We start from the raw sequence: 144,179 nt of genomic DNA, 5'->3' as shown, positions 1-144,179 counted from the left end.
GAGATGAATTCAGGTCAGCCTGTGCATGAAAAACCAGCCTCTACCTCAGAGCAAAGTCTGTCCAAGGAGGGGGGTGGTGTGGCCCTTGTCCTTAGAAATATCTACAGAACACTCCTAGGCATATACTAACCCTCCCACCCTGCTGAGTTGTTTATCTGAAAATAACAGGAGAGATCTGCTGTGCAACCTGTCCCTGACTTAGTCAGGCTAGGTGGGGACCCATAGCAACCTCCCAGCAGCCACCTATCAGCATGAGACAGGGAAAATACCTGGGATGCCAGATGACCCTCCCAGTAGTTTATGGAGGTTGATGACATGTTGGGAAACCCCAGAGCTCAGCAGGAACACCCTTCTTGGCTTAAACCAATTAGTTCAAAGGAATCTCACTCTTGTTCCAGCCACTCACCCCTACCCAATTGTTCCCACCAGTGAATGTGCTAATCATGTGTTTGAGTTGTTTTATAATTTCCCTGCGGTGTGTGATGATTTGCTAAGAGATGCTATGGTGCATGTGAAGTCCCTGCCTTCCCCAAAGAGTGCATAAAACTGCTGCAAACCCTGGGTTTGGGGCCTCTCAGCGTCACCAGTTGCTGAGTGCACATGGAGGACTGAGCTAGCTCACAATAAATACCTCTTTGCTGCTTACATGGATCTTGGCCTCTTATGGTCTTTTGGGGGTCCTGAATTGGAGCATAACATGCAATGGGGTGAAGTGTGTCAAGGGGGCACGTGACCATGAGCTCACAGACATTTTATGAGACCCACAGATGCCAGAAGCCACAGATGACACCTAAGCTACATACAGTGTGCCCTCTACACACATGCCTATGACTGACTGCCCTTTCTATAAAACCTGAGAGTCCTAGACAGCCCTGAAGAGACAGCTAAGGACATGGTGCCCTGGTCTTCCTGGTGTAGCTTCACTGATCAAAGTTCCTTTCCTGCTTTTCATCATGACATTTTCTGTTTGGTTTTGGGGTAAACAGATGACCTGATGTGTGGAATCACCAGAGTCAGGTCACTTCCTAGAACTGCCCTAATAGTGGAATGTAGAACTTGGACATTAAGCACAAAGCAGCCATTTTATTTCCAGTGCACATTGCTGCCTTGGAGGATTCACTCCACTTCCTTATTTTCCCCTGTTCTGCTGGGGACAGAGCACTGGGCCAAATCACCAACACCAATTGCTTACTTCCTTAGCTCAGGCTATCTCCTGAAATGATCAGGGGGCAGAAGGTGAGGAGAATTACAGAAATAATTGTCAAACTTTTTTATTTTTAGATATCACACAAGTGTGATATATATGACATCTTTAAATATTGTTTCAAAAATTTTGTGACTGTCTTGCTAAGTTGTCTGAGGTCACACCAAGTGATTCTATATATGGATATAGGTATTTTCTTCTTTGAGGTTCTGTGGTATATTCCCTGTGGGGCTCGTTCCCTGAGCTAGATCTCCAACTTTTATTTTATTTTCAGATAGGATTTCCCTGTTTGTGAAGCCAGGTTTAAAGAGAAGAGTCTATGTAGCTAGGTTAATGTGGTCCAATAGGAACCATAAAGAAAATGGAGTCTAATCTGAACCTGGGAAAACCAGAACAACACCTGAGAAATTGAAATATTAATTTTCCATTGTTGTAGGGACAAATGAGGCAAGGCACCAAACATAGTAGGAAACCCTTTTACTTGCCTGCAGCCAGGTTCAGAGGGTGCAGCCTTTGCTGTAATCAATCAATCCCCTGAACCCCAAGTTCAGGTAGTTTCAGAGTTTTATACCCAGCATGTAAGGGGAGGGGCTCAGAAGTTCACACAAAAGCAGCTTTTTCTTTCACTGTTCTGGGCAAGTTAACTCTTCAAGGACAGCACCTGAGAAGAAGAGAGCTTCTTCTCCCCTTTTTTTTCCTCCCCCTGCCAGCTGTTACCATGGAGCCCAATTGTAACTTATATTAAAAATGTAGACATCTCTGTGAAGCCCAGCTCAAGGCCAGAGACCTCCTTTGCACATTTCTTCAAAGTACTATACTGGATGGGTTTGTGATGACTAGTAAGGGGGTGTCCTGCACCTGGAGTGCTGGTATCTTCTCTGCCAGTGGCCAAGTAAACAGGGTGACATGAAAATAGGAAGTTTATCTACAATGGACTCTTTTGGTGACAGTCCTAAAATCAGCCATGGGGAAGAGGGCTTTTCTGTGGAGAAAGAGGGAGCCACTTCACCATGACCTTGGGCAGGTCCTAAATAAGTGTTAATGAAGTAGCTCCCAGTAAAACAGGGAGATGCTAATCAAACCACCCTAGGCTGTTCCTGCCCTGGTTTCTCCTCCCTGCCCCACCAGTCCACCAGTTTCCCACCCTTTGTCCTTCCACCTGCAACCCCCATCACATGCACAATAAAGAGAAATAAAGGACAGGAATGTGGGAGGACAAAAGATGACATTAGATGTAAAAGAGAGAAGACTTCTGTTTCCCAAGGATTTCTCCTTTCCAGTCCCCTTCTTCCTGGGGGTGGGGGTGAATCTTTTCTGCTCTCCCTTAATTGAGCCTTCCACTTTCCACTCTCCACGTGCTTCTCTGGTGTTATACTTCAGCATTTGGGGAAGCAAGGACCCGTCACAGTAAACACGGGCAACACTGTAGATCCTGACCTGAACCTTGGGCTCCTCCTGCCTCAGCCTCCTCAAGTAACTTTTTTTTAATTGCTCTTTGTTTCTGTGGTGGGTTCACACCCAGGGCAACACCCATGAGTCTCCCAGAGCCATAGCTCAACACATCCTCACCAAGTTCCAAGCAAAGGCTTCTAACTGGGTTATTTTTCCAACCCAGCAAAGACACCCCATCTGAAAAGGATTGGGACCAAGGATCCGTCACTCTAGGGAATTTTAGGAAGTGATTGGATAACATTAGCTGTCTGTCATAAGGCAGAGGTGTTCCTGGAGGAGGCCCATTAGTGTTTCTGGGGTGGAACTGTCCAATCAGATTCATGAACAGAGGGGAAGGGCGGGCTTTGGAAATCTCGCGGGCTTTTCCTCCTCACCAACTCCGCTCTTCCTTCCTGGGCCCCATGTGCTCTTCCCTGAAGGCCTAGGTGATTCTGAGCAGCCAGTGTCCCAGAGATATCTGGTGCTCAGGGGTTCCTCAAGAGAGCACCGGGTCCCCAAGGAAGATAAAAATGGTGAGTATGTGAGGAGGGCTGAAGGTACGCAGTCAGCACCTGCCTTGGGGCCCCGCAAACCAAATGACCTGCAGAGCCTGGCAGATTCTCCTCTGGAGGTTGCCCTGGGTCTCTACCCTGTTCCTGGGGGTTGGGCTGGATGGTAGAAACTTGAAGTCACCTCCCTGGCGACTGACCCTAAGCCTATATCTCCTGGTCCTGCCGGGTGAGGTGGGTGTTGGGTGCCTGAAATTGGTGCAGAGGGTGCGGCCTAGTCCTCCATGGTATTTGTCTCTGGGCTTCTGCCCTCTGGGCCTGAGGGGTGGGCTGGTCCCTGAGGTCAGCTCAGAGCATGAGGCCCAATTCTGGCTGGAAGGTGGCCCTGGGCTCCATTCTGTGGCTTCCATTGTTGAATGGGCTGCTCAGGTCCCTGGCTTCCCCTCCCCTCCCCTCCCTGCTGGTGGCCCGCCCCCACTGTTCCAAATGTGTAGGAAGCAGGATGCAAATCCACTTTCCTTTTCCCTGTTCAGAGTCTGTGAAGGCTGCTGTAGGTCCTTCATTTGCAGTTGCCTGCTGCGTTCTAAAATGCCATCTTCCTCTCCACTTCTCATCACTCTCAAATATATTTTCTTCCTGTGTTTCAAATGAACACAGTCTATTCCTTTTCACTTTTCCTTTAGTGAAGTATTGCAAGGAATATTTTCTTTTTATATTGGGGATCAAAACTAGAGAAGGTTTATCAGTTAAATCCTCAGGAACCCCCCCCCCAGTTTTTTAAAAAGAGATCATGTACCACTTGTTTTGGACACAGTCCTCCAGTTTATGATCATTCTGCCTCAACTTCCTGAGTCCCTGGGATTACAGGCATGTGCCACTATTTCTGGCAAGCATAAGCTTTTTTTTTTTTTAAGAGAGAGAGAGAGAATTTTAATATTTATTTATTTAATTTGGCAGACACAACATCTTTGTTTGTATGTGGTGCTGAGGATTGAACCCTGGCCGCACGCAGGCCAGGCGAGCATGCTACCTCTTGAGCCACATCCATAGCCCATAATTTTTTTTTCTGTTTCTGAATATCATCCTTTAGGGGAAAGAATAGTAACTTGACACATCTTGTGTTCTGGTAAAATAGCTGCTTTAAATGAAATAAGGCAGTGCATTATTCATACTAGGGATATTGAATCTTTAGCTACATCCTCAGCTCTTTTTTGTATGTTTGTTTGTTTGTTTTTGGTAGAAGGTATTTTTTTCTTGACTTTTATTACTTTTACATGACAGTAAAATGCATTTTGACACACCATATGTAAATAGAGTGTAACTTCTTTTTTTTTCTGATTGTACCTAATGTCCATTCACATGGGTCATGTAGTCAAATATGATAATAATGTCTGATTTATTCTCTTGTCATTCATCTCCTGCCCTTTTAAAATTTATTTTCAGACAGGATCTGGCTATGTTGTCTAGGCTTGCCTGGAACTTCTGATCCTCCTGTCTCAGCATCTCAAGCTGTTGGAATTAAAGGCACTGGCAACCATACCTGAGGAAAATAGTTTATTTTGACCCAAATATTAATGACCATCCTCAGGAACATGGATTCACCTTATCCTGATTGATGTATGTGACCCATTCTGGAAGAAATTACATCTTTTCTAATAACAGGGATTGAACCCAGAGGAACTCAATCACTGAACCATATCAGCAACCGTTTTTATGTTTTATTTTGAGACATGATCTCACTACGTTCCTTAGGGCTTCATTAAGTTGCTGAGGCTGGCTTTGAATTTAGCAGTCCTCCTGACCCAATCTCTCAAGCTGCTGGGATTATAGTTGTGCCCCACTGTGCATGCCTGACAAGAACATTTGAAAAGGAAGTTATGCATGAATACAGTAACCAAGTGCATTGGTAGGATCATCAGATGGGTGGCTACAGTGAAAAAGGGGAAATTTCTTCTGTAGGTCCCTTACTACATTGTTAGCTTTGGGAGATGGTGGTTATATGTTGGGTAAGGTTGGAAATATATTCTGAGAAGTTCATTTGTTTGGAGAATTTTTGACTAATACAGAAATTAAGGTAATTGGCTTTGAAAGAGCTTTAGAGAGGCCAAGATAATTGTTGCCAATGATGCAGAACCCTGTCTTATACCTCATGGTGGTCTAGTTAAGTCCAGTGGTCTGAAGGTTCATTGATATAGAGCAAGTTCATAGAGAACTTCAGTTCACACCTGCCTAAATTCTGTTTTTTTTTTTTTATCTTCCTAAGATGTAGACACCAAATCTGATTTTCTCAGCCAGGTTTTCTTTGGACACCTCAGAGAGTCCTATGTTCTCAGCCACTATCCATTCCTGGGGCTGCCAACATGTGCCCATAGCTGTCCTGTGCCCTGCATGGTAAAAGGAATTTCAGGCCCTGGGTCAGCTCCTCTTAGAGTACAGCCTAAGTTGTGAGGTACAGCCTCTTGGGGGCTCACCTGAGGTCTTGGGGCTAAGGAATGTCCCGGAACAAGCCTCATCTAGACAACTAACTTCTTGGAACCTTGTTTTCCCCAAGCCCTGTTCCCATTCCTTGGAGAAAGTTGGACAGTCAGCCTGTGGATGCTGGTGCTGAGGGGCCAGGTCAGCTGTGACTCCTGCCCTTTCAGTCTCTCACAGTGTGAAGGAGCGAAACCTCTCCCAGAGCATAAGGACCATGACCCCAGTGCAGAGCTGTGCAAACCTGAAAAGCCTCATAGACTGGAATCATGATCCAGGTTCATGGGAGAGTGATCCTGGAAGCTTTCTGTGAGCAAGACCTGGAGGGAGCATGTCCCAGCTGTCAGGGGCCTTCCCTGCCCCTTGAGCCTGACACATGTGTGTTCCCTCAGCACCAAAGCTTTCTGTGTATCACTTTGAAATGATGTACTCACTTATCTGAGGCCCAGGTTTATTTATTCAGAACCATATGGGGTGGACTATTATTAAGAGGCAAGAAAGAATTGTATTTTAAAGTCTAGTTATATTTTTTTTAAAGAGAGAGAGAGATAGAGATAGAGAGAATTTTAATATTTTATTTTTTAGTTATTGGCGGACACAACATCTTTGTTGGTATGTGGTTCTGAGGATCGAACCCGGGCCGCATGCATGCCAGGCGAGCATGCTACCGCTTGAGCCACATTCCCAGCCCTCTAGTCATATTTTCATTGTCAAAATTCCCAGCTTACAGCCAGGTACACTGGGGCACAACTGTGATCCTTCCTGCTCCAGCGACTAAGACAGGAGTGTTGCAAATTTGAGGACAGCCTTAGCAACTTAGCTGGGCCTTCTGCAACCTGGTGAGACTGCGTCTCAAAATAAAATATAAAAAACACTGGGGATGTGGATCAGAAGTAAAATATCTCTGGGTTTTATTTCGGGGGTACAAAAAAAAAAAAAGAACACACCTAATTACCTAATTTACCATTTGCTACCCCTGAGTTTATGTAGAATGTTTGTAAGATTCAATCTTGTCGTTTCAGTGATTTCAAATTGAAATGCAGTCCTAGATTCCAAAATCTCACATAAGATACAGAGAAACTCTGTCTTGCATTATTGCTGATGATTTTGAGTCCAATTCTACAAAAATAGTCATGGATAAATTTATGAATGTGGTTTCATGAAAACTAGTATCTGTGCTTCACAAGGTGATGAATTGCACAAAGGATGACAGTTTTTCACTGTCATTGTCTGGCCTTGGCAAGTTCATGGTATTTTTGGTATCAGGAATGGAGCCCAGAAGTGCTTAACCAACCCCTTTTAGTTTCTTTGTTTTGGTACAGAGTCTTGCTACATCGCCTAGTGCCTCAGACTCCTGAACCTCTGAGATACAGGTGTGCACCATCACTCCCATCTTTAATGTAATTTTTAAAAATTTATTTTTTAGTTTTCGGTTTATATAACATCTTTATTTTACTTTTATGTGGGACTGAGGCTCGAACCTATGGCCCTGTGCATGCGAGGCGAGTGCGCTACTACTTAAGCTACATCCCCAGCCCCATTGACCACTGAGCAAATACTCAGCCCTTCTTCATATATATATATAGTTATAGATGGACAGAATACCTTTATTTTGTTTATTTTTTTGTGGTGCTGAGGATTATACCCAGTGCCTCACACATACTACCATGTGCTCTGCCACTCAGTTACAGTCCCATTACCTCCTTTTTATTCTTAATGAAGATCAGTCTCACTAAATTTCTGAGTATCTTGCTAAGTTGCTGAGACTGGCCTCCAACTTGCCCTTTCTCTGCCTTAACCACCCTAGTGGCTGAACTCACAGGTGCAAACTACCATACCAGCAGTTGGAATGTCTTTTAAAAAAAATATTTATTTTTTATTTGTAGTTGGACACAATACCTTTATTTTAGTTATTCATTTTTATGTGGTGCTGAGGATTGAACCCAGGGTCTTGCACGTGCGAGTCAAGTGCTCTACCACTGAGCCACACCCCAGTCTCTGGAATGACTTTTGAAGATTTATCATCCAATTTATTTGCAGATGGAAATAGTGTTGAAAATCAGTTTCTTTGCTTTTGTCCATACTTTTGAAATTTGTACGTATGACTCATTGCTTTATTCTTACATTATTATAAAAATGGTATTTGGCATATACTATTATTTCTTATGTATATATTTGTAAAACTTCATGGCTTGGTAGTTTATTTACTTCTTTATTAGTTAGACTTTGTTTTTCAGAGCAATTTTTGGCTTACATAGTTTTATTAGTCAGTGTTCTCTAGAGGAACAGCATCAAGAGGAAGTTTGATTATAAAAGGGGACTTATTAGATTGGCCTACTTGACCCAAAGCTGGATGTCCACAATGGCAATCTGCAACTGGAAAGTTTTCAGAGTAGTTGCTGGAGAGTCCAAGAGGCTGAAGCATCAGAACAAGAGGGATCAATGGTGCTGCCCTAGTCCAGACCAAAGGTTCTGGAAACTCCCTGGAGAATCACTGGCAGAGTCCGCTTTGGGAGAGGGAACAAGGCAGAGTCTGATATCCTCAGACCATTGCAGTAGCAAACAAGAACCTATTTGAGAAGAAAGGAGCTTGCTCTGCTGCAGCTTCCTTCTTCTTTCAACTTTTGTTCCACCTAAGACACAGTCCTATTGGATGGTGCTGCCTACCTTAAAAAGGTTTGCCTGTTTGGCTCACTATCTCATGTGCCAATCATTTGTAGACACATTTTCATGGACACAGGCAGAATCTCATTAATCATCTGTATCTTTTAATCCAATCAGGGTGACAATTAAATGTGTCATTACTCATAGTATGGAATACCCCTTCTCTCCAGCCAATAGTCTCCACTGTTTTGAAAATATTGCATTGGTGTAGGGTGTTTGTTAGTTACTAAACCAGTGTTGCACATTTGATGAAGGGAATGGATGAAGCAACATGTTATGATAAGCCAAAGTTCATCCTTTACCTTAGGGTTCCTTCTGGAATCATGTGAACACCATGCATGTTGAGTATAGATTTCTCATGCTGTCAATCTCTCCTGGCCTCCACTATACATTTGGTGGGATATTTTAGACCTCAGTGACCTTGGAGGATGTGGCTGTGAACTTCACCCAGGAGGAGTGGGCTTTGCTGGATCCTTCCCAGAAGAACCTTTACAGAGATGTGATGTTGGAAGTCCTCAGTAACCTGGCTTCTCTAGGTAATAATGATGTTTTCAAACTGAGTCAAATAGACAAATCATGTTTATTTTGGTCATTTATGTAGAAGGTGAAAAGGGAATCAGTTGGTGAATTATTGCAGCATAAATAGCATGTATCATTTGGCAAAGCATTGTTAGCTCCTAAGTATTCATAAAGATTGTTCTTTTCTCTCATTTTAGGAAACAAGTGGGAAGACAAGAACACTGAAGTTCAGATTGAAAACTCTGGGAGCAATGTAAGGTAACTGTCCTCACAAGAAGAGTCCATGAAAGGGTCTGAGAACTGTTATGTAATATTTAAAGGAAACCAACGAAAGAAGTATGCATAATTTGAGAAGTATTTATTCTTATAGTGCTTTTCACCTGAAGTATATACTTAGCTGTAACAGATATTCTGTCTTTTCAAAGTATTTGACATGCAAAAAGTATATGAAATCGCATATGTGAATATCACTATTTGGATAATAGCCATAGAGAAGCTGTGTTGAAAAGGATTGTTTGCTTTCAATCTCCTTATTTTTAAGCAAGTTGAACAAGTCAGAAAACCTAGCCTTTACCTGATGTTGGTAGTAATGTAAAGATCTATCAATACATAGAAAATTGTGAATGAATCAAGCATTGATTATGTGCTGGTCACTTCTTCCTTAAAGAAGTCATATGGTAAACTCAAAGGCACAAAATAGTGTGGGAAAACCTTCAAATCGATTCCAATTCTTAATTGAACAAAGAAAAATTTTAATAGAGTAAATCCATGTGACTTCATTATGTGTGCAAAAGACTTCATATGACCTTCATTCCTTCATAGGCAGATCACATCATACTCTGGACAGAAATACTACAAGCATGAGGAATGTGAAGAGAAGCCATGTGAATTTAAACAATATAAGAAATCTCTGGTTTCTCCCAAAAATGTTCACACACAAATGTTAATACAAACTGGAGATGGACCTTTAAAATGTACAGTACGTGGGAAAGTCATCCGTCATTCCAGTGACATTCAAAGGCATAAAGAAACTCATACTGGGTGGCAACCCTATGTATATCAGCAATGTGGTGAAGCCTCGTCTTCTCTCACGGGTGTTCCAAGACACATGAGAACACACAGTGAACGTAAACGTTTTCAATGTGAGGTATGTGGGGAAGCCTTTTGTTTCTCCTCTTTATTAAGAAGACATGAAAGAACTCATGCTGGAGAGAAAGGGCATAAATGTAAAGGAGGTGGTCAGACCTGTATTTCATACACAAGTCTTCAAAGGCACAGGATCACATACATGGGGAATGAAGGTTTCAAATGTAAGGTATGTGGGAAAGACTTTGCTTATCCCAGTTTACTTAGAACACATCAGAGAATGCATACTGGAGAGAAGCCCTATGAATGTAAGCAGTGTGGAAAAGCCTTCACTCAGTCCTCTGGCCTTCACTCACATGAAAAAATTCATACTGGAGAGAAGCCCTATGAATGTAAGCAGTGTGGCAAAGCCTTTGCTAGATCTTGTCAGCTTCATATACATGGAAGAATACATATCAGAGAAAAGCCCTATGAATGTCCACAATGTGGAAAAGCCTTTGCTATTGCCTCTGGCCTTCAGATACATGAACGAACTCATACTGGAGAGAAGCCATATGAATGTAAGCAGTGTGGGAAAGCCTTCACTCAGTCCTCTAACCTTCACTCACATAAAAAAACTCATACTGGAGAGAAGCCCTATGTATGTAAGCAGTGTGGCAAAGCCTTCACTCAGTCCTCTAACCTTCACACACATGAAAAAACTCATACTGGAGAGAAGCCCTATGCATGTAAGCAGTGTGGCAAAGCCTTTACTACATCCAGTTCTCTTCAGATTCATGGAAGACTACATACTGGCGAAAAGCCCTATGAATGTAAGCAGTGTGGCAAAGCCTTTACTACATTCAATTACCTTCAGTCACATGAAAAAACTCATTCTGGGGAGAAGCCCTATAAATGTGAGCAGTGTGGAAAAGCCTTTTCTACATCTAGTAACCTTCAGATTCATGGAAGAAGACATACTAGAGAGAAATGCTCTGAATGTCAACAATGTGGAAAAGTCTTCACTACTGCCTCTGGCCTTCAGATACATGAACGAACTCATACGGGAGAGAAGCCATATGAATGTAAGCAGTGTGGGAAAGCCTTCACTCAGTCCTCTAACCTTCACTTACATGAAAAAATTCATACTGGAGAGAAGCCCTATGATTGTAAGCAGTGTGGCAAAGCCTTTGCTACGTCCAGTTACCTTCAGATTCATGGAAGAATGCACACTGGAGAGAAGCCATATGAATGTAAGCAGTGTGGCAAAGCCTTTGCTATATCCAGTCACCTTCATGCACATGAAAAAACTCATACTGGACAGAAGCCTTATGAATGTAAGCAGTGTGGCAAAGCCTTTTCTAGATCCAGTTACCTTCAGATTCATGGAAGAATGCACACTGGAGAGAAGCCCTATGAATGTAAGCAGTGTGGCAAAGCCTTTGCTACATCCCCTATGCTTCACAGACATGAAAGAATACATACCAGAGAAATGTGCTATGAATAACAACAATGTGGAAGAGCTTTTGCCATATCCTGTCTGCTTCACACAAGTGAAAGAACAGATACTGCAGAGAAATCATACGCATGAAAACAATTGGTAAACTTTTCTGTTATTACTGTTTCACTCATATACATGTAGGAAGTTACTGGAGAAAAATCCTTTGAATGTAAAACCTGGTAAATAAATATTTGATGTCATTCTCAAAGACAAGAAAGTACTCACAGTGCTAAAAATGTGTGGGTGAGGGGGAGAGAGAGAGAGAGAGAGACTTGGGATTTAGTCTTGTTGTGCTCTACCACTTAGCTACATTCCAGTTGCTTTTTATTTTGAGACAGGGACTAGCTGCATTCTTTAGGGTCTTCCTAAGGTGCTGAGGCTAGCCTCCAATACTGATCCTTCAGAATTAGCCTCTCAAGTCTCAGGCATTAAAGGCATACACCGATACTTCCAACTGAGTGACTCTTTAAATGTATAAAATTATCACAAATTATACCATTTTCCCTATTGCCTTCAAAACCATTTCATTCACATTGACAAACAAACCCTCTGAATGTAAGCAGTGTGGCTACACCTTTGCTACATCCCATCAGCTTCATAAACATGGAAGAATACATACCAGAGAGAAGCCCCTGGAATACATACCAGAGAAAAGCTACATCCTGTCAGCTTCCCCTCCAGCCCTGTTTTTCTTCTCATACATGAAAACACAGAGAGAAGTCCTGTGAGTGTGAGAAATGTGGGAAATCTAGTTTTCTCGGTCTATTACTAAGGCCTCTGAAGATTCTTTTGGAATAAAAAGAATAAATCCTATGCAAAAAAGTATATGAGTTGTTGAGCTGTTCTAGTTTTGTTCAGTTGTATGAAAGGACTCATACTGTAGAAAATGCTGAGGATAAGCCATGTGAGGCAGTATTCAACTTTCAGAGTTTTCTTCAAAGACATAAAGAATTCACATCTGGGAAGATCCTATTTCTTTCTTTCAAAATTGTAGTAAGACTTTCAACTTTCCAGGTCCCTTTGAACAGCATTTAAGAAATCACACTGGAGAAAAGCCCTGTATATAGAAATGTGGTAGGACCTTTGCTTGTTTCAGATTTATTTGAACTTGTTCAGACTTGAGGAAATTTTTATTTTATTTCATTTTATTTATTTCTTTTGAGAAAACCACTGTAGGTGTGTGAAAATATGAGTGCCTTCATTTCTTTTTTTATCTCTTCAGCGGTAACAAAAGTGCACCCTGCATTGGACAGGAACATTGCATCAACATGAGGATTTGAAAGCAACATGTTTTATGGGTTAAATCTCTCATTGTTAGATTCCATTTTCCTGTATTTTAAATCTTTTGTGTCTCATATTTTATTACATATTGTGTATTTTAGTTTAGGCCTCTCCACTCCAGCCTTTGGTGCAGATTGGTGAAATGTTTCTTCTGATGGCCACATTATGATGGGTTTGGGTTTTTAGGAGAGCAAGTAGTGAGAATATATAATGATTAAATGACAATTAAAATATTCTGTGTCATACTGAAGACATGATTTGGGGGCCAAACGCAATAACAGTAACCTCTTGGATCTTGAATCACATATTTTCCTTTCATGTATGCATTTTGTCACAAACTTTTGTACTGTGATGCTTATGTGAAACAAACTGATATGAATATGGAGAGGTTTATTTAATGATACAGTGTACTAGAAGTTTTAAAGACTTGCAGCAGACTTAAATTCCACTCTTGTTAAAATTTTATGAAAGACTGTGAAGTCCTCAAAATTCTTGTGAATCCCCCGGTTCTGTGGTATACACCTGAAATCCCAGTTTCTCAAGATTCTTAGGCAGAAGGATTTTGCTTTCTATTCATTTTTTTAAAGAGAGAATTTTTATTACTTATTTTTTAGTTTTCAGTGGACACAACATCTTGAATTTATTTTTATGTTGTGCTGAGGATCGAATCCACTGCCCCACGCATGCCAGGTGAGCACACTACAATTTGAGGCCATGTCCCTAGCCCATTTATTCATTTTTTATAAATTATCTCTTACTTGTCGGTTGACATTTATTTATTTAATTATATGTTGTCCTAAGAATCAAACCCAGTGCCTCACATATGCTAGGCATTTTGTCAACTACTGAACCACAACCTTAGCCCAAGTGTTGTGATTTGTAAGGTGACTTACCAGGATTACAAAGAGTAAAGAACTCAGTGCGATGCTGTCTCTAAAAAACTCAAATAATAAACTAAAAAGAAGCCTGGGAGGTGTCTCAGTGGTTGTGTCCCTGAGTTCAATTCCCAGTACCTCCAAGAAAAATATATTAGGAACCAATATTTGATAAACTGTATTATGGATGGAGGGGCTTGTCCATTATACTGTTTTCTTCTTTGGATTCTCAGGCATGGTTTACCAATTTAGGAACTCTTTAAAATTCAATAAAAAGCAAGTCTATGATTTAAATAAAATAATAAGGCAAGGTCCATAAGGGGCAGCATCCTGCTCTAGGAACCCTCAGTAATTGGTAGTCATCACAGGTGGCCATAATGTCCTTATCATAAAGAGTTTGTGGAAGCTTTTGTTGTGCAGGAGTTTCTGAATGTGCTAAAAGTGCCTGTGTTTTCAGAGAGTTGGTGGAGGAATTCCATATGGAGGTCTCTGATTTATAGATGATGTCATTGGGGAGCTCAAGTGAAACTGATAAATGAGGAATACATTGCAACATGGTCCCATGCAGTCTAAGAGGGTCAGATATTCTTGTCTTTAAGAAGTGTATCAGGGACCCTTGGAGGTGGAAGTCAGCAATTTAGGATGTACTCTTGCAAAAACGTGATGCTGTGAGTCTCTGCTCAGGTCACTTGTGAAAAGCTGATGAGTAGTCTGAAAATTTATTTGGTGCTGTTAGTGATAAGGGCAATTTGCATTAGAATGCTATTAAAATAGAGAAAACAGAAGATATTAGCCAAATCTGAGGCCAAAATATATACCAGTTGTTAATTAGATAGGATTAGTAATTTTCATTATATTTGGTATTGAGCATGAATACTTAGACATGGAGCCACATCCAATCAGCAGTAATGTACCCCAGGCAAAAGTTGAGATAGAGAATATCTGTGTTTCTGTAGTTGGCATTTCATTGATTCTCTATGATTATCAGTGACTGTGTTTAAAGATTTCAGGATGCCTAGATATAATTCTGGTTTTTCAATATTTAGCAAATTGAAAAATATTAGACTATTAAATATCCTGAGAAGCCCATCCCATTTTATTGTAAATGTTAGTTTCCATACATTTTGTTTTAACGTATCAAAAAACATATGAAGTAATTTAATTGTAAATTGATCGTGTTTACTTTATTCATTTATTTTTGTTACTTGGCATTGCTGCGACCAGTGTGGCCAAAGTTGCAGGTTCTGGCAAGGCTGATGGGAGATTGGAAGAAATAAAGAGTAACACACGCAGAACTTGAAGATAGAACAGCCGGGATCAGGTGGAGCACTCCTCTCTAATGGAGCAGCAGGTCTAAAGTATTACACCAGCAATCTTTATAATATCTCATTAATCAGATTAAAGACTATGCAAGCATTATTCTTTGTATTCATGAAAGTTACACAGTTAGCAACAGTATGCAGCTATTTCTTCAGTTACATTCCACAGTTGCAATGCACAATGTTATGAGCACTATGCAGCTCTCAAGAAAGTCCATCGTTTAAGGTTACTAATTTCTGGGCAGATCCAGGAGCATTGTGGTTGTCTTAGCCAGGAAGTTCCTTTATTCCCAGGAGGTGTGTGCCTGAGAATATGTTCAAAGCTGAGAAGACTCTCACAACAGAGTTACCCCCATGGAGAGCATTACCACAGCAACCAGGCATCCTATACTTTTGCATGGAAACCTTCCCAGTCACTGAGCGTGGAACTGCCATGAAGTCATCAGAGACCCCAATCTCAAACACTTGTCTCCCAATCACTGTCACTGGTTTCCACAGGGGATAGAACCCACGTCTGCTTTACCACTGAGCTACACCCTCACCAAAATTACCTTCATTTTTTTTCCTAGAGACAGTGTTGGACTCTGTTGCCCAAGCTGACCTCACACTAATCTACAACCCGAGCAATGTGGTCTCTGAACCTTTACCCCAATGGCAGTCACATTTGCAGGAAACTCAGTTGAAATGATTAAGTTAAAGTAATGACAGTTTAACTTAGTTATATATGTTGTGACTACTGTTTCCAAACCCATTCTACCAAGCCTGGTAGAAATTTTCAAGTCCCTTTTTTTCTGTCTCTAGATATTATGAAAAAAACATTTTTTTTTCAAATTTTCACAGAGTACCAATATCACACGGACCCTAAGTACTTGGTAGTGAGAGTGGGGCCCATGAGGAACTTGTTGGAATTGTGTGAATACAATCTTCTTTCTGATTTTTTTAATATTTTTTTAAGAGAGAGGAGAGAGAGAGAGAATTCAATATTTATTTTTTAAGCTTTCGGTGGACACAACATCTTCATTTGTATGTGGTGCTGAGGATCGAACCCGGGCCGCACGCATGCCAGGCAAGCAAGCTACCACTTGAGCCACATCCTCAGCCCCTACTTTCTGATTTGTCTTTCTATTTTCTCTCTATCACTCTCTTTTTAGTACAACGGGATCTTTCTTAAAGAAGAAATTTATATATATATATATATACAGAGAATTTTTAATATTTATTTTTTGGTTTTGAGTGGACACAACATCTTTATTTTTAAATTTTTTTATGTGGTGCTGTGTCAGACCTCCCTCCAACAGAGGTTGGGGAGAATCACTAGACCAGCTAGTGAGAGTCTCCAGGCTGAGCGAGAGGGCGAGTGTCCCGACCCTGCCTGGCAAAAATCACACCAAGTCAGGAGTTGAGTCAGCTAAGATGGCGCAGCAACTCAGTTTATTGTGGAGGGAGAGGACTTATATAGAGAGAAGAGAAGGGAGGTGGGGGCAAAGGCAGGGGCCAATCAGAGATCAGAGAGTCCCCCAGGTTGGGGTAGCCTAGGTACCCCAGTTACAGAAACAGAGCCCCGTTACCCTAAGTTGCAGAAACAATACCCAATTAGATATGTGTGCCCTGTTGCTGGGGAGTTATTCTTTGTGTTTGTGGAAGCCATATCTTGGGGCCCTTCAGGCACATATATGGAAGCCATTTCTCAAGCTCTGCCATGTACATGGAGAATCATAAAACCAGAAACACAAGACTGTGGATTTCTTTTTTCCCAGCAATTGCACTTCCATGGTCAGTAGAGGTCCCAACAGTGCTGAGAATGGAACCCAGCACCCTGCTCATGCCAGGTGAGCGTTCTGCTGCTTGAGACACATCTGCAGCCCAGACAAGGGGTTCTTAATCACTAGGCCACATCCCCAGATGCACCCTTATATTTCATTTAGAGACAGTGTCTTGGTGTGTTGCTTAGGCCATCGCTAAATTTCTGAGACTGTATTTAAACCCATAATCCTCCTGTCTAACCCTCTTGGGCCAGTGGAATTACAGACACATTCCACTGCACCTGGTGCTTTTTCTTTTTTGATACAGGGTTTCACTAAATTTCTGGGGCTGACCTGAAACGAAAGATCTTCCTGACTCAGGCTCCTGAGTCTCTAGCATTATAGATGTGAGCCACAACAAGTGCCTTTTCTATGCATCTGTTTGTTTGTTGCAGTACTGGGCATTGGGTTCATTACCACTGAGCTGCATTTTCTCTCAGCCTTGCTACCTGTTTCAAGGTAAGCATTGTTATTTTTACTTTTGTTGATGAAAGAATGAATCCACATCAGATTGTAGACAGACATGAACTGAAGACACCCCTTTTTTTTCACTTCTTGGAGGCCTCACTTCATGTGGACTCACATTCAAGCCTCAGCTGGATGAATGTTTATTTCTCACTGAATTATCAGTGCTCAAGTCTAGGGAGAATTAGGATGAAGCAATATGTTTCCAGCTAAATGGAATGAGCATCAGTACTCAGGCTTTTTTCTTAAATCTTATTGTATATAATGGATTTATTTTTTGAATTTTTTAACATTTATTTTTTATATTTTATTTTATTTATTTTATTATATATTTTATTTTATTTTATTTTATTATTTATATATTATATTATATATTATATATTATTTATATATTATATTATTTATTTTATTATATATTTATTTTATTATATTTTATTTATTTATATTTTATTTTTAAAATTCATGAGAAAATTCTGTGGTTTAATGATGAACCAAATGAAATTCCATTCTTTTTAGGATTGGGAGTCATCTCTTGAAAGAGTTAAGAAAAATTCATTTCTGTTTTGCTAAAAAATACTAAGATTTCTATTTGGCCTCACAGCCTGTTTAAACTTGTTTGAAATTCCTGCCTGGGCTTTGAACTCACCCATACTTGTCTGTTTTTGACAAGGTAACAACCCTCCCTAAAACCCCAGGAGCACCTCATAAATTCTGATGTTGGAATCTCAATTTACTCCCTACCATGAAATATTAAGCCATGTAGATTATTAACCTGCTATCTGCCTTTGTATTATGCTTTCCAGAATTCTATTATTATGCTTGCCAAAATTCTATTAGCTGTAAATTCCCAAGGCACTCCTCCACCATTGTAACATTTGGAGCTATAAAACCTTTCACCTGAAGAGCTGGGGTGCTGATCTGTATCCTAGTTTTGGGAGAGACAGCCACTTGTGTACTGCTTTTGTGTACACAATACAAGCTTGCTTTAGTTTGATTTAAAATTGGAGTTGGTGATATTTTCATTTCATCCTGGTTCAACATTAACACAGTGACATCAATGTTCACTAAAAAACTACAGTGATCAAGCCATGGAGCTGTAGCATGAGAACAGATTCCTATAAACGAATGGAAATATTTGAAGATTGGATGATGAACACATTTGTGAGTAATTCATTTTAGCAGTCGGATTGCAACCATCAATGAGGAAAGAAGTGTTTTCTAAAAGGTTTCTAGGAAAGTTAAATGTTCATCTGCAATAGGATGAACCTGGAGCCCCAGCATCAGTCACACATTAAGCACACAGTCATCTACGATCAACAAATATGTGAATAAAACTTTGCCATCTCTAGGAATTAGAGAAATACAAGTGAAAACTACACTGAGATTCTATCTCACTCCAGTAAGGATGACAATTATCAGGAACACAAGTAAATATAAATAAGAATGGGGAGGAAAAGCCAAACTCATAAATTGTTGGTCAGACTGAAAATTGGTGCATGGACTCTGCAAAGCAATAGGGAGATTCCTAAGAAAACTTGGAATGGAGCTACCATTTGACCCAGTTATCCCACTCCTCAGCTTATACCCCCCAAAATTAAAAATAGCATAGTTCAGTGATGCAGGCACTTCAATGTTTATAGCAACTGAATTGACAATACCTAAAGTATGCAATCAGCCTAGATGCCCTTGAACAGAATAATGGAGAAAACACACACACACACACACACATATTAGAATATTACTCAACTTTAAATAAGAATGAAATATGGCCTTGACTGGTAAATGGATGAAAGTGGAGTCTATCATGCAAACAAAGAAGCCAACCCCCCAAAACCAAAGGCTGAATGTTTCTACATATATGTGGGTGGTTACACACAACCATGGAAGGTGAGGACACAAAAAATAGAAGTCTATTGCTTTAGACTAAAGAGAAAGAAGGGAAGGCAGAAGGGGAAGAGTGAAGAAAGCAGATTTTATGGGTCATCAGTTTCCTATGTTTCTTTTTGAATACACAACCAAGGTAACCACATCATGTTCATCCACAAAACAGGGATCCTACTTAGAATAAGTTATAGCCTATTTATGCATAAAAGGTCAGAATACACTCTAGTATCATGTGTATCAAAAGAGAAGAAATTAAAAAGTGAAAAAATACACTCATGGAGCATTCAGAAATCAAAATGCTGAATATACTAGAATTCTCAGGGCAAAAATGAGAGGAAATGTTGATGCTCTTGAAAGAGAATAACATGCCTTTGAAATTGCATTAAACCAAACAAAGAAAACAAATTATGAATACTTTTTCTTTCATTTTCTTTCTTTCTTTCTTTCTTTTTTTCTTTTCTTCTTTTTTTTCTCTTTTTTAATGAAGATTAAACCCATGGGCATTTAAGCACTAAGCCATATCTCCTGCTATTCTTTATATTTTATTCAGAGACAGGGTCTCACTCACGGTGTTGCTCAGGGCCTCGCTAACTTGCAGAGACTGACTTTGAACTCACAGTCTTCCTGGTCCAGCCTCCTGAGCCACTAGAATTATGGGCATGTACCACCTCACCAGTAAGAACAGGAAATTTGACATAAAGAATATCTCCTCCAATTTTTAAAAGAACATGAGAACAGTTTCTATATTTAACCATCCCAAAATGTATGTATAAATCAAAATATAATTAATACATCATTTTAGTTATTATACATACAAATTTTTGTGAAAAAAATTATAATTTTTTATTTGTTTAATTAGTTGTACATGACATCAGAGTGCATATATAAACTTTGATATATCACACGTGGATGGGATATCATTTCTCTTTATTCTGCATGTACATGTTGCAGAATCATATTAGTCACATAATCAAATATATAATACAGTAATGATGTCTGTTTCATTCTACTACTATCTTTCCTGTCCCCATATCCCTCTCCCCTTCCTCCCATCACTTCCCTCAACCTAATCTAAGGTAAAACTATTCTGCCCTAGTGCCCCATCACTCCTGAATTAGCATCTGCACATTAGAGAAAACATTCCTCTTTTTTTGTGGGATTGTCTTATTTCACTTAGCATGATATTCTCCAACTCCAACCGTTTACTAGCAAATGCCATAATTTTAGTCTACTTTCAACCTGACTGATATTCCATTAATTATATATACCACATTTTCTTTATCCATTCATCTTTGGAGTGACACCTAGGTTGGTCCATAGTCTAGCTTATTGCAAATTGACCTTGCTATAAACATTGTTGTGGCTGTTCAAAAGATCATACATGTGAAATATTTTTTAAAAAAAGAAAAAACAAGTTGCTGAGCAGGAGAAAACATTTCACATTACATATTTAATTATTTCCTAGTATCCAGACTATAAAAGGAACTCTAGTGTATCCATAATAAAATGATTGACAAATTCAAATTGAATTCTGAATTGTGAACTCCTGAGATATTTCTGCTACTCTTTATGGTGTTTCCTAAGAATGGTTTTAAAAATGCTAATTGTTAATTTTGCAGGTTGAGTGACATCTAGGAAGGCCACACAAAAGGGCAGAGCAAGAGAAGGGGACACGCAAAAGTCATATCACAAAGGGACAGGTGAGCATAGCTCGACCCACAGGGATGGAGTCACAGGGATGTAGGAAGGCTCGCCTATGCAAGAGGACACAGTCACAGGACCCCAGTGATTGGTGCTATCATCTTGGTTACTTAGGCAACCAGATCACAGAGTGAATAATGATGATGCCACACCAATCAGAAAGGGAGACAGAGTCACATGGTAGTTTGGCCTCCCACCAAATGGGTCTCACTGAGTCCCGCTGTGTTATTTTATCTCCTCTATTTTCCCGAGGTTATCCACATGCTCTGTGCAAACACCCAGCACCTCTGAAGTCTGGGGAATCTGAGGTCCCATCTCTACTCCCTGCTCAGGTGACACAGTCTAAGGTTAACATGAATGCTGAGAGCAGGGCAGCTGTGTGATCCCGCAGGAGCCTGGCAGGGTGCGCCCTTCCCACACACTTCCACTCCTACTGCAGGATTTCTTTCTTTTTTTTTTTTTTAAGAGAGAGAGAGAGTAGAGAATTTCAATATTTATATTTTGGCTGACACAACATCTTTGTATGTGGTGCTAAGAATCAAACCCAGGCCTCACACATACCAGGTGAGCATGCTACCGCCTGAGCCATATCCCCAGCCCTGCAGAATTTCTTAATGCAGGAGGAATGATTGAGACTGACTCTCATTTATGCTTCCACTGCAAGTGAGGTTACAGAACAACTCAAAAGGTGTAGAGGACACATTTTAGTATAATGTCCAACTACAGCAACAACAGGTTATGAAAATTAAGGTTTCCCTGGCTCATGGGAATGAGAGGATCTGGGAAAGGGTGCTGGCAGCTGGATCATCAGCCGGCAGCTGGAAGTTTGCTGGGGCCCCTTAGGCTGTGGCTCTCAACATGTTTTAGTTATAGATATTAAGGAATTGCCCCATAGGAGGAGGGTTTAACAAAACTAGGTATCAAAGGAGTAGAATACCGGGTATTTGCCCACGATGCCGTAGAGGGAGACATTGGGCTAATGAATGCCATTCTCAAACCACCATAGAGGGTACTCCATTATATTGGGCTAATGAATACCGTTCTCAAACCACCATAGAGGGTACTCCATTATCAAAAAATGAACAAGGACAAGGTGTTTATCCACAATACCATGTACAAAGGCATCGGGCTCCTTTGCCAAAAAATGGACAGGGGGCCCCAATGCTCCGGGGCCCCAAACCACAAATATATAGAGCACTAGAGGAACCCAGCAACCCCAGCAACCCCATCAGGGCAGTGCCCAGGACATCAGATCCCTCATCAGACAAACCAGAGGGAGCGCAGGGTTGGACATCTGCGCCTCCGCCAAATCAGTACTAACTCCAGAGATGGGAGTTCAAATCATTCCCACAGGGGTAAAAGGACCTCTTCCCAAAGGAACAGTAGGCTTGTTATTGGGACGCAGCTCTTCTACTCTAAAAGGACTTATGATAAGTCCTGGGGTAATTGATCCCAATTATGAAGGTGAAATAAAAATTATAGCCAGTTCTCCAAAGGGTATATCAATAATTTCACCAGGAGATAGAATAGCACAGTTACTAATAATACCAAGCCTACATGATAAATTTTCCAGTCATGCTGTAGAAAGAGGTTCCAAGGGATTAGGCTCCACAGGTGTAGATTGGGCTATGCTTTCTTTTAATTTAGATTCTCGCCCCATGCTAAAACTAAATATTCAAGGACATAAATTTAATGGGCTACTGGATACAGGTGCAGACCTTAGCATTATCTCTCGTCAAGAATGGCCAAAACATTGGCCATTACACCAAGCCACTCAAACGCTTCGAGGCCTAGGAGTGGCGACTAATCGCGATAGAAGTGCAATGGTATTAGATTGGAAGGATCCTGAAGGATGTGAAGGAACTATACAGCCATATGTATTGGATCATCTTCCCGTAAATTTATGGGGACGAGATGTCCTAGATCAATTAGGTTTGACATTAACAAATAATATCAATCAAAATGCACCCACTATTATGGCTAGACAAGGTTTTAGGAAAGGAAAAAGATTAGAAAAACAAGAACAAGGTATAGCAGCACCAATACAAATAGATCAAGGAACAGACAGACATGGGTTGGATTTTCACAAAGGGCCACTGAGACAATAAAAATTACATGGAAATCAGAAAGACCAGTATGGGTTCCTCAGTGGCCCTTGACTAAAGAAAAGATACAAGTAGCCCATGATCTGGTCAAACAACAATTAGCGGAAGGACATATACAACCTTCTGTATCTCCCCATAATACTCCCATTTTTGTCATCAAAAAGAAATCTGGTAAATGGAGATTATTGCAAGATTTAAGAGCCATTAATAATGAAATGGTCATTATGGGACCTGCTCAATCGGGGATTCCTCAATTGTCTGCTTTGCCAAAAACTTGGTATGTTTTAGTTATAGATATTAAAGATTGTTTTTTTTCAATTCCAATTCATCCTGAAGATAGTCCACGTTTTGCATTTACTATCCCTGCACTAAATCATGAAGGTCCTGATCAGAGATATGAATGGAAAGTACTCCCTCAAGGGATGGCTAACAGCCCAACTATGTGTCAAATTTATGTTAACAAAGTAATCCAGCCACTTAGAAATCAAAATCCTGAACTACAAATATTTCATTATATGGATGATGTATTATTAGCACACAAAGCTAAAAACACGTTGCTAGAATGTTATGCCACACTTACAAACTTATTAAAAAATTATAATCTAGAGATAGCAATAGATAAAGTACAATTAAATTTTCCAATTAATTATTCTATTATCCTCAACCATGGTCCGTCCACCAAAAATTCAAATACGAGTAGATCAACTCAAATCACTTAATGACTTTCAAAAGTTATTAGGAGACATAAATTGGATAAGGCCTTATCTAGGTATTCCAACAGGAGAATTGGGACCTTTATTTGATATCCTAAAAGGTCCATCAGATCCAAATTCACCCCGAATATTAACGCCTGAAGCAAGAAAGGCATTAAGAATCATTGAAACATATATGGAAAATATGCATTTGGATAGAATTGATATGTTTGCCTTTATTATTTATTGTACTACCAACAAAATATATTCCTACAGGAGTATTTTTGGCAAGAAGGTCCATTATTATGGATACATTTATCTTATTCTCCTAACACTATTCTTACTAGGTATCCTGAGGCTGTAGGACAATTAATACTCAAAGGAATAAAAGCAGCAAAGGGAGTGTTTGGAATTTCTCCCAATAAAATTATTACTCCATATACTATGGATCAAATTGATGAATTAGCTAATGAGTTAAATACTTGTGCAATAATCATGTGCAAATCTAATGTTTCATTTGATAACCACTTACCATCTAATCCTTTATTGTCTTTTTGGTCATTGCATCCTGTAATTTTTCCAAAAATGACAAGAAAAACACCTATCATGAATGCTCCAAATATATTCACTGATGGGTCAAATAATGGTACAGCAGCAGTAGTTACACCTGATCAAACTTTTACATTTTTAGTACCCAAACAATCAGCTCAAATGTTAGAGCTTAATGCAGTATTACAAGCTTTTGTGATGTTTAAAGATTCGGTATTTAATTTATTTTCTGATAGTCAGTATATAGTTATGCTATAGTATCCCTTGAAGATGCTGGTAGGATTTCCCCTTCCTCTACTGTTTTCTCTTTGTTTTCCACTATACAAAGTCTAATCTGGGACAGAAAAGATCCATTCTTTATAGGTTGTATCAGGGCACATACAGGATTGCCTGGAGCCCTTAGTTTGGGCAATAATTTAGCAGATAAAACTACACATGATATACATATTTTCTCTACACTAGAAGAAGCTGCAAATTTTCATAAAAAGTTCCATTTCAATGCTAATACTTTACAAAAGCATTTTAAAATAACTAAGGAACAATCTAGACAAATAATAAAACAATGTCAAAATTGTGTGACCTTTTTACCACAAGTTAATCTTGGAGTCAATCCTAGAGGATTGATACCTAACCATATTTGGCAGATGGACATCACACACTTGCCAGAATTTGGAAAATTATAATATTTGCATGTTACAGTTACTTCTTCTGGATTTTTGATGGGCTCCCTTCATGCCAGAGAAAAAACTAATAATAGTATAGCTCATTGCTTACAAAATTTTGCCACTGTGGGCGTTCCAAAACAGTTAAAACCAGACAATGCCCCCTGGTTATTCTTCTACCTCTTTTAATCAATTTTGCTCATCATTTGGCATTACTCATATAACAGGAATTCTATACAATCCACAGGGACAAGGCATAGTTTAAAGAGCTCATCAAACTATTAAAATGTACTTATTAAAGTAAAAATAGGGAATTTGGATGGGGTATATATTCCCCGAAGATAAACTTAAAATAATCCTTTTTACTCTAAACTTTCTAAATTTGGATTTATCAGGGCTTAGTGCTGTGGAAAGGCATATATATCCAAAAAATGTACATAAGCCCAAGGTACTTTGGATGGGCATTCTAAGAGGACAATTGAAAGGTCCTGACCCAGTAATTGTCTGGAGTTGGGGGTCTGTTTGTGTTTCCACAGGGAGAACAGCAGCCGATTTGGATTCCAGAGAGATTAATGAAAGCGATTTCTACAGACCAAAAGAAGATGATTTGGCTCAAATCCATAACAGCTGATATCGAGAACTCCAGTTTAGCTACCCTTACATCTGTGACAGAACCAGGATGGTTTTTTCAATATCTATTTTATTATTGCCCTTTCCCACATCATGAAGTTCTATTTTGTTTTTTGAGCTCATAAAGACCTAGGTTAATGTTTTGCTGATCAGTTCTATTTTTTTTTTTTAACAACCAGTTCTATTTTTTGACTACAGAGTTTTTAAACATTGCAATGGAGATTTCACCTGTAAAAAGTTATAAGGCCTTTAATATGATGTTATGTGTTGTATGTATTATATTATGTGTGCACATTTGTGTTTTGTGTTGTATGTTTGTATGTACATATATCCATATATCATATATGATGAGCGCTTATGAAAAAATGGATCCAAATTTTTTTTTCTTATTCACATGATTTAAATGGTTTAATTTAAATTGAGTAAACAGCTGTTGAGGATTGTTTTAATATGTGAACAAAAAAGGAGGTTAACAGATCTTGTTTACTTTCACCTTTCCTTTTCATTATATTTAATAATTCTGTTCAGGATAATGTAAATTGTTCAGAAAATTGTTTTCTTTTAGTGCCTTCTGGAATGTTACACAATTTTTTCTTTAGCCATTATTGCCAGAATTCCTATCTTCATCCCTGTGCCGGTGAAGACAAAGATAAAACCAATCTACAGCTTCTGCAATAGCCATCACTGAACTGCTTGCAGAACTTGCCTGGACTATGTATAACTTGTATGCATTGTGAACTCACCTGTATGCATTGTGAACTATCTGTTGGTGCAGCAACTTGTGGCAGTGTTGGGGTATTTTTGCTGATGGTGTCATCCGTGGTACAATTTTTCCAAAAGGAGCTGTCAATTGGCTTGGTGTATCCTTCTCCCTTCTGCTTGTGATGGTCGTTCAGCTACAATTTAGGGGCCAACAGAGTTGAGGCAAATAACCCATCCCCCTGCTGGTACAAAGGCTTATCCACAGGTGTGGCTGTATGCTGGACCAGTAGTCAATGACAGGTAAGATCCTATTGCAATGGTACCAACCTAAGGCAGGAGGCTGATGCCTTCAGGTCAGCCCATCCAATTATGGGTAAGGACCATATGTAGTATTGGACAACCTAAGGCAGGCATGGTCCCTGATTGAATCAGGGACACCTGGTGCAGCAGATCTCTCCTGTTATTTGCAGATAAACAACTCAGCAGGATGGATTTGTGCCTAGGAGTTCTGTGTGGGTCTTTCCAAAGACAAGGGTCATGCCCCCTTCCTTGGACAGGCTTTGCTCTGAGGTAGAGGCTGGTTCCTCAGGTGCTCTTCAGCAGATGAATGGATAAAGAAAATGTGACACACACACAAACACACACAAGCACACACATGGAGTATGGGGAGAAAAAATAAAAGTCTATTGAATTAGACAAAGAGAAATTATGGGAAGGGAGAGGAAGGGTATAGGAAAGTGAGTAGACTGGATGGGACACGTTCCTATGTTCATATATGACTACAAACCAGGGTAACTCCACATAATGTACAACCAAAAGACTGGGGTCTTAATCAGAATAAGTTACTCTCCATGTATGTATAATGTGTCAAAATACACTGTAGTGTCATGGAACACACAGAAATGCGAATACTGAAATTACTAGAATTATCAGGGCAAGAACAAGAGGGAATTTGGTTGATCTTGAGAGAGGAAAGATGTCTTAGAATTATACTGAAGGTACAATCAGGAACAACTTTTAATTGATTTTTTATTTTTTATTTTATTTTCTTGGTATGGAGGATTGAACCTATGGGCACTTAACCACTGATCCACATGCCCAGCTCTTCTTTATATTTTATTTAGAGACAAAGATGCTTCAGGCCTCACTAAGTTGCCAAGGCTGGTTTTAAACTCGCAATCCTCCTGCGCCAGCCTCCTGAGCCGCTGGAATTACAGGCATGAACCACTACACCAGCAAGAACAGAAAATTTGATAAAGACTACCTCATCGAATTTATAAGAATTTTCTCTTCAAACACCATAAAGAATGTGAAAACAGTCTCTAGATTTAAGCATTCCAAAATCTATGCATACATCAATATATCATTATTTTACTAACTAATGTTTTAAGTTATAATTATACAAATAATTCTAATGTGAAAATATTTTTAAAAAGAAGCTGCTGAACAGAAGACACTATTTCACATGATATATTTGATTCGTTTTTTTCTAGTGTCTAGATTATAGCGAACTCTAGTGAGTTCATAATTAAATCATGGTTGGCCAATTAAAAAATGAGTTCAGAATTGTGAAACCCTGAATATGGCTGCTGGTTTGATGGTGTTCCCTGAGGATGAAGTTCAAAATGGCAATCGTCAACCTTCGGTCCCGAACATTGGGATGATTCTACAGTAAGGCCACCCCTATCCTGGATCAGAACAGGGTTCCTGCAGTGGTATTTTAACTCACCTGTTTTTCCAAAGGTTATTGATATGCTCTGTGCAAATACCCCCACCTCTGAAATCTGGGGGATCTTAGAGTGTGTCTCCACTTGCTGCTCAGGTGACACAATCTGAGGCTAACAGGGACCCTAACAACTCTGCAGCCGTGTGTTCCTGCAAGAGCCCGGCAGGGGGCGCCCTTCCCACACACTTCACCCTTCTCCTGCAGGATTTTTTAATTGGAGGAGGAATGATGGGGTCTGACTCTCATTTATGCTTTCACTGCAAGTGAAGATACAGAACCACTCCAAAGCTGTAAAGGATAGAGTTAGCATCATGTTCAACTCTAGCATTAACTAATCATAAAAAAATAAAAGCCCCCCACCCCCCCCAAAAAAACCAGCATGATAGGAGCTGGGAAAGCGTTGTTAGGAGGAGAGTAGGCATCGCTTTCCATAATCTTCCTGGAATCCCAGAAGACACTGGCCAGTATTCCTGGCTCCTCAGAGCTGGAGATGCTGATTGGATCTCGGTGGGCCCCAGCTTCACCTGCTGCTGAGGAAGTGGGTGCACCTGACCTTGTGTGAGGAGCCTCTTCCACTGACAGGGCTTTGACCCGCAGGCCAGGAGACTGCAAGGGAGGCTGGGTCTCCATGAGGCCTCCCTCAGAACCGTGTGCCAGTCCCCTCACTCCCGCTGCCCAGTGTGATCCAGCTATTATCACACAAAAGTGCACACGTGAGCCTGTCATGTACAAAAGTGTCCCAAGCTTCACACGAAACAAGTGAAAGAGGCCACAAAATCCGTGAGCTTGGAGAATCAGGAAGCCGGAGACTGAAGCCATCCAGGTCATTCTCACATAGCCCAAGACAGAGGACAGCCCCTGAAGGGCCTAGTCTTTAGCACAGTTCTCCTTTATAGTTCGGGACACAAGTGACCGCCCAGCAGCAAACCCTGTGCTGTCCTCAGCCAGGGCCACACAGCCACAGGTACTGTTTGCTCCTCTTCTGTCCTCCTCTAGTGTTTTCCTTAATGATCTAGAGACCCGGATGACGAGGATGCTGATCCCAGAGCACAGACTCTAGGTGGCAGAATTGCCTTCTGCTGGGGATCATCTTTGTTTTGACCCAGATCAACTCTGTTCCCATGTGCCCTTTATACTTTTCCCAACACCCTTGCCCACTGCACCTCATCTTCTCAGGTAGACATATGTAGAGGATCACAGCATTGTCTCCTTCACACAGGAGGAAACTAAGCCTCTTGTGAGACCCACTCATCACAGGGGCCATTTGTGGGAATCACTCTGAATGACCCACACCTTCCAGTCCTGAAGCAAGAAGCTCCAGTCAATCACTCGGGCATTGCCACAGCTCAAGAAGTAAAAGGCATGTCTTCAGATGTAGATGAGTCACCAATGGGGTTGAGCGACACTCACCTGTTCTACTGTAATCCTACCCCTTTGGCCTGTTTGGGATAAAATGTTCCTTGGAAACTCCCTCTGTGTGTTCCCTTCTCTTGCTGTGCCTTTGGGTGTGGCCTCCCTAGATGTCAATCAACCTGCTGGCAGCAGACAACAGAAAGCTAGACTCAGCCCCCAGAAACCTCACCCCTGCCTCATTTGAATGGCTTCTCCTCAATAAAAGGGTTCAACGTGTGTGTGTGTGTGTGTGTGTTCTCTCTCTCTCTCTCTCTCTCTCTCTCTCTCTCTCTCTCTCTCTCTCTCTCTCTCTCTCTCTCTCCATGGATCCCTGAGGTCCGAGCAGCCATCACAACACCCAAAAGAAAAGGAATCTCTGTCTCTGTGTCTTGTGTGATTATTTCATGCAGCTCAGTTCACCTGGAGTAACCCTGAGTTTTTTAGTCATGAGGAATGCGACAATTGGTGGCCCATATAGTGACTCCAGGGTGAGTTTTAAAAATTCAGTTCGTTTGGAATTTCTCTCCAGAAGCTAAGAGCGCTTAGGATTGTAGAGTATCGTGGACCTAATTGTAGAAAGTAAGTAAATTAGAAGAAAAATCTGTGAGGTTAAACTTTTTACTATCTGGGAATATTTTGTCTTTAGAAAATTTTTTTAAAAATAATTCTAGAGACTCTAAATAAATGTAATGAGTTATTAAGATGATTAGTGGGATATGTTGCTGAGTCCTCTCCCATGGGGAAAGTACATTTGTGGACTTTTTTAGATAGTTTGTATGAATTTTTATGTTTTAAAATATTAGATAAAGACTTTTTGGGTTAATGTACTAGAAGTCAGCGCTTGGAGAGTGAGAAAACAGGGAAGGAAAATGTTGTGATGAGACTCAACACAGGGATTCTTTCCCCATAGAGAAATTTTATTTTTCTGTTTTTTTTTTTTTTTTTTTGTGAACACTCAGTTTATACTGAACCCCTACTGGGTCTGATGGCCAAATCCAGACTGCCTTAACATCTGATAGTAACGCTGGTGTCTGCTATTAAAACTCACTTTTAAAGTCCCATGAGCTGCCAGGGAAAGTGCAAAGGCAGGAGGACACAAGCTGCAAGCGCAGGTCAGCCATGGGATCCCTCCCAGGCCTGGGGAATGCAGACAAACCAAATGGAATGCCACCAGATAGGGAAGCCCTAGGGCAGCTGGCTCCAAGCTGTTTCCATCACCATGGTAACCGCCCAAGCCTGGCCTCACAGCTGGCTTCCTGGTCCCGCCTCCTGCATTTTAACAGGCTTCCCATTGGTCCTTCCAACTGTCACTCACACAGGACTTCTGGTCCCGCCTTCTAGCTGCTAACCTGTACTTCCTGTTTCAGACCTGCTACCTGGAGCTGCCCAGAGCCTGCGTTTTTAGGAACACCCACCTGTAAGTGCCAACAAAGTTCTTTTTCAGGCAAAATCTAATTCCACAGTTTCCTTCCTTCATTGCAGCCCTAAGCCGGACTTGCCCTCAAGGCCAAATAACTTGATTTCTTACCCCTCAGCAGCTTCCCTTGGGACCCTTCCTTTTCCTCTCTATGGTCATGTTGCTAAATGTTGCTATCTCACACTTGGCTTTTGATTTTGAAAGTTATGGGGATGCATTTGCTTGTCGCAGAAACAAAGCTAGCCATGTTCCTGGGATGACCCCCAAATCCTTATTCTTGTTCCTGACTGTGTAATTACAAGAAATAAGTAAATGTATACACAAGGATCATCAGCCACATCACGTGACATCACATGCAAGTGTGCACTCCTAGTTGAGAACAAATTAAAATGGATCCAACATATCTTAAGATCCACGTGGTTACATAAAGTTAATCAATTATATTGTATTAATTACAGGTTATGTATATTGTATTAACTATCTACAGAAATATCCAAGGACTTTAACTATATTTTCATTGATATTTCTTTCCTTTTTTTAAAATATATTTTCTAAAGTTGTTGATGGACCTTTACTTTTTAAATTTATTTGTATGTAGTGTCGAGAATCAAAGCCAGTGCCTCATGCATGCCAGGCAAGCATGCTACCACTGAGCCCCAACCCCAGTCCTCATTGATATTTCTTTTTATCAAGGTACAAAGATTCTAAGGTTTTCAGAAGTTATTTCAAAGTATAACCAGGAAAAATTCTAAAAGGAATTTCAACAGAGGAGAAGCACACATTGGAGGTCCTAAGAAGAAAGAAATCATCTTTGGGTAAACCAAGATCTGTATATTCTAGATTTTAATGATAAAAATATTTTTCTAAATAGAAATATTTTTATATTATTAATTAGACAGATAATAGATAAATGTAAAAAAAGATTTATATGCACTGGACTGACTAAAAATTTTGACCGATTAATTCAAGGATATTTCAGGCCATTTCCCTGATTTCACTATCTATGCTGATAGTGAAGTGAGCTAATATTTTGGTTCATATTTTGACATGATAAAGACCTATTAAAATGTCAAGTTTAACTCCTCTAAGCAAGGTCTTTATTGCCTAGTGATTCTTATTGTTTAAAGCAAGGATTAATTTTGGTGAATAAATTCACATCCTTGTTTAAACACTAAATATATTAAACTGCTGACTTAGATTCCAATTTTCACAATTCTCCTTGGACACTAAGTTTGATTGATTCACAGACTGTTCATTCTTGCATATTTTGTTTGTTGAATAATTTTGAGATCTGGGAATTTTTTTAGGATGGAGGTTCTCTAAATTAAAGTTGTATGTTAGTTTTGAGCAATAAAAGTTGCAAACCTTGTTGAAAATTCATTGACATTATAGAAGTTCTCTCACTGGACCTATTATTCATAGAAATATGGTAGGATTTATATAGTGCTTAATCATATTTTTAAAAAGACAATTGAGAGACATCTATTTAAAGGATAATATTCTGAGACATAAAGATATTGTGAGACCTTCTCTCAGAAAGACATTGAGGATTCCTTTTAAATTGTTAGGATATATCAACTAGTATATATTGAGAAATTACAATAATTAACACAAGGTAAATCTTATCATTTAAATACTTTACTACTATCTATAACTTAAACTGATGATACTATGGCTTATGCCAAGCCTTTACTCAGTTTTATTAAATAAAGAAAAGGGGGAATACAGGATCCCAGAGGTACACACTAGATCTTACAAAATATTTATTTTTTTTTCCTTAATTGTAATATTGAGAATCTCAGGGGATATATCTCAGTTGGTAGGGTGCTTTTCTCACATGCACAAGGCCCAGCGTTCAATCCCCAGCACCACCACCAAAAAAAGAAAAAAAAATTGAGACTGCTGCTGAATTGACTGAATCATGTTCACTGCTGCTGAACATGATTCAGTAAATTAAATCATATTTGAAAAAATAGAATTTAAACCGGTCATCATGACTGAAAAACCTGACACAGGAAGGTAAACCTTCCAACTGCAGAGATTACAACCATGCAGCTTCATGAGCTTGCCAGATAAGTAAAAAGTATGAAGAGACTTCTATGGACCCATTTCTCAGATCTATTTTTTAAAATTTATTTTTTAGTTGTTGATGGAAACAATTCCTTTATTTTGTTTATTTTTTTATGTGGTATCGAGGATGAAACCCAGGGCCTCGCACATGCTAGGTGAGCGATCCACCACGGAGCCACAACCGCAGCCCTCAGATCCATTTTTAATGTCCATTGTGGTGTGGACTGGAAAGTCCACCAATGAAACTAGATTAATCATGCTGACTGTAGTGGTCAGTTATATGTTGATCCTGTGGTAAACAGGTTGTCTGGGATTATATTTGAGGAAAACACAGCATATGAGAAACCTAAACCAGACAATCATGCTGACCCTTTGAAATTAAGACTACTTATCTTGACAATTGTCCAAATAGAAGGCTTGTTGAAATAGAATTTTTCTATACAGGCCAGTTGTTTACATAAGGTATCCACCAATGCATGGTTGCCCTGATCATTCTACAATAGAAACTGGCACCTTTCCTAAGTATTCTTCCTGGGTATTCCTAAGTATTATGCAAATGTCTGGTCAGTACAACACAAGAGGTCTAGAAATAGTGGATGCATTTTAGGCTGGTCTCCTAGAATGGACAAGAGCAATTACAGGAGGATGCCTGGCACCTGGAGATTGATTGGTAATACCCTAACCCTCAGTGAGATGGCACCCAAAAGGATGTTTGGATGTTTGTCTTCTGCCTTCAGAATATTTACATCACTGATTGACCTAACTGCCGCAGTCTGGCTGGGCACAAGATCACAAGCCACTCACAGCTTTGTAGATTCAAACAGCAACTCTTTATTCCCGAACTCACACTGGCCCTCTACAAACACGTTCTGGGGGAATCCCAGTTCTGGGCCCCATTCACGTACTCCACCAGGCTTTTAATCCCAAAAACTTTCTGAATTCCAGGAGAACTCAAGGGGAACTCAGGCAGCAGGATACCCCGCCCTATTCCCAGCAGGAATAACCTTAAACCTGGAACTGCCCTAAACCCAGATTGTCCTAAACCGGGAACGCCCTAATCCCAAGGAGCAGGATACTTCCTAAAACCTGCAGGATACACCCTAAACCTGGATCCACCCTGGTCCTTGAGCAGGGTCACCTTTCTCAAACATACATGCAATGTCACAGCGAATGTCCAAGGTAAGTCCATTTCCACGAGTCCTTCCTCTAAGCAACATGGGGTACGCTGGCAAGGAAATATCGATGTGTCATTCCTACTTGGCAATAGCTCTCAGCACCTAACAGACTCCTTAAATATGAGAATTAAGAGAAAGGATGATGAATATCCTGTAGCCTGTATGAATACAACTCACCTTATGGCATCGCTAGTTATTGCCGGCTGGTATTTCAGAGCTGCACTCTGCTGAAGTTCATGTTGGGGTCGGAAACAGGTGCATGCCAATGAACCAGACCTAGGCCAGCTCTTGGTCTCATGATCTTTGAAGTGACTACTTTAAATATTATTCCTTGCTTCTGTGATACAGTCTTTATGGCTCTGTTTCAAACTTACAACATGTGGATTTTCTTAATGCTTGACTTAAATTACTTCCAAGATCGTTCATAGTCAGATAAATGCTGATGCAAAACTTAGAACTGAGTTAAGATGCTTTAAAAAGCCACTATAATAAATATTGTGACTAAGCCCTCTGCTCCATGGAAAGGCTGAAACACCCCGCCAAATGAACATGTCCATGTTACCATTGCCAAGTGCAAGGCTTCCCAATAAATCAAGAAAAGATGAAGAGTCTTCTGATGAGTGTTTGGTAGAATAATAATATTAATAACCTGCATTTTCCAAGTTGGTTATGTCCCTGAGATAATATGTTTTCTACTAATGCCTTTTGTGTTTCAATAGCAGATTATGATGACCTCGGACCAAGAATCCAGTGATGCAAAGAAATAATTTCCCAATTGCCTTCAAATATTAAGGAAGGGCTGGGGATGTGGCTCAATTGGTAGCTCACTCACCTGGCATGTGTGCGGCCTGGGGTCCATCCTCGGCACCACATACAAACAAAGATGTGTGTCCACCGAAAACTAAAAAAATAAATATTAAAAAATTCTCTCTCGGGCTGGGGATGTGGCTCAAGCACGCTCGTCTGGCATGCGTGCGGCCCGGGTTGGATCCTCAGTACCACATACCAACAAAAGATGTTGTGTCCGCTGACAACTAAAAAGTAAAATATTAAAAAAAAAAATTTATAAAAAAAAATTAAAAACTTAAAAAATTCTCTCTCTCTCTCTCTCTCTCTCTCTCTCCAGTCTGTGCAATAGAGTGACATGTGTCAAGGGGGCAAGTGAGCGTGAGCTCACAGACATAAGAACAGATGCCTGAAGCTTAAATCCTACAGATAATACTAAATCCTAGATACAATTTCCCCTGTGCATACAGCCTATGATTATCCTTCTATAAAACCTCAAAGTCCTTGTCAGCACCTGAAGACAGCATAAGGGCAGGGTTTCCTTGTCTTCCTGGTGTAGCTGCACTGGTCAAAGTTCCTTTCCTGCTTTGCATCATGACCTTTTCTGTTTGATTTTGGGGCATACACCTGACCAGACCTGTGGGATCCCCAGAGTCAGGTCTCTGCACAAGACTTCCTAACAGTCGAAGTAGAACATCTGCACTAAGCACAAGGCACCCATTTAATTTCCACCGCACATTGCTGCCCTAGAGGATTGCCTTCCTTCCTCGCCCAGGCTCTCTGCTGTGGATGGAACCCTGAGCATCAGAGCCAACCCCAATAACTTCCTTTCATAGCTCAGGCTGCCTCCTCAAAGCCACAGAGGCCGGGAGGTGATGAGAATTACTAAAATAGTTTTCAAATTGTTCTCATTTTTAGATATATTGTATGGGTCATACATATGATATCTTTGAATAGTGCTTCAGAAATTTGGAGACTGGGTCTTTCTAAGTCGCTTGAGGTCGCATCAGCTGAGTGAAAAAATATATGTATAGATGCAATATCGTTCTTTCTTTTTAAAGGTACTGGGGAATAAACCCAGTGGGGCTTGACCTGGACCTCTGAGCTACATCCCACCCTTTTCCTTTTATTTTAAGAGAGGGTCTCTCTGACCTTGGGCTCCTCCAGCCCCAGCCTCCCTGAGAAGGTGCGCTTTGTTTTTGTGTTGAGGTTAAACCCAGGGCCTCGCCAAGCTCCGAAAGCAGCACCAGGTGTCACCTCTGTACTAGAGGCTAAACCAAGGCTTTTCACCTGGATTAGTTCCCAGCACAGCCGGGAAGCTCCTCCTGAAAAGGGCTGGGGCCAAGAATCTGTCACTCTACACAACTTCAGGCAGTGATTGGATGATATTAGCTGTCAGTCACGATGCAGAGGCGGGCCTGGAGGCCATGCATCCGGGATACGGGGGGAACTCTCCAATCAGTGCGCAGAGGAAGGGGGAGGGCGGGCTTCCGCAACATTGCGGGCTTTCTTCCGCACCCACCGGGCTACTCCTTCTCTGGCCGAGTTTCTGTTCCAGTGACCCAGTTGACTCTGCTGCTGCCGGTGTCCCCGGGGATCTCGGGGGCCCGGAAGTTCCTCCAGACGACGCTGGGTCACCACGGAAGCCAAAAATGGTGAGTTTGCGACCGGGGCTGAAGGTGCGGGGTTGGGGCCCGGTGCGGGGTTGGGGCCCGGCGCGGGGGTGAGCTGCGGAGGGCGGCGGATTCCACGCTGTCAAGTGGCCCTGGCCCTGTCCCCTGGTTCCCTGGGTTTGGAAGGGCGGCTCAGGTCCCTGGTGTCCCCTTTGCTCCCTACTGGTGGCCCGACCCACTCTTCCCAACGTGGAGGAAGCAGGGCCACAAATGCACCTTCCTCCTCCCAGGGGAGCTCCTCCGGAGGCTGCTGTAGGTCCCCCATATTGCAGGCGCCTCCTGCCTCTAAACCCACCTTCCCTCCACCTCACAGCTCGGCCAGACGTCCGTTCTTCCCACTCGGTCCAAATGGACACCGTCCGCTAATTGTCACTTTTCATCTAGTGAAATATTGGAAAAAATCTTCCTCCCGCCTTCCCTCCTTCCTTTCCTCCCTCCCTCCCTTTTTCCTCCCTCCCTCCTTCCCTCCTTTGCTCCCTCCCTCCCTCAGCCATAACTTGTGATCCTCCTGCTTCAGCCTCCCACGTATCTGGAATGACAGGCCTGTGCCACTGTCCTTGGCAAGAACAACACTTTTGAAAGCATTTGTTTTCTATTTGTGAATGTTATACTTGAGGGGAAAGAATAATCACTTAACACTTCCTTGTGTTTGCTCAAAATTACTGCCTTAAAGGGAATAAGGAGGTTGTTTATAGATCCCAGGGATATGGAATCGTGGGCTCCATCAATAGAGGATAACTGCTCCCCTTTCTGATAGTCCATGATGTAGAGTCACCCCAGTCGTGCAGTCATGTAGGCACACAGGGAAATGATGATGTAGGGACAAAGGAGGCAAGGCACTGAAGATAGCCAGAAACAGTTTTATCTGGCTGCAGCCAGTCTCAGAGGGCACAGCTTTTGCTGTAATCAATCAATCAATCCCCTGAACCCTGAGTTCAGGTGGTTTCAGAATCTTATACCCAGCATGTAAGGGGAGGGACTCAGAAGTTCACATTGTAATACTGAGACCCACAAATAACTCAGACCACACAGTCTCATTCCAGTTAAGCCTTTATTGCTGGCCAGTGGCAGATACTCTGCTCTTGAAAGAATGAGGTTGTCAGAGTGGGGCCCCTGCCTTAACTTGGCTCCATATTTAAGCACAAAAGGGACATTTGGAGGTTCAGGCAATGCCAGCAAGCCGGAAAGTTGTGGTCAGTTAGTCTCTGGTTGGCACATAGATCATTCTGTGTTCTTGGGGGATTTTCATGAACAAAAGAATGCAAACTTCCCCAGTCATGACATTTTTGAGTGTCATGGCTGAGTTCACAAAATGGAGCCACCATAGTCAAGTTATCACATCACACACATAAAAGCAGCTTTTTCTTTCACTGTTCTAGCCACGTTAACCCTTCAAGGACAGCACCTGAGAAGGGAAGAGCTTCTTCTCCCCTTTCTTTCCTCCCCCACCAGCTGTTTCCAAGGTGCCCAGTTGGTGATTTCTCTGTGAATCCCAGCTCAAGGCCAGAGGCCTTGTTTGCACATTTCTACAAACTACTATACTGGATACAAGTGTGTAAAAAACTAGTAAGGGGAGTTCGAGTCCAGCACTTGGAGTGCTAATTTCTCCCATACTAGCCACCCGAAAATAGGGCAACACGAAAATAGGAAGTTTATCTACACTGAACTTTTTTGTGGACATTCTCTTGTTGACAGTCCTAAAATTAGCCCATGGTGAAAATTTCTGGAGAAACCCAGTTAAAATTTTCTGTGAAGGAAGGGGATGCCACTACAATAATGTCTGATTCATGTACTGTCCTTCATCCCTAGCTCTTTTCAATATGATTTTCAGAAAGGATCTGGCTACATTGCCCAGCCTGGCCTGAAAGTTGTGATCCTCCTGCCTCAGCTTCTCAAGCTGTTGGGATTAAAGGCATTGACAACCCCAGCTACAAAACATACTTCATTTTAACCCAAATATTAATGACCATACTAAGGAACATGGATTCAAGTTACCCTGAATGATGTATGTGTTCCTCTTTTCTTTTTTCTTTTCTTTTATTCTCTCTCTCTCTTTCTTTCTTTCTTTCTTTCTTTCTTTCTTTCTTTCTTTCTTTCTTTCTTTCTTTCTTTCCTTCCTTCCTTCCTTCATTCCTTCCTTTCTTCCTTTTTTAATATACCAGAGATTGAACACAGGAACACTTAAACATTGACCCACATCCCCAGCCCTTTTTTTTTTTTCTTTTAGTTCTCGGTGGACGCAACATCTTTGTTTGTATGTGGTGCTGAGGATCGAAACTGGGCTGCATGCATGCCAGGCGGGTGCGCTACCACTTGAGCCACATCCCCAGCCCATATCCCCAGCCCTTTTTACATTGTATTTTCAGATGTGATCTCACCAAGTTCCTTATAGTCTCACTAAGTTGCTGAGGCTGCCTTTGAATATAGCAATCCTCCTATCTTAGCCTCTCAAGCTGCTGGGATTACAGTTGTGTGCCACTGTGTCTGGCCTACATGAACTTTTATAAAAGAAACTTGTGTATCACTACATTAACCAATTGCATTGGTAGGAACATCAGATTAATGGGGTACAGAAAAAAAATAAAGAAAATTTTTTCTGTATGTCTGTTATTGCATTCTGAGCTTTGGTAGATTTTGGAGACTAGGCATCTGGTAAGGTTAGTGGTATATTCTGAGAAGTTTTGAGAATTGTGGTCTGATACAGAAATTAAGATAATTGGCTATGAAAGGACTTAAGATAGCCCAAGATAATTTTTGTTCTCCATACAGAACCCTGCCTTTGCACCCTCATGGTGGTCTGGTTGGCCAAAGTCAAGTACTCTGAAGGTTCTTTGATGTAGATGCAACTGTATAGAGAACTTGAGTTCACAGCTTCTCCTTTTATCTTCCTTAGGCGTAGACACCATGTCAGATTTCTTGGGCAGAGGTTCCTTTTGGATGCCTCACAGGGTCCCATGTCCTCAGCCACTGTCCTCTCCTGGAGCTGCCACAAGGTGCCCACAGCTGCCCTGGTCCCTGCAGGGTGAACAGAACTTCAGGCCCTGGGTCAGTTCCTCCTAGAGGACAGCCTGAGGTGTGGGGTACAGCCTCTCAGGGAAGCTGCTGGGGCCTCTGGTCTGAGGAATCTCCTGGAACAGGCCTCATCTAGACAGCTACTTCCTTGGAAACTTGTTTTTTCCATGCTCTGTTTCCATTCCTTGAAGACAGGTGGACAGTTAGCCTGTGGATGCTGGTGCTGAGGGGCCAGGTCAGCAGTGACTCCTGCCCTTTTAGTCTCACAGTGTGAAGGAGCGAAACCTCTCCCAGAGCATAAGCAACACCCACCCCAGTGCAGAGCTGTGCAAACCTGAAAAGCCTCCTAGACTGGAGTCATGGTCCAGATCTCTTGGAGGGTGATCCTGGGAGCTTTCAGGGAGCAAGACCAGGAGGGAGCATGTCTCAGCCATCAGGGACCTTCCCTGCCCCTTGAGCCTGACATGTGTGCTCCCTCAGCACCAAAGCTCTCTGTGTATCACTTTGAAATGATGTGCTCACTTTTTTTTTTAAAAGAGAGAGTGAGAGAGAGAGGGTGACAGAGAGAGAGAGAATTTTAACATTTATTTATTTTTTCTTAGTTCTCGGCGGACACAACATCTTTGTTGGTATGTGGTGCTGCTGAGGATGGAACCCGGGCCGCACGCGAGCGTGCTACCGCTTGAGCCACATCCCCAGCCCATGTGCTCACTTATCTGAGGCCCAGGTTTATTTATTCAGAGTCACATGGGATGGACTAATATTAAAGAGGCAAGAAAGAAGTGGATTTTTTAAAAGTCTGGTTGCATTTCCATTGTTAAAAATCCCAACTTACAGCCAGGTACAGTGGTGCACACCTTTGATCATTTCTTCTCCAGAGGTTCAGAAAGGAGTGTTGCAAATTTGAGGACAGCCTTAGGAACTTATCCAGGCCTTATGCAACCTGGTGAGACTCGGTCTCAAAATAAAGTATAAAAATGACTGGGGATGTGGATCTGTAGTAAAATGTCCCTGGTTTTCATCTCGGGGCTATCAAAAAAGAAAGAAAGAAAAGAAAAAGAAAACACCCAATTACCTAATTTACCTTTTGCTACCCCTGAGTATGTATAGAAAGTTTGTAAGATTCAGTCTTGTCTTTTCAGTGATTTCAAATTGAAATCCAACCCTAGATTCCAAAATGCCACGTAAGATACAGAGAAACTCTGTTTTGCATTATTGCTGCAGAATCTGAGTCCAATACTACAAAAATAGTGGTGGATAAATTTATGAATGTGATTTCATGAAAACTAGTAACTGTCCTTCACAAGGTGATGAATTTGACAAAGGATGACATTTTTTCACTGTTGTTATCTGGACTTGGCAGGTTCATGTTAACTGTGTGGTTTTTTGGTATCAAGAATGGAACCCAGAGTTGCTTATCCACCAGCCCCTTTTACATTCTTTGTTTTGGTACAGAGTCTTGCTACATCGCCTAGTGCCTCAGACTCGTGAACCACTGGGTTACAGGTGTGCACCATCACTCCCTCGTCATTGTAAAATTTAAGGACAATTTTGACAATACCTGAAATACCCAATTATGATCATTTAATCGCTGAATATTAGTGAAATAGTAAATGACACTCGTTTTCTGGAAAGGAGCAATACGTCTGTCTAAATAAGGGTGCTGATCCCCTCAAGAGCACTCCCAGTATGTCACCTGATTCCTGTTCCCTCCTAAGTGCCTCCTCCTAGGGCCAACCCTTTGGGAGCTGGCCTTTTATCTTATGAAATTTGGGATCAGCATAAATGCCCTCTCTACTCTCTCTGTCCTGTACAACATTTTGGCTGGTCTTAGATACAGTCTATTATTTTCAATTTTTTGAAAACTATTTTTTTGTTGTTGCTGTAGTCTGACAAAATGCCTATTTATTTATTTTTATGTGGTGCTGAGGATCTGAAAGGTTAAGAATGTAAAGGTTAAGTTTGTTTTCTTGGTTGAAGTTCTGTTTTCCTGAAACCTGAAATTTATGTGGGTGTCAAAACAATTCCCGGAAAAACCGTTAAATGTATGTTGAGAAAAGTCTCCTGACCATCTGGTTGCTCTGTACAAACAACCCCTCCCGCATTCCCTGACCTCCACATGGACTCCCCAGTTCAAACAATGTATATAAGCTCTGCTTAAGTTGTTCTTGGGGCTCTCAGCTCCTCTCAAGTGAACTCTGAGCCCCAGCATGCTGGACCCCCAATAAACCCTCTGCTGTTTCATGAGACAGTCTCTTGGTGGTCTCTTTCTCTGATGCTCACCCGATCTTAACAGATCAAACCTAGGGCCTCTCATGTGCTAGGTAAGCACTCTACTGCTGATCCAAAATCCCAACCCTACTATTGTGTTTTTTTTTAAAGAGAGAAAGAGTATTTTTAATATTTCAGTTTTCGGTGGACACAACAACTTTGTTTGTACGTGGTGCTGTGGATCGAACCCAGGCCGCACACATGCCAGGCAAGCGGACTACCGCTTGAGCCACATCCCCAGCCCCCAACAATACTATTTTTATTTTTAGATGTAGTTTTTCTTATGTTTACCTCCAAAATACAGTAAACCATGCCCTAAATTTCACAGAATTTATTGAAATGCTCAGTGTTTTTTTAGAGAGTGTACATTATGGAAACATTCAATCTCCCGTGTGAGAAAGTGTGTTGTCTTTCCATTGATTTTGTTGTATTTTATGCCTCTAATTGTGTACCTTTTGTATTATAATCATTTTTATCTCTCATTACATGTATTTTTTTTTTTTTGGTGTGTGTGTGTGTGTGGCCTGCTGGAGATTGATCTGAGGGCCACATACATGCTTGGCAAGTTTTCTACTACCGAGCTACTCTCCAGCCCAAGAGAATTAGTATTGTAGACTGCTGTTTATTTAATTGCTTACTTATTGAGTGCTGGGGATTGATGCCATGGACTTGCTCATGCTTAGTTCTCCTCCAGAAATGAATTTCAATTTGTGAGCAGCGTTCTGGCTGTGGGCAGGTGTTTTACTGGGTAATAAACCTACAGTCACTTCCACTGAGCACATCCTCAGCCTTGTATTTATTATTTTTTTTATGTTTTGTATAGATATAGATGGACGGAATACCTTTTTTTTAAAAAAAAAATTTTCTGTGGTGCTGAGGATCATACCCCTTTCCTCACACATGCTAGCAAGTGCTCTGCCACTCAGCTCCAATCCCAGTACCCTCTTTTAATTTTTAATGAAGACCAGTCTCACTAAATTTCTGAGTGTCTTGCTAAGTTGCTTAGACTGGCCTCCAACTTTCCATTTCCCTGCCTTGACCTCCGTATTGGCTGAAGTTACAGGTGCACACCACCACACCAGCAGTTGGAATGACTTGTCAGACCCTGCTGACAATCTGTAGTTCCTGATCAGGCGGTAACAGCAGAGATGCTGAAAGACACACACACACACACACACACACACACACATACACACACACAGTAGGAATGAGCACCTCTTTATTTTTTTCCCTTCTTCTTTTATATAGCAAAAAAGAAACACATCCTCTTGGCAGCTTAATCTTTTCCAGCATGGATAAACATTCTCAGCATAACTTTGTTACTGGTCACAGTGCTCTATACTTCTTATTATACTACTTGTAGTTAGTTATTTCCTGGCAAGCACAAAAATATCTATATTTTAAACTTGCCAGAGCATTCTTTTATCTTCTTAAGATGGCAACAAGCACACAGTTCAAAGAGTTCATAGTTTCTCACAGTACCCCTTTGTTTTGCTAAGCACAGCAAAACTTAACACTTTGTGTATGTGACCACACAATGACTTTTGAAGACTTATCATCCAATTTCTTTCAATATGGTAATAGTATTGAAAATCAGTTTCCTTGCTTTTGTCCATAGTTTTGAAATTTGTTACTCTGACTCTTCCTCTTTGCTTTATTTTTGCATAAATAAAAAATATTATGAAAATGGTATTTAGCATATAAAATTGTTTCTCATGTGTATGTTTGTAAAACTTCATGGCTTGGTAGTTTATTCACTTCTTTATGATATAAACTTTATTTTTTTTCAGAGCAATTTTTGACTTACATAGTATATTAGTCAGTGTTCTCTAGAGGAACAGCATCAAGAGGAAGTATGATTATGAAAGGGGACTTTTAGATTGGCCTACTTGACCCAAAGCTGGATGTCCACAGTGGCCATCTGCAGCTGGAGAGTTTTAGGAGTGCTGGATGCAGAGTCCAAGAGGCTGAAGCCGCAGAACAAGAGGGATCAATGGTACTTCCCTAGTCCAGACCTAAGGTTCTGAAAACTCCCTGGAGAATCACTGGCAGAGTCCACTTTGGGAGACTGAAGGAGGCAGAGTCTGATATCCTCAGGCCACTGCAGCAGCCATCAAGAACAAATTGGAGAAGAAAGGAGCTTGGTCTGCTGCTTCTTCCTTCTTCTTCCAACTTTTGTTCACCCAAGCCACCGTCCTATTAGATGGTGCTGCCTAGCTTAAGGAGGATCTCCAGTTTGGTTCACTGTTCCACATGCCAATCATTTATAGACACACCCATAAGGTCATTAATCATTGGCATCTTTTAATCCAATCAAGGTGACAATTAAATGTGACATTACTCATAGAATCGAATACCCCTTCTCTCCAGCTGATAGTCTCCACTGTTTTCAACATTTTGCATTGCTGTAGGGTGTTTGTTGGTTACTAAACCAGTGTTGAACATTTGATAAGGAGAATGGATGAAGCAACATGTTATGATAAGCCAAAGTTCATTCTTTACCTTAGTGTTCCTCCTCTGTGTGATGTGATTGTGTGTGTCGCGTAGTTTACAAGATAATGTCATACAGAAGAGTTTCACTGCTCCGGGAATTTTGTGTTCCCCCTGTCAATCACTCCTCCTCATTGTTCCCTCCCTCTCTGCTCCATGAGTCCCTGGTACCCATCAGTTCTGCTAGTGCATCTATAATGTTGTCTTTTCCAAATGTTTTTGACTTGGAATCTTACTGCACTTTGCCATTTCAAACTGGCTTCTCTCTCTTACCAGTCTGCCTTTAAGGGTGTTGTATCATTCCAGGCTGCAGAGCTCATTTTCTGGGTGATTTTCTTTGGTGTGGGTAAACTGCAGCTTGTCCATTCAGTATTGCAAGGTGTATCTTCCTTGCATCTAGCTTTGGGCACTTCTGGATATGGCTGCTGTAGTCACTGTAGTCAGTGTTCCTGTGCCCATAATTTCCCCATCATTTGCATATACCCCTGGAGTGTACAGTTTTTTACATTTATGATTGTACATTTTCTCTCTCTCTCTCTCTCTCTCTCTCTCTCTCTCTCTCTCTCTCTCTAAAAAAAATACTTTTCTTTATCTATTTAATTTGGATAATATGGTAACTTATGCCTCAGAAAGAATTAGGAGGTGTTAACTCAGCTTCTATGTTCTGGAAAAAAAGTAGAAAAATGGTGGTAGTTCTTAAGTGTCTCATGGAAGCCTGTTTGAGATGTCAGAGCCTTGTCTTGCTTTTGGGTAGTAATTAGTTATTTAGTCTGTTTTTTTCAGTAGCCATGGGCTCATCTGTTTTGTGTATTTCCCCTTGTGTGTAAGTTATAGGAAATTGTCTCTCTCAAATAAATTGTCCAGTTTTTGCAAGTTGTCTAATTTGTACGAAGCACGTTTATGATAATCTTGAAGTCCCAATGCATTGTTGATGATGATACTTTTAAATGTGTTACTAGGTTTTCAGTCCTCTTTGATTTTTTCTTTAATGTTATTGTATATTTTACACTTTTTTCTTTTTATGTGTCAGTGAGGATTGAACCCAGTTTCTCCTAAGCAGTAGGCAAGCACTCTTCCACTGAGCCATAACCCCAGTCCCTGTCTTCTGTATTCTTAGCCTTATGTCAGTGTATCAGTGATGCTGATGTTCATGAAGAACTTGATATTGTAGACTGCAGATTTCCAGGTTGTGGTTTTATCCACACCTTCTGTTACCTTCCTGTGGTTAATTTAGGTTTACCTTGCTCTTCTTTCTCTGTTTTTCTGAAGTGACAGTTTCAATGATTGCTTTTAGCTCTTCTTTTCTGAAATGTGTGTTGCATGACTTAGAAAGCAATACAGCACCACCTCTGGTGTTCTCTAGGAATTTCCTGTGATGGACTTTTACATTTTTTCCTTCAAAATGGTCACCTTCTCTCTTGAGTCCCCTCTTTGTCCTGTGTCTGCTTAGAGTCTTGTGTTTCACGTCCCCTTCCCTGGAGGCTTTTCAGCTGCTTCTGATCTATTTTCTGCTTTAGCTCTCATGTTCTTTGAGCATACATGGGATTTCACTGGTGGTGCACTTGTAGGGGTGTGGTTTATGTCCTGTGCAGTGTTGCTGTGACCCTGAGACCTCAGTGTGCTTCCCATTTGCTTCAAAGCCCATGAAGCCCTCCTGCCTGCATCATTGTCCTGACAGAGTTGGGCTGATGTCTCTGAGTGTAATTGTGGATTCTTCCTTGTTTTGGGCGGTTCTGTATGTTTTCAGTCCTTGAGTAAGGTTCTGTGTCAGTGGCAGGGACATTTTCTTTTTGCCAGTTCCATCACTGTGCAGACATCATAACATGCTTACAGGGCTGGGGATGTGGCTCAAGCGATAGCTTGCTCGCCTGGCATGCGTGCGGCCCGGGTTCGATCCTCAGCACCACATACCAACAAAGATGTTGTATCTGCCGAGAACTAAAATATAAATATTTAAAAAAATTCTCTCTTTCTCCTCTCTAAAAAAAAAAAGTTAAAAAAAAAAATAACATGCTTACAGATGTGAATGGTGGCCTTTTTTACACCCAGATTGTGTAGGATAGTTTAGGATTCTGGGCTACAAACTTGTTACTTCACCACACTCTGGAAGAGCTTTTGCTTTATGTTTGTTTGCACCACCTTTGCTACAGGCACCATGAATCTCTTTCACAACAGACAACCATTGCACATGTGGCCCAACCTTTATCAAAATGTCCTTGAGCGGAGCATTGGTATGTGTCTCATGACTACATTATGGTAGTGAACTGGCTGCTGTTAAGAACAGTTTGACAATCATTGGACATTTATTTTTACTATGAGACTTAGAAATGTAGTGCCTGCTGTTTATTAAGAAGATTTTTTGAGAGATATAAAACTTTGTAAGATTCTTATTTGGACAAGGTGACATTTTTGGGTCATTGAGTTTTTTCTAAGACACGTGCCATCTTTGCACTTACCTCATTTTGCTTTGACAGTAACCACAGGAAATTATCAAATTGTTGTGTTCATTAATAAATAAGTTAATCAAATAGAGAACTTATGTGTGTTTTTGTCACTTAATAGTAAGCTAGTTGACTAAATTTGTTCTGGAGTAAAGCACCTGCAAAGTTCTAATTGTTCTCTGTATAATCACACAGGATGAACTCAATCTCCAGTTACCACATTGTGACAACCTGTGTGAAAGGTTGTCTAAATGTTGTCTATGAAGGAATCTCCTTAGTGACCCCATGCCCAGAGGGTGTGGGTGTGGGCTGGTTCTAGGCATTTCTTTAAGTATGGACTGATAGACTTTCAGAGGAAACAAGACATCAGTAAGTACCATGTTGTTTATATTAACCTTGTAGGTACAGGGAGCCACAGTAGTTTGCAGAATCTCTCTCAAATGCTTAGTTTCATGATTCCTGCAATTTCCTACTCATCACCTTTCTTTTCTAAAGATAAGTACTATCCGAATTGCTTACATTAGCTCTGTACCACACAGGATGTTTCTAGGACATGTAATAGAGGTGCAACCAATAAAGAAGTTAGGAATGATCTGGGAGCCCGTCTCACTTCCTGTGAGCTCACCAAAGGAAGGGTATAAAACACTGAAAAAGGATGTTTGCCTTCTGAGTAGCCAATTTCTAGTGTTGGAATGGGTGTAAAAAATTGAGTACAGTAAAGATTTGTTGGATTAAATCATGGAATGAATCAAGAGGCCAGGGAATCATGTCAACATCACACATGTTGAGTATAGATTTCTCATGCTATCAATCTCTCCTGGCCTCCACTATACATTTGTGGGATATTTTAGATCTCAGTTACCTTTGAGGATGTGGCTGTGAACTTCACCCAGGAGGAGTGGACTTTGCTGGATCCTTCCCAGAAGAACCTTTACAGAGATGTGATGTTGGAAGTCCTCAGAAACCTGGCTTCTATAGGTAATAATGATGTTTCTAAAATTAATCAAATAAAGAATTCATGTTTATTTTGGTCATTTATGTAGAAGGTGAAAAGGGAATCAGTTGGTGAACTATTGCAGCATAAATGGCACCTAGGATTTGGCAAAACATTTCTAGCTCCTAAATATTCATAAAGATTGTTCTGTTTTCTCATTTTAGGAAACAGGTGGGAAGATAAGACCACTGAATATCAGATTGAAAACTCTGGAAGCAATGTAAGGTAACTGTACTCACAAGAGGAATTCGTGAGGGAATCTGAGAACTGTCATATAATTTTTAAAGCAAACCAACTGAAAAAGTATGCATAATAAGAAAAGTATTTATTCTTATAATATTTTTTACCAGAAATATATACTTAGCTGTAACAGATATTCAGTCTTTTCAAAGTATTTGACATGCAAAAAGTAGTATGAAATTGCATATGTGAATATCACTATTTGGATAATAGCCACAGAGAAGCTGTGTTGCAAAGGATTGTTTTCTTTCAATCACTTTATTTTCAGGCAAGTTGAACAAGTCAGAAAACCTAGCCTTTACCTGATGTTGGTAGTAATGTAAAGATCTATAAATACATAGAAAATTGTGAATGAATTAAGCATTGATTATGTGCTAGTTACTTCTTCAAAGAAGTCATGGTAAACTTCAAAGGCACAGAATAGTGTGGGGGAAACCTTCAAATCAATTCCAATTCTTAATTGAACAAAGAAAAATTTTAATAGAGTAAATCCATGTGACTTCATTATGTGTGCAAAAGACTTCACATGTCCTTCATTCCTTCATAGGCAGATCACATCATACTCTGGACACAAATACTACAAGCATGAGGAATGTGAAGAGAAGCCATGTGAATTGAAACAATATAGGAAATCTCTGGTTTCTCTCAAAAGCGTTCACACACAAATGTTAATACAAACTGGAGATGGATCTTATGAAAGTACAGTATGTGGAAAAGTCATCAGTTGTTCCAATGACATTGAGAGACATGAAGAAACTCATCCTGGGGGGCAATCCAATGAATGGCAACAATGTGGTGAAGCCTCTTCTTATCCCACTGGTGTTCAAAGACACATGATAACACACAGTGGAGGTAAACATTTTCAATGGGACACATGTGGGAAAGCCTTTCATTTCTCCTCTTTATTTAGAAGACATGAAAGAACTCATTCTGGAGAGAAACTCTATGAATGTCAACAAGGTGTTCGGACCTGTATTTCACAGGCAAGTCTTCAAAGGCACAGGATCACACACACAGGGGATGCACATTTCAAATGTAAGATATGTGGGAAAGACTTTGATTATCCCAGTTTACTTCAAATACATCAGAGAATGCATACTGAGCAGAAGCCCTATGCATGTAAGCAGTGTGGGAAAACCTTTTCTAGATCCAGTCATCTTCACAGACATGGAAGAACACATACTAGAGAGAAGCCCTATGAATGTAAGCAGTGTGGGAAAGCCTTCACTAAGTCCACTAACCTTCACACACATGAAAAAACTCATACTGGAGCAAAACCCTATGATTGTAAGCAGTGTGGCAAAGCCTTTTCTAGATCCAGTCACCTTCACACACATGAAAAAACTCATACTGGAGAGAAGCCCTATGAATGTAAGCAGTGTGGGAAAGCCTTCACTCAGTCCTCTAGCCTTCACACACATGAGAAAACTCATACTGGAGCAAAACCCTATGATTGTAAGCAGTGTGGCAAAGCCTTTTCTAGATACAGTCACCTTCAATCACATGAAAAAACTCATACTGGAGAGAAGCCCTATGATTGTAAGCAGTGTGGCAAAGCCTTTGCTACATCTGGTTCCCTTCAGATTCATGGAAGAATGCACACTGGAGAGAAGCCCTATGCATGTAAGCAGTGTGGCAAAGCCTTTTCTACATCCCGTTCCCTTCAGATTCATGGAAGAATGCACACTGGAGAGAAGCCCTATGAATGTAAGCAGTGTGGCAAAGCCTTCACTACTGCCTCTTTCCTTCAGATACATGAACGAACTCATACTGGAGAGAAGCCCTATGAATGTAAGCTGTGTGGGAAAGCCTTCTCTCAGTCCAGTCACCTTCACACACATGAAAAAACTCATACTGGAGCAAAACCCTATGATTGTAAGCAGTGTGGCAAAGCCTTTGCTACATCCAGTTACCTTCAGATTCATGGAAGAATGCACACTGGAGAGAAGCCCTATCAGTGTAAGCAGTGTGGGAAAGCCTTCACTCAGTCCTCTCACCTTCACAAACATGAAATAATACATACTAGAGAGAAGCTCTATGAATGTAAGCAGTGTGGGAAAGCCTTTGCTACATCCAGTTCCCTTCAGATTCATGGAAGAACACATAATGGAGAGAAGCTCTATGAATGTAAGCAGTGTGGCAAAGGCTTTGCTAGATCTTCTCAGCTTCACAGACATGAAAGAATACATACCAGAGAAAAGCCCTATGAATGTCAACAATGTGGAAAAGCTTTTGCCACATCCTGTCTGCTTCATACACGTGAAAGAACAGATACTGCAGAGGAATTGTATGCATGAAAACAATTGGTAAACTTTTCTGTTATTACTGCTTCACTCATATACATGTAGGGCGTTATTGGAGAAAAATCCTTTGAATGTAAAACCTGGTAAATCAATATTTCATGTCATCCTCAAAGACAAGAAAGGGCTCACACTGCTGAAAGTGTGTGTGTGTGTGTGTGTGTGTGTGTGTGTGTGTGAGAGAGAGAGAGAGAGAGAGAGAGAGAGAGAGAGAGAGAGAGGGAGAGGGAGAGAGAGAGAGACAGACTGGGGATTATGTCTGGTTGTGCTCTACACTGAGCTACATTCTAGTTACTTATTATTTTGAGACAGGGACTTGCTGAGTTTCTTAGGGTCTTCCTTAGGTCCTGAGGCTAGCCTCCAACATTGATCCTTCAGAATCTGGCTCTCAAGTCTCAGTAATTAAAGGCAAACACCACCACATCCAACTGAATAACTCTTTAAATGTAAAAAATATCACAAATCTTTCCATTTCCCCTGTTGTCTTCAAAGCCATTTTAATCACATTGAAAAAAAAAACAGTTTGTGGGGGATTTTGTACATCCTGTCAGTTTTTCATCCAGCCCTGTTTTCATTTTCATATATGAAAACCCTCACGGAGAGAAGCCCTGTGAGTGTGAGAAATGTGGGAAATCTTCTAGTTTTCTCAGTATTTTACTAAGGACTGGGAAGATTCTTTTGGAATAAAAAGTATAAATCCTATGCAAGTAAGAAATATAAAGGATTTAGCTGTTCTAGTTTTGTTCAGTTGTATGAAAGGACGCATACTGTAGAAAATACTGATGATAAGCCATGTGGGGCAGTATTTAGCTTTCAGAGTTGTCCTCAAATATGTAGCGAATTCATATCTGGGAAGATCCTTTTACTCTCTTTAAAAATTGTAGTAAGACTTTCAACTTTCCAGGTCCCTTTGAACAGCATTTAAGAAATCACACTAGATCTCCGGTCGCACAGTTCACTTGTGGTTGTGACCCAGTAACCGGTCCTCGGTGATGGAAATCCTTCCTCTAGGTTTCGGTGCACCCCAATTTTGATGGAAATTTCCTAACAAGATAGCTTTTGGCCGTTGTACCTCGTTATTCACCTATGCAGTGATGAAGTACAAGGGGGTGATGCACTCTATTCACTGCCATCTTCTCCCCAGAAATTGAAATCAAAACCACCCTAAGATACCGTCTCACTCCAGTAAGATTAGCAGCCATACATGTGAAAATATATATATTTTTTAAAAAACAACTTGCTTAGCAGGAGAAAACATTTCACATTACATATTTAATCATTTCCTAGTATACAGACTATAAAAGGAATTCTAAAGACTCCATAATAAAATGATTGAGGAATTAAAAAATGAATTCTGAATTTTGAACCCCTCAGATATTTCTGCTACTCTTTAAGGTGTTTCCTGAGAATAATTTTCAAAAATGCTAATTGTTAATTTTTGCTAGCTGACATCTCGTAAGGCCACACTCAAGGGCAGAGCAAGAGAAGGGGACACACAAAAGTCATATCCAAAACAGGACAAGGGGTAATATCACAAAGGGACAGGTGAGCATAGCTCGACCCACAGGGATGTAGGAAGGCTCTCCTATGCAGGAGGACACAGCCACAGGACTCCAAAGATTGGTGCTATCATCTGGGTTAGTTAGGCAACCAGATCATAGAGTGAACAATGATGAGGCCACACCAATCAGAAGGGGAGACAGAGTCACATGCTAATTTGGCCTCCCACACACTGGGTCTCACTGAGACTGGCTCCAGGGGAACTGAGCTAACTGGGCTGGGCAAAATAACCACATAGAGACAGAAATACCTTTTTCTATGGGGGTGCTGTGAGAGTTCCTCTGACCTTAAGATGAGAGAGAGAGAGAATGTGTTGAACCATTTTATTAAGGAGAAGTCATTCAAATGAGGCAAAGGGTCAGGTTTTAGGGGGCTGAGTCTAGCTTCCTGACGTCTGTTGAGAGCCACAGCCAAAGGGGCCCCAGCAAACTTCCAGCTGCTAGCAAACTTCCAGCTGCCGGCTGATGATTGGCTCACAGAGGCCCCAGCAACATCTAGCTGATTGGCTCCTCTGCGGTGATGTTCATTGGGCTGTTTCTCTGCCCTTCAGACTGCCAGCTGAGGATTGGCTCACAGTGGCCCCAGCAACATCTAGCTGATTGGCTCCTCTGCGGTGATGTTCACTGGGCTGTTTCCCTGCCCTTCAGACTGCCAGCTGATGATTGGCTCACAGCGGCCCCAGCAACATCTAGCTGATTGGCTCCTCCACGGAGCTGCTCATTGGGGGACTTCTTTGGCTCTGCCCACGCAACCCAGCCAATTGGCCTCAAGAGCAGGAGGATTGTGGGAGGTTGAGAGGCTGGTGTGGGGGTGAGAGGCTTGTGGGAGCCGGTGGTGGCTGTTGGGCTCTGAGGGTTTTTTCCCTGAGGAGCTGTTTTGTTTGGTGTTTGTAGTTCTAAAAATAAAGTTAGTTTCTTTTGACAAGTGGCTCCTGAATTGTGCCTAGCCAGACTTCAGCAACGTCTGTGTCAGCAGGTTGACTGACATCCAGGAATAACACTCCCAAGGGGAGAGCAAGAGAAGGGGACACACAAAAGGCATCTCCATGGAACATTCTATTTCAAAGAGGGCAAAGGTAATACTACAAAGGAACACAGGAGCATAGCTTCACCCATGTTGATATAGGAAGGCACACCCATGCACGAGGACACCGTCACACCACCCTGAAGATTGGTCATTCTTTGGGTTACATAGGCGACCAGATCACAGGGTGACCAATGATGATGTCACACACATCAGAGGGGAGACAGAAACAGCTACATGGTAGTTTGGCCTCCCACAGACTAGGTCTCACTGAGTCCGGCTGTGTTATTTTATCTCCCCTGTTTTCCCGAGGTTATCCACATGCTCTGGGCAAACACCCAGCACTTCTTAATCCTGGGGAATCTGGGGTCCCATCTCTGCTCCCTGCTCAGGTGACACAGTCTGAGGCTAACATGAATGCTGAGAGCAGAGCAGTCGTTTGATCCCACAGGAGCCAGGCAGGGGGCGCCCTTCCCACTCCTCCTGCAGGATTTCTTAATGCAGGAGGAAGGATGGAGTCTGACTCTCATTTCTGCTTCCACTGCAAGTGAAGTTACAGAACAACTCCAAAGCTCTAGAGGACACATTTTAGTATCATGTCCAACTACAGCATCAACTAGTTATGAAAATTAAAGGTTTCCCTGGCTCATGAGAATGAGAGGATCTGGGAAAGGGCTGTCAGGGTTGAGGGATGGGGACATGTGCCCTTTTCATAACCTTCCTGGGATCCCAGGAAGAGGCTCCCAGTTTTCCCATCTCATCAGAGCTGGAAGGACTCATTGGAGCTCCTTAAGCCCCAGCTTCACCTGCTGCTGTGGAAGAGGGTGCACCTGACCTTTGTGTGAGGAGCTTTGTCCACTGACAGGGCTTTGACTTGCAGGCCAGGAGACTGTGAGGGAGGTTGGGTGTTCACAGGGCCTTCCTCAGAACCATGGGCCAGTTTCCTCATCCTCGCGACTCATTGCTCTACAGCTGTCATCATTCAACAGTGACCACATGTGACCCTCTATGTGGAAAAGGATCCCAAGCATCACCTGCCAACAAGTGGAAGAGGCCACAAGTCATTTAGCTTGGAAACCAGGAGGCCTGAGACTGAAGCCATCCAAGTCTCTCTGACCAAGCCCAAGGTAGGAGACAACCCTGGGCAGAGCATGGTCATTTGCACAGTTCTGGTGTCCTCAGCCAGAGCAGCACAGCAACGTGTGTGTGACCACCTCCTCCTCTGACCCCTGCCCCTTCAAACAGAAGGAAACCAAGCCTCTGGAGAGACACACCCATCACAAGGGCCACTGATGGAGCCAGGAGCCTGTCCAGCTGTCTGACTCCTCGAGTCCCTATGTAGTCTGAGCTTCCTCCAGGCCAAGACAGGTCCCATGCACCCGTCCCTGCTGGCCCCAGCAACATATAGCTGATTGGCTCCTCTGCGGTGATGTTCATTGGGCTGTTTCCTTGCCCTTCAGACCGCCAGCTGATGATTGGCTCACAGCGGCCCCAGCAACATCTAGCTGATTGGCTCCTCCACGGAGCTGCTCATTGGGGGACTTCTTTGGCTCTGCCCACGCTACCCAGCCAATCGGCCTCAAGAGCAGGAGGATTGTGAGAGGTTGAGAGGCTGGTGTGGGAAAGAGAGGCTTGTGGAAGCCGGTGGTGGCAGTTGGGCTCTGAGGGTTTTTTCCCTGAGGAGCTGTTTTGTTTGGCGTTTGTAGTTCTAAAAATAAAGTTAGTTTCTTTTGACAAGTGGCTCCTGAAATGTGCCTAGCCAGACTTCGGCATGGAAGACTTTACAAGGACATGGAGGTTTACAAGGTCAATTATCTAAGATAATACAAGGAGCTAATGAACCTTACGCTGAATTTGTAGATAGGCTTATTCAAAGAGCTACCAGAGTTTTTGGGAATACATAACAAGCAATGCCATTAATAAAACAACTGGCTTATGACCAAGCGAAACGTTGGTGCAGAGATATCATTAGACCATGGAAACAGGAAGATTTAAACACATATATTAAATTATGTAGAGACATTAATGAATAAGAGCAAGTCATGGCAGCTGCAGTAAAACAGGCTTTAGATGCCAGAGACATTAATGAACAAGAGCAAGTCATGGCAGCTGCAGTAAAACAGGATTTAGATGCCAGAGACATTAATGAACAAGGGCAAATTGTGGCAGCTGCAGTAAAACAGGCTTTAGATGCCAGAGACATTAATGAACAAGGGCAAATTGTGGCAGCTGCAGTAAAACAGGCTTTAGATGCCAGAGACATTAATGAACAAGGGAAAATTGTGGCAGCTGCAGTAAAACAGGCTTTAGATGCCAGAGACATTAATGAAAAAGGGAAAATTGTGGCAGCTGCAGTCAAACGGGCTTTATATGCCAGGCCAAGAACATGCTACAATTGTCAACAAAGAGGACATTTTAAAAGGAATTGCCCCATAGGAGGAGGGTTTAACAAAACTAGGTATCAAACAAGTAGAATACCGGGTATTTGCCCACGATGCCGTAGAGGGAGACATTGGGCTAATGAATGCCGTTCTCAAACCACCATAGAGGGTACTCCATTATCAAAAAACGAACAAGGACAAGGTGTTTATCCACAATATCGTGGACAAAGGCATCGGGCTCCATTGCCAAAAAATGGACAGGGGGGCCCCAATGCTCCGAGGCCCCAAACCACAAATATACGGAGCACTGGAGGAACCCAGCAACCCCATCAGGGCAGTGCCCAGGACATCAGATCCCTCATCAGACAAACCGGAGGGAGCTCAGGGTTGGACATCTGTGCCTCCGCCAAATCAGTACTAACTCCAGAGACGGGAGTTCAAATCATTCCCACAGGGGTAAAAGGACCTCTTCCCAAAGGAACAGTAGGCTTATTATTGGGACGCAGCTCTTCTACTCTAAAAGGACTTTGATAAGTCCTGGGATAATTGATCCTGATTATGAAGGTGAAATAAAAACTATAGCCAGTTCTCCAAAGGGTATATCAATAATTTCACCAGGAGATAGAATAGCACAGTTACTAATAATACCAAGCTTACATGATAAATTTTTCAGTCATGCTGTAGAAAGAGGTTCCAAGGGATTAGGCTCCACAGGTGTAGATTGGGCTATGCTTTCTTTAAATTTAGATTCTCGCCTCATGCTAAAACTAAATATTCAAGGACATGAATTTAATGGGCTACTGGATACAGGTGCAGACATTAGCATTATCTCTTGTCAAGAATGGCCAAAACATTGGCCATTACAACAAGCCACTCAAATGCTTCGAGGCCTAGGAGTGGCCACTAATCCCGATAGAAGTGCAATGCTATTAGATTGGAAGGATCCTGAAGGATGTGAAGGAACTATACAGCCATATGTATTGGATCATCTTCCCATAAATTTATGGGGACGAGATGTCCTAGATCAATTAGGTTTGACATTAACAAATAATATCAATCAAAATGCACCCACTATTATGGCTAGACAACGTTTTAGGAAAAGAAAAAGATTAGAAAAACAAGAAGAAGGTATAGCAGCACCAAGACAAATAGATCAAGGAACAGATAGACATGGGTTGGATTTTCACAAAGGGCCACTGAGACAATAAAAATTACATGGAAATCAGAAAGACCAGTATGGGTTCCTCAGTGGCCCTTGACTAAAGAAAAGATACAAGTAGCCCATGATCTGGTCAAACAACAATTAGCGGAAGGACATATACAACCTTCTGTATCTCCCCATAATACTCCCATTTTTGTCATCTAAAAGAAATCTGGTAAATGGAGATTATTGCAAGATTTAAGAGCCATTAATAATGAAATGGTCATTATGGGACCTGCTCAATCGGGGATTCCTCAATTGTCTGCTTTGCCAAAAACTTGGTATGTTTTAGTTATAGATATTAAAGATTGTTTTTTTTCAATTCCAATTCATCCTGAAGATAGTCCACGTTTTGCATTTACTATCCCTGCACTAAATCATGAAGGTCCTGGTCAGCGATATGAATGGAAAGTACTCCCTCAAGGGATGGCTAACAGCCCAACTATGTGTCAAATTTATGTTAACAAAGTAATCCAGCCACTTAGAAATCAAAATCCTGAACTACAAATATTTCATTATATGGATGATGTATTATTAGCACACAAAGCTAAAAACATATTGCTAAATGTTATGCCACACTTACAAACTTATTAAAAAATTATAATCTAGAGATAGCAATAGATAAAGTACAATTAAATTTTCCAATTAATTATTTAGGAGTTCTATTATCCTCAACCATGGTCCGTCCACCAAAAATTCAAGTACGAGTAGATCAACTCAAATCACTTAATGACTTTCAAAAGTTATTAGGAGACATAAATTGGATAAGGCCTTATCTAGGTATTCCAACAGGAGAATTGGGACCTTTATTTGATATCCTAAAAGGTCCATCAGATCCAAATTCACCCCGAATGTTAACGCCTGAAGCAAGAAAGGCATTAAAAATCATCGAAACATATATGGAAAATATGCATTTGGATAGAATTGATATAAGTTTGCCTTTATTATTTATTGTACTACCAACAAAAAATATTCCTACAGGAGTATTTTGGCAAGAAGGTCCATTATTATGGATACATTTATCTTATTCTCCTAACACTATTCTTACTAGGTATCCTGAGGCTGTAGGACAATTAATACTCAAAGGAATAAAAACAGCAAAGGCAGTGTTTGGAATTTCTCCCAATAAAATTATTACTCCATGTACTATGAATCAAATTGATGAATTAGCTAATGAGTTAAATACTTGGGCAATAGTCATGTGCAAATCTAATGTTTCATTTGATAACCACTTACCATCTAATCCTTTGTTGTCTTGTTGGTCATCACATCCTGTAATTTTTCCAAAAATGACAAGAAAAACACCTATCATGAATGCTCCAAATATATTCACTGATGGGTCAAATAATGGTACAGCAGCAATAGTTACACCTGATCAAACTTTTACATTTTTAGTACCCAAACAATCAGCTCAAAAGGTAGAGCTTAATGCCGTATTACAAACTTTTGTGATGTTTAAAGATTCGGTATTTAATTTATTTTCTGATAGTCAGTATATAGTTAATGCTATAATATCCCTTGAAGATGCTGGTAGGATTTCCCCTTCTTCTACTGTTTTCTCTTTGTTTTCCACTATACAAAGTTTAATCTGGGACAGAAAAGATCCATTCTTTATAGGACATATCAGGGCACATACAGGATTGCCTGGAGCCCTTAGTTTGGGCAATGATTTAGCAGATAAAACTACACATGACATACATATTTTCTGTACACTAGAAGAAGCTATAAATTTTCATAAAAGATTCCATGTCAATGCTAATACTTTACAAAAGTGTTTTAAAATAACTAAGGAACAAGCTAGACAAATAATAAAACAATGTCAAAATTGTGTGACCTTTTTACCACAAGTTAATCTTGGAGTCAATCCTAGAGGATTGATACCTAACCATATTTGGCAGATGGACGTCACACACTTGCCAGAATTTGGAAAATTAAAATATTTGCATGTTACAGTTGATACTTCTTCTGGATTTTTGATGGGCTCCCTTCATGCCGGAGAAAAAACTAAAGATGTTATAGCTCATTGCTTACAAAATTTTGCCACTGTGGGCATTCCAAAACAGTTAAAAACAGATAATGCCCCTGGTTATACGTCTACTTCTTTTAAACAATTTTGCTCATCATTTGGCATTACTCATATAACAGGAATCCCATACAATCCACAGGGACAAGGCATAGTTGAAAGAGCTCATCAAACTATTAAAATGTACTTATTAAAGCAAAAAGACGGGATTGGGAAGGGGTATATATTTCCCAAAGATAAACTTAAAATAACCCTTTTTACTCTAAACTTTTTAAATTTGGATTCATCAGGACTTAGTGCTGCAGAAAGGCATATGTGTCCAAAAAATGTACATAAGCCCAAGGTACTTTGGAAAGATATTCTAACAGGACAATGGAAAGGTCCTGAGCCAGTAATTGTCTGGAGGCGCGGGTCTGTTTGTGTGTTTCCACAGGAAGAACAACAGCCGATTTGGATTCCAGAGAGATTAACCAAGGTTCTGACCCAGTGATTGTCTGGAGTCGGGGGTCTGTTTGTGTGTTTCCACAGGGAGAACAGAAGCCGATTTGGATTCCAGAGAGATTAACTAAAGCGATTTCTACAGACCAAAAAGAAGATGATTTAGCTCAAATCCATAACAGCTGATATCCAAAACTCCAATTTGGCTATCCTTACATCTGGGACAGAACCAGGATGCTTTTTTCAATATCTATTTTATTATTGCCCTTTCCCATATCATGAAGTTCTATTTTTTTTTTTTTTGAGCTCATACTGACCTAGGTTAATGTTTTGCTGATCAGTTCTATTTTTTTTTTGACTATATAGAGTTTTTAAACATTGCAATAGAGATTTTACCTGTAAAAAGTTATAAGGCCTTTATTATTATGTTATGTGTTGTATGTATTATGTGTGCACACTTGTGTTTTGTGTTATATGTTTGAATGTACGTATGTCTATATATCATATATGATGATCGCTCATGAAAAAATGAATCCAAATATTTTTTTTAATATTTATTTATTTAGTTAGTTTTTGGCGGACACAACATCTTTGTTTGTACGTGGTGCTGAGGATCGAACCTGGGCGGCACGCATGCCAGGCAAGTGCACTATCGCTCGAGCCACATCCCCAGCCCCCAAATATTTTTTTTTTATTTCACGTGATTTAAATGGTTTAATTTAAATTGGGTAAATTTAAAACTGTTAAGAATTGTTTTAATATGTAACAAAAAAGGAGGTTAACAGATCTGTTTGTTTACTTTCACCTTTCCTTTACATTATATTTAATAATTCTCTTCAAGATAATGTAAATTGTTAAGAAAATTGTTTTCTTTTATTGCCTTCTGGAATGTTACACAATTTTTTCTTTAGCCATTATTGCCAGAATTCCTATCTTCATCACAGTGCCAGTGAAGACAATGTAAATTGTTAAGAAAATTGTTTTCTTTTAGTGCCTTCTGGAATGTTACACAATTTTTTCTTTAGCCATTATTGCCAGAATTCCTATCTTCATCACAGTGCCGGTGAAGACAAAGATAAAACTAATCTACAGCTTCTGCAATAGCCATCACTGAACTGCTTGCAGAATTTGCCTAGACTATGTGTCCCTTGTATGCATTGTGAACTCACTTGTATGGATTGTGAAATATCTGTTAGTGCATCAACTTTTGGTAGTGTTGGGGTATTTTTGCTCGTATTCTTGACGACAAGAGCCGTCAATTGGCTTGGTGTATCTTCCTCCTTTCTGCTTGTCATGATCATTCAGCTAAAATTTGGGGGCCAACAGAGGTGAGGCAAAGAACCTCACCCCCCCACTGGTACAAAGACCTCTCCACAGGTGTGGCTGTATACTGGACCGGTAGTCAATAACGGGTAAGATCCAATTACAATGGTACCAACCTAAGACAGGAGGCTGACGCCCTGAGGTCAGCTCATCCGAAGACGGGTAAGGACCATATGTAGTATTGGACAACCTAAGGCAGGCACGGTCCCTAAGCCACATGCTTGTTGTTTAAACAGAGAGGGGGAGATGTTGAGAGCCACAGCCAAAGGGGCCCCAGCAAACTTCCAGCTGCCGGCTGATGATCCTGCTGCCAGCAAACTTCCAGCTGCCGGCTGATGATTGGCTCACAGTGGCCCCAGCAACATTTAGCTGATTGGCTCCTCTGCGGTGATGTTCATAGGGCTGTTTCCCTGCCCTTCAGACTGCCAGCTGATGATTGGCTCACAGCGGCCCCAGCAACATCCACGGAACTGCTCATTGGGTGACTTCTTTGGCTCTGCCCACGCAACCCAGCCAATCGGCCTCAAGAGCAGGAGGATTGTGGGAGGTTGAGAGGCTGGTGTGGGGGTGAGAGGCTTGTGGAAACCGGTGGTGGCAGTTGGGCTCTGAGGGTTTTTCCCTGAGGAGCTGTTTTGTTTGGCGTTTGTAGTTCTAAAAATAAAGTTAGTTTCTTTTGACAAGTGGCTCCTGAATTGTGTCAAGGCCGACTTCGGCATCTGCCGAGAACTAAGAAAAAATAAATAAATGTTATTTATGTTATTATGTTATTTATGATGCATCCCCAATAGTACTTACCCTTAGGAAAGAAAGCTGACTGAGTATGAAATTGTTGCAATCACAGAACTCAGCAATTGAGAGAGATTCTGCCAACCACAGTGGGTCACTGTGCCTGCACTCTTAATATAGACAACACTGTATTCACTGATCTCTTGATTCTTTCTGAAAGTCTATTGTTCCTTCTTTAAGGAAATGCCTAGAACATGACTTCTGAGCATGGATCACAAAGAAGATTCCCCTAGAGATAGCATATATACAAATTGACACTCGGGTTGCCACAGTTTGTCAATTGGGGATTGTGTTATCTTGTGGGATTACATGAAGAGAACAACTAGATATTTGCAAGTGCATTTCTCCTTAACAAAATTAATAAAATAGAAAACATGTGAGGCGAGCAAAGCTGGAGACGAAACCAGAGGCCGAACTCGGGATCTGACAAGATGGCCGGGCTGCCCCGCAGGATCATCGAGGAAACCCAGAGTTTCCTGGCAGAACCAGTTCCTGACATTAAAGCAGAACCAGATGAGAGCAACGCCTGTTATTTTCATGTGGTCATTGCTGGCCCCCAGGATTCCCCCTTTGAGCGAGAGACTTTTAAACTTGAACTATTCCTTCCAGAAGAATACCCAATGGCAGCACCTAAAGTACGTTTCATGACCAAAATTTATCATCCTAATGTAGACAAGTTGGGAATAATATGTTTAGATATATTGAAAGATAAGTGGTCCCCAGCACTGCAGATCCGCACAGTTCTGCTATTGATCCAGGCTTTGTTAAGTGCTCCTAATCCAGATGATCCATTGGCAAATGATGTAGTGGAGCAGTGGAAGACCAACGAAGCCCAAGCCATAGAAACAGCTAGAGCATGGACTAGGCTATATGCCATGAATAATATTCAAATCGATCCGATCATCAAGTGTGCATCACTTCTCCTGTTCTGCCAAGATTTCTTCCTTTTTTGTTTGCATTTAATGGACACAGTCTTAATAGAAACATTACAGAATAAAAGCCCAGACATCTTCAGTCCTTTGGTGATTAAATGCACATTAGCAAATCTATGTCTTGTCCTGATTTACTGTTGTAAAGCATGAGCCGAGGCTAGAAATATCATCTGGATTGTTGCAAAACGTTTAAAAGCAGTGGCTCTCTGCTTTTATTCATTTCCCCCATCATGGTTTAAGTATAAAGCACTATGAATGAAGGTAGTTGACAGGGTTAGCTGCCAGGGGTATGGGTGTGTTTATTTTTTATTTTATTTTTTGAGGGGAAAGGTAGTTTTATTTTAATTTTATGGACTCCTTTCACTCCCCTTTATGGTGAGCTAATTGCATTGGTTAAAAGCAGCTAACCAGAATATGCTCTCTAGCTAAGTCTAACTTTATTTAGACTCTGTAGATGGACAAGCTTGATTGTTTGAATCAAAATGGGAACATTAAACAAACATCACAGCCTTCACTAATAACATTGTGACTTTGCTGTCAGGTGTAGATTTCCCCCCTTCAAAAAAAGAAAAAAAAAAAAAAACTTGTGACCATTTTGTATGGCTTGTATGGAATTCTGTAAATCTTATGTTTTTTTAAAAAATATTTATTTTTTAGTTATTGGCGGACACAACATCTTTGTTTTGTATGTGGTGCTGGGGATTGAACCCGGGACGCACGCATGCCAGGTCAGCGTGCTACCGTTTGAGCCACATCCCCAACCAAATCTTATGTTTTAGTAAACTATTTTTTGTTATTGGACTTTGCCTTTGTACAGTTTATTTTACTGTGTTTATTTAATTTCCCCAATGTGACAATCATATTTAAAAATTAAAAAACTCTGATGAAACATTCTGTTTTGGTCTTCACCATCTGACAAATTGAATGGCAAGAGATTTTGCCAGTTTCTTTCCACTGATTCAAACTTATATTAAGAATTACTGAATGCGGCTGGGGATGTGGCTCAAGCGGTAGCGCACTTGCCTGGCATGCGTGCGGCCCAGGTTCGATCCCCAGCACCACATACAAAACTAAGGTGTTGTGTCCGCCGATAACTAAAAAATAAATATCAAAATTCTCTCTCTCTCTCCCTCTTTAAAAAAAAGTTTAAAAAAAAAGAATTACTGAATGGATTATTTATAAATTGTCCCTGAGCATTCATAAAGCATCAGTGTCTTTTTTTTTAACCGCATAGAAATTAAAAATAAATGTTTGTTGTCTGATTTAGTTAGGCTATCATTGGTATTGCCACAATGTTTGACAAATTACTGTACAGGGATTGTCACAGCAAAGAAAGCATTAGTGACTGACATGTAGGACTTTCACATGTTGTGCCACATTTTTACCTCAGATGTGGAGTATGACCTTTCTCTTGGTTCCTGTCTTTAAACTTCCTATGTGGCCACTGGTGTGTGTTATTAGGAAACACCAATCTGGTATTCATTCGGGGTTTGCTGAGGCATTAGAGTCTTCCTTATAGAACTAAGAGCGTATCGCAAGCAACCAGCTTGCATAAGTGTCATCAGAAAGGTTTCTTCCTTTGAGAGCATCAAATCTTAGTTAATGTGCTTTCCCCTCCCTAGTATTTGCTTTGGAGCTCCTTTTATTCTTTAATTTGTTATTAGTAAATTTTCCTTCACTGACAGTTTCTTCCCTCACAAAACTGTTCTTTTCCACCTCTCTCCACATCCAATGCCTGATTCTTATTTTCAAGTCATAAATGTAGCCAGTCATAAATATGTAAATGTTAACCTTCACTTTGGAATCTTTTGTCTCTTGCAGTTTAAGGTAATGGATATTGTAGCCCCATCTGAATTTTCCTCACTTATTCTCATAATTTCTGGAGTTTCTTCAGAATGTGGTGTATTTTATTGTGCTCCTATGTAAGATGAAGAATTATCTATTAAAATTACGTTTTCAACATTCAGAAAAAAAAGAAAACATGCACAATGATTAATAAACACAAAAATGTAATGATTTCTCAAGATTACAGTCAAAGCAGAATGAGGAAGTTGAAAGATGGAACATGTCTTACATATAACTCAATGACCCAAAGATTTCACCTTGTCCAAACAACAACATTGCAAAGTTTTATAAGTCTCAAAACATTTTTCTTAATGAACAGCAGACACGAATTTCTAAATCTCACAGCAACCGTGAATGTGCAAGGATTGTCAATAACCTACTGAAAAGCAGTCACTTCACTACCATAAGGTCATGTTCCACAAAGCCATGTTCCACTCAAGGACACTTTGGTCAAGAGTGGGCCACATGTGCACTGGTGTCTGTTGTGAAAGAATTTCCTCCTGCCTGTAATGATGGTGGTCCAAACAAACCTAAGACAGAAGCATTTCCAGGGTTGTAAAGCAACAGGGTTGCAACCCAGAATCCTCACCTATCTAACACAGTTTGGGTGTGAAACAGGCCACTCCATGTATAATTATAACAATACTATGATGTCTGCTCCATGATGGAACAGCCAAAAATATCACCTACCAGAAGGTGCCCCTGCCACTGACATACAACCATTCTCAAGGACTTAAAACATGTGATATCCTAAGCAGCACAGTATCAGCAGAGGTGAGCAAGAGACCATGAGGAAGGCTTCAGGGGGCTGGCCTTCACAACATGGAAAGATGAGTGAGAGCAGGTGTCTTGGACACAGATCACAATGATGGTCCATGCAAACTGGAATCTGGGCGGCCAAAGGCACTATATCCTCAATTCTGTAGACAAAAATCCATTTACTATACATTCAAATGTAAAACACTAAAACATATTTAATGAGCTTACAAGAAATGTTATTTTATTTATTTATAGGGTACTTAATGACTGAGCCACATCCCCAGCACATATGCCATTTTGACACAGTACTCAAAAACTCCCTCAGGGCCTTGTGAGAGGCTGAGGGTAGCATTTAAATTTATAATTCTTCTGCCTCATCCTCCAAGGCTTCTAGGAATACAATCATGCACCATTGCACCTGTGGAAATTTAGATTGGTAGAAGAACATGTTATACAATTCCCTAATGATTAGAAGAAAGAAAAACAATTCAACACTCAGAGCAAAATGACACAACAGGGAGCCTGGAATCATGTCAGTACAGCCATGAAATAGAACAGAAGTGGAAACCAAGCCAAACCATCAGAACAGCAATGTCATCATGCCCCAAAGCCCTGAAAGGTTCCCAACAGCTCCGTGAAGCAGTCATATGGAAGAGTGCAGCGCAGCAACCATGGTTTGACCTTCATGATCCCTTCAGCCTGACCCTCTATGACTCCAGACTACACACAGCACATCTTCTTCCGTTTTGGGCAATTCATACTCAAATCACCATGGAAATATATATTTTTTTAAATGTTTCATTTTTTAATTGTAATTGAACTCAATGCCTTTATTTATTCATTTATTTATTTTTCAATGTGGTACTGAGGATTGATGCATGGCCTCACATGTACTAGGTGAGTGTTCTACCACTGAGCCACAACCCCAGCTCAACCATGGAAATATATTAACGCCTAAAACCAACTCTCACTCTTCTACATCAGAAGTAATCACTATAAAAAATAGGCAGAAATTCCTTAAACGGATTTAAGTAAACAAACAGCCTGCATCTACCGGGAAAGCAAACTATTGTCTACCCACTCAATCATCACCTAAAATTTGACCAAGAAAGCTTCAAAGAGTTTCTTTTAAAAATCAGGTTTTAAAAACACCCAGGTCTAGGAAGCTGAGGCAGGACGTTCTCAAGTTCAATGCCAGCCTTAGAAACTTAGTTAGACCCTAAGCAGGTTGGCAAAATCCTGAATGAACGTAAACAAAAATAAAAGTTAAGGGGGAAGGTGCTGCAGATTTGGTTCAGTGGTTAAGCACCCGAGGATTTACTCCACAGTATGCCCCCCAAATAAAAAATCCGAGATATACTGATGAAAGAAGGAAGTTCACACAGACTAGGAGGAAACATTAAAAAGAGGACCATGACCCACATGCTCAGCACTGGTTGCTCTCCAGGTGGGGATCTGCAGTGCAAAGACATAGCAGAGTTTTAAACAGCACCAGTGTGTGTTAAAGCACAGGCCCTGGCACAACTACTCACAAAAACCAGACAAGTGAGGTTTTGCTGTTTCTACTGTTATTCTCTAGTTTCTGGTATACGAAAAAATGAGGCCAAGGGACATTGAGATCTGGCATCAACAGTTTATTAGTGGCACTACAGCCCAGAAAAATAATTCCCAAAGTGTGAGCCCAGAGAACATCAGAGCTTTTGAGGACATTCAGGAAAAAAAATTGGGGCAACATATTGGAGAGTGAATTTTTTTATTTCTTATATGGGAACAAGCTTGCCAATGGCCTAAAGACTCATACACATTTGGGACTTTTACTATGCTCAACCTGAAGAGGGATTGTTCTTTCTCTGCTACTTTGTTGGCTGCATCTGCTACTGCATTATAGGTACCTGCAGCTGTGGACAGCCCTCATGGTGAAATGTCAGAGAGCACAGCTGCTGGGTGTCAGTCTGCAAATCCACCGCCTATCAGCTCTGAAATGGCTACAGTTTTTACTTTGTTGGATGATCTAGCATTCAGGGAAAATTTTCAAAGGAGCTGAATACAAAATTATTTGCTAAACAGAGCTCAGACACCTAGTCTCTAGGCAAAGGCATGAAGCCTTCAACAAACAGAAACCACAGAATAGGAGAAAAGGAAGAAACACATTTTCTTTTTTTAATTTTTTAGTTGTTGATGGAACCTTTTTCGGTTGTATGTGTGTTGAGAATCAAACCCAGTGCCTCATGTGGGCTAGGCAAGCACTCTACCACTGAGCCACAACCCCAGCCCCAAGAAACATATTTCATTCACTTAAAAAAATATACAAAGAATACTGAGGAACAACAAAACATAACTCATGAATGGAAAATAACAGATGTGAGATTGACCATGCCTGAGTAAGATAAGACTCCAGAATTCCTGGGATAAATTATTTTTCTATTTATTTATTCATTTGTTTATATTTTGTACCAAGGATTGAACCAAAGGGTGCATAACAAATAAGCCACATTCACTGCCCTATTTTATTTTTAATTATTTCTATTTTTGAGAGAATTTCTCTAAGTCGTTCAGTGCCTAACTTGATGAACCTTCCTTTGAAGTTGTGACCCTCCTGCCTATGAGTCCTGAACTGCTAGGATTAAAAGGATGTGGGGGCCCTAGGCTGAATTTTCAAGTAACTGTCTTGAATTGTTAGTAGCATGCACCTGAGAAAAAGTCAAAATACATCAGGCAGAGACATACAAAAGTACCCAGGACAAGGAAGAATAAACTGCTACACTGGGAGACCTCACCACAACACTGCTGGGTCTGTGATCACATAGCAGAGCAACAGACAGGAGGGCTTCCCTGGCCATTAGTCAACGTGAAACACACAGCCTTCTCAGGATCACAGTACCACCACCCAGAACAGGCCACATCCTGAGCCATGAGCCTCACCTCAACAAGTGTGCAATGCCAGTGAAATCCCAAGTAGGCTCAAAGAACAGGGGAGTTAAAGCAGAAATCAGATCAGAAGCAGCTGGAAAACCTTTAAGCAATGGGAGATGCAACACAGAGTTCTAAACAGACCCAGGAGGAAGAGGTGACTTAAGGGCAAATGTGACCATGTTGAGAAAAATGAAATATAAAAGTCCAACATGAAAAAACAGCACAGATGGTGCACTGGGGGTCTCTACAGCATCCAAAGCACATTCCAGAAAAGAAGAGATGAAAGCAATCATTGACTCTTGTACTTAAGGAAAGGAGAGGAAAAAGAGCAAGGTAAGTATTCATTAAGCACAGGCGGGTAAGAAGGGGTGTTGGTGAAACCACAATCAAGAAATCAGCAGGGGCTGGTGCTGGGGCTAAGCTGTATCTCACTCTCCTTGCATGTGTGACGTACTGGATTTCATTCTCAGCGCCACATATAGCACCAGTGAGACACTAGTTGAATTTAATCCAGCACATCAAAGTAAATAAATAGAAGAAAGGTATGAGAAATACAATAACATTAAACAAATAAGAAACCCAAAGACACAGAAACTACCCATTAGAGTTAAAATAGCCACCATTACCATCCATGGGCTCTTCAATAATATCATGAACATGCATTTGACACAAATCAGATAACTTAGAGAAAGTGGCCCAATAATTTAGAGAGACCATCTCCTACAACGTACACAGAAGGACAAATACACAAAACACATGAGCCTGTGCCTACTGAAGAAACTGACTCAATAACTAATTACCATCAAAAAAGTGAAATGTAGGACTTTTAGGCATCCTACAGACTGCCACCAGACACTCCAGAACTGCCACCAATTTTCTACATTTGTTTTGAAAATGCAGAAGCAGAGAAAACACCTTCTAATTCCTTTGGAGGCATATGTTACATTATTATCAAAATTAACTTGATAAAATGAGGAAGCTATGAATTACTCTCATGACCATAAATGCAAAATACCTCCACAAACATTACTTAACTGAATCTAAAAATAAATAAAAAGAATTGCATACCAAGTACAAGATGTTGAAAACACTGGAGAGTATAAGCTAAAGAGAAGAGGTGTATGATACTATGGGTGATGGTTCACTCGAATGTTCACTTTGATGGAATTAAGAGACACTAATGATTAATAGGCTTCTGGGTGTGTCCATGAGGCTGTGTCTAGGAGTGATTGGCATGTGGGTTAGCAAACTAGAAAACCTCCCTAAGTGTGGGTAATGTCATCTAAATAGGATGGTGGCTTGCATGGAATAAAAGTTGCAAGAACATGGTAGCAGCTGCAGATGCAAGCTGGATTCTATACAGAGTTTTCCACTGCTGCTGTGATTGCCTGGGGATATCAACAATTCCTTCTTTACTCTTCCAAAGCTGATTCTGCCAGTGATTCTCCAGGGAGTTTCCAGAAGCATTAGATCTCAGACTAGGGTAGCACCATTGATCCTTCTTGTTCAGAGGCTTCAGCATCTTGGGCGGCACAGCTACTACTTCTCCAGCTCCCCAGCCAGCAGACTGCCACAGAGGACTCCCCAGCTTCTAGTCACCTAGGACAATCTAACAAATCCCCTTTTTGTATTCATTCTTCCTGTTGATTCTATTCCAAAGGAGAACCCTAAAAAAATGTACTATATAAGACTACAATTGCTCGGAAAAATAAATTCAATAAAAAATGAATCAACTACCACACCATGGAAGATTCACAAATATATATAGAAGAAACAATATTACATACTGAATACCTTTTCCATAATAATGCAAGAGTAAAGAGAAAGAGTTATATGCAAATTTCAAAACTCTAAAGAAAAGCAAGGAAACTGATTTTCAATACTGTTTCCATTTTGAGAGAAATGGGTGAGTTATCTTTAAAAGTCATTATAACTCCTGGTTTGGTGGAGTCCACTTTAAATTTTGCAACTAGAAAAGTCAGGGAAGGAAGATGACAAGACTAAAGCCAGCCTCAGCAATGGAGCAAAACCATCAGGAACACAGTCAGACTTGGTCTTCATCAAAAATTACAATCAGGAAAAGAGGCTGTCACTCAGTGACAGAGCACATTTCTAGCATGTTTGAGGCACTTGGTTTGAAACTTAGAGCCACAAAAAAATCAACACAATTAAAGTATTCTGTCCATCTCAAACTATAACAAAATTTAAAATAAATTAAAAAATAAAAATAAGAAATGCTGGAGATGTGCTCAGTGGTCAAGTGCCTCTGGGTTTAATCCCTAGGGAAACACACACCCACCATCAAAAAATGCTTTCAGCAACTTGAAAGTATTTTTTGAATGACAACAAGCAGGAGCAAGTCCCTGGCTTAAATCCCACCACTTAATACATAAGTAAATAAATCAATAATTGTCCACGTTCTTGGGCTGGGAAATAGCTCAACAGTAGAGCATTTGCCAAGCATGCATGAGGCCCTGGGTTCAATCTGAAGCAGGGCACAAACACACACACTCTCAATCACACACACACACACACACACACACACACAATATAACTCTACTAAACTACATCATATGAATGACAAAAAATTATTATAATAGGAAAGTTACAAAATGAGAGGCATAAAATACAATGAAATTAATACAAAGACAATATAATTTCTTACCAAGGAGATTAAGGAGACTGAACTTTCCCATGATCTACACTCTTTGAAAACCCCCTGAGCATTTTAATAAATCTGTGAAATCCAGGGACAGTTGTGCTGTGCTTCTTGGTGAACTTTAAAAAAAAAAAACTATTTCTAATAATGGAAATAGGACACCATATTTCAGATCAGTCAAAATCTTGTTGTGATCACGGTGAGAGTACACAGAGTATTCATGTAACTCCCAAATTTCATAAGCTAACAGTCCAGCTCCCAAAGGGGTGGCCCAAGGATAAGGGACATTTTTTTTTGTTTTTGATACCTTGGATTGAGCCCAGAGGCAGTTGACCACTGAACCACATCCCCAGTATTTGAAGTCTCACCAAGTTGCAAAGGGTCTGGCTAAGTTGTTAAAGCTGTCCTCAAACTTAAAATCCTCCTGCCTCAGCCTCTGGAGAAGCAAGAAGTTCAGCTCTGCACTTTGCCATAAACTAGGATGTTTACCAAATCGAAATGTAATTTGTGGGCTGGGGATGTGGCTCAAGCGGTAGCGCGCTCTCCTGGCATGCATTCGGCCCGGGTTCGATCCTCAGCATACACATACAAAGATGTTGTGTCCGCCGAACACTAAAAAATAAATATTAAAAAATTCTCTCTCTCTCTCTCTCTCTTTCTTAAAAAAAAAGAAATGTAATTAGGCTTCTTAAATCCACTTGTTTCTTCCCTCTTTCCTAATATTTCATCATATTTGGTTCTGAATAAATAAACTTGGGCCTCAGATAAGTGAGCCGATCATTTCACAGTGATAACCACAGATGGCTGGTGCTGAGGGAGCAAACATATCCGGCTCAAGAGGCAGGGAAGTTCCCCCTGCCAGCTGGGACATCCTCACACCTTGTCATACCCACTGAAACACTCCTTGATCACTCTCCCAGGAGACCTGAACCATGACACCAGCTTATGAGGCTTTTCAGGTTTGCACAGCACTGCACTGGGGTGTGTAGATCTTATCCTCTGTGAGCTTTTGCTCTTTCACACTGTGAGAGAATGCAAGGGTCAGGAATCAATGGTGACCTGGCCCCTTAGCACCAGCATCCACAGGCTGACTGAACACCTGTCTCCAAGGAGTGAGGACAGGGCTTGGGGAAAACAAGGTCCCATGAAGTTAGCTGTCTAGATGAGGCTTGTTCCAGGAGATTCCTTAGCCCCAAGACCTCAGGTGAGCCCCCAAGAGGCTGTACCTCACAACTTAGGCTGTTGTGTAAGAGGAGCTGACCCAGGGCCTAAATTTCCTTATACCATGCAGGGCACAGGACAGCTGTGGGCACATGGTGGCAACCCAGGAAAGGATAGTGGCTGGGGACATAGGACTCTGCAAGGTATCCAAAGAAAATGTGCCTGAGAAATCTGATATGCTGTCTATACCTAAGAAAGATAAAAAGAGAAGCACAGGAAATTTGCAGGTGTGAAATGAAGTTCTCTAGGAACTTGCTCTATATCAATGAACCTTCAGACCACCTGACTTTGGGGAACTAGAACACCATGAGGGTAGTAAGACGGGGTTCTGGATGGATGGCAAAAATTCTCTTGGGTAATCTTAAGCCCTTTAAAGCCAATTACCTTAATTTCTGTATTAGTCCAAAATTCTCAAAACAAACTTCTCAAACTTACCTGACATATAATCAACACCTTCCAAAGCTAACAATGTAATAACTGAAGAAATTCCCTCCCCCTTTTTTTTACTGTAGACACCCATCTGATGATCCTACCAATGCAATTAGTTAATATACTCATACATAACATTTTTACAAACCTTGTCAGCCATGCACAGTGGGGCACAACTGTAATCCCAGCAGCTTGAGAGACTGGGCCAGGAGAACTGCAAAATTCAAAGTCAGTCTTAGCAACTTTGTGAGGCCCTAAGGACTGTAGTGAGATCATGTCTCAAAATAAAATATAAAAAAGGCTGTGGATATGGCTCAGTGTTTCAGTACCCCTGGGTTCAATCCCTGTTATCTAAAAAAAAAAATGTAATCTCTTCCAGAGTAGGACACATACATCATTCAGGATAAGTTAAATCCATGTTCCTGAGGATGGTCATTAATATTTGGGTCAAGATAAACTATTTTCCTCAAGTATGATGACCAATGCCTTTAATTCCAACAGCTTGAGAAGCTGAGGCAGGAGGATCAGATATTCCAGGTGAGGCTGGACAACAAAGCCAGATCCTGTCTGAAAATAAAATTTAAGAGAGCTGCAGGTGAAGGGCAAGAAAATAAATCAGACATTATTATCTTATTTGTATATATGACCACATGACCAGTGTGAATTAGGTACAACCAGAAAAAAAAGAGAAGTTACACTATTCATGTATGATGTGTCAAAATGCATTTTACTGTCATGGATAAGTAGTAAAAACCAAGTAAAATGAATAAATAACTTCTGCCAAAAACAAACAAACAATGAAACAAAAAAGGGCTGGGGATGTACACCAAGATTCTATATCCCTAGTACCAATAACCCACTGCCTTATTTCATTTAGAGGAGCTATTTTACCAGAACACAGGATGTGTCAAGTGACTATTCTTTCCCCTCAAGTATGATATTCAGAAACAAAACAAAAGTGTTATTCTTGCCAGGGACAGTGACACAGGCCTGTAATTCCATGGACTCAGGAGGCTGAGGCAAGAGGGTCACAAGTTGGAGGGCAGTGTCCAAAACAACTGAGATAGGATCTCATTTATTTTTTTTTTAATTGGGGGTTGGTACGCCTGAGGATTTCACTGATAAAGCTTCTCTAGTTTTGATCCCCATTACAAAAACAAAACATTCTTTCAATATATTATTAGAGAAAAAGTGAAAATTAATAGACTGTGTTCATTTGAAACTTAGGAGGAAGACCAGACATTTGAGAGTGATGGGAAGTGGAGAGGAAGATGGCATTTTAGAACGCAGCAGGCAACTGCAAATGAAGGACCTACAGCAGCCTTCAGAGACTCTGAACAGGGAAAAGATTTGGGATCCTGCTTCCTACACGTTTGGATGAGTGGGGGCGGGCCACCAGCAGGGAGGGGAGGGGAAGCCAGGGACCTGAGCCACTGTTCCACAATGGAAGCCAAGGGACAGGGCCCAAGGTCACCTGCCAGTGGAACTGGACCTCATGCTCCACAGCTGACCTTAGGGACCAGCCCAGCCCTCAGGCCCAGAGAGCAGAAGCGCAGGGCCATCCGCCATGGAGGAGGAGGCTGGACCCTCTGCACCAACCTCTGGCACCCAACACCCAGCTCACCCCGCGGGACAAGTGGACGGAGGCTTAGGGTCAGCCGCCAGGAGGTGACTTCAAGGTTCTACCATCCAGCCCAACCGCCAGGACTAGGACACAGAGACCCAGGGCAACCTCCAGAAGCGATTCCCCACGCTCTGCAGCTCACCCGTTTGCGGGGCCCCAAGGCAGGTGCTGACCACCGCGTACCTTCAGCCCTGGTCACATACCCACATACTTCCTTGGGGACCTGGTGTTCTCTCCAGGAACTTCCAGGCACCAGAGATCTTGGGATCACAGGCTGCTCAGAGTCACCTTGGCCTTTTGAGTAGAGCACATGGGGGCGGAAAGGGAGGAGCTGAGTTGGTGAGAAAGAAAAAGCCCGCGAGATTGCAAAAGCCCGCCCTTCCGCTCTGTTCAGGAACCTGATTGGACAGCTCGACCCCACCATCCATAATGGGCCTCCTCCAGGAACTCCTCTGCCTTATGACTGACAGCTAATGTTATCCAATCACTTCCTAAAACTCCCTAGAGTGACAGATCCTTGGTCCCAGTCCTTTTCAGGTGGGGTGCCTTTGCTGGGCTGGAAAAAAATCCCAGTTAGAAGCCTTTGCTTGGAACTTGGTGAGGATGGGATTGAGCTATGGCTCTGGGAGACTGCTTTCCCAGCATGGGTGATGCCCTGGGTGTGAACTCCACCACAGAAAAAAAGAGCAATTTAAAAAAAGTTACTTAAGGAGGTTGAGGCAGGAGGAGCCCAAGGTTCAGGTCAGGATCTACACTGTTAACCGTGTTTACTGTGACGGGTCCTTGCTTCCCCAAATGCTGAAGTATAACACCAGAGAAGCACGTGGAGAGTGGAAAGTGGAAGGCTCAATTAAGGGAGAGCAGAAAAGATTCACCCCCACCCCCAGGAAGAAGGGGATCTGAAGGTAGGAATCCCTGGAAAAGGGAGATCTTCTCCCTTTTATACCTAAAGTTGTCTTTTGTCCTCCACATTCCTGTCCTTTATTTCTCTTTATTGTGCACACGATGGGGGCTGTAGTTGGGAAGGCCAAAGGGTGGGAAACTGGGGGACTGGTGGGGCTGGGAGCTGAGATCTGGGCAGGAACAGCCTAGGGTGGTTTGACTAGCTACTCCCTGTTGTACTGGGAGCTACTTCATTAACCCTTATTTAGGACCTGCCAGGGAGATCCTAGAAGAAAAGAAAAGAAAAGAAAAGAGAAGAAAAGAAAAGAAAAAAGAGGGTTGGGGATGTAGCTCAGAGGTGGAGCCCCACAGGGATTATTCCACAGAACCTCAAGAAAAAGATACCTATATACATATATAGTATCACCTGGTGTGACCTCAGACAACTTAGCAAGACAGTCTCAAAATTTTTGAAACAATATTTAAAGATGGCACACATATCACACATGTGTGATATTGTTACCGCTGACAAGTCCTTGCTTCCCCGATGTTGAAGAATAACACCAAAGAAGCACGTCGAGGCAAGGTCAGAGTAGAGATAGGAGTTTATTAAAGGGCAGCAGAAAAGATTTCTCCCGGAGGAAGAAGGGGACCCAGGAGGTGGAATCCAGTTAGCGGGCAAATGTGTTCCTCTTTTTATAGGTTTGATGATGGAATGTAGGTTGGAGGGCCCGAGGGGTGGGACACAGGTGGACATAATTATCACCTTTTGGGATGGGATTATCACTTCTCTGGGATGGGCTATCTCCAAATCTGTTGGGGCTGTTGGTTAACACTTCTTCCAGGTGGACTTTGGCCTAGGGCCTTTTCGGGACTTCATTCACATTCCATGAGTTGTCCTGTGTTTTCCCTGAGTCATTCCCAGCATGGCCTCCATTTTAGATTTCACTGGATGTTAGACCCGATTTACCTAACTACACTGACTCCCTAACTTTAAATCTGGCTTCAATATCTAAAAATAAAAACAGTTTGACAATTATTTCTGTAATTCTCATCACCTTCTGCCCCCTGATCTTTGAGGAGATAGCCTGAGCTAAGGAAGTAAGCAATTGGTGTTGGTGATTTGGCCCAGTGCTCTGTCCGCAGCAGAACAGGGGAAAACGGAAAGGGGAGTGGATCCTCCAAGGCAGCAATGTGCACTGGAAATAAAATGGCTGCTTTGTGCTTAATGTCCATTGTCTAATTTCCACTATCAGGGGAGTTGTTGGAAGCCATCTGACTCTGGTGATCCCACACATCAGGTCATCTGTTTACCCCAAATCCAAACAGAAAAGGTCATGATGACAAGCAGAAAAGGAACTTTGATCAGTGAAGCTACACCAGGAAGACCAGGGCACCATGTCCTTTGCCCTCTCTTCAGGGCTGTCTAGGACTCTCAGGTTTTATAGAAAGGGTAATTAGTCATAGGCATGTGTGTAGAGGGCACATGTTATGTAGGTTTGGTGTCATCTGTGGCTTCAGGCATCTATTTGTGTCATAAAAAGTCTGTGAACTCATGGTCACATGCCCCCTCAACACACTTCACCCCACTGCACAGGCTGACCTGAACTGACCTCTCAGGAAGGGCCCCCCTCTCTTGTGTTCTGTCCATGTCAGTGGTTCAGAGGCACCAACATTTTGAAGAAAAGCCACAAGCCCACCTGCTCCTGCCTGGTAAGCACCAAATCCCTAGCTGCTGACCCAGGGCTCTCAGCTTCCTGAGTTTCAACTGATAGTTAAACCAGAAAGAAATAATAACCCTGCTCAGCTCAGCCCATAAAGCCAGCATATGAAACCCCACTTGGGGCACATATGGCCTGTGGCATTGATACCACTGGTTACTGGGGAGGTTTATTAAAAAGAAGTAACATAGACTTTTCCCACAAGGGAGAAGGAGGCCACAGCTGGTACCCTGGTATCCCCAGAAGCCAGGTGTTTTGTCTTTTAATGAGTCCTGGGCTTTCTTGGTTCTCCATTACTTTTCTGCTAATCTTTCTCCTTCCTGCATACTTGATTGGGCCCAGGAGTGCTCTGTGGGTTGGCTCAAAGGTGAGAAACAGGTGGGCTGAAGGGGCAAGGGCAGGGTGGAGTAGACAAGGACACAGGAACAACCTTATAGCTCCCTGTAGGGAGGGGGAAATTCCTGGAGAGGCTACCTTGGCCACAGGTTGGAACAAGGGCAGGTTCTTCATCAGAGTGGAGGAAAGACTGAAGAAATTTACATTTTAATCCCTCAGGGACAGTCTCCAACTTGCCAGACTCACTCAAAATTGGCCTCCTTGATCTGGCCTGATTCCATTTACCTATCTGTAAGGACTGCCTGTCTATTTCTGGCTTCAGTATCTACCCCTTCCTGGAAACTAAATACAATTCTATTCTTTTCTCTTAAGTTGGACTTGGTGAAGTCTTTCACATCCTGCACACTGGCCCAAAGTCATTCTACTGAAAGGGTAAAGTTTCTAAGCTGGAAAGCTTGAATTAAAATTAGGTATTATTAAGTCCCTCTGTTACACCCAGATTCCTGAGATAGTTAAGACAACGCCCTACTGGACATTTAGCCTAGGGCCCTGTGCAGTTTGTCACAGGGCCCGAACCAATCAGTTTGAATGTGTACCCCGCTTAGGAATGACCAATCACCCCCGCCCAACCTGTTCCTGCCAATGAATGTGCCAATCACGTCTCAGAGTTGTTGTTCAATTTCCCCGCGCCTCATGATGATTTGTTCTGATGTATGCAAAGCCCCCCCCCCCCGCCCTCCCCAAAAAGTGTACTTAAGCTCTGCTTGACCTTTGCTCTGGGCTCTGAGCCGCTCTCCCTTCTTGAGTGGGCACAGAGTCCCAGCGCGCTGGAATGGATCCCCAATAAATCCCCTTTTGCCAATTGCATGGAGCCAGTCTCTTGTGTGGTCTCTTTCTCCGACGTTCCGCCAGACCCTTACACTACCTAGGAATATCACACATGGACAATGTCGGGGTGGCGGGGGATAACAAATGCACAGTCATATTTTCACAAATGTGGAATAGTGGCCACATACCTTTTGAAGACTGAGGACACAACCCCAGGTGCTTTTTTTTCACCCTCTGGGCTGGGCATTGAATCCATGGCAGGAGCATAGTAATCCTGAGGAACACTCCCAGCCCCCTTTTTATTGTGGTACAAATAACGTGGGTGGGAGCATAAATGTGATAAATTTGAGAATAAAACTCTGATGACCCCAGCCTAATTCCATTTTAAGATTAGGAGCCATCTCATCATCAACTCAGGAAAAGTTAATTTCTGTTTTACTACGCTGCAATTTCTAAACTTGTTTGGAATCCCTACCCAGGGCTTCTACTCACCTATGCCTGGCTTTCCGTGACCAGATAACAATCCTCTCTAGAATCTTTGTGGTTCTTAATAAAGACTGCCTCCCACTGACCAAATACCAAATCTCTGTGAAACCTCAGTGGCACATCATATATTCTGAGGTTGAGATCTGAATTTATTCTCTACCTTGAAATGTTAAGCCATGTTGATTATTAAATTTGTATCTGCCTTTGTATTAGGCTTGTCCAATCCTGTGATCTGTAAGTTCTCAAGACATCCCATTTTACAACTTTTGTGCTATAAAATTGTGTTCCTAGAGAGCTGGGGTATCCTTAGCCTGGGGTTGGGGAGAGACAGACATGGCCAGCTCCTGGGAACGTAAATATAAGTTTGCTTTAATTTCATACAAATCGGAGGCTGTGGTCTTTTCCTTGTGTTGTGGTTTTACAGTGCCAGGTCTCTAACAAGGCCATCTTTGGGTTTGGCCAAGGGAGCAAATTTCTCACACTTAACCATATCTCCAGGCCAATACATTAAAAAACTGAAAAAAATGATTGAATGCATTCTTTCTTAGAAAACAACAACTACAACAACAAAACAAAACTAGAGCAGTATCCTGGGATGGTGGTGCAAACCATGCCAGGGGAGGTCAAAAATTCTAGGCCAGCCTCTGAAACGTAGCTGCACCCTCTCAAAATACAACTTCAAAGGGGCAGGGAATGTAGTTCAGTGTTACAGCACCACTGGGCTCAATGGCCAGTTAAAATAAATAACACCCTGAAGAGGAACACAGGGAAAAAAAGACATAAGAAAATGAAAGAGTGTAAAAGGGCAGACATAAATCAAACTACATCAACAGTGACATTATATGGCAATTGACTGGACAATCCTATCCTAAGGTAGAGTTCAGCAGTCAGAATGAAAACAAGGTCCAATTCTGTGCTATGTGCACAGCTGTGAGACATGGACACATGAGGTTAAGGAGTTCCTGAATGCTCCATCTTCTCTCCCAATGCCAATTCAATAATGAGAGCACAGCTGTGAGATTACAGGGAAAAAAATGGATTTGCTAGCAAAAGAGCAGCACAATGACTACTGTCCCAGAGACTGGGATTCTGCCAATCAGAAGAAACAGTTGGCTTTCTTTGCAGGGGGAGATGGGGGTGCCAGGGATTGAACTCAGGTGCACTCAGTGAGTCACATCCTCAGCCTCATTTTGTATTTTATTTAGAGCCAGGGTCTCTCTGAGTAGCTTAGCATATTGACTTTGCTGGGGCTGCCTGTACACTCTTGATCCTCCTGCCTCAGCCTCCCTAGAGGCTAGGATTAAGGCATCACCACCACACCTGGCAAAAAGCAAAATATTTCATTAATGAGATGGAAAGTTCTTAGTTTGAAGTCAATTAGAGTTTAGAATTTGGTTATTCTGGGTTTGTTTGGGTTTGCTGTTGAAGAAACCCAAAACACAGTCCAGGAGACACAAAAGCCTGTAGAGTCCACACAATGTTAGATGATCCAACCTTGTGGCCTCCCTGGGATATGAAGGCAACCTGTCAGCTCCTTTCACATTCTTACCTATATGAACCATTCCAGGGTCAGCTGAAAATGCAAGCTGATTTGGCACCTGACAGAGGACCTCATGTTTAACAGAAGAGTCGGGTGTCATGAGGACAATGAGTGGGGAAGCAATGACAGAATGACAGACATGCCATTTTCCTCCCATGTGAAGGCTGAGTTCTGGAGGATGCTGCCGTAGTCCGGCTGCAGCAAAATAATGGGGGTAGGGGAGGTGGGGGGTGGGGGGTGATGAGCAACTTGTGTAGATTGATACAGCAGGAGTGGGAGCCTTTTATTGTAGGACAACAGAGGTATTTAACAGAGGTATTTATACATTCCACACAGCTTATCTTAATTAACATAAACTAGATACAGCAGTCAACCAATAAGAAATCTCCACACTTAATGGCTCCCTGGTGCCACCTCACAAACCACTCCCCCTGGCAAAATGCCAGGCACTATCCTGACTTGTTTACAGACTCTAACAGGCTGCTCCTGCCAAGGGGAGGGACACACACAGGTCTTTAACTGGGGATCAAGTCCCAGGCCACGTGGGTTGCAGATGTGATCTGGGCTCCTGCACAGACCTCTCAAAAACTCATTTCCAGGACAGTGACAATCCCAGGCCTACCTAAGTCCCTCATCCTCATGATTCATCCGCCCTTGGGGCCCAGAACAAGAAATATGGTGAGAAGTGGACCCAACTCTGCCCCAGATCTTCTTCCTGGCTGCTTGGGTGCATACAGCTTTGGACTCTGGCTTCTTCAAACAATCGAGTAGGAAGGTGAGACCCAGACAGATGTCAGGTAGCCCTGCTATGACCAGCTTTCCCATGCCAGGACAGCCACAGAGGGCTTGGGGTTGAGGTGGGGCTGTCCTCTGGCAGCAAGGGCAGCACAACAGCTGAGACACAGGGGTTTCCCTGGAGGGGGATTTGGAGTGGGAGGAGAGGACTGAGACTCTGCTGCCCACCCCAGTGCCAGCTCATTCATACTAGATACCTGGGCAGAAAAGCACCCCGACGAATCCTGTCATCCCCCTTTTTCTAGTTTTAAAGTGAAAATTAGAGGGACGTGCCGAAGTCTGGCTAGGCACAATTCAGGAGCCACTTGTCAAAAAAAACTAACTTTATTTTTAGAACTACAAATGCCAAAGAAAACAGCTCCTCAGGGAAAAAACCCTCAGAGCCCAACTGCCACCACCGGCTCGCACAAGCCTCTCACCCCCACACCAGCCTCTCAACCTCCCACAATCCTCCTGCTCTTGAGGCTGATTGGCTGGGTTGCATGGGCAGAGCCAAAGAAGTCCCCCAATGAGCAGCTCCGTGGAGGAGCCAATCAGCTAGATGTTGCTGGGGCCGCTGTGAGCCAATCATCAGCCGGCAGCTGGAAGTTTGCTGGCAGCTGGAATTTTGCTGGGGCCCCTTTGGCTGTGGCTCTCAACATCTCCCCCTCTCTGTTTAAACAACAAGCATGTGGCTTAGGGACTGTGCCTGCCTTAGGTTGTCCAATACTACATATGGTCCTTACCCGTCTTCGGATGAGCTGACCTCAGGGCGTCAGCCTCCTGTCTTGGGTTGGTACCATTGTAATTGGATCTTACCCGTCATTGACTACCGGTCCAGTATACAGCCACACCTGTGGAGAGGTCTTTGTACCAGTGGGGGGGTGAGGTTCTTTGCCTCACCTCTGTTGGCCCCCAAATTTTAGCTGAATGATCATGACAAGCAGAAAGGAGGAAGATACACCAAGCCAATTGACGGCTCTTGTTGGAAAAATTGTACCATCAATGACATCATCAGCAAAAATACCCCAACACTACCAAAAGTTGATGCACTAACAGATAGTTCACAATCCATACAAGTGAGTTCACAATGCATACAAGTGACACATAGTCTAGGCAAGTTCTGCAAGCAGTTCAGTGATGGCTATTGCAGAAGCTGTAGATTAGTTTTATCTTTGTCTTCACTGGCACTAGCATGAAGATAGGAATTCTGGCAATAATGGCTAAAGAAAAAATTGTGTAACATTCCAGAAGGCACTAAAAGAAAACAATTTTCTTAACAATTTACATTGTCTTCACCGGCACTGTGATGAAGATAGGAATTCTGGCAATAATGGCTAAAGAAAAAATTGTGTAACATTCCAGAAGGCACTAAAAGAAAACAATTTTCTTAACAATTTACATTATCTTGAAGAGAATTATTAAATATAATGAAAAGAAAAGGTGAAAGTAAACAAACAGATCTGTTAACCTCCATTTTTGTTTACATATTAAAACAATTCTTAACAGTTTTAAATTTACCCAATTTAAATTAAACCATTTAAATAACGTGAAATAAAAAAAAAATATTTGGATCCATTTTTTCATGAGCGCTCATCATATATGATATATGGACATACGTACATTCAAACATATAACACAAAACACAAGTGTGCACACATAATATAATACATACAACACATAACATAATAATAAAGGCCTTATAACTTTTTACAGGTAAAATCTCTATTGCAATGTTTAAAAACTCTATATAGTCAAAAAAAATAGAACTGATCAGCAAAACATTAACCTAGGTCAGTATGAGCTCAAAAAAAACAAAATAGAACTTCATGATATGGGAAAGGGCAATAATAAAATAGATATTGAAAAAAGCATCCTGGTTCTGTTGCAGATGTAAGGATAGCCAAATTGGAGTTTTGGATATCAGCTGTTATGGATTTGAGCTAAATCATCTTCTTTTTGGTCTGTAGAAATCGCTTTAGTTAATCTCTCTGGAATCCAAATCGGCTGCTGTTCTTCCTGAGAAAACACACAAACAGACCCCCGACTCCAGACAATTACTGGGTCAGGACCTTTCCATTGTCCTGTTAGAATATCTTTCCAAAGTACCTTGGGCTTATGTACATTTTTTGGACACATATGCCTTTCTGCAGCACTAAGTCCTGATGAATCCAAATTTAAAAAGTTTAGAGTAAAAAGGGTTATTTTAAGTTTATCTTTGGGGAATATATACCCCTTCCCAATTCCGTCTTTTTGCTTTAATAAGTACATTTTAATAGTTTGATGAGCTCTTTCAACTATGCCTTGTCCCTGTGGATTGTATGGGATTCCTGTTATATGAGTAATGCCAAATGATGAGCAAAATTGTTTAAAAGAAGTAGATGTATAACCAGGGGCATTATCTGTTTTTAACAGTTTTGGAATGCCCACAGTGGCAAAATTTTGTAAGCAATGAGCTATAACATCTTTAGTTTTTTCTCCGGCATGAAGGGAGCCCATCAAAAATCCAGAAGAAGTATCAACTGTAACATGCAAATATTTTAATTTTCCAAATTCTGGCAAGTGTGTGACGTCCATCTGCCAAATATGGTTAGGTATCAATCCTCTAGGATTGACTCCAAGATTAACTTGTGGTAAAAAGGTCACACAATTTTGACATTGTTTTATTATTTGTCTAGCTTGTTCCTTAGTTATTTTAAAACACTTTTGTAAAGTATTAGCATTGACATGGAATCTTTTATGAAAATTTATAGCTTCTTCTAGTGTACAGAAAATATGTATGTCATGTGTAGTTTTATCTGCTAAATCATTGCCCAAACTAAGGGCTCCAGGCAATCCTGTATGTGCCCTGATATGTCCTATAAAGAATGGATCTTTTCTGTCCCAGATTAAACTTTGTATAGTGGAAAATAAAGAGAAAACAGTAGAAGAAGGGGAAATCCTACCAGCATCTTCAAGGGATATTATAGCATTTAACTATATACTGACTATCAGAAAATAAATTAAATACCGAATCTTTAAACATCACAAAAGTTTGTAATACGATATTAAGCTCTACCTTTTGAGCTGATTGTTTGGGTACTAAAAATGTAAAAGTTTGATCAGGTGTAACTATTGCTGCTGTACCATTATTTGACCCATCAGTGAATATATTTGGAGCATTCATGATAGGTGTTTTTCTTGTCATTTTTGGAAAAATTATAGGATGTGATGACCAACAAGACAACAAAGGATTAGATGGTAAGTGGTTATCAAATGAAACATTAGATTTGCACATGACTATTGCCCAAGTATTTAACTCATTAGCTAATTCATCAATTTGATTCATAGTATATGGAGTAATAATTTTATTGGGAGAAATTCCAAACACTGCCTTTTCTGTTTTTATTCCTTTGAGTATTAATTGTCCTACAGCCTCAGGATACCTCGTAAGAATAGTGTTAGGAGAATAAGATAAATGTATCCATAATAATGGACCTTCTTGCCAAAATACTCCTGTAGGAATATTTTTTGTTTGTAGTACAATAAATAATAAAGGCAAACTTATATCAATTCTATCCAAATGCATATTTTCCATATATGTTTCCATGATTTTTAATGCCTTTCTTGCTTCAGGCGTTAACATTCGGGGTGAATTTGGATCTGATGGACCTTTTAGGATATCAAATAAAGGTCCCAATTCTCCTGTCGGAATACCTAGATAAGGCCTTATCCAATTTATGTCTCCTAATAACTTTTGAAAGTCATTAAGTGATTTGAGTTGATCTACTCGTACTTGAATTTTTGGTGGACGGACCATGGTTGAGGATAATAGAACTCCTAAATAATTAATTGGAAAATTTAATTGTACTTTATCTATTACTATCTCTAGATTATAATTTTTTAATAAGTTTGTAAGTGTGGCATAACATTTAGCAATGTGTTTTTAGCTTTGTGTGCTTATAATACATCATCCATATAATGAAATATTTGTAGTTCAGGATTTTGATTTCTAAGTGGCTGGATTACTTTGTTAACATAAATTTGACACATAGTTGGGCTGTTAGCCATCCCTTGAGGGAGTACTTTCCATTCATATCTCTGACCAGGACCTTCATGATTTAGTGCAGGGATAGTAAATGCAAAACGTGGACTATCTTCAGGATGAATTGGAATTGAAAAAAAACAATCTTTAATATCTATAACTAAAACATACCAAGTTTTTGGCAAAGCAGACAATTGAGGAATCCCCGATTGAGCAGGTCCCATAATGACCATTTCATTATTAATGGCTCTTAAATCTTGCAATAATCTCCATTTACCAGATTTCTTTTTGATGACAAAAATGGGAGTATTATGGGGAGATACAGAAGGTTGTATATGTCCTTCCGCTAATTGTTGTTTGACCAGGTCATGGGCTACTTGTATCTTTTCTTTAGTCAAGGGCCACTGAGGAACCCATACTGGTCTTTCTGATTTCCATGTAATTTTTATTGTCTCAGTGGCCCTTTGTGAAAATCCAACCCATGTCTATCTGTTCCTTGATCTATTTGTCTTGGTGCTGCTATACCTTCTTCTTGTTTTTCTAATCTTTTTCCTTTCCTAAAACCTTGTCTAGCCATAATAGTGGGTGCATTTTGATTGATATTATTTGTTAATGTCAAACCTAATTGATCTAGGACATCTCGTCCCCATAAATTTACGGGAAGATGATCCAATACATATGGCTGTATAGTTCCTTCACATCCTTCAGGATCCTTCCAATCTAATAGCATTGCACTTCTATCGTGATTAGTCGCCACTCCTAGGCCTCGAAGCGTTTTAGTGGCTTGGTGTAATGGCCAATGTTTTGGCCATTCTTGACGAGAGATAATGCCAAGGTCTGCACCTGTATCCAGTAGCCCATTAAATTCATGTCCTTGAATATTTAGTTTTAGCATGGGGCGAGAATCTAAATTTAAAGAAAGCATAGCCCAATCTACACCTGTGGAGCCTAATCCCTTGGAACCTCTTTCTACAGCATGACTGAAAAATTTATCATGTAGGCTTGGTATTATTAGTAACTGTGCTATTCTATCTCCTGGTGAAATTATTGATATACCCTTTGGAGAACTGGCTATAGTTTTTATTTCACCTTCATAATCAGGATCAATTATCCCAGGACTTATCAAAGTCCTTTTAGAGTAGAAGAGCTGCGTCCCAATAATAAGCCTACTGTTCCTTTGGGAAGAGGTCCTTTTACCCCTGTGGGAATGATTTGAACTCCCGTCTCTGGAGTTAGTACTGATTTGGCGGAGGCACAGATGTCCAACCCTGCGCTCCCTCCGGTTTGTCTGATGAGGGATCTGATGTCCTGGGCACTGCCCTGATGGGGTTGCTGGGTTCCTCCAGTGCTCCGTATATTTGTGGTTTGGGGCCTCGGAGCATTGGGGCCCCCCTGTCCATTTTTTGGCAATGGAGCCCGATGCCTTTGTCCACGATATTGTGGATAAACACCTTGTCCTTGTTCGTTTTTTGATAATGGAGTACCCTCTATGGTGGTTTGAGAATGGTATTCATTAGCCCAATGTAATGGAGTACCCTCTATGGTGGTTTGAGAACGGCATTCATTAGCCCAATGTCTCCCTCTACGGCATCGTGGGCAAATACCCGGTATTCTACTTGTTTGATACCTAGTTTTGTTAAACCCTCCTCCTATGGGGCAATTCCTTTTAAAATGTCCTGTTTGTTGACAATTGTAGCATGTTCCTGGCCTGGCATATAAAGCCTGTTTGACTGCAGCTGCCACAATTTGCCCTTGTTCATTAATGTCTCTGGCATCTAAAGCCTGTTTTACTGCAGCTGCCACAATTTGCCCTTGTTCATTAATGTCTCTGGCATCTAAAGCCTGTTTTACTGCAGCTGCCATGACTTGCTCTTGTTCATTAATGTCTCTGGCATCTAAAGCCTGTTTTACTGCAGCTGCCATGACTTGCTCTTATTCATTAATGTCTCTACATAATTTAATATATGTGTTTAAATCTTCCTGTTTCCATGGTCTAATGATATCTCTGCACCAACGTTTCGCTTGGTCATAAGCCAGTTGTTTTATTAATGGCATTGCTTGTTATGTATTCCCAAAAACTCTGGTAGCTGGTTGAATAAGCCTATCTACAAATTCAGCGTAAGGTTCATTAGCTCCTTGTATTATCTTAGATAATTGACCTTGTAAACCTCCATGTCCTTGTAAAGTCTTCCATGCCGAAGTCTGGCTAGGCACATTTCAGGAGAAATTGTCAAAAGAAACTAACTTTATTTTTAGAACTACAAACGCCAAACAAAACAGCTCCTCAGGGAAAAAACCCTCAGAGCCAAACTGCCACCACCGGCTTCCACAACCCTCTCACCCCCACACCAGCCTTTCAACCTCCCACAATCCTCCTGCTCTTGAGGCCGATTGGCTGGGGTGCGTGAGCAGAGCCAAAGAAGTCCCCCAATGAGCAGCTCCATGGAGGAGCCAATCAGCTAGATGTTGCTGGGGCCGCTGTGAGCCAATCATCAGCTGGCGGTCTGAAGGGCAAGGAAACAGCCCAATGAACATCACCGCAGAGGAGCCAATCAGCTAGATGTTGCTGGGGCCGCTGTGAGCCAATCATCAGCTGGCAGTCTGAAGGGCAGGGAAACAGCCCAATGAACATCACCGCAGAGGAGCCAATCAGCTAGATGTTGCTGGGGCCAGCAGGGACGGGTGCATGGGACCTGTCTTGGCCTGGAGGAAGCTCAGGACTACATAGGGACTCGAGGAGTCAGACAGCTGGACAGGCTCCTGGCTCCATCAGTGGCCCTTGTGATGGGTGTGTCTCTCCAGAGGCTTGGTTTCCTTCTGTTTGAAGGGGCAGGGGTCAGAGGAGGAGGTGGTCACACACACGTTGCTGTGCTGCTCTGGCTGAGGACACCAGAACTGTGCAAATGACCATGCTCTGCCCAGGGTTGTCTCCTACCTTGGGCTTGGTCAGAGAGACTTGGATGGCTTCAGTCTCAGGCCTCCTGGTTTCCAAGCTAAATGACTTGTGGTCTCTTCCACTTGTTGGCAGGTGATGCTTGGGACCCTTTTCCACATAGAGGGTCACATGTGGTCACTGTTGAATGATGACAGCTGTAGAGCAATGAGTCGCGAGGATGAGGAAACTGGCCCATGGTTCTGAGGAAGGCCCTGTGAACACCGAACCTCCCTCACAGTCTCCTGGCCTGCAAGTCAAAGCCCTGTCAGTGGACAAAGCTCCTCACACAAAGGTCAGGTGCACCCTCTTCCACAGCAGCAGGTGAAGCTGGGGCTTAAGGAGCTCCAATGAGTCCTTCCAGCTCTGATGAGATGGGAAAACTGGGAGCCTCTTCCTGGGATCCCAGGAAGGTTATGAAAAGGGCACATGTCCCCATCCCTCAACCCTGACAGCCCTTTCCCAGATCCTCTCATTCTCATGAGCCAGGGAAACCTTTAATTTTCATAACTAGTTGATGCTGTAGTTGGACATGATACTAAAATGTGTCCTCTAGAGCTTTGGAGTTGTTCTGTAACCTCACTTGCAGTGGAAGCAGAAATGAGAGTCAGACTCCATCCTTCCTCCTGCATTAAGAAATCCTGCAGGAGGAGTGGGAAGGGCGCCCCCTGCCTGGCTCCTGTGGGATCAAACGACTGCTCTGCTCTCAGCATTCATGTTAGCCTCAGACTGTGTCACCTGAGCAGGGAGCAGAGATGGGACCCCAGATTCCCCAGGATTAAGAAGTGCTGGGTGTTTGCCCAGAGCATGTGGATAACCTCGGGAAAACAGGGGAGATAAAATAACACAGCCGGACTCAGTGAGACCTAGTCTGTGGGAGGCCAAACTACCATGTAGCTGTTTCTGTCTCCCCTCTGATGTGTGTGACATCATCATTGGTCACCCTGTGATCTGGTCGCCTATGTAACCCAAAGAATGACCAATCTTCAGGGTGGTGTGACGGTGTCCTCGTGCATGGGTGTGCCTTCCTATATCAACATGGGTGAAGCTATGCTCCTGTGTTCCTTTGTAGTATTACCTTTGCCCTCTTTGAAATAGAATGTTCCATGGAGATGCCTTTTGTGTGTCCCCTTCTCTTGCTCTCCCCTTGGGAGTGTTATTCCTGGATGTCAGTCAACCTGCTGACACAGACGTTGCTGAAGTCTGGCTAGGCACAATTCAGGAGCCACTTGTCAAAAGAAACTAACTTTATTTTTAGAACTACAAACACCAAACAAAACAGCTCCTCAGGGAAAAAACCCTCAGAGCCCAACAGCCACCACCGGCTCCCACAAGCCTCTCACCCCCACACCAGCCTCTCAACCTCCCACAATCCTCCTGCTCTTGAGGCCAATTGGCTGGGTTGCGTGGGCAGAGCCAAAGAAGTCCCCCAATGAGCAGCTCCGTGGAGGAGCCAATCAGCTAGATGTTGCTGGGGCCGCTGTGAGCCAATCATCAGCTGGCAGTCTGAAGGGCAGGGAAACAGCCCAGTGAACATCACCGCAGAGGAGCCAATCAGCTAGATGTTGCTGGGGCCACTGTGAGCCAATCCTCAGCTGGCAGTCTGAAGGGCAGAGAAACAGCCCAATGAACATCACCGCAGAGGAGCCAATCAGCTAGATGTTGCTGGGGCCTCTGTGAGCCAATCATCAGCCGGCAGCTGGAAGTTTGCTAGCAGCTGGAAGTTTGCTGGGGCCCCTTTGGCTGTGGCTCTCAACAGACGTCAGGAAGCTAGACTCAGCCCCCTAAAACCTGACCCTTTGCCTCATTTGAATGACTTCTCCTTAATAAAATGGTTCAACACATTCTCTCTCTCTCTCATCTTAAGGTCAGAGGAACTCTCACAGCACCCCCATAGAAAAAGGTATTTCTGTCTCTATGTGGTTATTTTGCCCAGCCAGTTAGCTCAGTTCCCCTGGAGCCAGTCTCAGTGAGACCCAGTGTGTGGGAGGCCAAATTAGCATGTGACTCTGTCTCCCCTTCTGATTGGTGTGGCCTCATCATTGTTCACTCTATGATCTGGTTGCCTAACTAACCCAGATGATAGCACCAATCTTTGGAGTCCTGTGGCTGTGTCCTCCTGCATAGGAGAGCCTTCCTACATCCCTGTGGGTCGAGCTATGCTCACCTGTCCCTTTGTGATATTACCCCTTGTCCTGTTTTGGATATATGACTTTTGTGTGTCCCCTTCTCTTGCTCTGCCCTTGAGTGTGGCCTTACGAGATGTCAGCCAGCAAAAATTAACAATTAGCATTTTTGAAAATTATTCTCAGGAAACACCTTAAAGAGTAGCAGAAATATCTGAGGGGTTCAAAATTCAGAATTCATTTTTTAATTCCTCAATCATTTTATTATGGAGTCTTTAGAATTCCTTTTATAATCTGTATACTAGGAAATGATTAAATATGTAATGTGAAATGTTTTCTCCTGCTAAGCAAGTTGTTTTTAAAAATATATATATATTTTCACATGTATGGCTGCTAATCTTACTGGAGTGAGACGGTATCTTAGGGTGGTTTTGATTTCAATTTCTGGGGAGAAGATGGCAGTGAATAGAGTGCATCACCCCCTTGTACTTCATCACTGCACAGGTGAATAACGAGGTACAACGGCCAAAAGCTATCTTGTTAGGAAATTTCCATCAAAATTGGGGTGCACCGAAACCTAGAGGAAGGATTTCCATCACCGAGGACCGGTTACTGGGTCACAACCACAAGTGAACTGTGCGACCGGAGATCTAGTGTGATTTCTTAAATGCTGTTCAAAGGGACCTAGAAAGTTGAAAGTCTTACTAAAATTTTTAAAGAGAGTAAAAGGATCTTCCCAGATATGAATTCGCTACATATTTGAGGACAACTCTGAAAGCTGAATACTGCCCCACATGACTTATCCTCAGTATTTTCTACAGTATGCGTCCTTTCATACAACTGAACAAAACTAGAACAGCTAAACCCTTTATATTTCTTACTTGCATAGGATTTATACTTTTTATTCCAAAAGAATCTTCCCAGTCCTTAGTAAAATACTGAGAAAACTAGAAGATTTCCCACGTTTCTCACACGCACAGGGCTTCTCTCCGTGAGGGTTTTCATATATGAAAATGAAAACAGGGCTGGATGAAAAGCTGACAGGATGTACAAAATCCCCCACACACTGTTTTTTTTTTTTTTTCAATGTGATTAAAATGGCTTTGAAGACAACAGGGGAAATGGAAAGATTTGTGATATTTTTTACATTTAAAGAGTTATTCAGTTGGATGTGGTGGTGTTTGCCTTTAATTACTGAGACTTGAGAGCCAGATTCTGAAGGATCAATGTTGGAGGCTAGCCTCAGGACCTAAGGAAGACCCTAAGAAACTCAGCAAGTCCCTGTCTCAAAATAAAAAGTAACTAGAATGTAGCTCAGTGTAGAGCACAACCAGACATAATCCCCAGTCTGTCTCTCTCTCTCTCCCTCTCTCTCTCTCTGCCAAGGTCAATGCTTGGCACCAGAATCATGAGCCACCACACACCTTTGTAGATTCAAACAGCAATTCTTTATTCCTGCTCTCACACCGCCTCCACACAGGTCCAGGGGCAATCGCCTTCTGCCCTCTCGCACAATTCACCTACTCCATGAGGCTCTCTCCAAATCCCATTTTAATCTCACGAGAACTCAATGGGAACAAGCAGCAGGAACACCCTAATCCCAGCAATAATCTTCAACTACCAACTTCCCTAAAACCCATTATCTTAAACTGGCAACGCCTTAAACTCAAGGAGCCGGTTACTTCCTCAAACCTGATCAGCTCTAAACCCGAATCCGCCTTGGTCCTTGAGCAAGGTCACCTTATTAAAGCATGCATGCAATGTCCCATCAAATGTCCTCTAAGCAGCATGGGGTACGCTTGGCAAGGAAATTTCGATGTGTCATTCCTACTTGGTAATGGCCCTCAGCATCTCTCTCTCTCTCTCTCTCTCACACACACACACACACACACACACACACACACACTTTCAGCAGTGTAAGCCCTTTCTTGTCTTTGAGGATGACATGAAATATTGATTTACCAGGTTTTACATTCAAAGGATTTTTCTCCAATAACGTCCTACATGTATATGAGTGAAGCAGTAATAACAGAAAAGTTTACCAATTGTTTTCATGCATACAATTCCTCTGCAGTATCTGTTCTTTCACGTGTATGAAGCAGACAGGATGTGGCAAAAGCTTTTCCACATTGTTGACATTCGTAGGGCTTTTCTCTGGTATGTATTCTTCCATGTCTGTGAAGATGAGAAGATCTAGCAAAGGCTTTGCCACACTGCTTACATTCATAGACCTTCTCTCCATTATGTGTTCTTCCATGAATCTGAAGGGAACTGGATGTAGCAAAGGCTTTCCCACACTGCTTACATTCATAGAGCTTCTCTCTAGTATGTATTATTTCATGTTTGTGAAGGTGAGAGGACCGAGTGAAGGCTTTCCCACAATGCTTACACTGATAGGGCTTCTCTCCAGTGTGCATTCTTCCATGAATCTGAAGGTAACTGGACGTAGCAAAGGCTTTGCCACACTGCTTACAATCATAGGGTTTTGCTCCAGTATGAGTTTTTTCATGTGACTGAAGGTGACCAGACTGAGTGAAAGCTTTCCCACACAGCTTACATTCATAGGGCTTCTCTCCAGTATGAGTTCGTTCATGTATCTGAAGGAAAGAGGCAGTAGTGAAGGCTTTACCACACTGCTTACATTCATAGGGCTTCTCTCCAGTGTGCATTCTTCCATGAATCTGAAGGGAACGGGATGTAGAAAAGGCTTTGCCACACTGCTTACATGCATAGGGCTTCTCTCCAGTGTGCATTCTTCCATGAATCTGAAGGGAACCAGATGTAGCAAAGGCTTTGCCACACTGCTTACAATCATAGGGCTTCTCTCCAGTATGAGTTTTTTCATGTGATTGAAGGTGACTGTATCTAGAAAAGGCTTTGCCACACTGCTTACAATCATAGGGTTTTGCTCCAGTATGAGTTTTCTCATGTGTGTGAAGGTTAGTGGACTTATTGAAGGCTTTCCCACACTGCTTACATTCATAGGGCTTCTCTCCAGTATGAGTTTTTTCATGTGCGTGAAGGTGACTGGATCTAGAAAAGGCTTTGCCACACTGCTTACAATCATAGGGTTTTGCTCCAGTATGAGTTTTTTCATGTGTGTGAAGGTTAGTGGACTTAGTGAAGGCTTTCCCACACTGCTTACATTCATAGGGCTTCTCTCTAGTATGTGTTCTTCCATGTCTGTGAAGATGACTGGATCTAGAAAAGGTTTTCCCACACTGCTTACATGCATAGGGCTTCTGCTCAGTATGCATTCTCTGATGTATTTGAAGTAAACTGGGATAATCAAAGTCTTTCCCACATATCTTACATTTGAAATGTGCATCCCCTGTGTGTGTGATCCTGTGCCTTTGAAGACTTGCCTGTGAAATACAGGTCCGAACACCTTGTTGACATTCATAGAGTTTCTCTCCAGAATGAGTTCTTTCATGTCTTCTAAATAAAGAGGAGAAATGAAAGGCTTTCCCACATGTGTCCCATTGAAAATGTTTACCTCCACTGTGTGTTATCATGTGTCTTTGAACACCAGTGGGATAAGAAGAGGCTTCACCACATTGTTGCCATTCATTGGATTGCTCCCCAGTATGAGTTTCTTCATGTCTCTCAATGTCATTGGAACAACTGATGACTTTTCCACATACTGTACTTTCATAAGATGCATCTACCCTTTGTATTAACATTTGTGTGTGAACGCTTTTGAGAGAAACCAGAGATTTCCTGTATTGTTTCAATTCACATGGCTTCTCTTCACATTCCTCATGCTTGTAGTATTTGTGTCCAGAGTGAGATGTGATCTGCCTATGAAGGAATGAAGGTCATATGAAGTCTTTTGCACACATAATGAAGTCACATGGATTTACTCTATTAAAATTTTTCTTTGTTCAATTAAGAATTGGAATTGATTTGAAGGTTTCCCCACACTATTCTGTGCCTTTGAAGTTTACCATGACTTCTTTGAAGAAGTGACTAGCACATAATCAATGCTTAATTCATTCACAATTTTCTATGTATTTATAGATCTTTACATTACTACCAACATCAGGTAAAGGCTAGGTTTTCTGACTTGTTCAACTTGCCTGAAAATAAAGAGATTGAAAGAAAACAATCCTTTGCAACACAGCTTCTCTGTGGCTATTATCCAAATAGTGATATTCACATATGCAATTTCATAGTACTTTTTGCATGTCAAATACTTTGAAAGGACTGAATATCTGTTACAGCTAAGTATATATTTCTGGTAAAAAATATTATAAGAATAAATACTTTTCTTATTATGCATACTTTTTCAGTTGGCTTGCTTTAAAAATTATATGACAGTTCTCAGATTCCCTCACGAATTCCTCTTGTGAGTACAGTTACCTTACATTGCTTCCAGAGTTTTCAATCTGATATTCAGTGGTCTTGTCTTCCCACCTGTTTCCTAAAATGAGAGAAGAGAACAATCTTTATGAATATTTAGGAGCTAGAAATGTTTTGCCAAATCCTAGGTGCCATTTATGCTGCAATAGTTCACCAACTGATTCCCTTTTCACCTTCTACATAAATGACCAAAATAAACATGAATTCTCTATTTGATTAATTTTAGAAACATCATTATTACCTATAGAAGCCAGGTTTCTGAGGACTTCCAGCATCACATCTCTGTAAAGGTTCTTCTGGGAAGGATCCAGCAAAGTCCACTCCTCCTGGGTGAAGTTCACTGTCACATCCTCCAAGGTCACTGAGATCTGAAATATCCCACAAATGTATAGTGGAGGCCAGGAGAGATTGACAGCATGAGAAATCTATACTCAACATGTGTGATGTTCACATGACTCCCTGGCCTCTTGATTAATTCCATGATTTAATCCAACAAATCTTTACTGTACTCAATTTTTTACACCCATTACAACACTAGAAATTGGCTACTCAGAAGGCTAACATCCTTTTTTAGTGTTTTATACCCTTCCTTTGGTGAGTTCACAGGAAGTGAGACGGGCTCCCAGATCACTCCTAACTTCTTTATTGGTTGCACCTCTATTACATGTCCCAGAAACATCCTGTGTGGTACAGAGCTAATGTAAGCAATTCGGATAGTACTTATCTTTAGAAAAGAAAGGTGATGAGTAGGAAATTGCAGGAATCATGAAACTAAGCATTTGAGAGAGATTCTGCAAACTACTGTGGCTCTCTGTACCTACAAGGTTAATATAAACAACATGGTACTTACTGATGTCTTGTTTCCTCTGAAAGTCTATAGTTCCATACTTAAAGAAATGCCTAGAACCAGCCCACACCCACACCCTCTGGTAAAAGGGTCAATAAGGAGATGCCTTCATAGACAACATTTAGACAACCTTTCACACCGGTTGTCACAATGTGGTAACTCTCTTTGAGTTCATCCTGTGTGATTATACAGAGAACAATTAGAACTTTGCAGGTGCTTTACTCAAGAACAAATTTAGTCAACTAGCTTACTATTAAGTGACAAAAACAAACATAAGTTCTCTATTTGATTAACTTATTTATTAATGAACACAACAATTTGATAATTTCCTGTGGTTACTGTCAAAGCAAAATGAGGTAAGTGCAAAGATGGCACATGTCTTAGAAATAACTCAATGACCCAAAAATGTCACCTTGTCCAAATAAGAATCTTACAAAGTTTTATATCTCTCAAAAAATCTTCTTAATAAACAGCAGGCACTACATTTCTAAGTCTCATAGTAAAAATAAATGTCCAATGATTGTCAAACTGTTCTTAACAGCAGCCAGTTCACTACTATAATGTACAGTCATGAGACACATGCCAATGCTCCGCTCAAGGACATTTTGATAAAGGTTGGGTCACATGTGCAATGGTTGTCTGTTGTGAAAGAGATTCATGCTGCCTGAAGCAAAGGTGGTGGAAACAAACATAAAGCAAAAGCTCTTCCAGAGTGTGGTAAAGTAACAAGTTTGTAGCCCAGAATTCTAAACTATCCTACATAATCTGGGTGTAAAAAAGGCCACCATTCACATCTGTAAGCATGTTATTTTTTTTTAAACTTTTTTTTTTTAGAGAGGAGAGAGAGAGAGAGAGAGAGAGAGAGAGAGAGAGAGAGAGATTTTTTAATATTTATTTTTTAGTTCTCGGCAGATACAATATCTTTGTTGGTATGTGGTGCTGAGGCTCGAACCCAGGCCGCATGCATGCCAGCCAAGCACGCTACCGCTTGAGCCACATCCCCAGCCCTGTAAGCATGTTATGATGTCTGCACAGTGATGGAACTGGCAAAAAGAAAATGTCCCTGCCACTGACACAGAACCTTACTCAAGAACTGAAAACATACAGAACCGCCCAAAACAAGGAAGAATCCACAATTACACTTAGAGACATCAGCCCAACTCTGTCAGGACAATGATGCAGGCAGGAGGGCTTCATGGGTCTTCAAGCAAATGGGAAGCACACTGAGGTCTCAGGGTCACAGCAACACTGCACAGGACATAAACCACACCCCTACAAGTGCACCACCAGTGAAATCCCATGTATGCTCAAAAAAAATGAGAGCTAAAGCAGAAATCAGATCAGAAGCAGCTGAAAAGCCTCCAGGGAAGGGGACGTGAAACACAAGACTCTAAACAGACACAGGACAAAGAGGGGACTCAAGAGAAAAGGTGACCATTTTGAAGGAAAAAATGTAAAAGTCCATCACAGGAAATTCTTAGAGAACACCAGAGGTGGTGCTGTATTGCTTTCTCAGTCATCCAACGCACATTTCAGAAAAGAAGAGCTAAAAGCAATCATTGAAACTGTCACTTCAGAAAAACAGAGAAAGAAGAGCAAGGTAAACCTAAATTACCCACAGGAAGGTAACAGAAGGTGTGGATAAAACCACAACCTGGAAATCCGCAGTCTACAATATCAAGTTCTTCATGAACATCAGCATCACTGATACACTGACATAAGGCTAAGAATACAGAAGACAGGGACTGGGGTTATGGCTCAGTGGAAGAGTGCTTGCCTACTGCTTAGGAGAAACTGGGTTCAATCCTCACTGACACATAAAAAGAAAAAAGTGTAAAATATACAATAACATTAAAGAAAAAATCAAAGAGGACTGAAAACCTAGTAACACATTTAAAAGTATCATCATCAACAATGCATTGGGACTTCAAGATTATCATAAACGTGCTTCGTACAAATTAGACAACTTGCAAAAACTGGACCATTTATTTGAGAGAGACAATTTCCTATAACTTACACACAAGGGGAAATAAACAAAACAGATGAGCCCATGACTACTGAAAAAAACAGACTCAATAACTAATTATTACCCAAAAAGGCAAGGCAAGGGCCTTACATCTCAAACAGGCTTCCATGAGACACTTAAGAACTGCCACCAATTTTCTACTTTTTTTCCAGAACATAGAAGCTGAGTTAACACCTCCTAATTCTTTCTGAGGCATGAGTTACCATATTATCCAAATTAAATAGATAAAGAAAAGTATTTTTTGAGAGAGAGAGAGAGAGAGAGAGAGAGAGAGAGAGAGAGAGAGAGAGAGAAAATGTACAATCATAAATGTAAAAAACTGTACACTCCAGGTGTCTATGCAAATGATGGGGAAATTATGGACACAGGAACACTGAGTACAGTGACTACAGCAGCCATATCCAGAAGTGCCCAAAGCTAGATTCAAGGAAGATACACCTTGCAATACTGAATGGACAAGCTGCAGTTTACCCACACCAAAGAAAATCACCCAGAAAATGAGCTCTGCAGCCTGGAATGATACAGCACCCTTAAAGGCAGACTGGTAAGAGAGAGAAGCCAGTTTGAAATGGCAAAGTGTAGTAAGATTCCAAGTCAAAAACATTCGGAAAAGACAACATTATAGATGCACTAGCAGAACTGATGGGTACCAGGGACTCATGGAGCAGAGAGGGAGGGAGCAATGAGGAGGAGTGATTGACAGGGGGAACACAAAATTCCCGGAGCAGTGAAACTCTTCTGTACGACATTATCTTGTAAACTACGTAACACACACAAACACATCACACAGAGGAGGAACACTAAGGTAAAGAATGAACTTTGGCTTATCATAACATGTTGCTTCATCCATTCTCCTTATCAAATGTTCAACAATGGTTTAGTAACCAACAAACACCCTACACCAAAGCAATATGTTGAAAACAGTGGAGACTATCAGCTGGAGAGAAGGGGTATTCGATTCTATGAGTAATGCCACATTTAATTGTCACTTTGATTGGATTAAAAGATGCCAATGATTAATGACCTTATGGTTGTGTCTATAAATGATTGGCATGTGGAACAGTGAACCAAACTGGAGATCCTCCTTAAGCTAGGCAGCACCATCTAATAGGACGGTGGCTTGGGTGAACAAAAGTTGGAAGAAGAAGGAAGCAGCAGCAGAGCAAGCTCCTTTCTTCTCCAATTTGTTCTTGATGGCTTCTGCAGTGGCCTGAGGATATCAGACTCTGCCTCCTTCAGTCTCCCAAAGTGGACTCTGCCAGTGATTCTCCAGGGAGTTTCCAGAACCTGTGGTCTGGACCAGAGCAGCACCATTGATCCCTCTTGTTCTGCAGCTTCAGCCTCTTGGACTCTGCAGCCAGCACTCCTAAAACTCTCCAGCTGCAGATGGCCACTGTGGACATCCAGCTTTGGGTCAAGTAGGCCAATCTAAAAGTCCCCTTTCATAATCATACTTCCTCTTGATGCTGTTTCTCTAGAGAACACTGACTAATATACTATGTAAGTCAAAAATTGCTCTGAAAAAAATAAAGTTTATATCATAAAGAAGTGAATAAACTACCAAGCCATGAAGTTTTACAAACATATACATGAGAAACAATTTTATATGCTAAATACCATTTTCATAATAATGCAAAAATAAAGCAAAGAGGAAGAGTCAGAGTAACAAATTTCAAAACTATGGACAAAAGCAAGGAAACTGATTTTCAATACTATTACCATCTTGAAAGAAATTGGATGATAAGTCTTCAAAAGTCATTGTGTGGTCACATACACAAAGTGTTAAGTTTTGCTATGCTTAGCAAAAACAAAGGGGTACTGTGAGAAACTATGAACTCTTTGAACTGTGTGCTTGTTGCCATCTTAAGAAGATAAAAGAATGTTCTGCCAAGTTTAAAATATATATATTTTTGTGCTTGCCAGGAAATAACTAACTACAAGTAGTATAATAAGAAGTATAGAGCACTGTGACCAGTAACAAAGTTATGCTGAGAATGTTTATCCATGCTGGAAAAGATTAAGCTGCCAAGAGGATGTGTTTCTTTTTTGCTATATAAAAGAAGAAGGGAAAAAAATAAAGAGGTGCTCATTCCTACTGTGTGTGTGTATGTGTGTGTGTGTGTGTGTGTGTGTCTTTCAGCATCTCTGCTGTTACCGCCTGATCAGGAACTACAGATTGTCAGCAGGGTCTGACAACTCATTCCAACTGCTGGTGTGGTGGTGTGCACCTGTAACTTTAGCCAATAGGGAGGTCAAGGCAGGGAAATGGAAAGTTGGAGGCCAGTCTAAGCAACTTAGCAAGACACTCAGAAATTTAGTGAGACTGGTCTTCATTAAAAATTAAAAGAGGGTACTGGGATTGGAGCTGAGTGGCAGAGCACTTGCTAGCATGTGTGAGGAAAGGGGTATGATCCTCAGCACCACAGAAAATTTTTTTTTAAAAAAAAGGTATTCTGTCCATCTATATCTATACAAAACATAAAAAAATAATAAATACAAGGCTGAGGATGTGCTCAGTGGAAGTGACTGTAGGTTTATTACCCAGTAAAACACCTGCCCACCGCCAGAACGCTGCTCACAAATTGAAATTCATTTCTGGAGGAGAACTAAGCATGAGCAAGTCCATGGCATCAATCCCCAGCACTCAATAAGTAAGCAAATAAATAAAAAACAGTCTACAACACTAATTCTCTTGGGCTGGAGAGTAGCTTGGTAGTAGAAAACTTGCCAAGCATGTATGTGGCCCTCGGATCAATCTCCAGCAGGCCACACACACACACACACAAAAAAAAAAAAAAAAAAACTAAAATAATGTAATGAGAGATAAAAATGATTATAATACAAAAGGTACACAATTAGAGGCATAAAATACAACAAAATCAATGGAAAGACAACACACTTTCTCACAAGGGAGATTGAATGTTTCCATAATCTACACTCTCTAAAAAAACACTGAGCATTTCAATAAATTTTGTGAAATTTAGGGCATGGTTTACTGTATTTTGGAGGTAAACATAAGAAAAACTACATCTAAAAATAAAAATAGTATTGTTGGGGGCTGGGGATGTGGCTCAAGTGGTAGTCCGCTTCCCTGGCATGTGTGCGGCCTGGGTTCGATCCTCAGCACCACGTACAAACGAAGTTGTTGTGTCCACCGAAATCTGAAATATTAAAAAATACTCTCTCTCTCTTAAAAAAAAAAAAAAAAACAATAGTAGGGTTGGGATTTTGGATCAGCAGTAGAGTGCTTACCTAGCACATGAGAGGCCCTAGGTTTGATCTGTTAAGGTCGGGTGAGCATCAGAGGAAGAGACCACCAAGAGACTGTCTCATGCAACAGCAGAGGGTTTATTGGGGGTCCAGCATGCTGGGGCTCAGAGCTCACTTGAGAGGAGCTGAGAGCCCCAAGAATAACTTAAGAAGAGCTTATATACATTGTTTGAACTGGGGAGTCCATGTGTATACAGGTCAGGGAATGCGGGAGGGGTTGTTTGTACAGAGCAACCAGATGGTCAGGAGACTTTTCTCAACATACATTTAACGGTTTTTCTGGGAATTGTTTTGACACCCACATAAATTTCAGGTTTCAGGAAAACAGAACTTCAACCAAGAAAACAAACTTAACCTTTACATTCTTAACCTTTCAGATCCTCAGCACCACATAAAAATAAATAAATAGGCATTTTGTCAGACTACAGCAACAACAAAAAAATAGTTTTCAAAAAATTGAAAATAATAGACTGTATCTAAGACCAGCCAAAATGTTGTACAGGACAGAGAGAGTAGAGAGGGCATTTATGCTGATCCCAAATTTCATAAGATAAAAGGCCAGCTCCCAAAGGGTTGGCCCTAGGAGGAGGCACTTAGGAGGGAACAGGAATCAGGTGACATACTGGGAGTGCTCTTGAGGGGATCAGCACCCTTATTTAGACAGACGTATTGCTCCTTTCCAGAAAACGAGTGTCATTTACTATTTCACTAATATTCAGCGATTAAATGATCATAATTGGGTATTTCAGGTATTGTCAAAATTGTCCTTAAATTTTACAATGACGAGGGAGTGATGGTGCACACCTGTAACCCAGTGGTTCACGAGTCTGAGGCACTAGGCGATGTAGCAAGACTCTGTACCAAAACAAAGAATGTAAAAGGGGCTGGTGGATAAGCAACTCTGGGTTCCATTCTTTTTTTTTTTTTTATGTTGGAAGTATATAACTTGATCATTTTGTTTTGTTTTGTTTCTAATTTTTGCCTTTAGTCTCAGAGGAGACTTTGGATTTGGACTTTGTAGCAAATCTGCTACCACTAAGACTAAGGGGACACTTGTAGATAGACTAAATGCATTTCTTTTTTTTTTTGAGAGTGAGAGAGGAGAGAGGGAGAGAGAGAGAGAGAGAGAGAGAGAGAGAGAGAGAGAGAGAGAGAGAGAGAATTTTTAATATTTATTTTTTAGTTCTCGGCAGACACAACATCTTTGTTGGTATGCGGTGCTGAGGATCGAACCCGGGCCGCACGCATGCCAGGCGAGTGCGCTACTGCTTGAGCCACATCCCCAGCCCCTGGGTTCCATTCTTGATACCAAAAAACCACACAGTTAACATGAACCTGCCAAGTCCAGATAACAACAGTGAAAAAATGTCATCCTTTGTCAAATTCATCACCTTGTGAAGGACAGTTACTAGTTTTCATGAAATCACATTCATAAATTTATCCACCACTATTTTTATAGTATTGGACTCAAATTCTGCAGCAATAATGCAAAACAGAGTTTCTCTGTATCTTACGTGGCATTTTGGAATCTAGGGTTGGATTTCAATTTGAAATCACTGAAAAGACAAGACTGAATCTTACAAACTTTCTATACATACTCAGGGGTCGCAAAAGGTAAATTAGGTAATTAGGTGTTTTCTTTTTCTTTTCTTTCTTTCTTTTTTGATAGCCCCAAGATGAAAACCAGGACATTTTACTACAGATCCACATCCCCAGTCATTTTTATACTTTATTTTGAGACACAGTCTCACCAGATTGCATAAGGCCTGGATAAGACCTAAGGCTGTCCTCAAATTTGCAACACTCCTGTCAAAACCTCTGGAGAAGAAACGATCAAAGGTGTGCACCACTGTACCTGGCTGTAAGTTGGGATTTTTAACAATGGAAATGCAACCAGACTTTAAAAAATCCACTTCTTTCTTGCCTCTTTAATATTAGTCCATCCCATGTGACTCTGAATAAATAATCCTGGGCCTCAGATAAGTGAGCTCATCATTTCAAAGTGATACACAGAAACCTTTGGTGCTGAGGGAGCACACATGTGTCAGGCTCAAGGGGCAGGGAAGGTCCCTGACAGCTGGGACATGCCCCTCCTGGTCTTGCTCCCTGAAAGCCTCCAGGATCACCCTCCAAGACACCTGGACCATGACTTTAGTCTTTTCAGGTTTGCACAGCTCTGCACTGGGGTGGGTGTTGCTTATGCTCTGGGAGAGGTTTCGCTCCTTCACACTGTGAGACTAAAAGGGCAGCAGTCTCTGCTGACCTGGCCCCTCAGCACCAGCATCCACAGGCTGACTGTCCACCTGTCTTCAAGGAATGGGAACAGAGCATGGAAAAAACAAGTTTCCAAGGAAGTAGCTGTCTAGATGAGGTCTGTTCCAGGAGATTCCTCAGACCAGAGGCCCCAGCAGCTTCCCTGAGAGGCTGCACCCCACACCTCAGGCTGTCCTCTAGGAGGAACTGACCCAGGGCCTGAAGTTCTGTTCCCCCTGCAGGGACCAGGGCAGCTGTGGGCACCTTGTGGCAGCTCCAGGAGAGGACAGTGGCTGAGGACATGGGACCCTGTGAGGCATCCAAAAGGAACCTCTGCCCAAGAAATCTGACATGGTGTCTACGCCTAAGAAAGATAAAAGGAGAAGCTGTGAACTCAAGTTCTCTATACAGTTGCATCTACATCAAAGAACCTTCAGAGTACTTGACTTTGGCCAACCAGACCACCATGAGGGTGCAAAGGCAGGGTTCTGTATGGAGAACAAAAATTATCTTGGGCTATCTTAAGTCCTTTCATAGCCAATTATCTTAATTTCTGTATCAGAACACAATTCTCAAAACTTCTCAGAATATACCACTAACCTTACCAGATGCCTAGTCTCCAAAATCTACCAAAGCTCAGAATGCAATAACAGACATACAGAAAAAATTCTCTTTATTTTTTTTCTGTACCCCATTAATCTGATGTTCCTACCAATGCAATTGGTTAATGCAGTGATACACAAGTTTCTTTTATAAAAGTTCACGTAGGCCAGACACAGTGGCACACAACTGTAATCCCAGCAGCTTGAGAGGCTAAGGTAGGAGGATTGCTAAATTCAAAGGCAGCCTCAGCAACTTAGTGACACCACAAGAAACTTGGTGAGATCACATCTGAAAATACAATGTAAAAAGGGCTGGGGATATGGGCTGGGGATGTGGCTCAAGCGGTAGCGCGCCCGCCTGGCATGCGTGCGGCCCAGGTTCGATCCACATACCAACAAAGATGTTGTGTCCGCCAAGAACTAAAAAAAAAAAAAAAAAAAAAAAATGCTGAGGGCCATTACCAAGTAGGAATGACGCATCAAAATTTCCTTGCCAAGAGTACCCCATGCTGCTTAGAGGACATTTGATGGAACATTGCATGCATGCTTTAATAAGGTGACCTTGCTCAAGGACCAAGGCGGATCCGGGTTTAGAGCTGATCGGGTTTGAGGAAGTAACTGGCTCCTTGAGTTTAAGGCATTGCCAGTTTTTTTTTTTTTAATTTTTTAATATTTATTTTTTAGTTTTTGGCGGACACAACATCTTTGTTGGTATGTGGTGCTGAGGATCGAACCCCTGGCCACACGCATGCCAGGTGAGCGCGCTACTGCTTGAGCCACATCCCCAGCCCAAGGCATTGCCAGTTTAAGATAATGGGTTTTAGGGAAGTTGGAGGTTGAAGATTATTGCTGGGATTAGGGTGTTCCTGCTGCTTGTTCCCGTTGAGTTCTCCTGAGATTAAAATGGGATTTGGAGATAGCCTCCTGGAGTAGGTGAATTGTGCGGGAGACGGCAGAACGCGATTGTCCCTGGACCTGTGTGGCGGCGGTGTGAGAGCGGGAATAAAAAATTGCTGTTTGAACCTAGGAAGCTGTGTGGTGGCTTGTAATTCTGGTGCCAAGCTGAGACATTAGCCTTGGCAAAAAAAGGGCTGGGGATGTGGCTCAGTGTTTAAGTGTCCCCGCGTTCAATCTCTGGTATATTAAAAAAGGAAAGAAAGAAGAAAGAGAGAGAGAGAGAGAGAGAGAGAGAGAGAGAGAGAGAAGAAAAGAAAAGAAAAGAAAAGAAAAGAAAAGGAAAGGAAAAGAAAAGAGAAGAGAAAAGAAAAGAAGGAAAGAAAAGAGGGACACATACATTATTCAGGGTAACTTGAATCCATGTTCCTTAGTATGGTCATTAATATTTGGGTTAAAATGAAGTATGTTTTGTAGCTGGGGTTGTCAATGCCTTTAATCCCAACAGCTTTGGAAGCTGAGGCAGGAGGATCACAACTTTCAGGCCAGGCTGGGCAACATAGCCAGATCCTTTCTGAAAATCATATTGAAAAGAGCTAGGGATGAAGGACAGTACATGAATCAGACATTATTGTAGTGGCATCCCCTTCCTTCACAGAAAATTTTAACTGGGTTTCTCCAGAAATTTTCACCATGGGCTAATTTTAGGACTGTCAACAAGAGAATGTCCACAAAAAAGTTCAGTGTAGATAAACTTCCTATTTTCGTGTTGCCCTATTTTCGGGTGGCTAGTATGGGAGAAATTAGCACTCCAAGTGCTGGACTCGAACTCCCCTTACTAGTTTTTTACACACTTGTATCCAGTATAGTAGTTTGTAGAAATGTGCAAACAAGGCCTCTGGCCTTGAGCTGGGATTCACAGAGAAATCACCAACTGGGCACCTTGGAAACAGCTGGTGGGGGAGGAAAGAAAGGGGAGAAGAAGCTCTTCCCTTCTCAGGTGCTGTCCTTGAAGGGTTAACGTGGCTAGAACAGTGAAAGAAAAAGCTGCTTTTATGTGTGTGATGTGACAACTTGACTATGGTGACTCCATTTTGTGAACTCAGCCATGACACTCAAAAATGTCATGACTGGGGCAGTTTGCATTCTTTGTTCATGAAAATCCCCCAAGAACACAGAATGATCTATGTGCCAACCAGAGACTAACTGACCACAACTTTCCGGCTTGCTGGCATTGCCTGAACCTCCAAACGTCTCTTTTGTGGTTTTTGTGCTTAAATATGGAGCCAAGTTAAGGCAGGGGCCCCACTCTGACAACCTCATTCTTTCAAGAGCAGAGTGTCTGCCACTGGCCAGCAATAAAGGCTTAACTGGAATGAGACTGTGTGGTCTGAGTTATTTGTGGGTCTCAGTATTACAATGTGAACTTCTGAGCCCCTCCCCTTACATGCTGGGTATAAGATTCTGAAACCACCTGAACTCGGGGTTCAGGGGATAAATTGATTGATTACAGCAAAAGCAGTGCCCTCTAAGACTGGCTGCAGCCAGATAAAACTGTTTCTGGCTATCTTCAGTGCCTTGCCTCCTTTGTCCCTACATCATCATTTCCCTGTGTGCCTACATGACTGCACGACTGGGGTGACTCTACATCATGGACTATCAGAAAGGGGAGCAGTTATCCTCTATTGATGCAGCCCAGGATTCCATATCCCTGGGATCTATAAACAACCTCCTTATTCCCTTTAAGGCAGTTATTTTGAGCAAACACAAGGAAGTGTTAAGTGATTATTCTTTCCCCTCAAGTATAACATTCACAAATAGAAAACAAATGCTTTCAAAAGTGTTCTTCTTGCCAGGGACAGTGGCACAGGCCTGTCATTCCAGATACATGGGAGGCTGAAGCAGGAGGATCACAAGTTATGGCTGAGGGAGGGAGGGAGGAAAAGAGGGAAGGAGGGAGGGAGGAAAAAGGGAGGGAGAGAGGGAGGAAAAAAGGGAGGGAGAGAGGGAGGAAAAAAGGGAGGGAGGGAGGAAAGGAAGGAGGGAAGGAGGGAGGAAGATTCTTTCCAATATTTCACTAGATGAAAAGTGACAATTAGCACACAGTATCCATTGGAAATGAGTGGGAAGAACGAACGTCTGGCCGAGCTGTGAGGTGGAGGGAAGGTGGGTTTAGAGGCAGGAGGCGCCTGCAATATGGGGGACCTACAGCAGCCTCCGGAGGAGCTCCCCTGGGAGGAGGAAGGTGCATTTGTGGCCCTGCTTCCTCCACGTCGGGAAGAGTGGGTCGGGCCACCAGTAGGGAGCAAAGGGGACACCAGGGACCTGAGCCGCCCTTCCAAACCCAGGGAACCAGGGGACAGGGCCCAGGGCCACTTGACAGCGTGGAATCCGCCGCCCTCCGCAGCTCACCCCCGCGCCGGGCCCCAACCCCGCACCTTCAGCCCCGGTCGCAAACTCACCATTTTTGGCTTCCGTGGTGACCAGGCGTCGTCTGGAGGAAGTTCCGGGGCCCCGAGATCCCCGGGGACACCGGCAGCGGCAGAGTCAACTGGGTCACTGGAACAGAAACTCGGCCAGAGAAGGAGTAGCCCGGTGGGTGCGGAAGAAAGCCCGCAATGTTGCGGAAGCCCGCCCTTCCACTTCCTCTGCGCACTGATTGGACAGTTCCCCCCGTATCCCGGATGGATGGCCTCCAGGCCCGCCTCTGCATCGTGACTGACAGGTAACATCATCCAATCACTGCCTGAAATTGGGTAGAGTGACAGATTCTTGGCCCCAGCCCTTTTCAGGAGGAGCTTCCTGGCTGTGCTGGGAGCTAATCCAGGTGAAAAGCCTGGGCTTAGCCTCTGGTACAGAGGTGACACCTGGCACTGCTTTCGGAGCATGGGAGGCCCTGGGTTTAACCTCAACACAAAAACAAAGCGCAGCTTCTCAGGGAGGCTGAGGCTGGAGGAGCCCAAGGTCAGAGAGACCCTCTCTTAAAATAAAAGGAAAAGGGTGGGATGTAGCTCAGAGGTCCAGGTCAAGCCCCACTGGGTTTATTCCCCAGTACCTCAAAGAAAAAGAAAGAACGATATTGCATCTATACATATATTTTTCCACTCAGCTGATGCGACCTCAGGCGACTTAGAAAGACCCAGTCTCCAAATTTCTGAAACACTATTTAGACACATCATATGTATGACCCATACATAATATCTAAAAATGAGAACAATTTGAAAACTATTTTAGTAATTCTCATCACCTCCCGGCCTCTGTGGCTTTGAGGAGGCAGCCTGAGCTATGAAAGGAAGCCATTGGGGTTGGCTCTGATGCTCAGGGTCCCATCCCCAGCAGAGAGGGTGGGGGAGGAAGGAAGGCAATCCTCCAGGGCAGCAATGTGCGGTGGAAATTAAATGGGTGCCTTGCGCTTAGTGTAGATGTTCTACTCCGACTGTTAGGAAGTCTTGTGCAGAGACCTGACTCTGGGGATCCCACAGGTCTGGTCAGGTGTTTGCCCCAATATCAAACAGAAAAGGTCATGATGCAAAGCAGGAAAGGAACTTTGACCAGTGCAGCTACACCAGGAAGACAAGGAAACCCTGTCCTTATGCTGTCTTCAGGTGCTGACAAGGACTTTGAGGTTTTATAGAAGGATAATCATAGGCTGTATGCACAGGGGAAATTGTACCTAGGATTTAGTATTATCTGTAGGATTTAAGCTTCAGGCATCTGTTCTTATGTCTGTGAGCTCACGCTCACTTGCCCCCTTGACACATGTCACTCTATTGCACAGACTGGAGAGAGAGAGAGAGAGAGAGAGAGAGAGAGAGAGAGAGAGAGAGAGAATTTTTTAAGTTTTTAATTTTTTTTATAAATTTCTTTTTTTTTTAATATTTTACTTTTTAGTTGTCAGCGGACACAACATCTTTTGTTGGTATGTGGTACTGAGGATCCAACCCGGGCCGCACGCATGCCAGATGAGCGCGCTACCACTTGAGCCACATCCCCAGCCCGAGAGAGAATTTTTTAATATTTATTTTTTTAGTTTTCGGTGGACACACATCTTTGTTTGTATGTGGTGCTGAGGATGGACCCCGGGCCGCACACATGCCAGGTGAGTGAGCTACCAATTGAGCCACATCCCCAGCCCTTCCTTAATACTTGAAGGCAATTGGGAAATTCTCTTTCCGACACTAAATTCTTGGTCCGAGGTCATCATGATCTACTCTTGAAACACAAAAGGCGATAGTAGAAAACGTAGTACCTCAGGGACATAACCAACTTGGAAGATCCAGGTTATTAATATTATTATTCTGCCAAACACTCATCAGAAGACTCTTCATCTTTTCTGGATTTATTGGGAAGCCTTGCACTTGGCAATGGTAACATGGACATGTTCATTTGGCGGGGTGCTTCAGCCTTTCCACGGAGCAGAGGGCTCAGTCACAATATTTATTACAGTGGCTTTTTAGAGCATCTTAACTCTGTTCTAAGATTTGCATCAGCATTTATCTGACTATGAACGATCTTGGAAGTAATTTAAGTCAAGCATTAAGAAAATCCTCATGTTGTAAGTTTGAAACAGAGCCATAAAGACTGTACCACACAAGCAAAAAATAATATTTAAAGTAGTCCCTTCAAAGATCATGAGACCGGAGCTGGCCTAGGTCTGGTTCATTGGCATGCACCAGTTTCAGACCCCAAAATGAACTTCAGCAGAGTGTCGCTCTGAAATACCAGCCGGCAATAACTAGCCATGCCATAAGGTGAGTTGCATTGATACAGGCTACAGGATATTCATCATCCTTTCTCTTAATTCTCATATTTAAGGAGTCTGTTAGGTGCTGAGAGCCATTGCCAAATAGAAATGACGCATCAATATTTCCTTGCCAGTGTACCCCATGTTGCTTAAAGGAAGGACTCATGGAAATGGATTTGCCTTGGACATTCGCTGTGACATTGCATGTATGTTTGAGAAAGGTGACCCTGCTCAAGGACCAGGGTGGATCCAGGTTTAGGGTGTATCCTGCAGGTTTTAGGAAGTATCCCTCTCCTTAGGATTAGGGCGTTCCTGGTTTAGGACAATCTGGGTTTAGGGCAGTTCCTGGTTTAAGGTTATTCCTGCTGGGAATAGGGCGGGGTATCCTGCTGCCTGAGTTCCCCTTGAGTTCTCCTGGAATTCAGAAAGTTTTTGGGATTAAAAGCCTGGTGGAGTACGTGAATGAGGCCCAGAACTGGGATTCCCCCAGAATGTGTTTGTAGAGGGCCAGTGTGAGTTCGGGAATAAAGAGTTGCTGTTTGAATCTACAAAGCTGTGAGTGGCTTGTGATCTTGTGCCCAGCCAGACTGTGGCAGTTAGGTCAATCAGTGATGTAAATATTCTGAAGGCAGAAGACAAACATCCAAACATCCTTTTGGGTGCCATCTCACTGAGGGTTAGGGTATTACCAATCAACCTCCAGGTGCCAGGCATCCTCCTGTAATTGCTCTTGTCCATTCTAGGAGACCAGCCTAAAATGCATCCACTATTTCTAGAATTCTTGTGTTGTACTCACCAGACATTTGCATAATACTTAGGAAAACTCAGGAAGAATACTTAGGAAAGGTGCCAGTTTCTATTGTAGAATGATCAGGGCAACCATGCATTGGTGGATACCTTATGTAAACAACTGGCCTGTATAGAAAAATTCTATTTCAACAAGCCTTCTATTTGGACAATTGTCAAGATAAGTAGTCTTAATTTCAAAGGGTCAGCATGATTGTCTGGTTTAGGTTTCTCATATGCTGTGTTTTCCTCAAATATAATCCCAGACAACCTGTTTACCACAGGATCAACATATAACTGACCACTACAGTCAGCATGATTAATCTAGTTTCATTGGTGGACTTTCCAGTCCACACCACAATGGACATTAAAAATGGATCTGAGGGCTGCGGTTGTGGCTCCGTGGTGGATCGCTCACCTAGCATGTGCGAGGCCCTGGGTTTCATCCTCGATACCACATAAAAAAATAAACAAAATAAAGGAATTGTTTCCATCAACAACTAAAAAATAAATTTTAAAAAATAGATCTGAGAAATGGGTCCATAGAAGTCTCTTCATACTTTTTACTTATCTGGCAAGCTCATGAAGCTGCATGGTTGTAAACTCTGCAGTTGGAAGGTTTACCTTCCTGTGTCAGGTTTTTCAGTCATGATGACCGGTTTATATTCTATCTTTTCAAATATGATTTAATTTACTGAATCATGTTCAGCAGCAGTGAACATGATTCAGTCAATTCAGCAGCAGTCTCAATTTTTTTTTTTCTTTTTTTGGTGGTGATGCTGGGGATTGAACGCTGGGCCTTGTGCATGTGAGAAAAGCACCCTACCAACTGAGATATATCCCCTGAGATTCTCAATATTACAATTAAGGAAAAAAATTATTATTTTGTAAGATCTAGTGTGTGCCTCTGGGGTCCTGTATTCCCCCTTTTCTTTATTTAATAAAACTGAGTAAAGACTTGGCATATGCCATAGTATCATCAGTTTAAGTTATAAATAGTAGTAAAGTATTTAAATGATCAGATTTACCTTGTGTTAATTATTGTAATTTCTCAATATATACTAGTTGATATATCCTAACAGTTTAAAAGGAATCCTCAATGTCTTTCTGAGAGAAGTTCTCACAATATCATTGCGTTTCAGAATATTATCCTTTAAATAGATGTCTCTCAATTGTCTTTTTAAAAATATGATTAAGCAGTATATAAATCCTACCATATTTTTATGAATAATAGGTCCAGTGAGAGAACTTCTATAATGTCAATGAATTTTCAACAAGGTTTGCAAGTTTTATTGCTCAAAACTATCATACAACTTTAATTTGGAGAATATCAGTCCTAATGAAATTCCCAGATCTCAAAATTATTCAACAAACAAAATATGCAAGAATGAACAATCTTTGAGTCAATCAAATTTAGTCTCCAAGGAGAATTGTAAAAGTTGGAATCTAAGACAGCACTTTAATATATTTAGTTTGTTTAATCAAGGATGTGAATTTATTCACCAAAATTAATCCTTGCCTTAAACAATAAGAATAAAGACCTTGCTTAGAGGAGTTAAACTTAACATTTTAATAGGTCTTTATCACGTCAAAATATGAACCAAAATATTAGCTCACTATCAGCATAGATAGTAAAATCAGGGAAATGGCCTGAAATATCCTTGAATTAATGAGTTAAAATTTTTAGTCAGTCCAGTACATATAAATATTTTTTTTTACATTTCTCTATTATCTGTGTAATTAATAATATAAAAATATTTCTATTTAGGAAAATATTTTTATCATTAAAATCTAGAATATACAGATCTTGGTTTACCCAAAGATGATTTCTTTCTTCTTAGGACCTCCAATGTGTGCTTCTCCTCTGTTGAAATTCCTTTTAGAATTTTTCCTGGTTATACTTTGAAATAACTTCTGAAAACCTTAGAATCGTTGTACCTTGATAAAAAGAAATATCAATGAGGACTGGGGTTGGGGCTCAGTGGTAGCATGCTTGCCTGGCATGCATGAGGCACTGGCTTCGATGCTCGACACTACATACAAATAAATTTAAAAAGTAAAGGTCCATCAACAACTTTAAAAAATATATTTTAAAAAAAGGAAAGAAATATCAATGAAAATATAGTTAAAGTCCTTGGATATTTCTGTAGATAGTTAATACAATATACATAACCTATAATTAATACAATATAATTGATTAACTTTATGTAACCACGTGGATCTTAAGATATGTTGGATCCATTTCAATTTGTTCTCAACTAGGACTGCACGCTTGCATGTGATGTCACGTGATGTGGCTGATGATCCTTGTGTATACATTTACTTATTTCTTGTAATTACACAGTCAGGAACAAGAATAAGGATTTGGGGGTCATCCCAGGAACATGGCTAGCTTTGTTTCTGCGACAAGCAAATGCATCCCCATAACTTTCAAAATCAAAAGCCAAGTGTGAGACAGCAACATTTAGCAACATGACCATAGAGAGGAAAAGGAAGGGTCCCAAGGGAAGCTGCTGAGGGGTAAGAAATCAAGTTATTTGGCCTTGAGAGCAAGTCCGGCTTAGGGCTGCAATGAACAAAAATGTGGAATTAGATTTTGCCTGAAAAAGATCTTTTGTTGGCACTTACAGATAGGTGTTCTTAAAAATGCAGGCTCTGGGCAGCTCCAGGTAGCAGGTCTGAAACAGGAAGTACAGGTTAGCAGCTAGAAGGTGGGACCAGAAGTCCTGTGTGAGTGACAGTTGGAAGGACCAATGGGAAGCCTGTTGAAATGCAGGAGGCGGGCCCAGGAAGCCAGCTGAGCGGCCAGGCTTGGGAGGTTACCATGATGATGGAAACACCTTGGAGCCCGCTGCCCTAGAGCTTCCCTATCTGGTGGCATTCCATTTGGTTTGTCTGCATTCCCCAGGCCTGGGAGGGATCCCATGGCTGACCTGCACTTGCAGCTTGTGTCCTCCTGCCTTTGCACTTTCCCTGGCAGCACGTGGGACTTTAAAAGTGAGCTTTAATAGCAGACACCAGCGTTACTATCAGATGTTAAGGCAGTCTCTGGATTCAGCCATCAGACCCAGTAGGGGTTCAGTACAAACTGAGTGTTCACACACACAAAAAAAAAAAAAACAGAAAAATAAAACTTACTTCTCTATGGGGAAAGAATCCCTGTGTTGAGTCTCATCACAACATTTTCCTTCCCTGTTTTCTCACTCTCCAAGCGCTGACTTCTAGTACACTCACCCAAGAAGTCTTTATCTGATATTTTAAAACATAAAGATTCATACAAACTATCTAAAAAAGTCCACAAAAGCACTTTCCCCATGGGAGAGGACTCAGCAACACATCCCACTAATCATCTTAGTAACTCATTACATTTATTTAGAGTCTCTAGAATTATAAAAAAAGTTTTCTAAAGACAAAATATTCCCAGATAGTAAAAAGTTTAACCTCACAGATTTTTCTTCTGTCTAATTTACTTACTTTCTACAATTCGGTCCACGATACTCTACAATCCTAAGCGCTCTTAGCTTCTGGAGAGAAATTCCAAACGAACTGAATTTTTAAAACTCACCCTGGAGTCACCATATGGGCAACCAATTGTCGCATTCCTCATGACTAAAACACTCAGGGTCACTCCAGGTGAACTGAGCTGCATGAAATAATCACACAAAAGACAAAGACAGAGATACCTTTTCCTTTGGGTGTTGTGATGGCTGCTCGGATCTCAGGGATCCATGGAAAGAGAGAGAGAGAGAGAACACACACACACACACACACACACACACACACACATGTTGAACTCTTTTATTGGGGAGAAGCCATTCAAGTGAGGCAAGGGGTCAGGATTCAGGGGGCTGAGTCTAGCTTTCTGTTGTCTGCTGCCAGCAGGTTGATTGACATCTAGGGAGGCCACACCCAAAGGCCCAGCAAGAGAAGGGAACACACAAAGGGAGTTTCCAAGGAACATTTTATCCCAAACAGGGCAAAGGGGTAGGATTACAGTAGAACAGGTGAGTGTCGCTCAACCCCATTGGTGACTCATCTACATCTGAAGACATGCCTTTTACTTCTTGAGCTGTGGCAATGCCCGAGTGATTGATTGGAGCTTCTTGCTTCAGGACTGGAAGGTGTGGGTCATTCAGAGTGATTCCCACAAATGGCCCCTGTGATGAGTGGGTCTCACAAGAGGCTTAGTTTCCTCCTGTGTGAAGGGGACAATGCTGTGATTCTCTACGTATGTCTACCTGAGAAGTTGAGGTGCAGTGGGCATGGGTGTTGGGAAAAGTATAAAGGGCACATGGGAACAGAGTTGATCTGGGTCAAAACAAAGATGATCCCCAGCAGAAGGCAATTCTGCCACCTAGAGTCTGTGCTCTGGGATCAGCATCCTCGTCATCCGGGTCTCTAGATCATTAAGGAAAACACTAGAGGAGGACAGAAGAGGAGCAAACAGTACCTGTGGCTGTGTGGCCCTGGCTGAGGACAGCACAGGGTTTGCTGCTGGGCGGTCACTTGTGTCCCGAACTATAAAGGAGAACTGTGCTAAAGACTAGGCCCTTCAGGGGCTGTCCTCTGTCTTGGGCTATGTGAGAATGACCTGGATGGCTTCAGTCTCCGGCTTCCTGATTCTCCAAGCTCACGGATTTTGTGGCCTCTTTCACTTGTTTCGTGTGATGCTTGGGACACTTTTGTACATGACAGGCTCACGTGTGCACTTTTGTGTGATAATAGCTGGATCACACGGGGCAGCGGGAGTGAGGGGACTGGCACACGGTTCTGAGGGAGGCCTCATGGAGACCCAGCCTCCCTTGCAGTCTCCTGGCCTGCGGGTCAAAGCCCTGTCAGTGGAAGAGGCTCCTCACACAAGGTCAGGTGCACCCACTTCCTCAGCAGCAGGTGAAGCTGGGGCCCACCGAGATCCAATCAGCATCTCCAGCTCTGAGGAGCCAGGAATACTGGCCAGTGTCTTCTGGGATTCCAGGAAGATTATGGAAAGAGATGTCTTCTCTCCTCCTAACAATGCTTTCCCAGCTCCTATTATGCTGGTTTTTTTGAGGGGGGGGCTTTTATTTTTTTATGATTAGTTAATGCTAGAGTTGAACATGATGCTAACTCTATCCTTTACAGCTTTGGAGTGGTTCTGTATCTTCACTTGCAGTGAAAGCATAAATGAGAGTCAGACCCCATCATTCCTCCTCCAATTAAAAAATCCTGCAGGAGAAGGGTGAAGTGTGTGGGAAGGGCGCCCCCTGCCGGGCTCTTGCAGGAACACACGGCTGCAGAGATCTTAGGGTCCCTGTTAGCCTCAGATTGTGTCACCTGAGCAGCAAGTGGAGACAAACTCTAAGATCCCCCAGATTTCAGAGGTGGGGGTATTTGCACAGAGCATATCAATAACCTTTGGAAAAACAGGTGAGTTAAAATACCACTGCAGGAACCCTGTTCTGATCCAGGATAGGGGCGGCCTTACTGTAGAATCATCCCAATGTTCGGGACCGAAGGTTGACGATTGGCATTTTGAACTTCATCCTCAGGGAACACCATCAAACCAGCAGCCATATTCAGGGTTTCACAATTCTGAACTCATTTTTTAACTGGCCAACCATGATTTAATTATGAACTCACTAGAGTTCGCTATAATCTAGACACTAGAAAAAAAAACTAATCAAATATATCATGTGATATATCATGTGAAATAGTGTCTCCTGTTCAGCAGCTTCTTTTTTAAAATATTTTCACATTAGAATTATTTGTATAATTATAACTTAAAACATTAGTTAGTAAAATAATGATATATTGATGTATGCATAGATTTTGGAATGCTTAAATCTAGAGACTGTTTTCACATTCTTTTTTAAATATATATATTTTTTAATATTTATTTTTTAGTTCTTCGTGGACACAACATCTTTGTTGGTATGTGGTGCTGAGGATCGAACCCGGGCCGCACGCATGCCAGGCGAGCGCACTACCAGTTGAGCCACATCCCCAGCCCCTGTTTTCACATTCTTTATGGTGTTTGAAGAGAAAATTCTTATAAATTTGATGAGGTACTCTTTATCAAATTTTCTGTTCTTGCTGGTGTAGTGGTTCATGTCTGTAATTCCAGCGGCTCAGGAGGCTGGCGCAGGAGGATTGCGAGTTTAAAACCAGCCTTGGCAACTTAGTGCGGCCTGAAGCATCTTTGTCTCTAAATAAAATATAAAGAAGAGCTGGGTATGTGGATCAGTGGTTAAGTGCCCATAGGTCCAATCCTCCATACCAAGAAAATAAAATAAAAAATAAAAAATAAGGGCTGGGGATGTGGCTCAAGCAGTAGGGCGCTCGCCTGGCATGCGGGCGGCCCGGGTTCGATCCTCAGCACCACATACCAACAAAGATGTTGTGTCTGCCGAAAACTGAAAAATAAATATCAAAATTCTCTCTCTCTCTCTCTCTCTCTCTCTCTCTCTCTCTCTCTCTCTCCTTTCTCTCTCTTTAAAAAAAAATTAATTAATTAATTAAAAGTTGTTCCTGATTGTATCTTCAGTATAATTCTAAGACATCTTTCCTCTCTCAAGATCAACCAAATTCTCTCTTGTTCTTGCCCTGATAATTCTAGTAATTTCAGTATTTGCATTTCTGTGTGTTCCATGACACTACAGTGTATTTTGACACATTATACATACATGGAGAGTAACTTATTCTGATTAAGATCCCAGTCTTTTGGTTGTACATTATGTGGAGTTACCCTGGTTTGTAGTCATATATGAACATAGGAATGTGTCCCATCCAGTCTACTCACTTTCCTATACCCTCCCTCTCCCTTCCCATAATTTCTCTTTGTCTAATTCAATAGACTTTTATTTTTTCTCCCCACACTCCATGTGTGTGCTTGTGTGTGTATGTGTGTGTGTCACATTTTCTTTATCCACTCATCTGCTGAAGAGCACCTGAGGAACCAGCCTCTACCTCAGAGCAAAGCCTGTCCAAGGAAGGGGGCATGACCCTTGTCTTTGGAAAGACCCACACAGAACTCCTAGGCACAAATCCATCCTGCTGAGTTGTTTATCTGCAAATAACAGGAGAGATCTGCTGCACCAGGTGTCCCTGATTCAATCAGGGACCATGCCTGCCTTAGGTTGTCCAATACTACATATGGTCCTTACCCATAATTGGATGGGCAGACCTGAAGGCATCAGCCTCCTGTCTTAGGTTGGTACCATTGCAATAGGATCTTACCTGTCATTGACTACTGGTCCAGCATACAGACACACCTGTGGATAGGCCTTTGTACCAACAGGGGGGTGGGTTCTTTGCCTCAACTCTGTTGGCCCCTAAATTGTAGCTGAACGACCATCACAAGAAGAAGGGAGAAGGATACACCAAGCCAATTGACAGCTCCTTTTGGTAAAATTGTACCACGGATGACACCATCAGCAAAAATACCCCAACACTACCACAAGTTGCTGCACCAACAGATAGTTCACAATGCTTACAAGTGATATATAGTCCAGGCAAATTCTGCAAGCAGTTCAGTGATAGCTATTGCAGAAGCTGTAGATTGGTTTTATCTTTATCTTCACCGGCACTGGGATGAAGATAAAAATTCTGGCAATAATGGCTAAAGAAAAAATTATGTAACATTCAGCAGGCACTAAAAGAAAATAATTTTCTGAACAATTTACATTATCCTGAACATAATTATTAAATATAATGAAAAGGAAAGGTGAAAGTAAACAAACAGATCTGTTAACCTCCTTTTTTGTTCACATATTAAAACAATCCTCAACAGCTGTTTACTTAATTTAAATTAAACCATTTAAATCATGTGAATAAGAAAAAAAAATATTTGGATCCATTTTTTCATAAGCGCTCATCATATATGATATATGGATATACGAACATACAAACATACAACACAAAACACAAATGTGCACACATAATATAATACATACAACATATAACATAATACTAAAGGCCTTATAACTTCTTACAGGTGAAATCTCCATTGCAATGTTTAAGAACTCTGTAGTCAAAAAATAGAACTGATCAGCAAAACATTAACCTAGGTCTGTATGAGCTCAAAAAACAAAATAGAACTTCACGATGTGGGAAAGGGCAATAATAAAATGGATATTGAAAAAAACCATCCTGGTTCTGTCACAGATGTAAGGGTAGCTAAACTGGAGTTCTGGATATCAGCTGTTATGGATTTGAGCCAAATCACCTTCTTTTTGGTCTGTAGAAATCGCTTTAGTTAATCTCTCTGGAATCCAAATTGGCTGCTGTTCTCCCTGTGGAAACACACAAACAGACCCCCAACTCCAGACAATTACTGGGTCAGGACCTTTCCATTGTCCTGTTAGAATATCTTTCCAAAGTACCATGGGCTTATGTACATTTTTTGGACACATATGCCTTTCCACAGCACTAAGCCCTGATGAATCCAAATTTAGAAAGCTTAGAGTAAAAAGGATTATTTTAAGTTTATCTTCGGGGAATATATACCCCATCCAAATTCCCTATTTTTACTTTAATAAGTACATTTTAATAGTTTGATGAGCTCTTTCAACTATGCCTTGTCACTGTGGATTGTATAGGATTCCTGTTATATGAGTAATGCCAAATGATGAGCAAAATTGTTTAAAAGAGGTAGAAGAATAACCAGGGGGCATTATCTGGTTTTAACTGTTTTGGAACGCCCACAGTGGCAAAATTTTGTAAGCAATGAGCTATACTATCTTTAGTTTTTTCTCTGGCATGAAGGGAGCCCATCAAAAATCCAGAAGAAGTAACTGTAACATGCAAATATTTTAATTTTCCAAATTCTGGCAAGTGTGTGACATCCATCTGCCAAATATGGTTAGGTATCAATCCTCTAGGATTGACTCCAAGATTAACTTGTGGTAAAAAGGTCACACAATTTTGACATTGTTTTATTATGTGTCTAGCTTGTTCCTTAGTTATTTTAAAACGCTTTTGTAAAGTATTAGCATTGACATGGAACCTTCTATGAAAATTTATAGCTTCTTCTAGTGTAGAGAAAATATGTATGTCATGTGTAGTTTATCTGCTAAATCATTGCCCAAACTAAGGGCTCCAGGCAATCCTGTATGTGCCCTAATATGTCCTATAAAGAATGGATCTTTTCTGTCCCAGATTGGATTTTGTATAGTGGAAAACAAAGAGAAAACAGTAGAGGAAGGGGAAATCCTACCAGCAACTTCAAGGGATACTATAGCATTAACTATATACTGACTATCGGAAAATAAATTAAATACAGAATCTTTAAACATCACAAAAGCTTGTAATACTGCATTAAGCTCTACCTTTTGAGCTGATTGTTTGGGTACTAAAAATGTAAAAGTTTGATCAGGTGTAACTATTGCTGCTGTACCATTATTTGACCCATCAGTGAATATATTTGGAGCATTCATGATAGGTGTTTTTCTTGTCATTTTTGGAAAAATTACAGGATGTGATGACCAACAAGACAACAAAGGATTAGATGGTAAGTGGTTATTAAATAAAACATTAGATTTGCACATAATTATTGCCCAAGTATTTAACTCATTAGCTAACTCATCAATTTGATCCATAGTATATGGAGTAATAATTTTATTGAAAGAAATTTCAAACACTCCCTTTGCTGCTTTTATTCCTTTGTGTATTAATTGCCCTACAGCCTCAGGATATCTAGTAAGAATAGTGTTAGGAGAATAAGATAAATGTATCCATAATAATGGACCTTCTTGCCAAAATACTCCTGTAGGAATATTTTTTGTTGGTAGTACAATAAATAATAAAGGCAAACTTATATCAATTCTATCCAAATGCATATTTTCCATATATGTTTCAATGATTTTTAATGCCTTTCTTGCTTCAGGCGTTAACATTCGGGGTGAATTTGGATCTCATGGACCTTTTAGGATATCAAATAAAGGTTCCAACTCTCCTGTTGGTATGCCTAGATAAGGCCTTATCCAATTTAAGTCTCCTAATAACTTTTGAAAGTCGTTAAGTGATTTGAGTTGATCTACTTGTATTTGAATTTTTGGTGGACGGACCATGGTTGAGGATAATAGAACTCCTAAATAATTAATTGGAAAATTTAATTGTACTTTATCTATTGCTATCTCTAGATTATAATTTTTTAATAACTTTGTCAGTGTGGCATAACATTCTAGCAATGTGTTTTTAGCTTTGTGTACTAATAATACATCATCCATATAATGAAATATTTGTAGTTCAGGATTTTGATTTCTAAGTGGCTAGATTACTTTGTTAACATAAATTCGACACATAGTTGAGCCATTTTCCATCCCTTGAGGGAGAACTTTCCATTCATATCTCTGATTAGGACCTTCATGATTCAGTGCAGGGATAGTAAATGCAAAACGTGGACTATCCTCAGGATGAATTGGAATTGAAATAAAAAAACAATCTTTAAGGGCTGGGGATGTGGCTCAAGCAGTAGCGCTCCACGTTTCTTCTCCTCCTTGTATGTTGGCTTCTGCAGACCTATGAGCCGAAATCACCGAACGCCTCCAAGCGTTTGATTGATGGGTGGGTGGGTGGATGGATGGAGAGATGGATGGATGGATAGATGGTTGCCTAGATGGGTGGATGGAAGGATGGATGCATGGATGCATGGATGGATAGATGGATAGTTGGTTGCCTGGATGGATGGGTGAATGGATGAACAGATGGATAGATGGATGGATGGATGTTGGGTGGGTGTGGGGGTGGATGGAAGGATGGATGGATGGGAGGATGGATAGATGGATGATAGATGGATGCATGAATGGGTGGATGGGCAGATGGGTGAATGGATGAATAGATAAATGGATGGATTGATGGATGGGTGGATGGTTGAATGGTGGATGAATGGGTGGGTGGGTGAGTGGATGCATGGATGGGTAGATGGTTGAATGGTGGATGAATGGGTGGGTCGGTGAGTGGATGGATGGATGGATGGATGGGCGGATGGATGGTTGGCTGGATGGGGGGCTAGCTGGCTGGATGAAGGGGAGGACTGACAGATTCTCATGCTAAGGATGGGTACTTTAGCGTTGGTCCTACTGGTGCACTGGCCCAGATCACTCTCTGTGATGGGCCCATCTTGTGCATTGTAGGATGTTGAACATTTCTGGTCTCTACCTGCTGCTCACCAATAGCACCACATCCCAAAGTGGGACACCCCCAGTGTCTCTGTACTTTGCCGGTTGTCCTCAGGGGAACAAAACTGTCCTTATGGGGGCCACTAGGTGGTCAGCTTTGGGTGCATGAAGAACAAGGTCTGAGCTTCTATAGCTTAGCTCCCACCAGATGCAGCCTCCTCCAAGGTAGAAGGGAAGAGACTAGCACCTGTCATCTGCCAGTCCGTGGGGGAATTCCTTGAGCTCTAGGGGCTGGGTCACTGCCTTTGGGTTTCATATCTATAGTGAGATTCTCAATTTTTGCACATCTGACTGCAAAAGCTCTTAGGTGAAGTGTTTCATCTTCTCTTTGAATTTTGCACCTGAGAAAGTGGTAGGACATTCAAGGTGCACCCTTTGTGAATGCTGATGGGATATTCAAAGCACACAAGCCCCATGGGTTGCTTAACCCCCCTCAAAAAAAAAAATAAGAAAAAGCCAAAAACTTTGCCTTTGTGTGTGACATCGGTCATCTCTTCCTTCAAACGTAATTTTGTTGGGATCCATCTTCCTCTAAGAAGCCCTGTGATGTAACCACAAGAGTTATTGTGACAAGAGGTCCCCATAACCCACTCTAAGAGGAGAATATCACCAAGCAGGTGTGCATTTCACCCACAACCCACCCAAGGTCCTGGCTGAGCCCAGACTGCCTCTGGCGGGCTCAGAACCCACCTCATTCCTGGTTGGACAAAAGCTTCTCACGCAGCCTCTGTTTATAATCACTGTTCAACATCTGTCATTCATCATCCCCCGAAAGTGAAATCAGCAAGGTATCTGTGTGCCAGAGCCCCAGGCCAAAGTCAAAATTCAAAATCTGGGGGCCCTTTTTTGCTTCGACAACAGCTGAGGTGGGGGAGGGCTGTAAGAGGAACTGCCCAGGGTGAGCCTCATCTGTCCTTTGCAAACTCAGAGAGGTGGGCACCCAAAGACAGGTGCCATGCCTCCCTGGGAAGTTCCATGCTGGTCTCTTCTTGAGCACAGTGTGTTCCTGTCCCTTTCCCAAATGACATTCATCCTAGGACCTAGGACCATTCACAGATGACACACAGTTCTCCGTGGGGGCATGTTCCAGGGAGCAGAATACATCCAGGGAGCCCTGCAGTCTTCCCCTGGGTGGGCCCAGGACAGGTCAATGGAGGTCCTTAAATCACACTATCACAGCAGATCAGAACCCAGGTTCTCTGCTAGAGGCCCTCTGTCCTCCCTGCAGGGTACCCAGGGTAGGGGCACAGTGTACCAGGGTTCCAGGGAACAGGAGGAGATGCCCACCCTGCGGCACAGACCAGGTTGACCATGGGCCCAGTGTACCAAGACTCCACAGAAGGGGGAGATGCCAAACCTGTGGTGTACACCATGGTGGCCTGTGCTGAGAGGGGTCTGATGGGAGCCCATGAGGCTGAGAGGGAGTATGTTGCCTGGTGGCCACCAAGGCCATCAGGAAAGAGGAACATGAGTGTGGAGAACTGAGGGGACTCTGAGCTCAGGCAGTGCAGGGAAGAAGGAGACAGTGGAGAGCAGATCCAGGCACAACTGGGTGGTGCTGGCCCAGGAAGTTCATCAGACCCAGCAGTAAATGGGCATCCATGCAAGTGCCTCCTGCTCCAGTCATTAATAGACCCCAGGAACAGTGGTGTCCAGGCCTCCTGGGCACAATGACCCCAGCAGAGCACAGCAAGAACACCCAAAAGTTCATACCAATATGCAGGATCCCCTGCACCACAGGGCAAGCACTGGCAAGCAAGACTCCTGGGAATTTATTGGCTGTAGGGTCAAGAAGGGTATTGTCTTCATGAAGGGTGACCACCTCCCGGGTGCTGCACCCACTGTGGATTTTGTCTGGGTCATGACTGCTGGTAAGGAAGCTCTAAAGTGTCTAGGAACCATGAAACCAGTGCTCCTGAATCCCATCAGAGACCCTGCTGTTAATGTTAAAAAGAAAAATTCCTGGCTACCATGAGAAATCTTTTGCCATTTGAGGCTCTATAAGTGATGTGGGGCAGATGAGGCTGGACACCTGAGGAAGATTCAGGGCGCTGACTTATTAGTGGCAGGGTTCAGAGGGGTATCACCTAAAATTTTCTGGACCTTGATGTCGGAATTTCATTATCTTTACACCCAGTGGGACGGGGTGGAGGTTTATTTTATTTTTGTAGGAGTATACATAAAATTTTTTTCATTGTTCAAAGAAAGCGAATTTTTAATCATTTTTGAGATTATTTGGAAATCTTCCAAGCTTTACCAAAAAAGAAGTAACATCATCACATCTTCATTCTAACACATATTGATATCTTTGCAAAACCTTTTCCTGATATTTGTTTTAAAGAATATTATGGTGAGGATCTCTGGAGAAGCTTATTTAAGATTCTTAGTTGCAGAAGGGGACACCAATACATTAGGACATCCGACTGGGGCCCTCCTTACCTAGTTTTGATCACAGGCTGTGTATGAAGAAAAGCATCAGACGATATTCTCGGGGCTACTGAGGTTCCCTGAACTCAGAGAGAAGTCCAGCCTGGGTTTTCTGGCATATTCCACCTAAGTATTAGTCATAGGGAGAAAAACTAAGGTGGATGTCAGTGGTTGAAATTCCCTGCTGCATAAGATGTTTAAGAAAGGGACCAGGTGAGAACAAGGGAAAAACCTGCAGAGCTGCATCTACCAAAGTGGTCCTCAGTGGGGTCTAAACACACAGCAGCAGCAAACGCACCACCTGAGCTAGGGGAGGGCTCAGTGCTAGAGCACCTGTCTAGCAGGCACAAGGCAAGATTGGGTCCCTGGCACCAGGGAAAGAAAAGAAATAGAAAGGAACTCAATTAAGTACAAGGCAAAGTATATTTTGAGAAGGTGCCTCTCCTAACAATACATACAAATTACAACTTTTATAATGCCCTTTAATGTGCCTACTTACAACACAACACATGAGACTTAGAAGAAACACGAGTGACACAGTGGTGGTCCCAATGAAAATGAAGAGGCCAGTCACAGAGCACAAAAGGGCACATCTCTATGGTCCCAGCTGCTAGGAGGCTGAGGCAGGGTGACCACACATTTGAGGCCAGCGTCACCCCATCTCAAAAAATAACAATAAAAGAGCTAGGGGGAAGCTCAGTGTGGAGCACTCCTGAGTGAAATCTGAAGGAAAGAAGGGAGCAAAGGAGGAACAAAGAGACATTTAGCCAATCTGCACAGAATGCTGGAGTGCACAGGCCTCAACTCACATGCACAATGTGTAAGCAAACTTTAGACACAAAAGAATAAGTTGAGAAGGTCATGAAGTCATAATTAATTTTTGAGAAAAAGCAGGGGGCAGCAATGTTGTGAGAAAAGTCAAAGAAATCAATAGATGCATTGCACAGTGAGGACGAAAGCACTGCACTAGGGAGGGCATGTAGAGAAAAGGGCGACTTGATCCTGTTCGTGTCCTGCCATCCCGGTCCAGGGGGTCCTGAAGGATGAGTGGTGTCGGCGAAAAGATGAGACAGGAGTCGTTCCATTGGAGAAATCTCCAGAGAGAGAGAGCTCTAATGCAGCTTTCTCTGGGTCATTTTTTTTTTTGAATTTTAATATTTATTTATTTTTTAGTTCTCGGCGGACACAACATCTTTGTTTGTATGTGGTGCTGAGGATCGAACCCGGGCCACACGCATGCCAGGCGAGCGCGCTACCGCTTGAGCCACATCCTCAGCCCCATGGGTCATCTTTCATTGCAAATTTTCTCATCATTATAGATTCAGATACGCCATTGAGTATACAATCTAAATCTTTTGCCAAGACATGACATTTCCTTAACCATGATTAGGGATATAAAAAATGTAACATTAATTTCCATTTTTCCAGGATATGACCTTTAGTTATTTAATTATTAAAAGTACAGAATCATTAATAAAATGCATCACTAATTTACATTTTTCGGATTTTCCCAAGATTTACTATTTTCTTATTGACTAATGCCAAACTACGAAACCAGACTCTAAGTCTCCAAACCTATCATTAACCCTTAAGTTTAAAGTACACCTTTACTTTATTTCTAACCTAAAATTCTCATCTAAAAAAGTCCCCTTAAATCTTCTACTTAAAATATCCTAAAGTTTATAAATCATTCTTAAAATATATCAGAAACCCATACAACTAAAAAATTCAGAATTTCTAAACCCCAAAGTCTAAATAGGATAATATTTCTAACATTATTCTAAAAATATATCTTATAAGGCTACTTTAATTAGTTCCTACATTTATTCTCATAAACCTGGTTGAGCTGCTTTCTCAAAGAGTTTCTTTGTTTCTCAGTCAAGGTGCACTAGTTCTCTTATCTTTATAATCATTCTCAATAGAAAGTAAGTTCTAAACATCAGTGCACTTTCTGCCAATATTAACTATGTTCATCATAAATCCCTATGTAAAGTAAAAAAGGGTTTATAAAAAGAAAATATACCTTTATATGTTTTAACTTTCCTAAGTGTATAATATAACTTTCCTCAATCAAAAATGAGACTACATATGGTGGGCTTTGAAAAATAAGCATAATTAGGTTTTCTAAGAGCTTGGGTTCTAGTTGATATAATCGATGTGGTGCCTAAATACTCGTGATTTTTCAGAGGATGATTGTTGTCCAATATCACATTTGTCCTCAATGTACTGAGATAGAAGAACAGCCTTTTACTTTGTCCTTGATATGCTGAGGGGCTGTAGAACAGCCTTCAAGGCATGAACTACCTGTTATGCTCTAGCCATCTGAAATTTAATTTGTTTCGCATTTAACATACTCATGCCTCCTGTCAGAAACATAAGCATGAAAATGAAAAGTCCCAATTATATAAAAAAGGGTCTCATGCTTTCTGATTCCCATCAACCAGTGCGGCTTTGCCAGCATTCATCCTCACTGTGACCCTGTCAAGACAGTGAGTGGGAGATCGCCTTCACCATGGCTCTGTGATAGATGACCACCAGACTAAATCCCCAGTACTATTGATAGATAGATATAGATGACAGATAGATAGATAGAAAGTGCTCACATTTTTGAATCTACTTGTTGAAATGAACAAGAAACATTGATTTACCACATTCAAAGAATTTTCCTACAGAAAACTTACTACATGTTAATTAGTGAAACCTTATTAATAGAAGACTTTGCCAATTGTTTTCATGAGTATGATTTCTCTGCACTATGGGTTGCTTCATGTAAGTGAAGCTGAGCAGATGTAACAAAGGCTTTTTCACATTGTTTACAACCATAGAGCTTCTCTCTGATATGTGTTCTTCCATGTCTTTGAAGTTCACTGGAACTAGCAAAGGCTTTGCCACACTGCTTACATTCATAGGGCTTCTACCCAGTATGTGTTCTTCTATGCCTTTGAAGGCTACTGGATGCAGTAAAGGCTTTGCCACACTGCTTACATGCATAAGGCTTCTCTCCAGTATGAATTTTTTTATGTAAGTGAAGGTCAGAGGAACAAGTGAAGGCTTTGCCACACTGCTTACATGTATAAGTATGAAATGTTTTATGTGCATGAAGGCCAGAGAAATGAGTGAAGGCTTTTCCACACTGCTTACACTCATAGGGCTTCTCTCCAGTATGCGTTCTTCCATGACTCTGAAGGGAAGTGGATCTAGCAAAGGCTTTTCCACACTGCTTACATTCATAGGGCTTCTCCCCAGTATGTGTTCTTCCATGAATCTGAAGGTAACTGGATGTAGAAAAGGCTTTGCCACACTGCTCACATTCATAGGGCTTTTCTCCAGTATGAGATTTTTCATGTGTGAGAAGGTAACTAGAAAAAGCAAAGGCTTTTCCACACTGCTTACATTCATAGGGCTTCTCCCCAGTATGTATTCTTTCATGTCTGTGAAGGGTATTGGACCTAGCAAAGGCTTTGCCACACTGATCACATGCATAAGGCTTCTCTCCAGTATGAATTTTTTTATGTGAGTGAAGGGCAGAGAAATGACTGAAGGCTTTGCCACACTGCTTACACTCATAGGGCTTCTCTCCAGTATGCGTTCTTCCATGAATCTGAAGGTCAGCGGATCTAGCAAAGGGTTTGCCACACTCCTTACATTCATAGGGCTTCTCCCCAGTATGTATTCTTCCATGAATCTGAAGGTAACTGGATGTAGAAAAGGCTTTGCCACACTGCTTACACTCATAGGGCTTCTCTCCAGTATGAGATCTTTCATGTATGCAAAGTTCACTGGATCTAGCAAAGGCTTTCCCACACTGCTTACATTCATAGGGCTTCTCTCCAGTATGTGTTCTCTGATGTATTCTAAATGAACTGGGATAAGCAAAGTCTTTCCCACATACCTTACGCTTAAAATGTGCATTCCCCGTGTGTGTGTTCCTGTGCCTTTGAAGACTTGTGTGTGAAATAAAGGTTTGACCACCTTGTTTAAAGTGATAGAGTTTCTCTCCAGAATGAATTCTTTCATGTCTTCTAACTAAAGAGGAGAAATAAAAGTCTTTCCCACACACCTCACATTGAAAAGGTTTACCTCCACTGTGTGTTCTCATGTGTCTTTGAACATCTGGGAGAGAAGAAGAGGCTTCAGCACATTGTTGATATTTATAGGGTTGCCACCCAGTATGAGTATCTTCATGCCTTTGAATGTCACTGGAACAACTGGAGACTTTCCCACATACTGTACGTTCATAGGGTCCATCTCCGGTTTGTATTAACATTTGTGTGTGAACACTTTTGAGAGAAACCAGGGATTCCCTGTGCTGTTTAAATTCACATGGCTTGTCTTCACATTCCTCATGCTTGTGGCATTTGTGTCCAGAGTGAGATGTGATGTGCCTATGAAGGAATGAAGGGCATATGAGTCCTTGGCACACATATGACAACCTCATGGACTTACTCTATTAAAATTTTTCTTTGTCCAGTTAAGTACTGGAATCTCATTGAAAGTTTCCCCACACTATCTTCTTGGCTGTTGAAGTTTACCACATGGCTTCTTCGAAGAATGACCAGAACATTATCAATGCTTGATTCATTCATGATTTTATACTTATTTATGGGTCCTAGGCTTACATTAGTACCAACATCAGGTAAAGGCTAGGTTTCCTGATGTGTTCAAATTGCCTGAAAATCAAGGTATCCAAAGGAAATAATCCTTTGCAATGCAGCTTCCCTATGGTATTTGTCCAAATAGTGATATTCACATGCAATTTCATATACTTTTGGCATGCCAAGTACTTGTCAAAGACTGAATATCTGTTACAGTTAAGTATACATTTCTAGTAAAAAAAAAATCTTATAAGAATAAAGACATTTCAAATTATGCATACTTCTTAGGTTGGTCTCTTTTAAAAATTATATGACTTTCTCAAATTCCCTCAAGAACTCCTCTTGTGAGTACAATTACCTTAGAATGATCTCAGAATTTTTGATCTCATCTTCAATGTTTGTTTCATACCATTTGTTTTCTAAAATGAAAAACCAGAACAATCTTTATGAATTTTTAGGAGACAGAAATGCTTTGCCAAACTTGTAGGTGCCTTTTATGCTGCAATAATTCAACAATGGATTCCCTTTTCATGTTCTATATAAATGACCAAAATAAACATGAGTTCTCTATTAATTTTTAAAAAAACCCATCATTATTACCTATAGAACCCAGGTTTCTGAGGACTTCCAGCATCACATCTCTGTAAAGGTTCCTCTGGGAAGGATCCAGCAATGCCCACTCCTCCTGGGTGAAGTTCACAGCCACATCCTCAAAGGTCACTGAGATCTAAAATATCCCACAAATGTTTACTGGAGGTCAGGACAGATTCACAGCAGAAGAAATATGTACTCAACAAGCTTGATGTTCACATGATTCTCTGAACTTCTGATTAATTCCATGATTTGGTCCAACAAAACTCTTCTGCACTCAATTCCTCACAAACATTTCAACAGTAGAAATTGGCCACTCAGAAGGCAAGCAATTTAGTGATTTTCTCCCTTCCACTGGTGAGTTCACAGGAAGTAACACAGGATCCTGGGTCACTTCGTTGGTTACACCTCTATTACATGTCCTAACAACCTTCTCGGAAGTTGAGAGCTAATATTAGCATCCCCAATAGTACTTACCCTTAGGAAAGAATGCTGACTGAGTAGGACATTGTTGCAATCACAGAACTCAGCAATTGAGAGAGATTCTACCAACCACAGTGGGTCAGTGTGCCTACATAGTTAATATAGACAACACTGCATTCACTGATCTCTTGATTCTTTCTGAAAGTCTATTGTTCCTTCTTTAAGGAAATGCCTAGAACAGTCTCTACCCATGATTTCTGAGCATGGATCACAAAAAAGCTTTCCCTACAGACAACATTTAGACAACCTGACACTCAGGTCGCCACAATTTGTGAACTAGGGATTGAGTTCATGTTGTGGGATTACAAGAAGAGAACAACTAGATGTTTACAGGTACATTTCTCCATTAAAAAATTAATAAAATAGTAAACATGCACAATGCTTAATAAACACAAAAATTTAATGATTTCTTAAGGTTACTGTCAAAGCAGAATGAGGTAAGTTGAAAGATGGAACATGTCTTACATATAACTCAATGACCCAAAGATGTCACCTTGTCCAAACAACAACCTTGCAGTTTTGTAAGTCTCAAACCAGTTTTCTTAATAAAAAGCAGACACGAATTTCTAAATCTCACAGCAACAATGAATGTACAAGAATTGTCAATAACCTACTGAAAAGCAGTCACTTCACTACCATAAGGTCATGTGGTACTGAGAATTGAACCCATGGCCTCACATGTACTAAGTGAGTGTTCTACCACTGAGCCACAACTCCAGCTCAGCCATGGAAATATATTAACGCCTAAAATCAAATCTCACTCTTCTCCATCAGAAGTAATCACTATAAAAAAATCAGCAGATATTCCTTAAAAGGATTTAAGTAAACAAACAGCCTCCATCTAGCAAGAAAGCAAAGTATTGTCTACCCACTCAACCATCACCTAAAATTTGACAATTCTTTTAGAAATCAGGTCTCAAAAATACCCAGGTTCAGAAACCTGAGGCAGAAGGCTTACAAGTTCAGTGCCAGCCTTAGCAACTTAGTTAGGCCCTAAGCAAGTTGGCAAAATCCTGAATGAAAGTTAACAAAAATAAAAGTTAAGGGGGAAGGTTCTGGGCAATTGATTTAGTGGTGAAGCACCTGAGGGTTCACTCTACAGTATGATTCCCCCAAATAAAACCACCAAGATATTCTGAGAAAAGAAGGAAGTTCACACAGACCAGGAGGAAACATTAAAAAGAGGACCATGACCCACATGCTCAGCACTGGTTGCTCTCCAGGTGGGGATCTGCAGAGAAAAGGCACAGCAGAGTTTTAAACAGCACCACTGTGTGTTAAAGCACAGGACCCAGCACAACTACTCACAAAAACCAGACAAGTGAGGTTTTGCTGTTTCTACTATTCTTTTATAGTTTCAGGTGTAAGGAGAAATGAGACCAAGGGACACTGAAATCTGGTAGCAATAATTGATTGTGACACCACAGATCTCTCCCCTCCAAAAAATTCCTAAAGCCTGAGGCCTGAGCACAGCTGGGCTTTTACTTTTATACATAAACAAGTTTTGAGGACATTAAAAAGGAAATTGGGGCAATATATTGGAGAGTGAGTTTTTTATTTCTTATATGGGAACAAGCTTGCCAATGGCCTAAAGACTCATACACATTTGGGACTTTTACTATGCTCAACCTGAAGAGGGATTGTTCTTTCTCTGCTACTTTGTTGGCTGCTTCTCCAACTGCATTACAGGTACTTGCAGCTGTGGCCAGCCCTCATGGTGAAATGTCAGAGAACAGAGCTTGCTGGGTGTCAGTCTGCAAATCCACAGCCTGTCAGCTCTGAAACTCCTAAAGTTTCCATTCTGTTGGATGATCTAGCATTCAGGGAAATCTTTCAAAGGATCTGAACACAAAATAATTCACCAAAAATAGCTCAGATACCTAGTCTCTAAGCAAAGGCACGAAGCCTTCAACAAACAAGAACCATAGTATAGGAGAAAAGGAAAAACATTTTCTGTTTTTAATTTTTTTTTTTAGTTGTTGATGGGACTTTTTTCAGTTGAATTTGGTGTTGAGAATCAAACCCAGTGCCTCATGAAGGCTAGGCAAGACTCTACCACTGAGCCACAACCCCATCCCCAAGAAACAAATTTCATTCACTTTTTAAAAAATGTACAAAGAATACTGAGAAACAGGAAAACTTAACTCATGAATGGAAAATACCAGACGTGAGATTGACCATGCCTGAGAAAGATAAGACTCCAGAATCCCTGGGATTAATTTTTTTCTATTCATTTATTTTTTTGTTTATTTATATTTTGTACCAAGGATTGAACCAAAGGGTGCATAACAAATAAGCCACATTCACTGCCCTATTTCATTTTTAATTATTTCTATTTTGAGAGAGAATTTCTGTAAGTGGCTCAGTGCCTAACTTGTTGAGCCTACCTTTCAACTTCTGATTCTCCTACCTAAGAATCCTGAGGTGCTTGGATTAAAGGGATGTGCCACTGTGGCGGCTCTAGGCTAAACTTTCAAGTAACTGTCTTGAATTGCTAGTATGCATGCACCTGAAACAAAGTCAAAATACATCAGGCAGAGACATACAAAACTTCCCAGGACAGTGAAGAATACATGGCTACACTGGGAGACATCACCACAACTCTGTTGGGTCTGTGATCCCTGGCCATTAGTCAACAGTGAAACACACAGGCTTCTCAGGATCATAGTACGACTCCCCAGAAAAGGCCACATTCTGAACCATAAACTTCACCTCAACAAGTGTGCAATGCCAGTGAAATCCCAAGTAGGCTCAAAGAACAGGGGAGTTAAAGCCGAAATCAGATCAGAAGCAGCTGGAAAACCTCTAAGCAATGGGAGATGCAACACAGGGCTCTAAACAGACCCAGGAAGAAGAGGTTACTCAAGGGTAAATTTGATCATGTTTAGAAAAATGAAATTTAAAAAGTCCAACATGGAAAACAGCAGAGATGGAGCACTGGGGGTATCTACACTATCCAAAGCACATTTTAGAAAAGAAGAGATAAAAGCAATGTTTGACCCAATACTTAAGGAAAGCAAAGAAAAAAGAGCAAGGTAATGGTAAATTAAGCACAGGCAGGTAAGAGGGGGTGTTGGTGAAACAACAATCAAGAAATCAGCAGGGGCTGGTGCTGGGGCTCAGCTGTAGCACACTCTCCCTGCATGTGGGAGGTACTGGGTTCAGTTCTCAGCAACACATATAAATAAATAAAGATCTATGAACAATTTTAAAAACATAAGAAAAAAATATAGGAAAAAAAAAAGAGAAATCAGCAGTCAGCAAAACCAAGTTCTTCCTGAACATCAGCATCACTGAAAAACTAACAGGTGGCTAAGGAAACAGAGGACAGGAGTGAGGTTATGGCTCAGTGTAGAGAGCTTGCCTAGCACCAGGTACACACTGGGCTCATTCCTTGTCAGCACATAAAAGTAAATAAATTAAAACAAAGCTATGAGAAATACAATAACATAAACAATTAAGAAAACTGAGGACACAGAAACTACCCATTAGAATTAAAAGACCCACCATTACCATCCATGGGCTTTTCAACAATATCATGAACATGCACTTGACACAAATCTGATAACTTAGAGGAAGTGGCCCAATAATTTCAGAGACCATCTCCTACAACATACACAGAAGGACAAATACACAAAACACACGAGCCTGTGCCTACTGAAAAAACTGACTTAATAACTCATCACCTCTACAAACATTACTTCACTGAACCAAAAATAATTAAAAAGAATTGCATGCCAAGTCCAAGATGTTGAAAAGAGTTGAGACTATGAGCTAGAGAGAAGGGGTGTATTATACTATGTGATGGTTCATGTGAATTTTCACCTTGATGGGATTAAGAGAGACTGATGATTGAGGGGCTTCTGGGTTTGGCCATGAGGCTGTGTCTAGGAGTGATTGACATCTGGGATAGCAAACTGGAAAACCTCCATATGTGTGGGTAACATCATTAAATAGGATGGTGGTTTGCATGAAATAAGAGTTGCAACAACATGGAGCAGCTGCAGATGCAAGCTCGATTCTACACAGATGGGTTTTCCACTGCTGCTGTGACTGCCTGAGGAATCAGACTTTGCCTTCTTCACTCTTCCAAAGCTGATCTGCCAGTGATTCTCCAGGAAGTTTCCAGAAGCACTGGATCTCACACTAGGGTAGCACCATTGATCCCTCTTGTTCAGAGGCTTCAGCATCTTGGGCTGCACAACTACTACTTCTCCAGCTCCCCAGCCACCAGACGGCCATGGAGGACTCTCCAGCTTCTGGTCACCTAGGACAATCCAATAAATCCCCTTTTTGTATTCATTCTTCTTGTTAATTCTGTTCCAATGGAGAACCCCAACTAATGTACTATATAAGACTATAATCACTCTGAAAAATAAATTTAATGAAAAAGTGAATCAACTACCACACCATGGAAGATTCACAAATATATACATTAGAAACAATATTACATACCGAATACCTTTTCCATAATAATGCAAGAGTAAAGGTGTTAGGGTCTGTAAACAAGTCAAAATGGCACTTGGCATTTTGCCAGGGGGAGTGGTTTATGAAGTAATGCCAGCAAGCCATTAAGTGTGGAGATTCCTTATTGGTTGACTGCTGTATCTAGTTTATGTTAATTAAGATAAGCTGTGTGTAATGTATATATACCCCTCCAATCCTACAATAAATGGCTCCCACACCTGCTGTATCAATCTACACAAGTTGTTCATCACCCCCCTGGTTATTTTGCTGCAGCCGGACTGCGGCAGATGGTGGCCCGTACGGGGAGCCCTGGGACACTCAGGAGTAAGTGATGAAAAAAAAGCTGCCTGTCCATAAAACAATAGGACGGGAGCAAGTCGGCTAGTCCCTAAGCAGACAGGGCAAAAGAAACAAAGACCATTTTAAGAAGATGAAGAGGATTAATACAGCATGTTTGTGTCTTGTTTTGTCTCAGTGTATTGTATTGTCTTTGTGATGAAAATATGGAAGGGGTATTAAGTAAATTGCTAAGGGAAGGAAGCACCCAGTGAAACCAAGAATAGTTAGGACATGTGTTGATGGAAGCCTAGGAACTCTAATCAGAAAGAAAAAGAAAGTTAAGAAGCAGAAGGATTATCAGGAAAAAAGTTGCAACAAAAGGGTATTACTGAATACTTTTCGTTACAGAAGGGTACATAATGGCTGCCACATGCACAGTCTCGCAGGCTCTTGCTCCCTGTGCCCAATGGCAGTTTGAGTGTGGGACACTTCCTGGACTCTCCCCAGGGCCATCTGGGGCTGCCTGGGACACTGCAGCCAGAAGACAGCCGGGTCCCTGAAGTTTGATCATTTCCAAGGCCAGTAACAACAATGGTTCTCCCACACCTGGAAGCTAATGAGTAATGAGCACTATTAAGGCTTATTTCAAATGTAAAAAACCTTAAGATAATGTACTAAATTGTTCAGAAGGTTGTTTTCTTAGTGCCTGCTGGAATACTACAGGATTTTCTTTAGCCATCCGGAGTTCCTGCCTTCATCCCAGTGCCAGTGAAGATGAAGGTGGAAGAATTTCCAGTGTTACTGAGAACTGGAAGAGACTTCAGATCAAGCTAGCTGCCTGCAGAACTTACCTGGACTGTGATTTACCTGGACTGTGAGTTAATCTATAGAGACACTGCTTTACCTGGATTGATACAACAAACTGTAATCTACAACAAATTGTAACTCAGTATCCTTGCTAATAGTGTCATTGCTGCTATAATTTTTCCAAGGGCTTCTTGCATGGAGCCATCAATTGGCTTGATATTGTGGCAGTTTGTATCCTCCCCTTCTGCTTGTAGCAGACTATTTATGGTGTTTGTGTAAAAACCACTATGGTTGTTATTTAAATTAAACAAAGGGGGAAATGTTAGGGTATGTAAACAAGTCAAGATGGCGCCTGGCATTTTGCCAGGGGGAGTGGTTTATGAAGTAATGCCAGTGAGCCATTAAGTGTGGAGATTCCTTATTGGTTGACTGCTGTATCTAGTTTATGTTAATTAAGATAAGCTGTGTGTAATGTATATCTATCCCTCCAGTTCTACAATAAATGGCTCCCACTCCTGCTGTATCAACCTACACAAGTTGTTCGTCACCCCCCGGTTATTTTGCTGCAGCCGGACTGCGGCATAAAGGAAAGAGGAAGAGTTATATATACAAATTTCATAACTATGAAGAAAAGCAAGGAAACTGATTTTCAATATTGTTTCCACTTTGAGAGAAATGGGTGACTTATCTTTAAAAGTCATTATAACTCCTGGTGTGGTGGTGTGCACTTCAAATTTTAGTAACTAGGGAGGTCAGGGCCAGAAGATGACAACACTGAAGCCAGCCTCAGTCATGTAGCAAAAGTATCAGAAATATAGTGAGACTTGCCCTTAATCAAGAATGAAAATGAGGGGCTGGGGATGTGGCTCAAGCGGTAGCACACTCGCCTGGCATGCGTGCGGCCCGGGTTCGATCCTCAGCACCACGTACCAACAAAGATGTTGTGTCCGCCGAAAACTAAAAAAAAATAAATATTAAAAAAAATTCTCTCTTTCTCTCTCACTCTGTCTCCTCTCTCACTCTCTCTTTAAAAAAAAAAATGAATGAAAATGAGGGAAAGAGACTGTCACTCAGTGACAGAGCATTTGACTAGCATGTGTGAGACACTTGATTCAAAACTTAGATCCACAAATAAATCAACAAAATTAAGGTATTCTGTCCATTTATTACTAAAACAAAATTAAAAATAGATAAAAAATAAAAAGAAAAACAAAAAACACTGGGGATGTGCTCAGTGGTCAAGTGGCTCTGGGATTAATCCTTAGGGAAACATCCCTCCAAGAAAATGCTTTCACAAACTTAAAACATGTTTTTGAAGGATAACAAGCATGAGCAAGTCCGTGGCTTAAATCCCACCACTTAATACATAAGTAAATACATCAATAATAGTCCATTTTCTTGGGCTGGGGAGTTGCCCAACAGTAGAGCATTTGCCAAGCATGCATGAGGCCCTATGTTCAATCCGAAGCAGGGCACAAATACACACACACACACACACACACACACACACACAGAAACTATACTAAAATACATCTCATGAATGACAAAAAATGATTATAATAGAAAAAGTGCAAAATGTGAGGCATTAAATACAATGAAATCAATAGAAAGACAATATGCTTTCTTAGCAAAGAGATTAAGGAGACTGAACTTCCCCAAGATCTACACTCTCTGAAAAAACCCTGAGCATTTTAGTAAATTTTGTGAAATCCAGGGCCAGGAGTGCTGTGCTTCTTGGTGAACTTAACAGAAACTACTCCTAAAAATGGAAATAGTGGACCATATCTAAGATCAGTGAAAATCTTGTAGAGATCACAGTGAGTATGAACATAGTATTTATGTAATTGCTAAATTTCATAAGCTAATAGTCTAGCTGCCAACGTGGTGGCACAAAGATGAGGCATATTTTTTTTAATACTTGTGATTGAACCCAGAGGCAGTTGACCACTGAACCACATCCCCAATCTTTGAAGTCTCATCAAGTTGCATAGGGTCTCCCTAAGTTGGTAAAGATGTCCTCAAACTTTAAACCCTCCTGCCTCAACATCTGGAGCACCAAAAAGTACAGGGGTGCACCACTGAATGTTGCTGCAAATTAGGATATTTAACAAATGAAAATGTAAGTAGACTTTTTTAAATCCCCTCTGTCTTCTCTTTTTCATTATATTTCACCATAATTTGTTCTTAATAAATAAACTTGGGCTTCAGATAATAAGCAGATCATTTCAAAGTGATAAACACAAAATGGCTGGTGCTGAGGAAGCAAACCTAATAGGCTCAGAAGTACAGAAGGTCCCTGCCAGCTCACACCTGGTCATATCCACTGAAGCACTCTATGATCACTCTCCCACGAGACCTGGACCATGACTCCAGCTTATGAGGCTTTTCGGGTTTGCTCAGCACTGCATTGGGGTGGCTGGTCCTTAGGCTCTGGGAGAGTTTTCACTCTTTTACACTGTGAGAGAATACAAGGGTCAGGAATCACTGGTGACATGGCCCCTCACCACCAGCATCCACAGGCTGACTGCACACCTGTCTCCAAGGAATGGGAACAGGGCTTGGGGAAAACAAGGTCCCAAGAAGTTAGTTGTCTAGATGAGTCTTGTTCCAGGACATTCCTTAGAGCCAAGACCTCAGCTGATCCCCCAAGAGGCTGTACCTCACACCTTAGGCTGTCCTCTAAGAGGAGCTGACTGAGTGCCTAAAATTCCTTGAACCATGCGGGACACAGGACACCTGTGGGCACATTGTGGCAGGCCCAGGAAACACTAGTGATTGAGAACATAGGACTCTGTGAGGTGTCCAAAGGAAACTTGCCTGAGAAAATCGGATATGGTGCTTATTCCTAAGAAAGATAAAAGGAGAAGCACAGAATTTTTGCAGGTATGAACTGAAATTCTCTATGAACTTGCTCAAATCAATGAAACTTCAGACCACTTGACTTTGGGGAACTAAACCACCATGAGGGCAGTAAGACAGGGTTCTGGATGAATGGCAAAAATTATCTTGGGCTATCTTAAGCCCTTTAATAGCCAATTACCTCAATTTCTGTATTAGTTCAAAATTCTCAGAACAAATAAACTTCTCAGTATGTATTACCAACCTTATTTGACATATAAGCACCATCTTCCAAAGCTAACAATGTAATAACAGACCTAAAGAAGAAATCCCCCGACCCTTTTTACTGTAGTCACCAACCTGATGATCCTAACAATGCAATTGGTTAATGTATTCTTACATAACTTTCTTTAATGTTCTTCTCAGCTATGCACACTGGAGCACAACTACAAAACCAACAGGTTGACAAACTGAGTCAGGAGGACTGCTAAATTCAAAGCCAGCCTCAGTAACTTAGTGAGGCCCTAAGGACGATCAGGCCTCAAAATAAAATATAAAAAGGGCTGTGGATATGGCTCACTAGTTAATTACCCCTGGGTTCAATCCTTGGTATTAAAAAAAAAAAAAAAAATGGAATATCTTCCAGAGTGGAATACATACATCATTCAGGATAAGTTAAATGAACATCCTCATGTTCTTGAGGATGGTCATTAATATTTGGGTCAAAATAAACTATATTCTTCAGGTATGGTGGCCAGAGCCTTTAATTCCAACAGAATTGAGAAGCTGAAGCAGGAGGATCACATGTTCCAGGTGAGGCTAGACAACATAGCCAGATCCTGTCTGAAAATAAAATGTAAAAGGGCTAGGGATGAAGGACAGTATAATAAATCAAGCATCGGGCTGGGGATGTGGCTCAAGCGGTAGCGCGCTCGCCTGGCATGCATGCGGCCCGGGTTCGATCCTCAGCACCACATACAAACTAAGATGTTGTGTCCGCCAAATACTAAAAAATAAATATTAAAATTCTCTCTCCCTCTCTCACTCTTTCTTTAAAAAAAAAAAATCAAGCATCATTATCCTATGTGGATATATGACTAATAACCATTATGTACAACCACAAAAAGGAGAAGTTAAACTCTATGTATGATGTGTCAAAATGTTTTTACTTACTGCCATGTACAAGTAATGAAAACCAAGTAAAACAAATACATAACTTCTGCAAAAACTAACAAACAAAAAAGGGCTGGGATGCAGACCAAGATTGAATATCCCTTATAAGAGATGCCTTATTTCATTAAAGCAGCTATTTTACCCAAACACAGGATGTGTCAAGTGATTATTCTTTCCCCTCAAGTATGATATTCAGAACAGAAAACAAATGCTTTCAAAAGTGTTATTCTTGCCAGGGATAGGGGCACAGGCCTGCAATGCCAGGGACACAGGCGACTGAGCCAGGAGGATCACAACCTGAAAGTGAACATACAAAACAACTGAGATATAATCACACTTAAAAAAATAAATAAATAAGGGAGGGGGTGTGCCTGAGGATTTCACTGATAAAGCTTCTCTAGTTTTGATCCTCAATACAAAAACAATATATTCCTTGCAATACTTCACTAGAGAGAAAGTGAAAATTAATACTGTGTCCATTTGAAACACACGAGGAAGACCAGATATTTGAGAGTGATGGGAAGAGAAGAGGAAGATGGCATTTTAGAACGCAGGAGGCAACTGCAAATGAAATACCTACAGCAGCCTATGGAGAAACTAAACTGGAGGAAGAAAAGTGGATTTGCAATCCTGCTTCCTACACATTTGGAAGAGTGGGTGCGGGACACCAGCAGGGAGAGGAGGGGAAGCCAGGAACCTGAGCCACCCATTCAAAAATGGAAGCCAAGGGACATGGACAGGGCCGAAGGTCACCTGCCAGTGGGAACTGGGCCTCATGCTCTGCAGCTGACCTCAGGGACCAGCCCACCACTCCAGCCCAGAGAGCAGAAGCCCAGGGCCATCCACCATGAAGGACTAGACTGCACCCTCTGCACCAACCTAGGGCCCCCAACACCCAGCTCACCCCAAGGGACCAATGGACAGAGGCTTAGGGTCAGCTGCCAGCGAGGTGACTTTAAGGACCTACCATCCAGCCCAACCCCCAGGACCATGGGACAGAGACCAAGGGCAACCTCCAGAGGCGACTCCTCCAGGCTCTGCAGCTCACCCAATTGTGGGGACCCCAAGGCACGTGCTAACCACGTATCTTCAGCCCTCATCACAAACTCACCATTTCTGCCTTCCTTGGGGACCTGGTATTCTCTCGAGGAACCTCCAGACACCAGAGATCTCGAGGACACTGGCTGCTCAGAATCACCTAGGATTTTTGAGCAGAGCACATGGGGCCCGGAAAGGGAGGAACGGAGTTGGTGAGGACAGTTCCACCCCAGCATCCCTAATGGGCCTCCTCCAGGAACATCTCTGCCTTGTGACTCACAGCTAAGGTTATCCAATCACTAACTAAAATTGCCTAGAGTGACAGTTATTTTCAAGTGACAAGTCTTTGCTGGGCTGGAAAAAATTCCAAGTTAGAAGCCTTTGCTTGGAACTTGGTAAGGATGGGATTGAACTATGGCTCGGGGAGACTGCTTTCCCAGTATGAATGATGCCCTGGGTGTTAACCTCACCACAGAAACAAAGAACAAAAGAAGTTACTTGGGGAGTCTCAGGCAGGAGGAGCCCAAGGTTCAGGTCAGGATCTACAGTGTTGCCCTTGTTTACTGTAATGGGTCCTTGCTTCCCCAAATGCTGAAGTATAACACCAGAGAAGCACGTGGAGAGTGGAAAGTGGAAGGCTTAATTAAGGGAGAGCAGAAAAGATTCACCCCACCCCCCAGGAAGAAGGGGACTGGAAAGGAGAAATCCTTGGAAAAGGGAGGTCTTCTCCCTTTTATACCTAAGGTTGCCTTTTGTCCTCCCACATTCCTGTCCTTTATTTCTCTTTATTGTGCATGGGATGGGGGCTGCAGGTGGAAAGACAAAGGGTGGGAAACTGGTGGACTAATGGGGCAGGAAGCAGAAACCAGGGCAGGAACAGCCTATGGTGATTTGATTAGCATCTCCCGGTTTTACTGGGAGCTACCTCATTAACCCTTATTAGGACCTCCCCAGGATCATGGGACACTAATATTTCAATTTCTCAGGTGTTTTTATGATTTTCCCAGGCTCAGATTAGACTCCATTTTCTTTATGGCTCCTAATGAACCCCATTAACTTAGCTACAGAAACTCTTCTCTTTAAATCTGGCTTCTCAAACAGGGAGATCCTAGCCAGAACAGAGAAAGAAAAAGCTGCTTTTATGTGTGTGATGTGACAACTTGACTATGGTGACTCCATTTTGTGAACTCAGCCATGACACACAAAAAAGTCATGACTGGGGCACTTTGTATTCTTTATTTCATGAAAAGCCCCCAAGAACTCAGCATTATCTATGGTGCCAACTGGAGACTGACTGACTGCAGCTTTCAGCCTTGCTTGCATTGCCTGAACCCCCAAACGTCCCTTTCATGGTATTTGTGCTTAAATATGGAGCCACCTGAAGGCAGGGGCACCACTCTGTCCATCTCATTCTTTCGAGAGCAGAGTGTCTGCCACTGGCCAGCAATAAAGGATTAACTGGAATGAGACTGTGTGGTCTGAGAGTTATTTGAGGGTCTCCGTATTACAATGTGAACTTCTGAGCCCCTCCCCTTACATGCTGGGTATAAGATTCTGAAACCACCTGAACTCAGGGTTCAGGGGATTGATTGATTGATTACAGCAAAAGCAGTGCCCTCTGAGACTGGCTGCAGCCAGATAAAACTCTTTCTGGCTATCTTCAGTGCCTTGCCTCCTTTGTCCCTACCTCATCATTTCCCTGTGTGCTTACGTGACTACACGACTGGGGTGACTCTACATCATGGACTATCAGAAAGGGGAGCAGTTATCCTCTATTGATGAAGCCCACGATTCCATATCCCTGGGATCTATAAACAACCTCCTTATTCCCTTTAAGGCAGTTATTTCGACCAAACACAAGGAAGTGTTAAGTGATTATTCCTTCCCCTGAAGTATAACATTCACAAATGGAAAACAAATGCTTTCAAAAGTGTCCTTCTTGCCAGGGACAGTGGCACAGGCCTGTCATTCCAGATACGTGGGAGGCTGAAGCAGGAGGATCACAAGGCTGCGGAGGCAGGGAGGAAAGGAGGGAGGGAGGGAGGAAGATTCTCTCCAATATTTCACTAGAAGAAAAGTGACAATTAGCAGACGGTGTGCATTTGACCATTTGGACCGAGTGGGAAGAACGAACGTCTGGCCGAGCTGTGAGGTGGAGGGAAGGTGGGTTTAGAAGGCAGGAGGCGCCTGCAATTTGCAGGACCTACAGCAGCCTCCAGAGGAGCTCCCCTGGGAGGAGGAAGGTGCATTTGTGGCCCTGCTTCATCCACGTTGGGAACAGTGTGTTGTCGGGCCACCAGTAGAGAGGAGGGGACACCAGGGACCTGAGCCGCCCTTCCAAACCCCCAGGGAACCAGGGGACAGGGCCCAGGGCCACCCTCGGGGGGGACTCAGTCGCGCTCCGCAGCTAATCTCAAAAACCCCAAACCCAGCTCACCCCAGGAGACCAGGGGACAGGGGACAGGGCCACCCGCCAGCGGGGACTCCGCTGCGCTCCCCAGCTCACCCGTAAGCCGAGCCCCAAGGCAGATGGTGATGCGCACCTTCAGCCCTGGTCGCAAACTCACCATTTTTGGCTTCCGTGGTGACCCGGGGTCCTCTGGAGGAACCTCCGGGTACCCGAGATGTGGGGGGGGGTGGGGCGAAGAACACAGGCTGCGCAGAGTCCTGGGTCCCTGGAGCAGAGAACTTGGCCCTGAGAAGGAATAGCCCAGTTGGAGAGGAAGAAAAGCCCGCGAGATTGCGGAAGCCCGCCCTTCCACTTCCTCTGCGCACTGATTGGACAGTTGCCCCAGCTTCCCGGATGGACGGCCTCCAGGCGCGCCTCTGCATCGTGACTGACAGCCTAGGTGTCCAATCACTGGCTGAAATTGGGTAGAGTGACAGATTCCTGGCTCCAGCCCTTTTCATGCGGAGCTTCCCGGCTCTTCTGGGAACTAATCCAGGTGGGAAGCCTTGGTTTAGCCTCTGATACAGAGGGGACACCTGGCGCTGAGCTGGGCTTCAGCCATAGAGTGCTTTCTGAGCATGGGAGGCCCTGGGTTTAACCTCAACACAAAAAACAAAGCACAGCTTCTCAGGGAGGCTGGGGCTGGAGGAGCCCAAGGTCAGTGAGACCTTCTCTTAAAATGAAAGGAAAAGGGTGGGATGTAGCTCAGAGGTCCAGGTCAAGCCCCACTGGGTTTATTCCCCAGTACCTCAAAGAAAAAGAATGAACTATATAACATATTTTTTTTCAGCTGATGCGCCCTCAAGCGACTTAGTAAGACCCAGTCTCCAAATTTTTGAAACACTATTTAAAGATATCATATGTATGACCCATACCTAATATCTAAAAATGAGAACAATTTGAAAACTATTTTAGTAATTCTCATCACCTCCCGGCCTCTGTGGCTTTGAGGAGGCAGCCTGAGCTATGAAAGGAAGCCATTGGGGTTGGCTCTGATGCTCAGGGTCCCATCCCCAGCAGAGAGGGTGGGGGAGGAAGGAAGGCAATCCTCCAGGGCAGCAATGTGCGGTGGAAATTAAATGGGTGCCTTGTGCTTAGTGCAGATGTTCTACTCCGATTGTTAGGAAGTCTTGTGCAGAGACCTGACTCTGGGGATCCCACAGGTCTGGTCAGGTGTATGCCCCAAAATCAAACAGAAAAGGTCATGATGCAAAGCAGGAAAGGAACTTTGACCAGTGCAGCTACACCAGGAAGACAAGGAAACCCTGCCCTTATGCTGTCTTCAGGTGCCGACAAGGACTTTGAGGTTTTATAGAAGGATAATCATAGGCTGTATGCACAGGGGAAATTGTATCTAGGAATTAGTATTATCTGTAGGATTTAAGCTTCAGGCATCTGTTCTTATAACATGTCTGTGAGCTCACGCTCACTTGCCCCCTTGACACATGTCACTCTATTGCACAGACTGGAGAGAGAGAGAGAGAGAATTTTTTAATATTTATTTTTTAGTTTTCCGTGGACACACATCTTTGTTTGTATGTTGTGCTGAGGATGGAACCCGGGCCACAAACATGCCAGGCGAGTGCTCCACCGCATGAGCCACATCCCCAGCCCTTCCTTAATATTTGAAGGCAATTGGGAAATTATATCCTTCCGACACTGGATTCTTTCTCCGAGGTCATCATGGTCTACTCTTGAAACACAAAAGGCGTTAGTAGAAAACGTACTATCTCAGGGACATAACCAACTTGGAAGATCCAGGTTATTAATATTATTATTCTGCCAAACACTCATCAGAAGACTCTTCATCTTTTCTTGATTTACTGGGAAGCCTTGCACTTGGCAATGGTAACATGGACATGTTCATTTGGCGTGGTGCTTCAGCCTTTCCACAAACCATGGAGCAGAGGGCTCAGTCACAATATTTATTACAGTGGCTTTTTAGAGCATCTTAACTCAGTTCTAAGTTTTGCATCAGCATTTATCTGACTATGAAAGATCTTGGAAGTAATTTAAGTCAAGCATTAAGAAAATCCACATGTTGTAAGTTTGAAACAGAGCCATAAAGACTGTATCACACAAGCAAGGAATAATATTTAAAGTAGTCACTTCAAAGATTATGAGACCAAGAGCTGGCCTAGGTTTGGTTCATTGGCATGCACCTGTTTCAGACCCGAACCTGAACTTCAGCAGAGTGTCGCTCTGAAATACCAGCCGGCAATAACTAGCTATGCCATAAGGTGAGTTGTATTCATACAGGCTACAGGATATCATCATCCTTTCTCTTAATTCCCATATTTAAGGAGTCTGTTAGGTGCTGAGAGCCATTGCCAAGTAGAAATGACGCATCAATATTTCCTTGCCAGCGTACCCCATGTTGCTTAGAGGAAGGACTCGTGGAAATGGACTTGCCTTGGACATTCGCTGTGACATTGCATGTATATTTGAGAAAGGTGACCCTGCTCAAGGACCAGGGTGGATCCAGGTTTAGGGTGTATCCTGCAGGTTTTAGGAAGTATCCCGCTCCTTGGGATTAGGGCATTCCCGGTTTAGGACAATCTGGGTTTAGGGCAGTTCCAGGTTTAAGGTTATTCCTGCTGGGAATAGGGCGGGGTATCCTGCTGCCTGAGTTCCCCTTGAGTTCTCCTGGAATTCAGAAAGTTTTGGGGATTAAAAGCCTGGTGGAGTACGTGAATGAGGCCCAGAACTGGGATTCCCCCAGAACGTGTTTGTAGAGGGCCAGTGTGAGTTCGGGAATAAAGAGTTGCTGTTTGAATCTACAAAGCTGTGAGTGGCTTGTGATCTTGTGTCCAGCCAGACTGCAGCAGTTAGGTCAATCAGTGATGTAAATATTCTGAAGGCAGAAGACAAACATCCAAACATCCTTTTGGGTGCCATCTCACTGAGGGTTAGGGTATTACCAATCAACCTCCAGGTGCCAGGCATCCTCCTGTAATTGCTCTTGTCCATTCTAGGAGACCAGCCTAAAATGCATCCACTATTTCTAGACCTCTTGTGTTGTACTGACCAGACATTTGCATAATACTTAGGAATACCCAGGAAGAATACTTAGGAAAGGTGCCAGTTTCTATTGTAGAATGATCAGGGCAACCATGCATTGGTGCATACCTTATGTAAACAACTGGCCTTTATAGAAAAATTCTATTTCCACAAGCTTTCTATTTGGACAGTTGTCCAGATACATAGTCTTAATTTCAAAGGGTCAGCATGATTGTCTGGTTTAGGTTTCTCATATGCTGTGTTTTCCTCAAATATAATCCCAGACAACCTGTTTACCACAGGATCA

At 41.8% G+C, this 144,179-nt stretch overlaps 4 protein-coding genes, 2 long non-coding RNA genes and 1 pseudogene across 16 annotated transcripts; 5 read left to right on the top strand and 2 right to left on the bottom strand.

Moving 5' to 3' along the window:
- Nucleotides 1-9,626: 9,626 nt before the first annotated feature.
- On the top strand, nucleotides 9,627-14,327 carry LOC144371933 (uncharacterized). Its single transcript, XM_078035260.1, has one exon. It carries the CDS (start codon nucleotides 9,740-9,742, stop codon nucleotides 11,369-11,371), a length of 1,632 nt encoding a protein of 543 aa, XP_077891386.1. The 5' UTR covers nucleotides 9,627-9,739; the 3' UTR covers nucleotides 11,372-14,327.
- Nucleotides 14,328-30,461: 16,134 nt separating this feature from the next.
- Nucleotides 30,462-52,503, top strand: LOC144371929 (uncharacterized). 6 transcript variants are annotated; one of them, XM_078035251.1, is made up of 7 exons: nucleotides 30,462-30,567; nucleotides 31,261-31,382; nucleotides 34,939-36,253; nucleotides 47,337-47,463; nucleotides 47,644-47,704; nucleotides 48,267-50,025; nucleotides 52,130-52,503. In XM_078035251.1, the coding sequence occupies exons 3-6, from the start codon at nucleotides 35,981-35,983 to the stop codon at nucleotides 50,014-50,016; spliced, it is 2,211 nt and encodes a 736-aa protein (XP_077891377.1). In that variant the 5' UTR covers nucleotides 30,462-30,567; nucleotides 31,261-31,382; nucleotides 34,939-35,980; the 3' UTR covers nucleotides 50,017-50,025; nucleotides 52,130-52,503. The 6 variants fall into 6 exon arrangements, with proteins under 6 accessions (XP_077891377.1, XP_077891376.1, XP_077891379.1 ...); XM_078035250.1 differs by having other exon boundaries at nucleotides 48,267-52,503; XM_078035253.1 differs by lacking the exon at nucleotides 34,939-36,253 and adding an exon at nucleotides 33,583-33,816 and having other exon boundaries at nucleotides 48,267-52,503.
- On the top strand, nucleotides 36,260-44,611 carry LOC144371939 (uncharacterized). The gene is made up of 2 exons (XR_013432006.1): nucleotides 36,260-39,316; nucleotides 39,886-44,611. It is a non-coding gene; the product is annotated as an uncharacterized LOC144371939 (long non-coding RNA).
- Nucleotides 52,504-59,531: 7,028 nt separating the features above from the next.
- Nucleotides 59,532-62,286, top strand: LOC144371935 (ubiquitin-conjugating enzyme E2 N pseudogene; annotated as a pseudogene).
- Nucleotides 62,287-85,954: 23,668 nt separating this feature from the next.
- Nucleotides 85,955-111,308, bottom strand: LOC120890325 (uncharacterized). 5 transcript variants are annotated; one of them, XM_078035246.1, is made up of 7 exons: nucleotides 111,198-111,308; nucleotides 110,386-110,507; nucleotides 105,502-106,818; nucleotides 93,389-93,515; nucleotides 93,148-93,208; nucleotides 90,828-92,586; nucleotides 85,955-88,262 (listed from the first exon to the last, which is right to left on the bottom strand). In XM_078035246.1, the coding sequence occupies exons 3-6, from the start codon at nucleotides 105,925-105,927 to the stop codon at nucleotides 90,837-90,839; spliced, it is 2,364 nt and encodes a 787-aa protein (XP_077891372.1). In that variant the 5' UTR covers nucleotides 105,928-106,818; nucleotides 110,386-110,507; nucleotides 111,198-111,308; the 3' UTR covers nucleotides 85,955-88,262; nucleotides 90,828-90,836. The 5 variants fall into 5 exon arrangements, with proteins under 5 accessions (XP_077891372.1, XP_077891373.1, XP_077891371.1 ...); XM_078035247.1 differs by having other exon boundaries at nucleotides 85,955-86,817; XM_078035245.1 differs by lacking the exon at nucleotides 85,955-88,262 and having other exon boundaries at nucleotides 90,211-92,586.
- On the top strand, nucleotides 105,210-134,001 carry LOC144371938 (uncharacterized). Of its 2 annotated transcripts, none has more exons than XR_013432004.1 (3): nucleotides 105,210-106,003; nucleotides 106,931-107,138; nucleotides 132,976-134,001. It is a non-coding gene; the product is annotated as an uncharacterized LOC144371938 (long non-coding RNA). The 2 variants fall into 2 exon arrangements; XR_013432005.1 differs by lacking the exon at nucleotides 132,976-134,001 and adding an exon at nucleotides 118,021-118,507.
- On the bottom strand, nucleotides 123,237-132,274 carry LOC144371932 (uncharacterized). The gene is made up of 4 exons (XM_078035259.1): nucleotides 131,647-132,274; nucleotides 127,348-127,474; nucleotides 127,106-127,166; nucleotides 123,237-126,537 (listed from the first exon to the last, which is right to left on the bottom strand). Exons 1-4 carry the CDS (start codon nucleotides 131,791-131,793, stop codon nucleotides 125,067-125,069), a joined length of 1,806 nt encoding a protein of 601 aa, XP_077891385.1. The 5' UTR covers nucleotides 131,794-132,274; the 3' UTR covers nucleotides 123,237-125,066.
- Nucleotides 134,002-144,179: the final 10,178 nt, after the last annotated feature.

The sequence above is a fragment of the Ictidomys tridecemlineatus genome, chromosome Y (assembly GCF_052094955.1).
Source record: "Ictidomys tridecemlineatus isolate mIctTri1 chromosome Y, mIctTri1.hap1, whole genome shotgun sequence".
In the NCBI taxonomy this organism is placed as follows: Eukaryota; Metazoa; Chordata; class Mammalia; order Rodentia; family Sciuridae; genus Ictidomys; species Ictidomys tridecemlineatus.
The sequence above is the reverse complement of the archived record's forward strand: the minus strand, read 5'-3'. Positions and strand labels throughout refer to the sequence as shown.

What these genes read in the sequence shown, in the direction of transcription:
- LOC144371929 (XM_078035251.1), top strand. Translation starts at nt 35,981, where the DNA reads ATGATATTAGCTGTCAGTCACGATGCAGAGGCGGGCCTGGAGGCCATG. An exon ending in CACCACGGAAGCCAAAAATG is followed by an intron (nt 36,254 to 47,336) that starts GTGAGTTTGCGA and finishes GGGATATTTTAG; the next exon opens with ATCTCAGTTACCTTTGAGGA. An exon ending in AACTCTGGAAGCAATGTAAG is followed by an intron (nt 47,705 to 48,266) that starts GTAACTGTACTC and finishes ATTCCTTCATAG; the next exon opens with GCAGATCACATCATACTCTG.
- LOC144371933 (XM_078035260.1), top strand. Translation starts at nt 9,740, where the DNA reads ATGTTAATACAAACTGGAGATGGACCTTTAAAATGTACAGTACGTGGG.
- LOC120890325 (XM_078035246.1), bottom strand. Translation starts at nt 105,927, where the DNA reads ATGCTCCGAAAGCAGTGCCAGGTGTCACCTCTGTACCAGAGGCTAAGC. An exon ending in CACCACGGAAGCCAAAAATG is followed by an intron (nt 93,516 to 105,501) that starts GTGAGTTTGCGA and finishes GGGATATTTCAG; the next exon opens with ATCTCAGTGACCTTGGAGGA. An exon ending in CAGAAACCTGGCTTCTATAG is followed by an intron (nt 93,209 to 93,388) that starts GTAATAATGATG and finishes CTCTCATTTTAG; the next exon opens with GAAACAGGTGGGAAGACAAG.
- LOC144371932 (XM_078035259.1), bottom strand. Translation starts at nt 131,793, where the DNA reads ATGCAAACCACCATCCTATTTAATGATGTTACCCACACATATGGAGGT. An exon ending in TCTCTCTTAATCCCATCAAG is followed by an intron (nt 127,475 to 131,646) that starts GTGAAAATTCAC and finishes GGGATATTTTAG; the next exon opens with ATCTCAGTGACCTTTGAGGA. An exon ending in CAGAAACCTGGGTTCTATAG is followed by an intron (nt 127,167 to 127,347) that starts GTAATAATGATG and finishes TTTTCATTTTAG; the next exon opens with AAAACAAATGGTATGAAACA.